At 47.0% G+C, this 142,888-nt stretch overlaps 5 protein-coding genes across 11 annotated transcripts in view; 2 read left to right on the top strand and 3 right to left on the bottom strand.

Moving 5' to 3' along the window:
• Nucleotides 1-19,858: 19,858 nt before the first annotated feature.
• IER5L (immediate early response 5 like) lies at nucleotides 19,859-22,656 on the top strand. Its single transcript, XM_032797738.2, has one exon. The coding sequence runs from the start codon at nucleotides 20,051-20,053 to the stop codon at nucleotides 21,158-21,160; it is 1,110 nt and encodes a 369-aa protein (XP_032653629.1). The 5' UTR covers nucleotides 19,859-20,050; the 3' UTR covers nucleotides 21,161-22,656.
• A 20,041-nt stretch (nucleotides 22,657-42,697) lies between these two features.
• On the bottom strand, nucleotides 42,698-84,003 carry PTPA (protein phosphatase 2 phosphatase activator). Of its 2 annotated transcripts, XR_012654820.1 has the most exons (11): nucleotides 83,924-84,003; nucleotides 80,349-80,449; nucleotides 77,262-77,348; nucleotides 70,458-70,583; nucleotides 69,218-69,335; nucleotides 67,003-67,102; nucleotides 65,000-65,124; nucleotides 61,921-62,021; nucleotides 54,596-54,703; nucleotides 53,244-53,357; nucleotides 42,698-45,908 (listed from the first exon to the last, which is right to left on the bottom strand). XR_012654820.1 is itself a non-coding variant. In XM_032797741.2 (10 exons), exons 1-10 carry the CDS (start codon nucleotides 83,946-83,948, stop codon nucleotides 45,834-45,836), a joined length of 966 nt encoding a protein of 321 aa, XP_032653632.1. In that variant the 5' UTR covers nucleotides 83,949-84,003; the 3' UTR covers nucleotides 42,698-45,833. The 2 variants fall into 2 exon arrangements, 1 of the variants encoding a protein (XP_032653632.1); XM_032797741.2 differs by lacking the exon at nucleotides 53,244-53,357.
• A 3,126-nt stretch (nucleotides 84,004-87,129) lies between these two features.
• CRAT (carnitine O-acetyltransferase) lies at nucleotides 87,130-108,757 on the top strand. Of its 2 annotated transcripts, none has more exons than XM_032797739.2 (14): nucleotides 87,130-87,394; nucleotides 93,149-93,412; nucleotides 94,036-94,154; nucleotides 96,387-96,440; nucleotides 99,277-99,442; nucleotides 100,739-100,913; nucleotides 101,483-101,661; nucleotides 102,703-102,803; nucleotides 103,410-103,529; nucleotides 104,086-104,208; nucleotides 104,853-104,988; nucleotides 106,075-106,137; nucleotides 106,635-106,772; nucleotides 107,362-108,757. In XM_032797739.2, the coding sequence occupies exons 1-14, from the start codon at nucleotides 87,356-87,358 to the stop codon at nucleotides 107,575-107,577; spliced, it is 1,893 nt and encodes a 630-aa protein (XP_032653630.1). In that variant the 5' UTR covers nucleotides 87,130-87,355; the 3' UTR covers nucleotides 107,578-108,757. The 2 variants fall into 2 exon arrangements, with proteins under 2 accessions (XP_032653630.1, XP_032653631.1); XM_032797740.2 differs by lacking the exon at nucleotides 87,130-87,394 and adding an exon at nucleotides 91,525-91,634.
• A 5,141-nt stretch (nucleotides 108,758-113,898) lies between these two features.
• DOLPP1 (dolichyldiphosphatase 1) lies at nucleotides 113,899-132,071 on the bottom strand. 2 transcript variants are annotated; one of them, XM_032797742.2, is made up of 8 exons: nucleotides 131,975-132,071; nucleotides 123,575-123,675; nucleotides 119,348-119,432; nucleotides 118,970-119,069; nucleotides 117,924-118,022; nucleotides 116,241-116,369; nucleotides 115,161-115,250; nucleotides 113,899-114,312 (listed from the first exon to the last, which is right to left on the bottom strand). In XM_032797742.2, the coding sequence occupies exons 1-8, from the start codon at nucleotides 132,048-132,050 to the stop codon at nucleotides 114,276-114,278; spliced, it is 717 nt and encodes a 238-aa protein (XP_032653633.1). In that variant the 5' UTR covers nucleotides 132,051-132,071; the 3' UTR covers nucleotides 113,899-114,275. The 2 variants fall into 2 exon arrangements, with proteins under 2 accessions (XP_032653633.1, XP_032653635.1); XM_032797744.2 differs by lacking the exon at nucleotides 123,575-123,675.
• Nucleotides 132,072-139,391: 7,320 nt separating this feature from the next.
• The window catches only part of MIGA2 (mitoguardin 2), a 34,708-nt gene continuing 31,211 nt past the window's right edge, over nucleotides 139,392-142,888 (bottom strand). For all 4 annotated transcript variants that reach the window (XM_032797749.2, XM_032797750.2, XM_075060674.1 and 1 more), the window contains one exon: nucleotides 139,392-142,888. This exon is cut by the window's right edge and continues 2,047 nt beyond it. The gene's annotated coding sequence lies outside the window, so the exon portion shown is untranslated.

Raw genomic sequence — 142,888 nt, 5'->3', positions numbered from 1 at the left:
ACCTCTGCCAGTTAAGTACAGTTTGATTTTTGTCCTGCTTTAGCCATAAGAAACATGTGCCACGTTTAGACAACTAATATCCAGAGCAAGTGTCCGATTGCGAGCCCCTGACTCCTGCTGCTCAGCGGTGACTCACTGAGCAATCCATTGAAGTCAGCTGGCCTGTCCCCAGGCAGGTAGCTGCTCACTAATGAGTGCAAAGGAGTCACAATCTGGCCCCAGGTGCTTAGTCAAGTTTCCTCTTTGGAGAAGGCGATTCAAGCCCACAAACCTCTGGGTGGATTTTAAATTCACAGGATTGCGTCAAGGGGACAGGCAGGAACTATACTTGGGTTCCTCCAATACCAGCGTTTGCCCAGTCACGTGCCTACAGCTCACTTAGCACACACCCATGTTGCAGCACCTATTAACAAGCTGCCAGCAGCCAGAGCTGGCTGCTTTGATGTCATTGTTCCCCCAAGTTGGTGTAAGTAGCCTAGATGCAAGTGCCGGCTGGATAGACACAAACAGGCAAGTCCTGGGTGCTTTGATGTGGGTGTCTGGCTGGACACATGCCAGAGCCCAGGCCTCGGTGCTGGGCTAGGGACAGGCCATATGAGCCAACAGACTGAATTACATTACAGGTGGCAGCCACTGGTACCAGCCGCAGCAGAGCGTCGGGGGAACTGGCACCAGTGCCCATGCAACAGCAGCTCTGTTCATAGCTAGAGAACAATCTCCAGGGCTAGCTGGACGGCACTTCCTTATGCACTAACATTCCCCCACAAGGAAACAGCCACCCCAATTGTTTGGTGGGGACTGACCTGTCTGCACTGGCTCTTCGGCCACAACCCTCCTGATTTCAAGTTCCAGGGGATGCAGCATATTTGATCTATAGAGAAGGGCAAGTGGGGACAACAAAGGGACAGATACTTCCCTGACCTGCACCCCAGACAGCTCCACTGCAGCCACAAGCTGCGCGCAGCGTGAATCAGAGCAGCGATTGCTAGGGAGGCTGAGGCACCACAAGGGTTACTCCAAGTACCAGAGCTCGTTAACAACAGAAGGGCAGGACTAATGATTTTTATCTTTAAAAAGCCCCCATCCCGGGTTACAGGCTGCGCTAGGCAGCGCACTTGGGCGCAGCGGCTGTTCCTTTAAGGTATTTAACAACAAAGTGGTTGAACAGGCTGGCCCCTCCCAGTGTCTGCACATTCCCTCAGGGTCCCCCCGCCCCAGCCAGTGACAGCAGGGACCCCAGTTCAGGGGGATGAACTACCACTCCCAGAATGCCCTGCTCACAGCTACAAGATAGGGGCGGGGACTGTTCTTCCCAGCTGGGTATTGTAGTCTTTAACTGACTTGCCCTTCCAAGGGGCACTGCAGGGACCCCTCCTCCCCAGCTCCAGCCAGCAGAGCAGAACGAGGTTCTCCCTGGGAACGCTGCATTTCCATCCCACAGGCAGCAACACACACATTTAACCCTACTATCCCATTTCCCTGCCTCTGACCCAACTGGTTTTACTTTTACGTCAGTCTCCCTAGAGAGTAAAGACAATGTGCTGTGGAAGGAGTTAAGCTGAAGAAGAGAGTGGGAGACTATCATGCCCAGCTTGGGATGGGGGCACAAGCAGGGAGGGTCTAGGTGTCCCGTGTTCTAGGGTCAGTGGAATTCTGAAATTGAAAACCAGCCTGACACCCAAGCATTATTGCAGCTTTCCAGTGCTAAAGGAGTCTCCATCTCAGATGACCCCTCCTGCTCTCCAGATCTCCCACTAATGTAGACCCTCAGCACTAGTGAGGAAGCACTGGGGTGAGTGTGGGGGGAAAAAACAGTTTTCTAGCTAAGGCAAAGGATTGGGAGTCAGGAGATCAGGTTCTGTTCCCAGCACTGGTAGCAGCAGGAGAAACACAGCAAGCAAGACACTTTACCTTTATTGATCGTTTGTTGTTATTTGCGTTACTGTGGTGCCCCGAGCCCCAGTCAGGGACCGGATCTTGTCATGGTAGGTGCTGAACAAACAGAACAAAGTCAGCCCCTTTTGTGCTCAGCACGGCACATACACTCAGTAAGAGAAAGTCCCAGGTGTCTGGCTGGTGGGTCTTGCCCATATGCTGAGGATCTAATCACCAGATTTGGAGTCAGGAAGGAATTTTCCCCCTTGACCAGATTGGCAGAGACCCTGGGGGTTTTCACCTTCCTCTGCGGCAGGGATCACTTGCTGGTTTAAACTAAACTAGTGTAAATGGTGGATTCTCTAATCTGAAGCCTTTAAATCATGATTTAAAGGACTTCAGTAACTCAGCCGGAGGTTAGGGGTCTGTTACAGGAGTGAGGCAAGGTTCTGTGGTCTGCAACGTGAAGGAGGTCAGACTAGAGGATCATGATGGTCCCTTTGGCCTTAAAATCTATGAGTGCTTGCACTGAAGAGCTTAAAAACAAAACAAAGATGACAAAAAGTGGGAGGGAAACTGAGGCACAAGGAGAGGTGACTTGCTCAAGGTTATACAACAGGAGACCAGAGGTCTAGTTCCATCCAGTCTTGCATCTCCCCCTGTCCTCCATATCTAAAGTGAGGATAATATTGACAGGGTGGTTGTGAGGCTTAAGGTGTTAATCTTTGTAAAGTGCTTCGGTCTCCTCGGATATAAGGCCCTCTATATCAGCCCAAAGCAAACTTCTTTTGTACTGATCAGACATCTCTAACTGCAGGGCTGGACTTGCAGATGATGGCTGCGCAAGTCACGGCCGTTTGCCTATTGCCTGCAAAACCTGGCACTATTTCAAGCTACTACAAGAGAGGGATGCAAAGACAGACTATGGTCAAGTCAGAATGAGTTTGGGGGGTTGCTAATTAGATATACAAACCCATTTGCAGTTACATTATAGGTTTAAATGCAACATGGGGAAGTAGTGACCAAAACAATACACCTCTACCCCCAATATAATGCTGTCCTCAGGAGCCAAAAAAATCTAACCACTTTATAGAAACTTGCTTTGATTCACCAGAGTGCGCAGCCCGCTCCCCCCCACCCCCGAGCACTGTTTTACCGCATTATATCCGAATTCATGTTATATCAGGTCACATTATATCAGGGTAGAGGTGTATTACCAGCAGCTGATGGCTGTTTGGTGGGGGCCGGAGCCTAATTCCTAGCAGGTTAAACTCCACAGCCCAGAAAACGGCATTGAGGCCAAACCACTGAATGCCCTTGGAGTGTCATATCCCCACTGGGACGTTTTGATTACGCCAAGCACCCATCCTGGACTCTGAGTGTGGCATATTAATGAAAACAGTCTGCACTAATCTCCTTCAGGGAAAGGCTAAAGTGCATTGGTGGGGAAGCTCACGCTGCCAATGCCTACAGTGGAGCTGTGTGGTGGATAAGCCGTCTCCCGAAATCAATCCAGCATTTCTCATAAATACCAGGCTTGTGATTAAATTGGGGTCTATGACCAAAAAGGGCCCCCTTGATATCATACAAAATCTTTGCTGCATCTGTCCAGAACCTTGATTTGTTTTTGCTTATCGACAGAACATTGATATCATCCACAGCCCTCCCCAGCAAGCGGGGAAACTGCACTGCCCTGCTAGTGTGATTTGGGAGAAAGGCTACACAGCCACCGTTCTGCCTCACTCTGAGCTCACCATTATATTTCGACTCCAGAATCTATGGTGAGGCATGAAGCAGAAAAGGCAGCTTGATCATTTATCTCATAAAAGGTATCGTGGTCATTGATCCACTAGTTGTGTAATGCTTTGAGATCCGCAGAAAGGAAGGACTATAGAAGGGACTCAAGAATTTGCTGCATATGGCACTGGGATCTTGAAGCAGAACGCACAAGAGCCCCTGGACGGGAACAGGGGAGTACCATCTCGCTCTCTGTCCCCAGGGACACCCTGAGGTGCCCCCCTGGCTAGCATAAGTGTCTGTTTACACTCAAATCATTAGTTACTCACACTAACGCCCACAGGGGCTCAGGTCAGGCCGTGACACTGACTTTCCGAAGCACACAAAGAAGAAGAATCATGAACCCAAGGCGCTCTCCTGGAGGGATACAGCTGCACCCAGGTATGACATGCTCCTTGGGTCCCTAGCCCTTTCCCAGTGTAGGTTGGGTTTGGGACAGTGGGTGCGAGCGGACAGCAGCACTTCTGCCTTGACAAGGCCATCATTCTCCAATGAGCCACAGAACAGACATGGTCCAGGCAGTCCGAGTGGAAGCATCTCCTGTACTGCCCTGACACTCTGCCTCAGCTCTGCACCAGGAAGGATCCACTCTGGGGATCAAAAGGGCATTCAAACTGCATCTTCGGTCGGTCCTGGGCCTCAGCCTGGCCAATAAAGGGACCAAATCAGTGCTAATTGCAGTGGTGGTTTGTTCTTTGGACACCTGCCACCAGCCTGGGACAACCCCCTCCCACATATTTCACAAGGAGGCCACGGTGCAGCCTATGGGAAGTCTTTATACCTAATGCAATAGAGACTGGAAAGCAAAACAGCCCAGTGGCTAGAGCACTGATCAGGAGACCTGGCTCAGCCACTGCCTGCCCTGTGGCCTTGAACGTGCCGCTTCCCATCTTTGCTTCACTTTCTCCATCTGTAACTAGGGTTGCCAACTGTCCAGGCTTTTCCTGGAGTCTCCTTAATTAAAGATTATGTCCTGTGATGAAGCCTCGAGGAATACAGCCAACCAAAATTGGCAACCCTATATAACGTAACACGGAGACAGGGATTCTCACCTTCCTTTTCATCTGTAGCTTTCCCAGCTCTCGAAGAAGTGTTGTGAAAGCCAAGAATCAGCACTGGATACCAAGGACAAGCCTGAGAGAAGTATTTTCTGTGCACTATTCTTCCCCCAGCCCCCCTGAGCGGGATAGGACCACAGGACACTAGAGTCCCAATGTTACTCATTAAGAAAGCTGGAGCATTTTTGACCAGACCCTCCATGGGAACTTGCTGGCTCCAGCCCCCCATAGGTCTGACACTATGCAAATTAGGGCTACTGTAGAATCTTAGCAAGAAGAGATGCAGAACTATGAGGTCATCCAATCTTCTAATCATGGCAGGTCCTCCAAACATGGGAGACATCACTAGCTCCTCTCCCATACACCCAGCTGCTTCTTTTAAGAGTGCTTTGCAGTCAGATGAGCAATTTGTAGAGCAGTGATTTGCAACCTTTTTTCATTTGCAAACCCCTAAAACAATTTCAAATGAAGGTGTGGACCACTTTGGAAATCTTAGTTTGTGGACTCCCAAGGGTCCATGAACCATACGTTGAAAACCATTTATGTAGAGGAACTCAGTTTACCAGGCCAGTCCTTCTGTCATACAATGTCACACTTCTGGGACACCTGGAGTGTCCCAGTTTCTCTTTCATCTCAATGTTTTACAAGTACAAAGTGTTCAAGGCCCCTCCACATGGAATAGAATTTGCTCTGCATTTGCTATAAGAAACGGTCCAATGGAAGGAGCAGTTGATATACTGACCAGTGTTTGGAGCAAAGAGAAGAGTCAAAAAAGCCACATGGGATCAGAACTGCTCTTTTGCTCAGAGCAAGGGTGAACACTGGGTCGGTGTTTCATGATAATTTCATTCTAAACACTCAGTTACTGGAAAATCCCTCCAACTCTGAAAGACGCACCCGTCGCTGTTGAGTCAGGTGTTGGGAGTAGCAAGACCAATGCACTTTAAGAAATGCACTTCTGTATGAGTATTGTGACCCTTTGTGGCTCCACTTATTTTGGGAACACGGTCACCTTAGCAACTGGCACCCATTTTCTTCTGGAAAAAGGTTACATTGAAGTACAACAGAACTCCTCTTTTAGGTTCCGACAGACCCCTGCAGCACTGGCCCATAGCATGGCTCTCATTGCAAGCTCAGAGCCTTAGCTTCTGCAACAGTGAGTGAGTGGAAATGTTGTTCATCTAGCCACAAAGCACCATTAGCCAGGTTTATTGGGGAGAATAAGGGGAAAAATAGTCTCTTGGGACATATGTTCCAGCATCCAGTTCCTCGGCTCCCTAGGCAGTTAGATACTTTAAACTTGAAAGTAGCCCAGCTATAAAGTGTCTCCTGGAGTAGCCAGGACAGAAGGAAGGAGAGTGAGTGAATTCAGTGCTGATGCGAAGCACCAGCGACACACTTCTCTTCAGACCAGCCTCCTCTGTGTTCACTCCCCCCGCACATCACCCTGCTAACATGTCTCCAGCCTGAACTGGTCAGTGACGAAAAAGTCAAGTCAAGTGGCAAAAGGAGAGCGTGGCACCCAGCCTCTTTGAGGCTTTCTGGGGTGGGAGGGCTTCACCATCCAGTACTGTGGGGATTCGCATCATGGAGCAGTTTACAATTATGGTCAGGTTTTCAGCAGTGACTCAGGGAGTTGACTCTCATTGAAGTTTCCCGGGAGCTGAGTACCTGACTCCCTTAGGTACTTCTGGAAAATCCCACCTTTAAACTTTTAGGGTGACATTCCCAAACCCTTGCACCATGTAACCCTCAAAATCAGCAGGGCTCTGTGGAGCGGGCACTACTCAAGGCGAGGGGAAAAAAAAAGTCAGAATCAGGCTTTTAATATCCATCTCCACTATGCCTCCCAGCTAACAAAGAGCTTGGTTTCCCCACACAGATGGATTTACAGTTATACCCTGTGGTTAACACCCTGTTCTCCTCCTCTTGTCCCATCCTTCCTGTGTCTGGCAGGCAGTTTGTTTCACAGCCGTTAGGAGGGAGTTTGAGGTATTTAACAGTCAGACTTTGCCATGCTCTGGAAGGCTCTGTACAAACTCAAAGCACTTGGATTCGGGCTCAAGCCCCACGTCCTCACTAACCAGGGAAGTTTTCTGCACTCCTAAGGGAAGCAGTCACTTGAGCTAGCCTCACTTTGCAGACAGGAAACTGAGGCAGGGGAAGGCCAAAATTTCCAGGTTCCCAACTTAGACACATGGGGCCCGATTGTCAGGGGTGTTCAACACCCTCAGTGCCATTCGGGTCAGCAGAAGCTAAAGGCGCTCACGACCTTTCGATGCAAATAATCTCAGTTCTGCTACCTGGCAAACCGGTGACCCCTTTGGAAAGTTTGGCTATATGTGACTTGCCAGATCTCACACCAGCATGCCAGGCACAGAACCCAGGACTCCTGACTCCAGCCACTAGACAACACTCCCAACATCATGCTTCAATAAGGTCAACTTAAATACCTGTTGAATTACATTGTCCTTTAATATATTTGTTATTTACAAGGGCCACAACTCTGCTGACTTACCTGGTCTTACACTAAGCTAACTCCATTGTCCGCACTGTGTCAATCAAGCAGGTTGTATTTTGCCTTGTGTTCTCTAACCCAGGGTTTCTCAACCTGTAGGGTCAGGACCCAAACCTGGGTCAACAGAATGTTTCAAAGGGTCGCGTGGCAGCTCCTGTCCCTCCTTCCGTGCTCCAGGCACTGCAATCTCTGGAGTCCCAGCGCCACTCAGGTTTGACTATTGTGATGACAGGAGTCCAGGTAGGCCAAATTTGAATGAGTGGCATTGCAACCCCATGAGCCATGTCACAACTCCACTAGGACCAAATTTGGTCCAGTCAGGAGCATGGAGCCAACTCTGAGTGGTGCTGCAAGCCCAGAGGTTGCAACATCCGGAGCAGAGAACCAAGGATGGCCAGCCTCACAGCACAGGAGCTCCCACTGTGGGGTGAATGCCAGCCAGGACCAAACCCACCCATGAGGCAGGATCCAACCAAAAGCATTCTGGATCCTCCACCTCCAGACTATTTACTGGATCACGACAGGCTATAAACATTTACAAATAGGTCCTGAGCCCAAAAAGGTTGAGAACCACTGCTCTAACTGACTGCCCAATAGGAAGTGGCTGGATCCTCTTCATGGTCAGACAGTGAAGGAGCTTCTCAGTTTGTTTTCAGTTACATCGGACCACGGTATTTCCTACCCAATCAACAGGAACCCATTGAGAGGATCATTAAGCACCGCTGAAAAAAATTCCCCCATTGACACAGCACCAAGTGGCAGTACCAAGACAAGAGGAAGACTCCAAGGGTCCCATGTTATGCCCCAGTTCTGAAACAGGTCTCCAGATGGGTACCGAGGTTTGCCCACTGAGCTCACAGCAGGATGAGGGCCTTCTTCATAAACTTTGCTGAAAGAATTCCAGCAACATGTTCTAGTCTCAGGGGCTATTTGTACAGCATCAGCACTATGTTAGCTGCTTCACATCCCTTTTCTGTGGGCATTTCTGAAAGACTGATGCTAGGTTCCACTGCCTTCCCATGGCTTTTTGACACAGGAAAACAAGTTTTTGGACGACACACTAGATAAAACAAATGTTCACATACCCATAGCAGGTATTTGCAGGAACAAACATGCATTTGCATGATCCATGCAGATAATTGCATCTAAATTCTTAATGCTAACATATTGCACTGGTAAGGCACTTTCCTGCTGAGGTTTTCCAAAGCGTTCTACAGATATTAATGAAATAGCCCGTGACATTGCTGTGTGGGAGGTTGTGGAATCTCCATCACTGGAGACTTTTAAGAGCAAGTTAGACAAAGACCTTATCAAGGATGGTCTAGATAATATTTAGCTCTGCCATAAGTGCAGGGGATTGGACTAGATGACCTCTCGAGGTCCCTTTCAGTCTTATGATTCTATGAAATATCATTATTCCCATTTTACAGATCTGAATGGAAGGTCACAGGGGCCAATAGGACCAATAACCACTGCTTTGTGTGGAACAAAAACTAAAGATGTTACTCTCAGAAGTGAAATTAAGAAGCCAAAAGTTGGAGGCAGCTAACTGCACTGGGGAACACCCTGCTGTCTAGCAAGCATGCCAGGATGAAACAGCGTCTGGAAGAGAGGAAAGAAAGACAGTGAGATACTCTGGGAGGAAACACTTGGGTCTGGGTGAACACTTAGCTTGTTCATTCCTAGATCTACGAGCACTTTACAAAGGAGGTGTACTGTTACTCCCATTTTACAGATGGGGAAACTGAGTCACAGAGAAAGTTACTTACCCCAGATCACCCAGTAGCATAGCTGGGGAATGCAATCCAGGTCCCCCAAGTTCCAGCCCAGCACCCTAGCCAGGGTTTGGTTTTGGAAGGTGTGAATATCAAAATGGACAAGAAGGAAAGTGGCCAAGTTGGAACTGCCCCATCCCCTCACCAGTTGCCTTTTCCTAAGCCGTTTTGCACAATGCTTACCCATGTCTCTTGTATAAACACAAACATTTGCAAAATATACACTGCACAGTCCAGAAACTTGCTCATCCTTCCCCACAACCAAGCCCAGCTGCCAATACTCACTGCAGCCTAATGGAACGCTGCTTTTGGGGAGCCCAGTCCAAGATGTTTGTGCCATTCCAACTCATGCTGCCCAACAGCATCAGACCCTACATAGCCCCACTGAAACAACTGGAACTATTCCAGAGGGGTTGAGCACTTCTGCTAACTACACCAGTAGGTCACATTGTTTCTCCTGTTAAGTAGCACCTTACACTGCATACAGGCCCAGCCAGTCTCACGTTGGGCTCCCAACAGTTGACACATATGGAGCCCATGGCCAAGTCTGGAAGTTTCAGACCAAGCTTCCCCCCTACCCCACCCTTTGCTAGTCAACAGCAAGTGAACTTTGGGGTGGTTTCAGCAGGCCACCAGGAAAGGGGAGCAAGTGGGTGCTGATGGCGGAGTCACATTGAGATGGTAAATCTAAACCACGGAGAAAGAACTCTGAAACCAACCCACCCTTGTGGAGAATACACCACCACGCCCCATAGACAAGCTGAACTTGGGAGAAGCCCCAGGAATTGCACACCTGCTCCACTGGCCATACAGGGCCTGATCCAAAGCCCACTGGAGCCAATTAAAACATTCCCATTGCATGATGCCATATGAGTATGGGAGTCAAGCTGGTCTAGACGGCCAGCTGCCAAGCTGTGACGACTCCCTCTGCCGGTGCCCCAGAAGAACATACATCTCCCAAAACTTGCCTGTCACATACATGTCAACACAACGTGGGGCAGGCCATAGTCCTCAGCAGCACCTCTCGCCCACAGATGCAAAAATTCTCCACAAACATTGAGCCCCACAATACTTCTGGTTAGTCGGGAAAGGGTACAACCAGCATCCTTTTGCCCTTCACTGAAACTCAGCCACCTCTGGGGTGGGGCACCAATGCCAAGTGGCTTCCACAAGGGAGTGTTGTTACTAGGAGATTGAAGTGGGGCTAAACCCCCAGCTACTGGAACACAAGTCATGAATGATGCCTCTAAAGAGGACCCTTCTCTCGCTTTCACTGACTTGGCATCAGAGGAAGGCAACCAGAGTCTACGACTTGGCAAAGAAAATGGACCAAGGGAACAAAGGCAGCCCTGGGTCAATAGAAGAGTAGAAAGAATTGAACAGCCATGTGGATCTGTCCATACAGAGGACTCCTCTGCAGCAAGGAGACACTGAGTGTTTTGGGACCCCACAGATTTCCATTCTCACCTGTATGCCAAGGGCATTAGGACACAGTCCTCTCCCCAACACTGATGCAAGTGCCTATTTCCCAATTCCTTGGGTGACTCTCCACCTTCATAGCAGAGACTTTGCAAGGCCACCTATGCAGCTGAGCCAACATGTTTCTACCATGCAAAGCCAGGGTGTGGGCATGCAAAGAAAAGAAATACACCCCGGTATACAGTGGAAGTGGGTTCTGCACAGCTCCATTTACAGCAGCACAGGCATGGAGGGGGTTGCCTCAAGAACATGGATGTTGTGCCACAAGCCATAGCATAAAGTGGAATTTATAACCCAGTTGCCTGGCGATGGGTAGATGGGAGGTTAGAAATTTTTGTCTTTTCAATACTAACAAAGACCACCACACCGCTAGCGCAGCACAGGTATAGGGCCATAGAGGGGGTGCCTTCCCCACAGGTCCAGGGTGGATTCAACCTCCCAAGCCCCAAACAAAGCCTGGCTAAACACTGATTAAGGACTCAGAGATGCCTGCGCTACAATGCCTTCAGCTCAGACAAACACCCGAGAGAAGGAGTTGGCTTTCCAACAAGCCCTGAAGATCCACAAAGCTCAGGCTGTCAGACTAGTCAGGAAAAGCCAATCAAGTTGGAGTCAAGCATCCCCCACTGGGAATGCCCACAACCGGCCATCAGACAGTCTCTGTGCACTTAGAGATGTTTTAATGAGAGCACCTCAGCAGACTTCAGCTGCCTATGTAGCCCTCTGGGAGAGAGGATGGGAATCTTAACTAGGCCTTCAGTTACTTGGATTTGGAAGTTTGTCTGTGCAGGCAGGGAGTGACAATTAGCATCAGTTATATTGTGCACACAGATCTAACTAGCAATTGACTGTACTTTACCTACTGTTGCAACAAAGAGGGAAGAGGCTTCAAAATGCAAGGCCGTATTTCCTCAAAACTGCCTATCCAAACCCTCAGCTGTCACACTTCACCTAGGCTGGAGGACACTTTCCCATGTGCACCATGAGTAACAAGACAGCCTTCAGGTTCATGTTCTTATGCAGAGCCAGGGTGACCGGATGTCCCAATTTTATAAGGACAGTCCCAATTTTTGGGTCTTTTGCTTATAGAGGCTCATATTACCCCCTGCACCCGTCCTTGGTTTTCACTTTTGCTGTCTGGTCACCCTATGCAGAGAGAGCTTTCCCCTTCCTACCCAGGAGCACACAATACAAGAATTAAGGATACTTTAGCCAGATAAGTCACCCTCCTACCTACCCAGGCAAGAGATTTTTTGCCTTTCTGGCACATAAAGGAAGCTCGTTGCCAGCACCAGGCAAGACACTGGGGAAAACACATAAGTGTTTGTTTCCTAGAGTCACATCATCCAGCAGAAGCCTGATCCTGCTGTCCATGTGGACCCAAGCCTCCCACTGGTTTCAGCTACAATGAGGTATAGGAATGCAGGGTTGGGCCCTCAGGTGAAATTCATACTTGGAGGCATAAGGTTCAGTTAACTGGTATTTCTGTGGGGAATGGAGAGGGTCCAGAACGCACCATCCCCCACCCCACCAACACAGTATGAAAGGCACCTTCCTTCACCAAGCCCCTGCCCCATCCCCTCTCAGACAGGGCTGAGCCACTGATTCCACACCAGCACGAAGCCCAGGGCCTCTCTTCAGCCTGCCTTACCGTACCGCATAAGGGTTGCGGAGATTTTCACCTGGGCCCTTTACATACGAGTGAAATTCACCCAACATGAGCAACTGGCACAAAGCCCTTTGGAGGACAAGAGAGTTCACAACTGGCATGGAGGAGCCATGTTACAACAGGACTCGTTGACCCTTTCTAAGAAGCTCTTGGTTCTATTTTGAACTCTCCACAGGAGACTCCCAGTCCCAGAACTTGTCATGCCATTCTCGTAGGGCTATGTAGAAATCCCTGCCTCTGCAGGGCAGCACAAGAGGGCACCAGTACTGTCAGCTCCTCTGGGATTCAGAAGACAATTCTCAACCCAGGAATAGCCCCCCTGTAGCCCTGCTGTTAAAAGCTTAGGCTTTGCCTCTGCAATAAACATCTGAGTAATTCTCCATAGCGTTAGCCCCATCAACTTCAGTGACACTGCTTACATGGTTGTGTGTGTAACTGGGGCTTACCTGTCCAGAGAGGCCAGTCCACAAGTTTCTCTTCAGCATCCCACTTTCTTGAGCACTTTAGCATCTCAGCAGCCTTCTCACGCTGAAGCAAAGGAGGGTCCAAACAGAACAGACCCCTTCAAAGAACTTCCTTGATCTTCCCTAGACTCAAGCCCTTCCCCATGGTCACAAGCAGGTTAATCATCACGTCAGTTAGGTGGGTCCCCACACCACTGGCAGCAATCTGCCTTATACTCCAGACAATCTGCTCCACTATTTCCCAGGGCCACCCTTTGTTATACCAATCTCTGTTCAGGCCCCCCCAGCTTATTTCCAGCTGTCCTCCCAGGGCTGCTCTCTAGGAACACAAACCAGATCTTAACTCAGTCCTAGCACCTCTTTCATTAAGAAGAGACAGACAGAAACAAGCCAGCTCTTATATAGCCATGCCCAGTCATGTGGTTCCCTTTTGGTCACATGATCCCTCTGGGACCCACACCCATTCTCATTGCTGGGCCTTACAGGACTGAAAGTTCATAGGGGGGTGACCAGGCATTGGCTTTAAAGGGCTAGCACATTCCGCTATAAAATGCCTTGCTGTATAGGGCTGGACTTAAAAGTTCAGCATGTATTCAAGTGCTTTGCTGCATTGGGGCCCAAAGTTACTCACATGAGTAAATGTTTGCAGGATTGGGGTCTTAGACTATAAGCCTTTCAGGGCAGAGACCTTGTGCTATTTGTATGGTGAGATGCATGGCTCAATTCTGGGTGATGTGCAAAATATAATGATAATAATTAATAGCAGAATAAATCATATGTATCCACAATCATATCTGACAAAATAATTTTGTTATATAAATACCTTATGCCCCAGTCCTGCAAACGCTTAGGCCTAGATCCTCAAAGGTATTTAGGATTCCATTTCCCACTGAAATCAATGGAAGTCAGGAATCTAAATACCAGGCTTTGAGGATTTGGACCTTAAGCACAGACTTAATGCTAAGCACCGGAGTAAAGTACTCAGGTGTTTAAAATTAAACCAATGCCTAAATGTTGGCAGGATTGATTTAGCGAATTAAAGCTGAAAGAACTTTTCATCATTTGGTCTGTTTGGTTATCGGACAATGAAAATAGATTTGTCAGTTTCAGTGGGGGTGTTTCTAGTCGGTTTCAGGAACTAGCCAGGGTTTCAGGAACCCTGCCAGAGAGGTTTCAGTCCAAACAAAATAAGGGTGAAAACATTTTTTATTAACATTTTCCCATAACATAAAAAAATTACAAAATATTTCTTTTAATATTTATAGAACCGTTGTATTTTTTACCAAATCCAAATCCTGACCCTATTCTATTTGACAAGTCTCTTTAATACCAGCTTAGTCTTCTACACAATTAACAAAAAATTAAAAAACAAATATGCACATGCTCTCTGAGAAGTATTAATAAAGATTTCCTCAGTCAATACATGTAAGTGGAGTCGAACGAAATGAGTGTTTTAACACTGAAATGCCACCTAAATTCCAAAATTGTTCCTGACTTCCTAGATTTTCACCCTTAACAATGGACAGCAGCAGAACGAGGAAGACATATCTCAAGGCTTGCATGCACTGGGGGGTTTTACCGCAGAGTAGCTACAGCCATGCAGCTACACCAGTGCAAACCCCTCCTGCCGCTGCTCTGCACTAAGGTGAAAAGTTTCAAACAGGGATACGTCACGCTGGTGGACACTCGACGTTTTTACCAGTGTAGCTATGCTACTGTAAAAACCCCTAGTGTAGAAAAGCCTTTAGGTCCAAGATTGGGGAGGTTCACACAAAAGAAAAAAGAAAAAAAAAACAGAGACCCTGAGGGAGTTTGCAGGTGTCAGCTATTAAGCATCATTAGGAGAGGGGACTATTGGACAATCCACATAATCAAAGGGAAAGAGAAAACAAGGTATTTCATTCTCATTCCTATGCAAAGTTAATGCCAAGTGCATTTCCCTAAACAGCACTGGACTGTGACTTAGAAGACATGGGGACTATACCCAGCTTTGCCACTAGCTTGCTGGTTGACTTGGGCCAAGTGCCTCAGATTCCCCATGTGTAAAAAACTGGGATAAAATACTGATTTTCAAAGCGCTTGGAGATCTACTAATAACAGCACTAAGAAAATATAGATATTATTATTGTATTCCTTACAAAATGGGTTGATCCTGCAACAAGCCTTACGCCCTCAACTTAGGGTTGTCAACCCTCCCGGATTGGCCTGGAGTCTCCTCGAATCGACATTGATCTCCCGGTGACTATTGAAAGCAACCCAGGAGATTTTAATAGGATATTTTAAGAAAATCACATTACATCAGGCTGGGGGGAAAAAATCTCCCAGAACAACTTCAGTCAGAGTTGACACCCCTACCTCAACTACCAGTGATGTCAAAAGAAGGGCAGGAATGGATCCACGTAGAGTGTCTTTGCAGTCGATTTGTAACATACCTTCAAACAGCCAAATACTAAGCTCCAGAAGGATGACTAGCACAGCGGTCCCCAACCTTTTCGTCTGGCGGGAGCCAGACGAAGGATGGTGGCGGTGGTCAAGCATCCACCAAAATGCTGCTGAAATTCAGCGGCATTTCAGCAGCAATGCCTCTGGATGACGCCGCTTGCCGAATTTCGGCAGCATTTTGGCAGATGCTCAATCATCAGCCAGGACACGGGGGCATTTAGATGCCCCCACAGGTGCCATGGCACCCACGGGCACCGGGTTGGGGACCCCTGGACTAGAAGGACAGGGTCTCCTTTCCCTGCTGGATAACCAATCCCAATGTTTTCAAACCAGAATTAAATGTGGGTTCTCACTTTAAAGCAAAACCAAAAACTAAACAAAAACAAGCTCTTGCACACCTGGCTGTGAAAATTAGAAAGAAAAACACTGAACAGCTTGTACAGGTTATTTCCTTAATGTAGCTCACAAACTGCTTCTGATTAGCGTTTATGGCACATGTAAGTAAGGTTTGTTCTCGTACTGTAGCAGAAATCACTTTGTTGTATGTTGGGTTGAATCTGCCTGTACTGCAATTTGAGACCTTGCCGCTGGTTTTTGTACTGGCATCTTTTTGCTGTCCTGTTTCTCTAGGGGTTAGTTCATTCTCTCTCGGCTCTCCTGCCTGCTCCCTGTTCTTGTCCAAGTGACCCAAACCCATTGGAGTCAATAGAAAGCCTCCCATTGCCTTTAATGGAAGGTCCCTGGCACCAGCCTCCTCTCTCTCTCCCTCTCCCTCCCTCCCTTTACAAAAGGCGCCCAAACTTACATTCCTCACACACCCAACGCTCCCAGTGATTTGTGGGCATTCAAGTGTAAGGAACGCAGAAGGAGGTCCAAGTTCTTCAGACACTGGGTCTTGATTCTCCATGCGCAGCACCGTAAAAGAGTGAAGAACCAGGCTCCCTGACTTTCCCAGGTTCTGTAAGACGCAGGGCTCAGCAAAGTTCTTAAGCTCATGTTTAACTTTAAGCACATGAGAATTCCCACTGAAGTCAGTGGAACTACTTATGAACGTAAGTACCTCGTGAACAGAGGCCTAAAGCCCTATGTACATTTACTACAATATATAAGCAATAATCTTGCCAGTTTTGGTGCACGAGCCTTCTCCTCTGCACCACTTGCCCTCTAGGTTAGACTTCTTTGGACTCTCCATCTCATCAACTCCCCATCTATTTTGTAATCTCAGCTGAAAGCATATGCTTCCTCCTTCGCTTACCCCTCTTCATTTCTCTCTCCCTCTGCTATACTTTTATTTTTTAACTTTTTAGCTGTATTATGTAACTGCAATACACTGCAGGACCTAGCTTGTATGAAAGATGTGATACAAAAATAATATTTATACTATTTTTCATGATGCTCGTCCCTAGAGTGGCTGAGCATCCCACAAGAAACATGAATGAATTTATCTTCACAACATCCTGGTGCGGTAGGGAAGTATTTAATACCCTCATTTTGCAGTTGGGGAACTGAAGCACAATAAGATTAAAGCCAAAAGTTCTAATCCTGAAAATTTTTATTCACATGCTTAATTTTGCAGCTGTGAGGGCCCCAAAGAAATCAAAGGTAGTGCCCATGGTAAAAAGTTAACCATGGGTTAAGTGTTTAGAGGATCTGGTCAGAAGTTTTCAAGAGTATCCTCTCTTTTGGGGTGTCCAACTTAGGACCTCCAGGGCCTGATTTTCAGAAGTGCTGCACACCCCAAAATTCCAGTGTCTGGGAGCAGCAGGAGAAATCATGAAAATCAGGCTCAATGGGTACCAAGTGAGGCAGCCAAATATGGAGGCAGCCAAACCTAGAAACCTCCTTTGAAAAATTTGGCCCAAGGTCACACAGGAAGCATGCATCAAAACAAAGAGTACCACTCAGGTCTCCTCCATCTCCGTCCTGAGTCTTAACCACAAATACCATCCTTTTTACTGGAGCAGGCCCACTGAAGTTAGGGGGCGCTCTTGTTTTTATCGAAGATTGATCCTGCAAGGAGCTGGATCTTGAGAAGGTAGCTGCAAAGATAAAAACGAGAGCCAACGTAATTCAGAAACTAGCAGGTACAACCTGGGGTGCATCAGCATCAGTGTTGCGAACACCTGAAAACAATAGCACTTGTATATGCGGTAACTGAATATTGTGCACCGGTATGGGGCAGATGCAGCCACATGCGACTTGTTGACACCCAGTTGATGCAGTCACGCGGGGCATCACTGGAACCCTTGAGTTGACTCCAGCACTATGGCTACCTGTTCTGTCTAACATCGCTCCCGCACTGATACACTGAACTGCTGCGACACTCCACAAAGTTCAGTGAATCCAGGAAAACAGATGTCTTCCTATCCACCAAGACCTCAACAATGCCCCCCTCCAACGTCGTAAGTCCCGCAAGCCTTCCGGGGAACATTCGCTTAGCCTCATGCAATCAGGCTACGATCAGACGGAGGTGTGGAAAGCAGATTGTGCTAAACAAGCCTTAAAAAACAAGCCTTGTGCCCCATCCCATGCAGAAGGTTCCTGGGTTCGACCTTCCATAGACATGTTGGTCAACTCTGAACCAAATCCAAACTGACCGTGGTAGATGTGGACATCTAATGCACAAATGGAAAATCAAGAACTTCCTGGAATGTGAGGGTGGCTCCCCACAGCAGACCTTCAAACATACCCTCACCTACTGCCCAGTTTATAAATATGAAGGAGGCATCACTGCAATAAGCTCTCCTACTTCTGATGTAGCCATTTGGCTCAATCAACTTCAGGTGAAATTGTAATTGCTGCTCTGCATCAACAATACAAAAGAAGACGACGTTAATGAGGCTACTAACATGGGAAAGCGAGGAACCTAGGATCAGGCCCTAAAAAGTGCTTTGTATTGTATCCATCATGGCCAAATCCAGATAAATAAAGCACAGTCCAGCTTCCGCAACCCATCCCACCCACTGTGTAGAAGCAAGACTGAAAACTGGAGCTGGCTGAAATTCGTCAGTTGAATTTTTTTCCCCCAGTGAGAAGGGACTTGTTCAATCAAGATACATGTCCATGGGAAACAGCTAGGTTCAACACCATGCTTTTTGTTAAAAAAAATAATAATAATAAGGAAAAAACAGGTGGGAGAAAGGATGCCATAATCGAAAACCAAGAAAGCTTGAGGGGGGGGAGGAAGAAGGGAGGAGTTCAGCCTAACTTCTTCATCTTTTCAACAAAACCCAAAAAAAATTTGAAGAAAAATTTTTCATCAAAAAAGAAATCAGAAAAAAAAAAAAACATCTGGGAATCGGCAGTTACCAGTGTCACTCCTTGTACAGGACTCCCCTCCTCCTCAGGCCCTCAGCCCTACCACATGATTCTCCTCCTGTTTCACTGCTCTTGGTACTTGTCTTTTACTTGGGTTTTCTAGATTGTTTTCCACTGTATTATGTTTTAACTGCTTGTGCAATGCACCAAGAGTACATAAAATACTGTTAGCTGCAAACATTGTCAGTGGCAAGGCCGAGATGGTCTTTCATTTATAAAATATTTTTATTACTCTACTGGTATAATCATATTTTATAAATAAATGAAAATAAGAGGTTTCCCTTTATGGTCAGAGGTTTGGATGAGATGGTTTTCCAGGGCCTGAACCAGGAAACTGGAGCCAGGCAGGGAGCCCCCTTGAAGTCAGGAATGAGTGTTGCCTTAAAAAGTGGGTTTCTTATCCTGGAGTAAACTTACACACCTCCAAAAGGTCCTAATCCTGCAAAAGCTCCAGGCAGGCAAACCCCTGGCCATGCACAATGGGTTTGATCCTGCTTTGATTGAAGTCAGTGGCAAAACTGCCATTGACTTCTACGGTGCAGGATCAGGCCTGGATTCCCTCCGAAGTCAATGGGGGATCCGTGCTGGCGCAGCGCGCGTTGCAGCATCGGGGCCGAGGTGGTTGCAGGATCGTGTCCACAGCTGATGTTCCCGAAGCCCGGCACCCCGTGGCGAAGAGACCTCGAGGTATTTCTTTGTACCTTCTCTGCGGATAGTAACATTTCATACAGGACGTGGGAACCGACGCGGGGCGGGCACATCGCCTCCCCTGCCCGGTGAACTCCCCGGTCTTTCAGGGCGCTCACATGCTCAGTGTTGCCGGTAGGTAGGATGGAGCCATGTGCTTTCCCTGCCTGGCCAGGTGGGGGCCGGATCACACGCCCAGGAGAGGGATTTTCCAGCTCTGGTCTCTAGGATTGTGTTAGTAATTAATTATTCAGTATTTTTATTATTCCATCTCCCCCCCCCGTCCCACCTGCTGGAAGGAGGGAGGGAGAAGCCCAGAAACCACCCAGCGTCTCAGGCCAGCCCCCTCTCCCCGCACATGGTGACCACTCACCTGCCAAGGGAGGCAGCGCAGCCGCGGGGAAACCAGCCTCCCCACCCGGGGGGCATGACCCGTTGGTGCACGTGTCCCGTCCCCCCACCCATCCCCGCCGCCCCCGGGCTGCAGCCCCCCACGCCCACCCCGGCTCGGGCTGCGCGCTGCCGCGGCGGCTCCTCTCTCATGAGAACATTCCAGGCAGCAGCTCCAAGTCTGTTCGGTATTTGAATAGCACAAAGGAACCGCCTTCCCCTGATTGGTCGGCCGGGTCTCTCCTGGGCGGGAGGCGGCTGCCCGTCAGGCCGGGCCGGGCCCGCCGATAGGCTGCGGGAACCAAGGGCGGGGCTGGGGAGGACATATAAATAGCGGGGGCTGGGTAAGCGAGCGCTCATTGCTTTGCGCTCAAGGTGAGGGCGGGTGGCGAGGGGGGTGGCGGTGGCACGGGGGCGCAGGGCGCACCGGTGATGGTGGCTCCCCTCGAAGCGCTGGCGACCCCCTGAGAGAGATAGCGAGAGCGAGACCCCCCCGCACACCAACAGCAGCCCCCAGCCCCTTCCCGGCCCGGGTGGATGCGGCCCGGGGTGTCTGGCTGCCAGCGCGGAGCGAGCAGATGCTGGGGGGCCGGAGGAGGATGGAGTGCGCCCTGGACGCCCAGAGCCTGATCAGCCTCTCCCTGCGCAAGATCCACAGCTCCCGCACCCAGCGCGGGGGCATCAAGCTCCACAAAAACCTGCTGGTCTCCTACGTGCTCCGCAACGCCCGGCAGCTCTACCTGAGCGAGCGGTACGCCGAGCTCTACCGCCGCCAGCAGCACTACCAGGAGGGCGGCCTCCTGCTCGGGGCGCCACCAGGCTGCGCGCCCGCCGGAGAGATCCCCCCGGAGTTCAGCCCGCTCCAGCTGGCGGCCGAGCCCGAGGACCCGGAGCCGGGCATGCAGCAGCCGCGGAGCTGCGGGCTAGGCTGCGCGGCTGGGGGAGCCCTGGGAAGAGGCGGCGGCGACCTGCTGGAGGTCCCCGTGTGCGCTGCGCTCCTGCCCGGTGCGCCCCAGGAGGACGAGCCGCTGGAGCTGCAGCCCAGCCCGCCCCAGCATCCGCAGCCGGCGACCCCTTCGGCGCTTCGCAGAGACTCTTCCCCCGGCTTCTACCGGGGCGGCGGCGGCAGCAGCGCTTCTCCGGGGCTGCTTTACCCGGTGCCGACGAGCTGTGACTTCGGCAGCCCGGCGCCTCCGGGTTCGGCCATGAGCTCAGCGAGCGGCGGCGCCTCGGCGCATTGTAGCAGCCGCACCACGGTGCTGGACCTGGACACCCATGTGGTGACCACGGTGGAGAACGGCTACCTGCACCAGGACTGCTGCTCGCAGTGCCCGTGCTGCTGCCAGGGCGCCGCGGGACTCGGCGCCCCGCCACCTACCCCGGGCACCAAGCGCAAGTACTACCCCGGGCAGGAGGACGAGGAGGACGGGGACCCAGGAGGGGTGGCGGTGGGGGGCGGCTCCCCCTTCTCCCTTTGCAGCAAGCGAGCCCGCTTCGAGGACTTCAGCCCCGAGCAGCCCCCGGACTCTTCCAACATCTCCAACTTGATCTCCATCTTCGGCTCCGGCTTCACGGGGCTGGTGAGCCGGCAGCAGGCGGACTGTGAGCAGCCCCTGAACGGGCAGCTGTGCGGCAAGCAGGCGCTGGCCAGCCTGGGAGCCTGGACTCGAGCCATCGTAGCGTTCTAGGGGCGGGGATGGACGCGGGGGGGAGCGATCCCAGGGACACGGACTCCGGAGGGGCCCCTGAAACAAAGAGGGGGCGGGCGGGGGAGGGGAAGGTGAGCTCATGTTTTCTAAACTGTACAATAAAAATCGCAGATCTTGGGACTTTATTTTTGCAGAGATGAAAAGCACCTATTTAACTATTCCGTGTGTCCGCTCGGGCTCTTTTTGTATGGAGTGCGGGGGCGACTCGAGCCCGGGAGCCTGCCACGTGAGGCGAGGGCTGCTGCCCCGGGGAAGAGTTTGGAGTGCTGCAGTTCTCTGCCCCTCGAGGAGCTGCTTGTGCTGGGGCGGGGGAAAGAGACGCCGAAGCTTGCAGAGGCCGTTGGACTAACTCCGGGGGACTCTGCCTGCAGGCGCGGGGGGGGGGGGTCTAAGCGGGGAGAAGGAGCCTACAGGAAAAGGGGAACCAAGTGTGATCGATTCTGTTAAACCGACACACTCCTCGCTTGTCCCAGGCAGGGGGAGACGGACCCCGGGCGCGTTTGCAAGGTTCCTAGCCCGCGGGGTGGATTAAATCCTTCCGTCTCCCATTCAAACTACTTCATTCAGTTCCATTTTCCTCTCCCCTTCCCAACCGCCAGCAGCAGCGTGGGTCAGTGCCTCCCTCCAGCACCGCGCTTCTGCGGGAGCAGCCTTCCTCTCGCTTGCTCTACTTTAGCCTTTATTTAAAAAAAAGAAAAAAGCCGAAGGCAGAAATGAAAACATTTCAACTTTCCTCACTTGCCAGAAGGACTGTCTGCTGCGACCCCTCTTCCTACCATGTGTGCCAGGGTAACCCTGCAGAGCACAATAGCTTCTCGTGGGGGAGGAAGAAGGGTGGTTTTCTCTTACCCCCTTCCACTCTTCTGGCTGCTCCATGGGACCTGTAGTCCTGCCAGCCCACGCTTTTTAACCGGACACAACGTGTTTGGGGACACCATGGCAAACTACATTTCCCATCATGCACAGCTCTGCAGTCCTCCTTACCCCACCCTCGCTCAGTGTTTGTGTACCTTCACTAGGTGTATGTGACTGCCACAGGTAAACGTGTTAACACTACTTTTAACGTCTCTTTGAATGTGGTATGCTGGGGCTTTTTGTTTTTAAGTTTGACTGTTCTGGTTTCAGCCTTCCAAACCATAAAGCCAGCATTGCTTGGTCTTGTGAAGAGATCTGTGGCCCCTTGACTCTCTCCACCTTTTTTTTATTTTACATTATTTTTTTAAAAATTAAACCTTTTGTTGTAAAAAGGTGTTTGGTTTTTGTGTTTTTTAATTTTTTGTTTTTGCAGCTCTGTCATCCCAACCATCACAATATAAGCACTAGGTGTACTAGGGACGCCTTGCCAAACGTTTTTTGTTTTTTTCTTTTTTCTTCTTTATATCCCTGTATTTTTGTGCGGATTGAATGGTATATCACCGGGTAAAACTGTTCAGATTTGTTTAAATTTATAATCTTAATAAAAAGTCCATTATAAAGTTTGTGGTGGTCTCTTTACGTGGGCTTAACTCTTCGCTCTTCCCAGTACGATGCTGGGAAGGTTTTGCACAGTATGGGTGAAATCGCTGGAGCTCACAGCTTGGCTATATGAATGCTTATACCAAAGGACTTTCGCCTGTAGGCTGGATCTATAGATCCCACCCTAAATTCTTTGGGGTGGGAGGAGATTACCTCTAGCCTGAACTTCTTTTTACTGGGAGCTGACAAATCTTTAGCTTTCAGATGAGTGGAGATGCCACTTATTCAAAGTTTCCCAGGTGGGTGAGTCTCAGGTGACCCCTACATAGATTAACTGATCTCCAGCATTTACCTAAAAGGCCCTGAACTACCCAGACAAAAGCACTTCTACCTACAGTCCTCAACTCAGCAACAGGGAGGTAAAAACGCTGCATTTTTTTTTAATTGCATAAGCTTATACTGTTCCCAGGTCTTAACTGTTCATCTACTTCAAGACAATAGAAGGGTGGCGATATGGATATTTCAGCCACATAAATCAGATCGGCTAGGGACAAGTGCCTGCTCCTTGCTTAAAACCAGTTTAGACCTACGGTGCCTAGTTTGCACAAAAATACTAGCACCAGAGTGCACCAATGCTATTAGCCCACCGACGGGTTTCCTAGTCCACAAGCTGATCCATAAAAAAAAAAAAAAAACAGATGGCGAGGGTCTGAAAAATTGGTGCTCAAGGAGTGAGTATTCTTATCTCAGCTTAGGCAGAGCGCGCTAAACTAATTCTATCCCCAACCCTGCCACAGCAGCAGCCTGCTTTTCTCGCCTCATCCTCCCTGATGTACTTGTGAAGTTGGGTTTGGTTTTTTTTTAAGTTGCAGTTTGTTATCACCACTCTGTGCCACTTGGTGGTGTGTTTTATTTAAAAAAAAAAAAACACAAAAAACCCAAATGAATGAAGGCAATCAAGGCTCCCTGACCACCTACAGGCTGACCTCAGAAGAGGATTTTGAAAGCCCGTGCAAAAACCGTGCAGATTTAGAGCAAAATCGACCGCTGGTGCTGCTGCTAGTCCAGGTTTTTTAGAACAGAATCACTACGATTTCTCCTGTGAGCCCGGGGGGAAAGAAACTGCCGATAGCTGCAACGATTCGAACTAAACCACCCCCTGCTCCCAACGAAGTACTGTGCTTTCCTCTCCAGAGATATAGACTAGGGGGATGCGGGGGAGGGTTGGAAAAAATCGCATTGGAAAGGCACAGTCAACAGGAGACTCCGATTAGTCAAGCAGAAATTTAGTCGAGTATCTCGAGCTTAATCACAAGGTAACAACGTGTGTGTGTGTTTACACACCCCCAATAATCCAGCTATAACGTTTAAATTACAAAGCGCCCTGTGTCAACCTGGAATTACTGGGGGGGTGTAACTCTTCTCCCCCCACCAACTTTCTGGCTTTGTTGCGGGCAGGAGTCTCCTGTTCTGTCGGTTTCTTTCTTTCTCTTCGAAGTCTCCGAAATCTTTTCTGTATGATTATTGTTGTGATTTGATTCCATTAAACCTACCCTGGCTCCCAGGCGAAGCCAGTTGTCAGAGCTCCCCTTAGCGCCAGTTTAGGAGCACTGCAGCCCTCCAGCGACTTTGGGGGACTAGGAAAAGACGCTCCGACCTGCCCCTCTGGCAGAGGCGAGTTTTGGGGAGCGGGGGCCCGGATCGCGGTGGGGCTTGAAGGCCGGGCCACAGCGAGGATGGCCAAGGGCGCGGGGGGAGCAGCAGCACCTCGAGCCTTTTGTTAGAAGCGCAAAAACTGGCCCTTCTCCCCTGGCAGAGCTAAACAAACCGACCCGGCTCCCTCGCCCCGGTCTCTTTGCGCAGCGCAGCGCACGGGGGCTGGCGAGCGGAGAGCAGCGGGGTGCAGAGCAGAGCTCAGCCCTGGTACCAGCGCTGGAACAGCCGCTTGCTGCGACTCCCTTCCCCCCTGCCTGTAACAGCACAAATCGCTCCGAGGGAAGTGAGAGAGATCAGCGAGCGACTGAAGTTCCTCGCTTCGCTTTAATGAGGATGGATGTGGGGTGAGGGGCCCCGCGCACCCGCCTCTCTATGTTGCCCCTTTAAAGTGCACACGGCTTTCCTTAGAAGTTGGCTCTTTGCTAGCAGTCTCGCGCCCCCCCCCCAACCTTCTGCCCAGATTGGGGGGGCGGAAGAGGGGCACTACCGGTCATGGGTGCACCTGGCTCCCCTTCCCCCCACCTCCACCAGCCCATTGGCCAGCAGCAGCTCTAGGGTGGCTGGGAGAGTCTCACAGGCCCTGGGTTTGGGCTGCCCAGGCAGCATCTGGCCCCCCTGAAGGTTCGTTGATGCCTCCAATTTAATTATCATGGGGACCCAGCAGCACCCCTACACTTAGGGTGCAACATCTCCTTCCACCCAAGAGTGGCACCAGTGAGGAGCCACCAGAGAGGCTCGGCTGTTCCATCCTTGAAGAAGGTGGATGGGTGCAAAGGCTTTCTGAAAACCAAGACCCAGCGCTGGAGAGCCATCTACACTTGGCTTTCCTTTTAGCACATAAGAACAGCCATAATGGCTCCATCTAGCCCAGTATCGTGTCTCCCATCAGTGGCCTATATCACATGCTTCAGAGGGAATGAACAGAACAGGCAATTATGGAGTGATCCATTCCTGTCATCCCGCATCTGGCAGCCAGATGTTTAGGGACACCCAGAACATGGGGTTGCGTCCCTGACCATCTTGGCTAATAGCCACTGAGGGGACTTATCTCCAGAACTATGAAAACTACATCCTACCCCCTCTAACATGGTAGCATGGCTTCAGTTAAAACAAACATATCTTCTGCCAACGGGAAGAAATCTGACACTTCTCTTTCTGCTTAGGTTTTGTGTCCGGGCAAAGCATTGAGGTCACAGGTGCTTTGGCCCATTGGGAAGGGTTTGGGGCTGGTACTTACACCTTTTTGGGCCACACTTTGTGACGTTGGGCTCTTGCTCAGAAGCAATCGCTTGGCTAACTCATCCCACCTCTCCTGGGATCTCTGAGAGGCTCTTTCTCTGGGTCATCTCTTGGTGACCTCTCCCCCACCCACCTTGTGAGAGAGAGAGAGAGAGGCTTGTCGGTGATATGTGTGAAATCCCAAGCCAAACTGTTCTAAACAAAACATCCACCACCTTCCCCTGGGAAATGAGACAAGTCCTACCCCCTCCAGAGTGGAAGCTGGGGTGGTGAGTGCCTGCCTGCTACATCTCTACCTGCCTGATGGAGAGCGCTACCAAAGTACTGTCCCCATTTACACTGAAGGGAGAATTTAGTTCAGCATCCAATGCGCTTAGCTCCTTGGAAGGTCTGGCCTTCAGTGATTTGCCCAAGGACTGTTGGAGGCACAGGGGGAATAAAACCCAGGTCTCCTGAGCCTCTTGCAGAGCTGTGATGGAGGCGAGGGACTATTTCCACCTGGTATCATTAGTGTGATATTACTAATCCCACAGTTGGGGGAAGGAAGGAGGCATGTTTAGCAGCATCTTTCGACTAGGGTTGCACTGCAGACCATAAGGCTATTGAGATAGGCCAGTGAGATGTGCAGCCATTCATCCCTCCTTTCATATTTTCTTCTGATCTGCTGACCCTCCCCCCCGGCCCCAGACACTACAAGGGAACATTTTTGTTCTGGGAACACAATTCTCTTGGGACAAACGGTACCTTCCCTGGCTAGAGCGTCACAGGGCACAGAAGGTCCATGGGGGAGTGCAGTGTAAATTGCGGATGAGCAACTGTGTTATGTCACCCTGGAAGGAGACCATGGAGGGATTCAGATCTCAGGATCTATGGAGGTGTAAACCCACCTGCCCATCCATCGGCTCTGGGGGTCACTGCTAGTGCTACCTGCTGAAAAGATCTGTTCTGAGGTGGTTTGATGCAGCAGCCAACTGGTGTCTGTGAGAATACAGCAGAGCAGAGACCTATCGGGGCACCCCCAGGGTCAGTCATCTCTGTGGGATACAGCTTAGCAGCGTCCACCGAAGCAGTGGCTCCCCAGAGAGTCAGATTGCCCCAACCCTCTGGTTCAGTTTGGCGCAGAATTGCAACATGAAGCCCACTCCACATCACTGCCCAGCTGTGGTGCAAATGGCCACTAAACACGAATATGACCCTGCTGGAACCTGACAACTGCTGTCCAACCACAGCCCTTCATGGGTCTATTTCTATGGGCAAACAGGGACACCTTCCTGCCTAAAGGGAGCAGGTTCTGCTGGGGGAAGATTCTCTTGAAGCATCACTGTTAACATGAGCAGTGGCTTATAGTTCTGCGATACTTGAAAATACGTTTTCCCCTTCCCCCACCCCCAGTTTAATGGGAATCTGTAGCTGCAGCTTGTCAGACTCTGTGGCCAGAAGTTTTATTTTAGGGGCCTCTTAAACCACAGGGCTCCAGCTAGTGCCGAGTGGCTCATTGGGGTTTTCCAAAGCCTCAGCAGCTGGAGAGGTTTCTAACGGACTTTGCTCCAGCCTCCAGCCACTCTGGGAGGGTTGGAGCTGCCTCCTTGCTGTGTTGGAGGAAAATAATATTTCACCCTTCTCCAGTCCCTTTCATCAGGAAATCGCCAAACTCTATAGGCATCCTCATTAATCCAGCCTCACAACAGCCCTGCTGCTTGAGGCAGGAAGGGATTATCCCCCCACCTCCATATTACAGAGGGGGAAACTGAGGCACAAAGTCATGCTGGGATGTGCCCAAGGTCACACAGCAGGGCAGTGGCAGAACTAGGAATCAAAGTCCTAATTCTCTGCTTAATGAGAGGACCCCCTAGCTCCCCGAACACACACCAAACCCTGCAGCCATGACTCGTTCACTGAAAGGTTCCCATGAACTAGCTGGCATAGTTCTGCCTATTGCAACCCCTCCCCCAACCAAGCCACCTTCCAGCAAACCCTGGTGCATCAAACAGCCCTCTCATTTTACTCTCTGGTGCTGCCAAGGTCCCTTTGGGACAGGAATAGTCAGTCCCACAGCCTGCATCAGAAGCTTGTTTTAAAACTCCCCAGCATTTCCCTCCTGGAGGCCCTCAGTATAAACAGGCTGCCTGAACAACCGGTTCCTCTGCCTTCCAGGGCTGCAACTGCAAGAGGAAGGAGTGGCTGGTGGAGGCTTCACCTCCTGGGGAACTCTGTGGCCCTGTGCTCCAGTGGCTGGATACCTTCCCCCAGCCTTACCCACCCCCACAACCTGTAGTCAGCTTCCTCCCTACGCCTTCCTATGGGCAAATCAAGCCTTTCCACACTTCGCAGGATGAAAGTTTCTTTGCCTTCTCCTGTGGACTGAAACAGACAAGAGGCTGCAATTCACAACATTGACAAAGTTCCCCCCTCCCTCCCGAAAAAGTAATTGACTGCTGGGTTGGGTGGGGGAAGGATGTGTGGGGAGAGCAAAGGGGCACCCATAAGAACCCCACCCAAAAGGGAAATAAGTAGCTCTCCCAGCCCAGGCAGGACTGTTGAGTTCCTGACTTATTTGGAGGTGAATTCATTTATTTATATATTTTAAACACCACTACATGACATTTCTCTTCTTAAGAAGGCAACAGCAACCCCATCACACAGTCTCTCTCCTGAAAGCTGAGCCTAGAAACTGGAGCCTTATCTGCATATTCATAAGCACCTGATAAATTAATCATGATGTCAGTAGCATTCTGGCTGGAAGGGAGGTGACAGTGTAAGATTGCTCCCCCCTACACACACACAGTCTCTCTCTCTTCCCCAGATAATTTTTGTCACTTCATCGTAAACCCGGAACCCACAGCCTCTCCCAGACTACAGGCTAGGAGAGCTGTCCCCACCTTGACAAGACAGGACATAACTTGCCTTCCCTCCTGGCCTCTGATCCCTTAGAGATACTTGTGAAAGAGGCTGGAACAGATGGGCTGGAGTGAGGGGAAGGACACAGGGTCTGGCTGATCTCATCTGCTACCAGAGGAAACCTGCACATCTCCTAAACCCTGGGGGGGCGGGCGGGAAGTGCCATTCACACACACACGCCCCTCCATTGTGTTAGGGGACATCATTCATCTCATCCCAAATCAGCCCCCGTCCCATACTGATCTTGTGGTTTCTCTTGCGTCCATGACTGAAAGCTTTCCAGCCTCAGAGACCTGGCATCACAGAGCAGAGTTAGAGACATTGCTGTTTATCCTGAAGGAATCATTCCTCCCTTCTCTTCCTGCTGTTATTCCTCCTTCATTCCCAGGCTTTGTTCCACTTTTGGTCCTTGACCAGTGGAGATCAGGGACCATAGCCTTTTGTTCTTGCTGTCTGTGCAGTAAGGTAAAAGGATCTGGATCTGGACGTGAGCAGCACCAATGTGCCCACATCACTGGGGAGTGGGGGAAGGGAAATACAATCTAAAGGGAGGACCACACACATTCATGACACCAGTATATTTCAGGCAGGCTCAAGGCCACTACTGCTTTGACCTAATGATCTAGCCTGAATCTCTCCAGGACTGGTGCTGAGACCTTAGTAGGACGGGAACTTGATCACTTAGGTTTGCAGCAGAACCGGAGAAGTCAGAGGGAATTGGGAGGGAGACGAAGAAAGAGGAAGAAGCCCAGTTTTCCATGCAGCAAAAGTAGCCACTGCGCCTCTGAGCCAGAACAGACTGATGGCTGTGGATGAAGAAAAGCAGAGAGAAAAAGCCTGTTCATCACTGTGCATAAACCTCTCTCCCTCCCTGGAGTGTCTGCTGTCTGTCCTTGGGAAAAAAAACAAAGTAAACAAACCCTAGACCCTAACCTGTGATTGTAAAACAACAGCAGGCATTTCCTTCCACTCAGAATGATCCCCACGGGTTAGATCAAATGCACAGGTCTCTCCTGGGCCCCTTTAGTGTCTCTTGTCAGAATCCCTCATTTTCTGGTAGGAGTCACCTTGCTCTGTCAGGGAGCAGAGATGGAGACTCTTCCTTAACAAAGGAGGGAGAGCTCTTGCTTGCATGCTGGCCCCTTTAAGAAGGGGCTTGGAAAGCAGTCATTTTAAGAAGCTGCTTGTGCCCGGAGGCCAGTGCCTTCCAAGTGTGGGTCTCTATATCTTTGTTGTCCTCTGCCACACTCCCAAAAGCTACCGGTTGGAACTAAAGCCAGGCTGAGTGCAGGGCAGAGCCATGGGCTGGTAGCAGTCCCCTTTCAGAGGATGCAGGTGTTGTGTATCCTGTGAAGTTAAATCCAACTTCTTAGATGAGTTCTGGTAGTACTGGGAGGCCCCAGCTAAGCTCAGGACCCCATTGCACAGGCACGCACAGTGAGGCAGTTCTGAGCCACTTACAGTCTACCGAGCTAAAACACAGCGGGTGTGTTACTATCCCCATTTTACAGCTCAGGAGCCTGAGGCCCAGCGAGCCCAAAGTCACACAGAGTCTGCGGCAGAAGTGGAAGTTGAACCCAAGTCTTGAGTCTAACAGGGCCTTAGCCACAAGACCAACCTTCCACACCCTGGAAGTGACTCTGAGCATGCTGGGGAAGATCGAAGGAGTGGAGCACAGCTGGTAACAGTTAGCATCAAAATACAACAGACAAAGCTCAATGAAATGTTTGACTTTTCTCTCCATTTAAGATTCTTTGCTCTATAGACAATTGCCAAGGTGGTTGAAGATGTTAGCTCTACGAAGCAGATAGCAGGGGGCTTAATGCAGGGGCTGCTCCAGGCACCAGCGCACCAAGCGTGTGCCTAGGGTGGCAAGCCGTGGAGGGCGGCCTGTCAGTTGCCGTGAGGGCAGCAGTCAGGCAGCCTTTGGTGATATGCCTGCAGGAGGTCCGACGGTCCCGCAGCTTTGGTGGCAATTTGGCGGCGGGTATGCCAAAGGCGCGGGACCGGCGGACCTCCCTCAGGCATGCTGCCAAAAGCCGCCCGACTGCCCTGCTTGGGGCAGCAAAATACACAGAGCCACCCTTGGCTTCAACTATGCCCCACTTCCTCCTCCTGGTTTTCCAATTTTCAACAAAATCAATAGGGTTCGGTACATTGGTAGAACAGTCCCTGAAAATCTGGAACTGATTGGATGTGGTGATTGCATTCCAGACACTGAGAAATGCCACTGAGTTGAACATACAGCCTTGCAGGCTTGGCCGGTTGTTTGTATTGCTCCAGTAATGGGCCAGGACCCCAGCGTGCTGGGTGCTGGACAAGCACAGAAGAAGAGGAGCACCCGTATACCTTGGATGTAAAATACAGTCAGATAAGAGCTCTCCACTCATTTCCAGCAGTGGCAGCATGTTACACTTGCTTAGTCTGCACAGACGTAAGTGACCACACAAAGCGCTGGATAGCGGAGAAACATGCTCGGGGCTGTCTGTTCAGCACCTTCACCAGCGTTGTTCCTTTAGGGTCTGATCCTGGGCCTATTCTAATCAACAGGAATCTTTCCATTGACTTCGGGGGGTCTGGATCAGGCCCCTTATTAAAAAGCTGGAAGCCATGAAATTAGTTCTCCTACCAAAGGTGGCGGAAACGGCCCCTCAGCACCTGATTAAGCTGTAGGTCAGACAAAGGAGCGAGTCACATCTGTATCTGGGATCAGGACAGTAAAAGCACTTTTCTGTCTCAAGCTCCCCAAGATCAGCCCTTTCTTAAGCCCAAATCTCCATAGACTCCCTAGGTCCAAGTTCCAGATTCTTCCCCTTTCTCTTTCCTGTCTCCCCATCTATGTGAGTGTTAGCAGAAATATATTTTGGGATGTGCCTATGTTAGCAGATGTTTGAATTACTCCCATGCAGAGAGAACAGTAGGATAGCTGTGACGGACAAAGCAATATGGTGTAGAGGCCATTCATATTAGCAGTGTGTTTAATATGTTAGGTTTCTGTAGTGCTGGATAGTTAGCATCTGAGCAGTAATTATTCACATTGACCTCCCTGTATTCTGCTAGTATTTTTGATGATTAATGCTCTTCTTTGATTTAAGTCCATCCCTTGATTTAAAGGGTTATTTGGTCTGTCATGAAAGTTAAAGGGAAGCTGCAGAGTTATAGAAAATGTTTTCTAACCACTGCATCTAATCACAAAAGAAAAAATATTCAACGAAATTACAATTAAAAATGTCTAGCCTGTAAGAAATTAATATTTAGCCACAAAACACCATCCTGACATACAATGACACCATTTGGGACACAGGAAAAAATCCTCAGTTTATGAAACACGAGAATAGCAAGAAACTGTTTGGTTTTTTTTAAAGGTAAGTTAATAAGAACTCTGTACTTCGCATCTAGGGATCTGAGAGTACTACATAGACATGAATGATGAACATCTCAGACACCCCTGGGAAGTAGATGACTATCCCTATCCCGACTTTACAAATGGGGGAAACTGAGGCACAGAGCAATGCAGACTTGCCCAAGGCCACACAGTAAGTCACTGGCAGAGCCAGGAATAGAACCTACAGTCCCCAAGTCTGTGTTTAACCACTAGATTATGCTGTCTCTTATTTGCCTAGGAGAAGTACACCAGTATTTGCACAGCAGAGGCTAAGTCGGGGTCCCCAAAGGAAGGTTTGTGAACCCCAAAGAGGTCTGCTTTTGTACTCCCTTGTGTCTGGTAGGTTGCCTGTATTCCTACATGCTATTAATCATTACAGCACAGCTAATGTAATGAACCAGATAAATACAAATCAATCACAGAACTCACCTTGCAACAACTTCAGAAGCCACCTGTCTTCCTCCTGCTTCCAGGTGCACTTCCTGTGTCCCCAACAGACACTCTCCCCACCAGCCTTCCTATGTCTCCAGCAGACTAGCCTTGCTCCTGGGAAGCATCAGTGAAATGCCAGTTCTCAGCAAGAGGCACCATCACCCACAGCTCTGGAGACGTTGAATTGTGCCAGGTTGAAGATAAGCGCACATCTTCAGTATGACAGGCCCTTAGGGCTGGTCTACACTAGAAAATTAGATCGACCCAGCTACATTGCTCAGGAGTATAAAAAATCCACAGCCCTGAGCAGCATAGTTAAGCCGACCTAAGTCCCCCTGTAGACAGCATTAGGTCAATAGAAGAATTCTTCTATCAACCTAGCTGCCACCTCTGGGGGAAGTGGATTACCTACACTGACAGGAGAACCCTTCCTATCAGCACTGCAGCTGTAGCATTTCCAGTGTAGACAAAGCCCTCACCATGGGAATATTAATTCAGCTACCTGAGGGGGCTAAAATAATTTTCCCTTATGGTCAGATCTTAATTTTTCCTGACCATACACACTGGTCAATAGTCAAAACAAGGTAGGTGCATAGGATGTGGCCATGGTCTAGGATCACCTGTGCAGGGAGAAAAAATCTAATGCCAGAGGGCTCTCTTTTAGCAAAGTTAAAACATGATCCCATGACTGGAAGGCGGCAAAGTTCGGACTAGTGAACCAGTGAGGGTAGTGAACCATTGGGACACTTGCAAGGGAAACTGAGTCTCCATTGCTTGGAGTCTTTAACTCAAGGCTAGATAGCTTAGAGAAATTCTCTCATTCAGCCACAAGTTATTGGGCTCAACACACAATGAGCCTCTCTGACCTGTATTATGCAAGAAGTCAGACTAGATGAACACAATGGTACTACCTGGCCTTAAGGATGTAGGACCATACACAAGGTTTGTGTTTGAGGATGGGAATGAAATTTCAGGGCAATTGGCCCCCTCAAATATTTGATTTTAATATATCTCAACCACACTGCAATCTGGTGCATTTCACAGGTGAAAAAGCCTGGCTTTCCAGGGGTATTGGGACAGCTAGCAGCACCCAGCTAGGAAGGTGAACTTCCCCAGAAGCAGGCAAGCCCCCACACTCCCTAAAGAGGGACCCCCTCTATTACTGTAACAGTTTTGTTTCCACCTCACTCTCTGGAGCCTTTGGATGAACCCTTTACCCTGCCAGAGCCCCTTCTACCTAGGCAGCTCATTTCACATCCCAGCATTTTAAGCCTCACACCAGTCCCATAGGGCAGATAGGCAACGCACCCACTCCTGATCATCCTGGAGTCTGCCTCTGCAGCAGCTGCCTTTATATCCCTACCGGGACATTGATTGGCCCAGCCCTGGCTTATTACTCCACCCTCTACACCTGTGTGAGGGCTGGGCAAGAGTTAACCCCCTGCTTGCTGGAAACCAGATAGGGCCTGCACAAGGGAGAGATTTTCTTTTGGTGAGAAGTCATCCCATGCCTCACACACCCTAGGACTATTCTCCTACCAGTACAAAAACCTTCCCTCCGGCAAAGGGCTGACTGTGGCTCCCAACAGAGATCCTCTGCAAGAGGGAGGCGTGAGCATCTGCTACAAGATGTTTCCTTCCAGCCCAGCAGCCCAAGACCTACCATGAAATCCTGAACCCACTGAAGTCAGTAGCAAAGTTCCTGTTGAATTCAATGAAGCCAGGATTTCACCCCTAGTCTCTGGTCCTTGCCTGACCATGGCACTGTGCTGTCACTGCACTACCAGACTAGCCCTTGTACAGGATCAATACATACAGCAGTAGAGGTAAAGGTGAGGAAGGCTAGTAGAGCACTGGCCTGGCCTGGGATTCAGGTGACTTGGGTTCTAGTCCTTGCTGTGCTAAAGACCTCCTGAGTGACCTCCAGCAAATCACTTAGCTGTTCTATGTATCAGCTCCCCAGTTTAAAAATGGGATGATAATGCTTCCCTCCCTCCTGAGGGCCCTGGATAGGAGATAGGTACCTCTGGGATACAAGCACTGCCCCTTGACGTGTCATGGAATGATGCCCCTACAGCTCAGCTGGTTGAGGGCTCCATAGGTGGACTGTAGCTGAAAGAGAATCCCAGCAACATAAGGAGTGAGTAGGAAAGAATATGCTTTCTTATCACAGAGCTGCACCTGACTGTGCAGTACCCCTACTCCAAGCCTTGTCATATCAGGATGATGGCTGTACAGGGACCAGAGAGCTGCTTTGAAGTAGATCCAATCAACTTTTAATTATCTATAACTGGGGTAAAGACAAAGTCACATCCCGTAAGGGTTGGATTAGAATTGCAATGGCTCTCCTGCTGGATGAGCTATATATTCCTCCAGTGGTGGCTAGAAGCCGCCTTGTGTCCCTACGAGCATTAGGGCTGAGGGAAACTGTCTGTGGGTTGATGAACATTTTCACAATTTCATGTCGGGACTTTTTTTTAAACCGCTTGCAAAATGTAGCTTCATTTCCCCCCTCTCTCCAAAATGTGGCATTGGCATTGAAACATAGGACTATTTCCCTGCATTTTTATAATGTGAACACTGATGCTGACCTCAATGGCATTTTGAAGTGTTGAAAGTTTTGCTTTAAACCAGGACCATTTGCTCAAAAAAATCACCTCTTTTTGAGGGGGAAAAAGTCATGACATTTTGCATGTTTTTATTTCCTCTTTGCAAGATCCAAGCATCCTCACATGCTTTTCATGATTTGTCCCAACTCTCTCTCAGAGCTCTGGTGAGTTAATGCCCAGTATGGTCCCCTTACATATATCTCTTCCTCTCTGCTGTTGACTATGAACTCCAATGTGTTTGTCACTACATCATCTTCTTATTATGAATGATTTGTATTGCAGGAGTAGCTAGGAGCCCCCATCATGGCCCAGGACCCCATTGTGCTAGGAGCTGTACAAACACACAGCGAAAAGATAGTCTCTGTCCTACATCTTCGTTATCAGGAAGATTGAACCAGGATCTTCAGAACAAAGAGCAGCGACCTTCGCTGCATGAGCTAGAGAATTAAGCTCTTAATGACAAAGTGTGATAGACTCCTGTCAACTATGGATCAGGCCTCAGGGGCGACATGGAGCACACACTGAACAGGGAGTTACAATACTTCACCCTGGCTGCTGTAGCTGAGTATACTGAATCTGCTCTTTACCGTTATCGTGTATCCTTTTGGAGCAATGTTTCCCGAGCTGTGATCCAGGCCTCATTGAGGGGACTTGTAGTGATTGTCAGGGACAAGCTGGTCTGACCTAGTGGTTAAAGCAAGAGGCTGTCCAATGGTTAGCATTGCAGTCCAGCCTAGTGGGTAGAGCCAGAGGCCAACTGAACTGGCGGAGTGAGGAACCAGCAATAAGCCAAGGTTCAGAGCCAGCATCAGGAACAAGGCTAGGAACACACCTGGAGCTAAGCTTAAATGCAGACCTGTTGGCTACTTGCAGCCATTAAGGTGAGTGGGCCAATCAGGAGATTCTGCCACAGCCCAGGTGGGCTCTTTAATCAACCTGAGGACTGAGCGGGTTAGTTCCAGGCTCAGCTGAGGGAACTCTAGCCCATTGTTCCTGGCAGTGATAGTTGGGGCCTAGTTGGCTTATCCCAGTTGCGAGCGCAACTGTGGGAAAGCTGATGAAAATTTATGAAATTACAAATTAATATACCAGAGCTCAGCCTCCTCCAGGGGCTCCTTAAGCCACGCTGGGGAAATGTATTTATTTGCTTTGAAATGAATGTTGTTTTGTTTCTTTAGGACTTGAAAAACAGACACTTGTCCCAAAGATTCATTGAAGTCTATAGAGCCTTAATGGATAGCCAGGAGAAAGATGCTCAGTACCTCACGAGGGGCCAAATCCAACTTTCACTGAAGTCAATGGAAAGTCTCCTCAGTGGGCATTGGCTCAGGAGGAACCTAACAGAACAGGAAAACTCAAGGTGATCCTGCTCCTACTGAAGGCCTTTGCCACATCAGCTGAGTCCTAAGTATTTGTTCGGGCTCTTAGGATGAAGGCAACGCTTATAGCAAAGTTCTGGAAACCCTAACGCAGGGAACAATCATAGGATCAGAGGTCAGATGATGGGAAAGACCTGTCAGATCATCAAGTCTCTCCCCCATGCAAGGGCAGAGGCACCTGGCAGAAGATATCTCATATGCCAATCAAATATTCCTCCAATACCTGAGTTTGGATAAATGTTACCCAGGGTAGGACACACTTCCAGTCCTGACAATGGGCTTTCCTTCTCCTCCCGGAGAAGACCATGCATGTGTATTCTCTGTTATGCTGTAATGATTGTGAACCTTCAGTTTAATTACAAATTGGAAGACAAGAATGTGATAAAAAGGGCCACAAGCCAGGAAGTCGATAGTGTAGCCAATGATTTTAGTTTATTATCCATTTATTGTGTGATGTTATGATTCATCAATATATTATATTACATATATTCATGATATGTTAATTAGAGTTAATTTGTAGGATTATAAAAATATGCGATTGATCACTATTTAGAGGAACCAAGTATTAGACATGAGTAAGACAAACTGAAACAGAAGAACCTGTAGACTGAGGCTTGCAAGACTTCAGCTTTGTTATTTAAGGCCTTGGAGACAAGAAATGATGACACAAGTAACCAGAAAATAACCTGATGCCTTAGGATTATGGGAAAAGAGGCACCAAGTGGTAATATTGTGAAAAATTACCCAGAAGATCATAGGTGCTGGAACTAGGGGTGCTGCAGCACCCTCTGACTTGAAGTGCTTTCCATTATGTCCAGGGTTTACAGTTTGGTTCAATGGCTCTCAGCACTCCCCCTATACAAATTGTTCCAGCACCCATGCAGAAGATTAATATTAGATCATAAAAAACTGTAAAGGTGCATCTGCCTCCAACATGTGTCTTAACCATGGAATACAGGTTGTACTTCAGTGCTAATGAGAATAAAGGAAACATACACAGCCTAGAGAATATTGGGGTCCCTTAAGTCAGGGGTGGCCATCCTGTGGCTCCGGAGCCGCATGTAGCTCTTCAGAGGTTAATATGTGGCTCCTTGCCTAGGCGCTGACTCCGAGGCTGGAGCTAGAGATGCTAACTTTCCAGCGTGCTGTTGGGTAGCTCACTGCTCAACTCTCTGCTCTTCCCCAGGTCCTGCTACCACTCCACCCCTTCCCCCAAGGCCTCTCCCCCTTCCCCCGAGCCTGCTGTGCCCTCACTCCTCCCCACTCCCCACCAGAGCCTCCTGCACACTGCAAAACAGCTGATTGGGGCAGGCGGGAGGTGTGAGGAGGGAGGGGGAGGCACTGATTGGCAGGGCTGCCGATGAGCGGGAGGCACTGGGGGCTGCTGGGAGGTAGCAGATAGGGTGCTGCTGGCATATTACTGTGGCTCTTTGGCAATGTTCATTGCTCAGGCTCAGACTGGCCTCTCCTGCCTTAAGTTTCCTGGGGACACAGACCAATAAGAGAAAAGAGGGTTGACACTTTTATGTACATGTGCAGAATATAGCTATAAACAGAATCACATTATGAAAAGGGGATGCCCAAAACGGGAAAATTGAGCTCCCTATGGGAGACTCCGGCAGGAACCATCCCATTACCGATGCATCCATGTGTCCCCATGCATCTGAAGAAGTGGGTTTTTAACCCATGAAAGCTTATGCCCAAAGAAATCTGTTAGTCTTAAAGGTGCCACCGGACTCAATTTTTACCGATAATCAAGCCATGAGAGACCTATCAGACCCTAACGTTGTTAAGGATGTGAGTATAACTATACTTGTAACTTGTGCAGAGGTCTGTATAACATTTCTATATGCTTGGGTAATCATAACTTTAATTGCCAAAGAGTCCTGTGGCACCTTATAGACTAATGGATGTATTGGAGCATGAGCTTTCATAGGTGAAGACCCACTTTGTCACATGCATCCGACGAAGTGGGTATTCACCCACGAAAGCTCATGCTCCAAAACGTCTGTTAGTCTATAAGGTGCCACAGGACTCTTACGCTCTCTCATACACCATTAGAGCGCCTCCTGCTCAATGACAATATAAATTAAGGGCAGGAATTCAGCTGTGGTTAGATTAACTCAGCCTAACATTGTTTAAGGAGCCTTTACATGGAAATTCTGTTTATATCTGGCACCTCAACCATCTGATGATGATTGCGGCACCTCCGGTTTATACGGTGGCTGTGGCTCTGAAGATACTGGATTTTGGGACACTTTCTTTAAAATAACAAACAATTTGGTGTCTCTCAGCATTTTCCCTCCCCTGGACACACACCACAGACTCTGTGTAAACCATGGAGCCACCCATCAGCTGGGATTAGATTAGAATCTCTCATAGATATTGTTTTAAAGGGACTTGGTTTTAACAATCTCTGATATTTTTACTGATAACGTCAAACATCGGTGAGTGGATTGTCCTGGGGCTGGTTAAAAGTGGAACCTTTCATCCTGCATGACCCAAACGTGCAACAAAAACTAAAAATGAAGAATGACAAAAACAGGATTGGAAATGCAAGAGGGTTAATATATATTTTTCTCTAATTCCAGTTTGGAGTCTTGGCCTGGTTGATATCACTAGTCTGTAGCACCCAGTAAAAGGCTACCAAGTTGGCTTCAGTTGGGGTTAAATTTGAGTTTACAAGAGGGGATGGAACTTGCGAGCAGGTACAGCTGAGCAGCGCAATTGGCTGGAGACCCAAACTTGCATGAGTATATTATCACACCACCTTTCTGGGTTTTCTGCAATGTGTCTTAGGGATTTATGTAGCCCCATTTAATGTATTTATAATCACAACCCCCCCGTGAGGTAGAAAAGTGCTGTTATCCCCATGTTACAGATGAGGAGCTGAGGGTACATCTACACTGCAGCTGGGAGTCAGCCTCCCAATCCAGGTAGACAGACTGGAGCTAGCCGGGTTCACACTAGTACGCTAAAAATAGCTGTGGGGACGCTGCTGCATCAGCGAAGGCCACAACCCTGTTCCTTGGGTCCAAGTGCAGGGGGTGAAGCCTGAGCCTCTGCCAGTGCCACAACATCCAGTCAGCTATTTTTAGCAATGCTAGCATGAACCCCATCACTGCACGTCTGTCTACCTGGGCTGGGAGGCTCACTCCCAGCTGCAGTCTAGACATACCCAAGATCACACAGAAAGTCCTTGGGAGAGCAGGGTCTTGAACCTGGGTCTTCTGAGTACCAGGCACCCTAACCACTAGACAAGCTTCCTTCTCTATGCTGGTAAATTGTTGGTCCTGTCCCCAGGAAATCATCTTTCCTCCCACCCCAGTAAAAATTAGCAGGGGACTGAGGTTTTCTTTAAAGGTTTATTTTCCTGTGTTGACATGAAAGTGCAATCGTTGACAGTTTGCTCCCAAACTCTTATTCAACATAGATGTCCTGATCACTATAAAAGTTGGTGCTTCCGAGGTTTCTCCCTAATCCTTTTTGCTTTGCTATTAATATACATTAACGTTTTATTGGCACTGCAGACCGAAACAGCCAGTCTTGCAGCTCCAGTGGGTTTGGGGATTTCCAGCATCCTGCAAGACGTATCTGTTCAGAGGAAATTAAAATGTGGATGGATCAGCAAGATACAGTCAAATCCTCTCCTGTAATTTGGAAAGGAATAAACTCTGGTGCTAGAGGTTCGTACTGCAGCCTATCTAATAGAGCTGATGATCTGTGTTACAGCCTTTCAGGCAGTTTAGTTCTAGCACCCACCAGGAAGTGTTTTTTCAAAGAAGCTATGTACTACATGAACAGATTTTTTAAAAAAATTAAGATATACGCTGTCAGAATGCACTTGAAATAAAAGGAGGGATCTCAGCAGAATGTTCCTTTTAGGATCTTATACCCGGCCAGTGTCAATCTGGGAAATACATTCCAATGTCTTAAAGCTTGCTGGATTTTTTCTGCAAGTAGTACACTTGAGAATTCTATAAAGTTTTTTGCCATTACAATATCGGGGGTAGCCATGTTAGCCTGTATCCACAAAAACACGAGTCCAGTGGCACCTTAAAGACTAATAGATTTATTTGGGCATAAGCTTTCATGAGTAAAAACCCTCTTCTTCAAATGCATGGAGTAAAAATTACCAATGCAGGCATTATTATACTAAGAGAAGGGAGTTACCTCACAAGCGGAGAACAAGTGTTGGCACAGCCAATTCAATCAGGGTGGATGTAATCCACTCCCAGTAATTGATGAGGACATGTCAATTCCAGGAGAGGCAAAGATCATTTTGTAGTGAGCCAGCCACTCCCAGTCCTTATTCAAGCCCAAATTAATGGTGTTAAATTTGCAAATGAATTTTAAGTTTTGCAGTTTTTCTCTGAAGTCTGTTTCTGAATTTTTTTTGTTCAAGTATGGTTACTTTTAAATCTGTTATAGAATGTCCAGGAAGACTGAAGTCTTCTCCTACTGGGTTTTGTATGTTACCATTCCTGATGTCCGATTTGTGTCCATTTATTCTTTGACTCTTAGGAATGTAGATGTGTCTGTTTTCAGTAGCAGTATTCAGCACTCTTCCTGTAGTAATATTCCCACTGAATGGAATATTACTGGTATGGGCCACTGTTAGAGACAGGATACTGGGCAAGGTGGTCTGACCCAGAATGGCCCCTCTTATGTTTGTAAGCCCGCTGAGAGCTAGGGTTTTACTTCTGTCCTCATTGTGATTGCAGGATCAGGACCTTGATACGTCCACGCTGCAATAAATGACCCGCAGCTAGCCCAGGTCAGATGACTCCAGTTCACACGGCTTGGGCTCTGGGGCTAAAAATTGCAGTGTAGATTCAGGCTCCGGCTTGAGCCCAGGTTCTGAAACCTTGCAAAGGAGGAGAATTACACTTCAGTTTGTAGGCCTGTAGCCTGAGCCCTGCAAGCCCAATTCCATGGGTTTGTTAGTGTAGTGTAGATGTACTAAACGCCTGGTACTGTAACCACTTATGCACATTCTTAACTTTATCCATGTGACTAGTCCCATTGATATGCAAGCGTTTGCAGGATTGGGGCCCAAATTTGTAACCTTATCAATTCCCAACTTTTCAAAGGAGTTGGCTGCTATGTCTACCACCGAGTGGGGCTCATTCAGGGAACATTTGCATATTAAAATACAGACCTTACCTTTTGTCCTAATTGGATACCTTGAATGTTGGAGTGAGCTCTAACGTTTTTCTTAGGTATCCTAGAAAGATGCCAGCTAATCAAAGGCCTTGTCTAGTTCCTTTGCTTATAGGCCCAAATTCAGCAAAACACTGAAACGTGCGTTAAGTGCATCCTTATATAAGGACTTACGCACATAAGTGCATTGCTGAATCAGGGCCACCAACTGCAAACTCTTCCGGGCAGAGACCAGGTCTGCCTCTGTGTTTGTACATGGCCTACCCCAAATAGGCCCTGACCCTGACTAGAGATTTTGAGTGCAACTGCAATAAACAGCTGGAAGCTTGTGGAAATGACCTTGTTCTGATTTTAGCAAGAGATTTAATATACTGTTTAAATGCAATTGATGTAAACATTCCTCAGTCCTTGATAAATTGATGTTTAAGAGATTCCGACTACATAATTTTTTATTTTGTGTTCAAGAATTTTGGCCGTGGTATGAGGGAAAGATGGTGGAAAGCCCAGAGCATCTGTTCTTTTCAATAATGCAGCTGATTCTCCTAGGGAGCTGTCTAAGGCAAATACAAGTACTTTTAAAGAAAATATGGAGCTATACATGACAGCTGACGCTCAGTTGCCCTGTCATTTCCCGTGATACACCATCACTCTGAGCAGCATGAAAACCAAGGCTAGGCAGGCCAAACAAAAGGGAAGAATATAAGCTATTGCCAGTAACACTAGAGTTTATTCAGAACTTCTGCAAGCTTCAGTTTATCTTGTTGAGAAGATCCAGGCACAGGTTTCAGGTTGGAGCTAGACAGAGCTGTTCTCCTGAACCATCCCATAAAGCCACGCTTTAGAACCCCACAGCAGGCCAGCCTCAGAGGAGAGATGTCTTCAGTCCAGCTCTTACCCTGCCTCAGAATGAACCTGATCATTGAAATGTCTCAGCTCATGGGAGTTTCAGAATCCCCACGAGGTATTCGCCTGCAGGGGAGTGGGCCTCCATGCCTTGCTGGTTGCATACGTTTTGTAGTAAATTTACACAAAGATCCAATAATGATGCAAACAGAAAAGGACTAACTACTGAACTGGATGAGACAAATGTATCTTTAAGCACAAGGGCCATTCATTTTTGGCGTGAGCGATCAATGGATAGAAAGCACCCAAGAAGAGTTAGAGCTGCAGCCATTAGCTTTGGAAGCAGAGCCATCAAATGGCTAACCCTATTCCAACACAGTCGAACACAATCACCAGGTGCAAAACACACAGATTTTTAATTAAAACCACAACATCGGAGAACATGGGGAGGTGGGATGCTCAGGTATTGCTTTTGCAGGCCTGGGGGAAGCCAGGCGGTGTTTCAGGTGGTCTGATGCATGCACGTGGAACCACTCAGGGAAAGGGACAAAACCCAAACAGGTCGTCGCTTGAGATCTGACGGGAATCACAGTAATGACCAAGGAATGGAAGCAGCCTGTTGCCAGATTATTGAGGGCAAGTTAAAGATGGACCAATAGGATTCACACAAACACTAGCTGCTTAAGATTCCAAATCCGTGACAGAATGAGGGTGCAGACTTAGATGGTCCATAAATAAATAACTCCATATTAGCTCCTCCTTACGGCCCCCGTTCAGAGTTATAGGCTGGCCCCAGTAAAGGTTGGTGCCATCACTAAAACCGAATGCAAAGTACCCTTTCAGTGCTCTATTTTGCACTCTTATTGCATCTTTCACCAAGGATCGGAGAGAGCTTTGCAGACATTGAGGTCTCGACTTTTATTTAGTTTGAACAGGAAGCCTAATTCCCATTAAAATGGAAGGGAATATGGTCTCCAAATCTCCTAGACAACTTTGAAAATCTCAGCCTAAGTCATGCCCAGCCCGCCAGGCAGCTGCTATTAGACCTCATGGTAGGACTTGCCGAAAGTCATGCAATGAGGCACTAAGGGCAAGATGAGAACCAGGCCTCCTCGGTCTAGAACACCGTGCTCTGGTCCCTGAACTGCATCCCTGCATCCTACAGCACCAGAACATAGAATGCTCAGGGGTCCTGACAGGTTAAAGGCTTCCTAATTCACTTTTCCAGTGGATTTATTTGTAATTTAACTCTACCTAGATACCCTGTTAATGATTTGGGAGTAGAACAGGGGGTGGATTTTTTACATTTTATTTCAAATGTAAGTTGATAAAGCCCCCTACGTAAAAAACCAAAATGAGCAGATTCAGTTCAGCTGCCATTGTCCCACACTGTACTAGCTCAGGCCCAAAGCACTGAGATAGAGAGAACAGCTGCAGCTTGGCCAGGGTTTGCCCTTTTAGCCCAAGAAACAGATATTGCACCTTAATTTAAATGCATTTCTCATCCCTTCTTCCCCCAGCAGCAGGTCATAAGCTTTGGAGAAGGAAGAGGCTAATTCTAGGGGATGCAGCCAAAGAGAAAATTGCGAAAAACCCAGTTCCATGAGCAAAATAAACTTTTTCCATCATTTAATAGCAATCAAGGGGCACAGATGGAAAAGGTTAGGCAGGCTGGCTGTAGATGACAGAAGCGGGAGAAAAAATGGCATTGCACTCGCTAAGAAAGCCACGCAAAAAAGTGCCCTTGCTAGCCTGGCTACACACAGTTGGTGCTAACCCCTGCCACACTCCAAACCAATGTCTGTTAATACCCCAGGAGTAAATTTGCCCTCTCGAGCTACGAACTTAAAAAGAATCTTTGTCAGACTCAAACAATCATGTAAGGTTTCACCTCAAATACATCCCAGTCATTTTCTGCCATTCCTTTTCTAGCACTGCTAATTACCAAAGGTATGTCTAAGCCCCCCATTTAATCAGAGATGCCCCTAAGTCTAAGCCACTGGAAGTGAGAGTCTAGAACCACTGTATGAATTAAGCATGCTGAGTAAGCCTTCCAAACAACCTGCGCATCTTGGGAAACACAAAGCATGTCTGGTGCTTTAAGGGGGTTTTGGTAAAAATAATTGTACAGTTTGCCCCGGACAGGTGGCAGCTGTTGCAGGGAATGAGGGAGGTGAAAGACTTTTTTTAAGAATGCAAAAGGCTGCCCCAGGACATTGACACACATTTTGTTTCCAGCAGTTAAATAACAGATTTAAAGCCAATATACCTGCCATACGCTGCACTCCCTACAGTAAAGTCTACGGTGTGTAAGGATCTGCTACTGAAGGGGAAAAATCCCTTTATTATAGGGCTGTCACTACACTTATAATCAAGCAAAAGCAGCCATGATAAATAACAGTGAGGACATTAAGGCTGCCCCCATTCTAGTGGCTGCTAAGCACCGCACAGGAAAAGGTAGGTGTGGAGAAGGGGCCTGTGCCCAGCCTCAGCTGAGCCCAAAGTACCGATGGAGAGGGCATGTGTACCCTCTGTGGAGTTTATGCTCATTAGCTACAGAGGCCAGGAGGTAACTGGCTCAGGCTCTGCTAGAACAGTGTCTTTGCGGAGCCATTCCCACAGAAATGCAACCATCTGGTGTTCAAAGACTTCCCCTGAGCCCATCTCCAGCTCCAAAGCCAGCTCAGCATCCTAGGACCTAGCCTGACAGGGGTGGGGCTCCCAGCTGGTACCCTGGAGAGGACACGGTGGTGTGAAAGGAAGTGTCAAGAAAGTTTGCCAGGGATAGGGGTTGGAGGAGAAAAAAAAGACATTTTCTTACGCAGGCTAGGGGAGAGAGCACACCCTTCATGTGACCCACCGAGATTTTCTACCACTTCTTCTACCCCTTGCAAAACACCCTTTGCGAGCAAAGGCAGCGGCATAGACACTGGGGCCTCCTGCCACCCAGGCATGTTCACACCCCAGGACCTCTTTCTAAGGTTTTCTTCACAGCCGTAACACCGAGAGCTGGCTTTTTTTTTTGTTGTTGTTTTTTAATGGACTCAGAGGCCTGATCTGCACACCTTGGGTCCCTCAAAAAAGACAGCAAAAGATTCCAGTGAAACAGTAACCACCCCACCCTCACTACACACCTTCCTCCCCTTCCCAACCCCCTACCTCCAGGGGATAAAAAGCAGAGGTCTTCCTAGAAGATCATACTAGAAGTATCCTCTACGCAAACCCTATTCAAGCCACCTTCCCGCTCAGCTCAGCATGCAGCAGCCCTTCGAGCCACAGACAGTGTAAGACTGAACGCACTGGAGGCTAGAAGCCCAGCACTGGTTTGGTCACTTTATAGTCAGTGCAGGGAGCACTTGCATGAGCAGCTGTTCTTGGTCACTTCTTTCATGCAAGGTCACTAAGTGCTTTGTAACTTTCTCTACAAAGGGATGAATGGGCTGTGGGGCTGGAGAGGTGAGGAAGGAAGGAAGGAGGAGGAGGAAGAGCGTCGCACTGTCCTCTCCACTGCATCAACTCCTCCCACGGTCTCTTTAAGATGTGACAGGTTGGATAGAAAGCAGGCTGCCAAACTTAAAGTGCTGGATCACAGGAAACTTTTCCAGGCACTGTGGAAACAGAAAAGGAGAGGTGTAAAACCAGCATGCTGCAGGCAGTGGATTACCCCCACCAGAAGCAGAGAAAACCAGAGCACATTTCCACTTGAACAAATCACCCAGAGTTAACTCACTTCCAGCCTGAGATTGGGGCTCAGGAACCCATGTGGGGTACAAACACGGGCAGCTCAGCTCTGAGATCCAAAGGGGCTGCGAAGGAAGAGCTACCTTGATGACTCTCTCCTTCAGTTCATTCCAGAAACACCATGGGCTTGATTCTGAGTGCCCATAATGCCCCTTGTCTTCAGCTGAACTTCAAAAGTTTAGGCCGTCAGACATTCAGGCCCTGAGTGTCAGTGGATGCAGAGGAGGGCGATTTACCTTGGTAGCCATATCTATCAATACCTTTAAGTTCACCACCTTGCCATAACGAAGATAAAGGGGCAAAGAACACACGAGGAGTTATAGAAATCTATGTGGGAAAAAAATTTGCCAGCTCAGCTCTGGGATCGGCAGTTCTGGCCTCTTGGATTCAAATGTTTTGCAGAAATGAGTTCCCCATGTTAATTATACATTGTCCAAAACCATATTTCCTTTTTTTTGCTTTTAGATCAGTTGCCTTTCAACTGCAAAGGCTGTCCCCTTATTTTGACCGAGAGACGTATCGATTCACCTTCTCTATCTAATTCATTATTTTATACACCTCTGTTGTGTTCTCTTCTTATCAGTCCCCTAACCACCCAAGTCTTTTCACTCTGTTCTTCCAGAGTGGGCTCTCCATGCCCCTAATCATTTTAGGCACCTCATCTTTGGTCCCTCTAGATAAGGTTTCAGTCACACTGGGCACCACTTGGAACTGTATTTTCTAGCACATGACCTTTCCTGTTAACACTGATATAACTCAGGCCACTTGCCAACAGGCCGGCCATGGGAAGGAGATGCTGCTCCGAGACCCAGCTGTACAGTACCAACTTCCCCAATGAACATACAGGGACAGGACATAAAGGAGCGTGCTTGCTCCCTCTTGCTATTCCTGAAAGAGGAGGAGGAGCAGAAGAGAGCTCCGATAAACCCGACACAAGCATCTGTCAGGGTCCCATGTTTGCAGCTGCACAAGCAGGGATGGTGACTCCAACACAGAGCACACAAGCAACCTGTGCACCTCGCAAGAGGCGTTTTCGAAGTGAACAGGCTATGGTCAGGCCAAACCCAAGCGAAGGCAGGAGGAGAGAGAGAGTCCAAGAAATGAAAGACCACCACCTGGAAGGGAAAAGCATGTGCAAAGCAAACTAACTGTGAAGGAGGGCTCTCCAGCCAAGCATCACACCCCAGGCCACACAACTGCTTCCTGCGAGCTTGGGAATGAGACAGATGCACAGCCACAATGGGAGCGGAGGACCCTGACCTGCTTCCACACACCTGAGGAGAACAGAAGAAAAGCCAGTGGGTTTAATCCAAAGCAGGGTGCATGGGCGAGAGTGGGAGCGGGTGAATCTGTGCGCTATAAAAAAAGGATTCATTTTGGATACTTCGCCATGGGCAAGGTCAAGTGTCAAGAGGAACGAGCTGGATCAAAGGAAAGGATCTTTGACCAGGCCTTTGTAGCAGTCTCTCAGCACCTGGCCTTTCCTATGGAGGGGTATGAAGTGGATCCTTGTCATGGCCCAGAGGGGCATGCAAGACTCACATTTGCATGTGCATCACAACAACAGTTGCTGAAGGAGCAATCGCACTCTGAACTGGTCAGAGAGTGGGGCTGGAGGGCATTCTCCACTAGGGCACAAGGATCTGGTGCCAACAGAACTGGGCAGCACCATTTAGGTTCTAAATGGCCATTCCCTGCAGACAGGGAGTAGAATAAATGGAAAAGATTTTCAAAGAGGACAAAGAGGGGAATCTGCTCCAGCACAGGGAACACAGGCTTGGGAAGGGCTCACTCCATTACGGCACAGTGGGATGTGTCACCATCACATCCTGGGAGTTCTACAGTTTACAGGGCAGCAGGGCTACACCCAGCTCCCTCCGCCCCAGCGAACAGGTCCCTCAACTGTCTCACACCAACACCCACTGCCAATAAGTGAGGACAATGCTCAGGGTGGATGTGAACCAGACTGCATGCCAGGTGCTCCCCCAATGCAGCGGGGCGGCAGCAGGCACCCACAGCACTACAGACCACAGATGGACCAGGAAGCAGCAGAGAGGAGCCCCCTCAGACAGAGAGAGGAGCAATCCGCCTGCAGCACTGGAACTGAGCATTTCACACTGCAGTGGCAGCTGCTGGTGGTGCTGTTTTTAGTTGGGATCTTGTCTTGGCAGCAGGGCCTGGGGACCCTGCCTGCATGGGTTAGGCTGGTCATTCTATGATGTTCTCCAGCCTGGTTACCCAGTGGAAGCCATTTGCACTGGCGTTCAGACAGGGCATGGAAACAACCAATACACCATGTCAACACCTCCCTGAAGCTACTAACTTGAAGCTCTCCAAAATGTTAGGGCTTGTCTGTGTCAGTGAAGATACTACCTACACTGACAGGAGGAGTTCTCCCCTGGGCAATGTAACTCCACCTCCCGGAAAGGCAATAGCTGGACTGATGGGAGAATTCTCCCATCGACTAGTCTTGTCTACACTAGGGATTGCGTCTGCTTTTCACACCCCTGAGCTATGTAGTTATAGCGACCTAATTTCCTCGTGTAACCAGCTCTCACTATTATGGCTGTGAAGAAAACCTTAAACAGGGTGAGCAGAGTAAGGCCTGGTCTACACTGTTGCCTTAAAAGTATGTCATGCACCGGTGGGAAAAATCCACACTCCTGAGCAGCGTAGTTAAGCCAACCTAACCCTCAACATACAGGGCTACTCGACAGAAGAATTCTTCTAGCTGATGACTCTTGGGGAGGTGGATTACCTATCCCAGCGGAGAAGCCCTCCCGTCCGCATAGGTAGCATCTTAACTGAAGCGCTACAGCGGAGCAGCTGCAGTGTTTAGGTGTAGAAGTGCCCTTAGAAGAATGCTACTACATCCCCCCTGCTTCCCAGTCTGCATACAGGGAGCTCAAAGCAAATTCCTAGCTTGGGTTGCCCCCCATCCCCGCAGGAGATCCTCTCTCCACCAGGAGTTCAATGGAAGAGATTTACGCCATGACATCAGTTGTTCTCTGGTCAGTTAGAAGAGGGAGCTTTACTCTCTCCTCTCAGCACCAGTAGGCATCTGTCTCCTGAAGTCTTGTTCAACGGAGAACTGAGTGTGGGAAACTGGACAGAGGCAGGAAGGTATTTTTACGAATTTAAAAAAAAAACAACAGTCTCACCGACCCTTTAGTGTAGGCTCTGACTAACTTTAAAGGAGGAAGCCATGACGATCTGAGCACTGGTTGCATGGGGCTTTGGCCTTGTTGCATTGGATGGGTATTCCACTTGGACTCTAAGTCAAGGTGCACTGAAAGTAATCATTGGGTGAAAGGCCCGGAGGCTGAATGTTTGTCATACCAACTGACTGCAATACCCAAGACATGATCTTTAGCTCAGGTGAGGCTGAGCTGATGCAGTTGGACATTGTTTCTTTCCAGCGTGGATGGGAAGTCACAAGTTCTGCAGCCTGTCTTAACTCCCTTGCACCCTGCAGTGCCTGGTGTTTGGAAGTTTCCCAGAAGAGCCTATTCCCAACAATGAAGCTAAGCACTACGGAATAGGTCCTTCAGGAATCCCAGAATGGACTGATGACAACAGACACATTACGTGAATGCTCCAAACAGTACTGGCAGAAGCAGCACTCCTGTGACGATGTGCTGAACCATAAGGATAAGCAAGAGAACCAGCCACTCCGTGCACTCGTTGGCCCAGCCACATTTCCCTGGCACATCACAGGCACAGCTATCTCAGGCCTTGTCTACACAGGAGAACTGGGATGACGAGTCAGGAATGCTGCTTACCACCCTGCAGCAGAACAAGAACAATCCCATCATGTGGGAATGTAAATCCAGACTCCTTTTCCAGAGGTTCATCTGGATCTTCTGAAACCTCCTCAGAGAGCCCCAGTTCCCCCTGCCCTTCTGCCTAGGGAGCAAACATTTCTGCTGCAGTCACTTCTTTTAAAGCAGTCTTGATTTTGTATTTAAGAGAGAGGCAGGAGTCAGTACCTGCGAGGGGGCCTGGCACTGTGCCAGCACACCCTTCCGTGGGCGAGCAGGCCCTTGTCTCCACTAACTGAACTGAAAGACTCATTGCTGGCATGCCGGAAACCAGCAAGCTCTTGCATGGCCCCTTGGGGAAAGGAACCGATATGTCCAGGAGGACAGCTCACCCTCCCCCAGTGCAGAGCACAGACGGGGTTTACAGCCAGAGGCAGGCAGCTGCCATGGTGCTGTCGCCATCGGGGAAGGAGTGGGATTTCTGAGAAGGCCCCCAGGCCTGTGGAATTCCAGCTGTGGCCAGAGGTCAGGCTGCCTCCAGCAGAATCTAACTTCTTCACAATGCACAGAAGCCAAAACCAGTTGGAAAGGTTCTGAGACCAGAGGTGGGATGCGGGAGGGCTGAATACCTGCAGAAGGAAGCCACTGCAGAGCTGGAAAGCAGTGAGAACGTATAGACGAAGCTGACCAATAGGAAGGAGAGCGCAAACTAAAGCCTTAAGACCCTGGTGGATGGAGCTGAGGTGGCTTCCAGCATCTCCACTGCCCCGAGAGGTTCTACAGGAGATGTGCTGCTGTAGAACTTAGCTGGTTTGAGTTTCTGCTGAACAGATTCCACCACTAAAGCAAAGCATGGGTATTTAATCCACTACATGCTACTTCTGGCCCAGCACCCTGAGCCTCAAACATGCGCAGGGTAAACTGAGGAACTTCACAAGAGGCAGGGACTCCTCCTCCAGCCTTCCTGCCAGAAAGTGAGGCCAGGGGTTCAGCAAAGAGACCTCTCCTCCTCCAGCATCAGCAGAAGCAGGATTAGTGTCTCTCCTGCAGCCTTTGCAGATGGGATTGGGACTAGACTAGTCCTGATGCAAAGTATTCCCCATCTGACTGCAGCTGAGAGGGAAAGGATAGGAAATTCAGGATAGGTTCAGGAGAACACGCCACAGCTGCTACTTTAGCCATGCTCTATTCTCTGTCCTTTGATGGAAAAGAGGATAAGAAAAGTCCCTCTCACTTCCAGCCAAAAACTATACCCAATTAAAAAAAAAAGGGGGGGGGGGAAGAAGATACTTGGTTTACAACTCACTGCCCATCCACAGGCCTTGTACGCAGAATCTTTGGATCCAGAGAACAGATCCCACTCGCAAGAGAATCATTCCTATTTTAGGTTTGCTGCATTCAAGAGTCAGAGAGGTGCAAAGATGAGACTGAATCAACCACTTTGCCTTCTAAATGATCCAGATCTTAGATCTTATTCTTGACAGTTGCCCTATATTGTTGAGTGTGTGGACTTCCATCTCCAGAACAACTGGTAAAGAATGACCCTTTCCCCTTCCTTCTTGCTGGCTCCACTTGCCTGGTAGGATGACGTGGCAGCACATCAGTGTCTGGATGACATTGGATGCTTCTCACCATCAATCACAGCAGACATATACCTGAGAAGCCGTTAAACAGCTGGAACATTGCTGGCTTGGTGCCTCCATACTGAAGATTGAGTTAATGTAATCTAATCAACAGCAAGAAGCCATGGTGGAAGGAAAAGTCAGTGGTCTTGCTCAGATCTTAGCCAGCCCGGAGAGAAGCGAGAAAGAGCGAGCATGCACAAGTGAGAGAGAACATGAATGCAAATCCCCCCCTAGCTCTGTCAACAGCAGCTGCCTGCCTGGGGGATGAACCAAGATTCAATCCAGCAATTAGGAGCTCCATTTACCTAAGTATTGTCTGCTACCATTGGCAGCATGGGGGGAGGAGGGGGATGGCAGAAGGAAGGGTTGGCAAATGCAGTGCTCCTGGAAAAGAGAAATATGAACTTGCTTCAGGGACCAGTAGCTAAGGGCCAAGATTTTCAAGAGTGATTTGAGGTGCCCATCTTGAGGGGGCTTGATTTTCAAAGGGTGGAGGCTCACTGCTATCTCACGGTGCCTCAAGTTGGACACCCAAACTAAAAAATTACTCATCACTTTTGGAAGTTCTTGGCTAAAATTTGCTCAGCCATACTAAAAAAAATAAATAACTAAAAATTAAAAAACCAAAACACCCACACCATTATGGCTAAAAGCAATGCCCGGCATCATCTGCTATGCTCCTGTCTGATCTCACAAACGGAGCAGGAACTGCCGGAAACAGTAGTTGAATGGGAGATGTCCAAAAGTAGCTAGCAGGAAACAGTGCTGGTGAGTCTGTATCCACACCAAGCGAAGGGCCCATCGTGGCATTAGGAGCGCCCTATGTGGTGCGAGGGCCCAAGCTTTTGGAGAAGATGAGATCCTAACCACTTGTGGTTACTGGAGAGCCAACAGCACTTTTTAACACGAGCATTAACCCTATTGTCCTTGTCAAAAGGTTCATCCTGTCAAAAGAAGTCCTGCAAATTTCAACTGTACTCTGCATTTTTCCACTTCCTATCTAAACTACTGTATCATGATATCGCACAGTTTAAAAGCTTCTGCATTTCTCCCCAGAGGTGGATGCATCTCTCTAGGCATTTCAAGAGCACCCACTAGTGTTGTATCCAGGTGCCTATGCATAGTTTGCATTTCAGTCAGTAACTGTAGGAAGGAAGGAAGGCGTTACACAGACGTAAGACTTAGTATTAACAACACTGGTGTCTTGGTCACAGCCCCCAAAGGATGTCAGGAATGGGGATACATTTAGCACACACCCCTTGAAATGGCCAGGCACCATGACCATTTCCCAGTCTCAAAAAGTGCTTCACAAACACAGCCGGATCCTTGGCAGCCCTGCGAAACCAAGAGGTGAAGAGATTTGCTGCAGCCCAGAGGAGGAGCCTGTGTCAGAGGCAGGATTGGACGCAGGCGTTCCAGGCTTACAAATTCCTGCACTCAGAGCACTAGCCTGGAACAGTAGTACTGGGAACAGCAGTTTGCATACATTTATGCTAAGAAAATAGCCCAAAAGCAAGAGCAGGGTCAGGGGTAAGCAGCCAGCAGATCACTCTCACACCTTGGTAGGTTGGAGAACCCTGGTGTGCTTTAATAGTCCCCTTGGAGCCAAATCCTCTGCTATGGTAACCACAGGCTCGGCTGGGTCACCCCAGAGAATTTGGCCTCGGGTTTCTTACAGGGCAGAGGCCCCAGCCCCGGGAGCAGTACTGGCACTTGCTGTAGCTCTGGTTTAGAAACAGGAGGCAGCACAAAGCCGATGAGCTGAAGGAGCTAGAGAAGCAGGGGTACAGAGTGGGGCGGGGGGGGGGGGCATTACCCCACTGCCTGGCGATCCCAGCTCTTCAGAGGAAAGCTGAGCTGCAGCCGGAAGGAGCCAGCCCGGTCCCTGGGAGTGACGCCTCACAGATTAGAGAGGTATGTGGGCTGGAACCTAAACACAGGATGTGAAGCTCAGAGGAAGGGAAGGGGGAGGGGAGAAGGGAAAGGAGAGAGTGGAGGAGGATAGGCACAGTTAACCCTTTTATGCACTCGCACTGAGTGGTGCTGCTTAGTCAGGACTCTGCCTTATCTCCCGGTGATAGGGGCATGCCCTGTCTTGGCCCTGAGAGCACTGAGCAGGATATTAACCCCTTCAAAATCTACACCTGGGGAGCGATCGTGCCTCCGGTGCCAGGCAGCCGGGAAGGGCACTAGCTCATGGCATCCCGCGGTCTTCTAACCCTGCGCAGGCCCATGACCAGAACCCTGTTGCCGAGCCACGCCAATGTGCTTCCCCAGCAGGAGAACAGTCCCTTCGGCCTACAGCTCCCCCGTCCTTCCCCTGGAGGCGCAATATAGGTCGAAGTCCCTGTCCAGCTTCCTTAAGTGCCGCAAGAAGTGTACATGTAGGTGGAGGGGAAAGAGAGAGATGTTACAGCCACAGCTGCCCAATCCCCCAGGTCAAGGTTTACAGAGCAAGTCTCATGGGCTGACCGCACAGTGGAACAACAGGGCTAAGGGGAAGGCAGGCTGCAGCTGTGGTGGCCTTGTCTACCCACCAAAGCTGTTTTGATTTAACTGATCTAGTGTCTGACTACGTGGGCAAGCTGCAACCAAGAGCAGACACTCAGATTGGTTCAGGAGTCTCCACACAGGAGTGGGCAACTGATCTAGTTCAGTTTGGATAATTCCCATGTATGGATCAGCAATACATTTGCTTCAAGCAACTGCTCGTAATCTGGACACCTAGAATTAGTGCGAGAGAAGAAGAGAGAGATGAACGAAGGCAAACATCTAAAAACTGAGCTAAGTGTGTTAGCTTTGGAGGAAGCTCAGAGGTATTCCAGGCCCAGCCTCTCAGAAGAGATGTTATATGCATCAGTGATGTATGGGAGGAGCCTGCCATGGGCTTTAGAGCCAGACTCTCCCACCGGGGGGGGGCTATAGGGAGTGGCATAGGAGGGTGGTGCTGTCCGCAAGCCTTAGCCTCTTGGAGCAAAAAGTGGTGACTGATTGCTGGCTCTGGAGGAGCTCTGAAGTGCCCTACACCCAGCTTGTAGGAGGTGCTGGGTAGAAAGTGATGCACTAGCAGAAGAACAGAAGAGCCAACCTGAAAGGTTGCTGTTACTTGCAAGGCAAGAGTTGCATGCCGGATCAGGGGAGACCACACTCATCTCTCCCTTCACTCACCTCTGCCTTGTACATACGGACGAGGCCCTGGTTCACTTTGGACCAGGAAGGTACAGCACTGATGTTCCACAGCTGGTTGGAGTGTTCAGCGAAAGGGCCAGTCTTCATCTAAAACACAGAGGAAGAGAGCTAAGGGAGTCGAGCCAACAGGGAAGTTTGTGCACCAGCCCAGTGACTCACAGTCACGCTCACTTCAACAAACATTCCTGCTGGGCTGTGCGACCCAAGCACCATCCATGTCACTGTGCCCTCTCCTCCTTCCTTCCACATGCCCTCCTGCAGCAGCACTACCACCCAGGGAGGGGGGTATCCCAGCCCCCCACACCCTGAAAGCGCCAACCATTTTCTGCCCCACATTCTAGTCTAATCACATTTTTTTCCTTCTCCTTGTATGAATTCATTGAAGAACTAACACAGTCCAGCTCAGCGCTGCTCCCATTCTCCCCAGAAACCTCCCCATGCAACATTGCTGCTGGGCTTTCCAAGAAAATGACTCATTCTCCATTCAGATCAACAACCAGCAGCAGCCGTCACCACCGCCAACCATGAATACAGAGGGCAACGCAGGCTGGCAGCAGCTCTTGCGCTTGGATCCAAACTCTGCACCTGCCATGAGCAGAGATGGGCTACATGGGGTCTAGCGGTTCTTTAAAGTTCCTGCATTTCACGTTGCTGGTGAAGCTGCAAGGCTCCACCTTACAGTAGACGCAGCAAACGAGCGATGGATTTATTTTTTTTAACTAGAGTATTTATTCACTGATGCTAGCTTCTTTCCAGAGATAGATTGGGGGGGGGGTTTAGGGGGAGCTCAACTCAGGGACAGCTGCCTCTCGATTATCCCATTGTTTGCCACTCTCCACCAACTAAACAGACCCTCAGGGAGAAAAAAATAATGCAGCCAATCTGACTGAGCAAAATTCTCATGACTTCATAAACCACAAGGCCAAAGCTCAGGCTAAAAAGGATCATGGGGAAATGATAGTCAAAAAGACTCTTATGACAGAAGCACCCCGGGTCTTCAATAACTAACCCTCTCCCCCTCCTTCACACCAAACAGGGAAAAGTGTTTATGTTTTTGAAGCTGCCTGCTGTAAAAGAGCTGATCAATCCATTTGTGAGAAACTCCTGCCCTTCTGCAGAGGCAAAGTGGCAGCAATTTACAAGGAAGAAGAGAAAAAAAAAAAAAAAAAATCACTCAGAGGACAACATTTAGACTCCATTGACCTCAGGGCTGAAGCACTGTGGGTAACAGTTATGTAGTTCTGTCTGCTCTGAACAGCTGCGATGAGAACCCAGATGAATTTCTGCTTCCTCTTTGCAGTTCTTCTGAGCTGGGGAATGACTGATGAGCCACTAAACCATTCCTGCTCCCCTTCATTTTGTGTGTGCGCGCATATGTTTTCCTTGCAGATACAAGATGAAACACACACAAAATTAAATGGAGCTGGCGTGTTATTAAGTACAAAGATTTGGCATCCCATCATGACCAGTGGGTGACTGAGAAGATGGTGTACGTCAGGGGGTTGTATCGACGAGGCTTGGCACAGTCCAGCTGACATGCCCCAAGTCTCATGTGCTTGGGATGCACTGCAAGTCAGTTTTTAAAAGCATCTCTCTCTTTTTGGAAGATTCTGCTGCAGACATTTCAGTCACAAGCCTCATTCTGTTCTCCAGTCCCTCCTTCGTTCAGATTGGCACAGCCCTGATCAACCCCTTTGGCTTTGCTCCTGGCCAGAAAGAGTTAAGGCAGATGGGAAGCTCTGAAAAAGCCGGTTAGGATGGCCAGACCCACGTTCAAGTCATACAGGATTTGGGCGCCTGGAGCACCTGACACATCTGTGACCGCGGCCTTCCTAACCCGTCTCCGCTCCAGCAGAAGACTTGCTATTGTTTCAAACTGGGGAGGGAGGGTAGAGAGGGAGAAAAAAAAAATTAGCTCATTTTAGCCACAAAGGGAGAAGAGAGAGAAAAGGAGCGAGCTAGAGAGAGTGAGAGACACAGCAAGAGCGCTGCAGTCCCGCAGTGACCCCAGGGGAATGTAGTGAGTCAGAGCAGCCATATTGAGCAGGAAATTACTCACAGACGCTGCGTTCCTGCCTCTCTGTTCCCAAGAGAATCAGCCTTTTGTAAATGGTTCCTCTGTCAGTAACTGGAGGGGGAGGGGGGAGGACGGCTCTGTGCAGTGCCTTCCTGTCAGTTCCTTCCCTTCCAGCTGAAACCTGAGCCCTCCCTTCCCAAACCTCCAAATTTAGAAGCCAGATTGAAACTGAAATTCTTCATTGCCTGCCCTTGGCTCTTAAAGGAACACAGCCCTGTTTTGTTCAGGCTTCAGCCCCCTGCACAGCTCAGCACACACTCAATGCTTGGGCTTTTCCCCTATACGCACCACAGTCCCACAGATTATACTGGAGATCTAACAAGTGAGCAGCTTTATCTTTGTCTCTTGCAGAGGGCTCTGCATATTGTAGGCACCAGATAACTAACACCATTGGAGAAACAAGCTGGGTGAGGTAATCTCTTTTATTGGAACAACTTCTGGTGGTGAGAGAGACGAGCTTTGGTGCCACATACAGCTCTTCTTCAGCTCTGTATGGCTCAAAAGCTTGTCTCTCTCAGCATCAGAAGTTGGTCCAATGAAAGAGATTACCTCCCCTCCTCTTGCCTCGAATATCCTGGGACTGACACAACTACAACTACACTGCATACACCACCATTCAAAGCACCCAGAGATATCACCAGTGATTGGGGGGATTATGCAATGGCAGATTATTTCTGCTGAAGGGTTTTTTTGGCTGAGGAGGGGTGGCAGTGATGTTCTGGTACCTGCTTTTTGCCATTCTTTTTTTAAACGCTGCTGTTGGAACATGGAAGTTAAAACCAGAGAACAAGCTAGTCCTATAGGCCTGATTCAGTAGTAGTGATATAACATTGCTGTGGCCCATTTCAACCACTGTTACATACGTGAATAAAGCCTCACATTTTCCCACCCAGCACATCAGTGTTAATTCCATTTTACAGGCACGAAAACTGAGGCACAGATTTGTTCAGTTCATACTCTTTACATTGCAGCAGCACTTAGAGTTCCCTTGTCCTAGGCACTGTACGAACACATACAAAGAAACAGACCCTGCGCAGAAGATCTTGCAATCATTTTAAATTACTCGCCCTCTGTCACAAAGTCGGGGGGGGGGGAGGGAAATCCAGGATTCCTGACTCTCAGTCCCCTGCTCTAGCCACTACTCAACACTCTACTTCTCTTTACACACAGGGAACTCCTATTTAGGGACCAAAGCCATTTAGGAACCATCTTTAAAAGTCACCTTATAAATTAGTTAGCTTATGTAACATTTGCTGCAATCCTCATATAGATTACAGGGAGCATTAAAGAAGAGTTTTAGTGGATTCAGCTCAGACATTGTGTTACTGTTACTTTAACAGTTTGAGGTTTAACACACAAATAAAAGCAATGTAATCCAGTATCTATATTACTGAAACATCACATACAGGCAAAGGAATGGAGAACTCAAAGAAAACACTGTATGTTTAAAAAACAAACAAAAAAAACTCACCACTGTAGTTGCTATTTTTTGAATGGTTCAAAAGCAAGGAATGATCCAATACCTATAAAATGCACTCAATCTAGGCTATTAAGTGTATGAGATTTGCTTTGTGTGTACGTAATGTTATTAAGGGAAAGCAGGTTTTCAATCAAGGGGATTAGAAGGGAAAAAAGCATTAAAGTAAGTTTCAAAACCTTTTTCCCATTATTTTGCCATGATATTTGTTGTTTGTTCAGCTTGTTGATTTAATAGACAAAAAGCTGGGATTAAAAGCTGTTATAGCTCCACCTAGTGGCAATAGCAAACTTTCTCCATGAAACTAAACAATTACATTTCAAAAGATAAATCTGTCTGAAACAATATTTATGAGAAAACATGGTTAAAAATATCCCATGTTTTATAATTCACGTTGTCCCAAGTCTTTATCTGCTCATCCAACAAGAACCAAGAGCAGCTTTTCTTGCCACTAGGTGGCGATATAGCAGCTAGACATGATACTTTTTGAACTCCAGATTCCACCAGCTCCAATGAAATTTGCGGACAAACATTTATTTATTTAACGGGAGCCATAAAAAGCTAATTTTTGCAAGGGAAAAGAAAATGACTAAAGAGGTTTTAATAATCCACTTCAACCTATAAAGTGTCATCTGTATTTTGCTTATAGTTTTTTATACCTGTGCACAGAGATGCATATTTTAATACACCCTCAATACAGGAACAAGTTACACATCCCAGAATTAAAATAAATCTTATGTTGGACCAACTTCTGCTGGAGAAAGACAAACTTTCAAGGTTACACAGAGCTCTTGAAGACCTGAAGACGACCTCTGTATGAGCTCAAAAGCTTGTCTCTTTCACCAATAGAAGTTGCTCCAATAAAAGATATTACCTCACTCACCTTGTCCCTCTAATATTCTAGGACCAACACATCTACAACAAAACTGTAAACAATAAATCTTACAGCATCTTGGCTTCAGCTTTCACTGAGCAGAAAGCACAAATAGATCCCCCCCCAGACAAACAATTTTTTTTCCTTTGGTATTATATAGTCGCATATTCTCAATGATATTTGGTTTCCATTAGGTTATTTTTAAACTGCAAATCAAGGGTTAAATCCCAAGAGATGCTAAGCACCAGTAGCATCTGCTGGAATCAGTGGGAGTTCCAAGGGCCCAGCTCCTCTCCGGATTTGGTTCAAAGGGAGCTATATGCCACTTTTAAGAATTCACTATACTGTTGATTATAGTGGGGTGGGTGTATATCATGTGAACCTGTCTGTTTGATTACTAATTTAGCAAGAGGAGATAGAGAAAAAGTAGGCACAGTGGCATAGAACAGCAAGAAAAGAGTGGCACTGCATGAATAAAAATTGTGTCAGCCTCTGTTTCTAGCAGGTTACCAGAAAAGCGATTGCTAACAGGAGTTGAGTGCACAGTCTTTGCTCTCCCCACTGAGATCTCATGGGAATGAGCACCATATACATGTCCAGCCTAGACTATTTGCAGTATTGTAGCATGTTGGTCCCAGGATATTAGAGAAACAAAGTAGAGCTCTCCTGCAGGTCCTTACTCCTGGGGGAATTCTGCACCACTGCACGTGCGCAGAGTTCATGTCCCCTGCAGATTTCTTTGCTTCCCCGCAGAAAACTGACTTTCTGATAGGGAATCAAAGGGAAGCTGCAAGAGCAATCACACACCACTCCATAGCTGCGCAGGTACATTGTTTTGGGCATCCAGAGCAGCTGGCAGAGAGGTAAATTAATGCAGGGTTGGAAACACCCCAGTCAGTGGTTCCTACCCTGAGCCCGGACCAGCAGCTGGGATGGAGGCAGGAGAGGATGGGACTTCCTCTTCCCTGCAAGGGGTGTCAGACCCACCTCCAGAAACCTCCCCTAGCTGCAGAAAAGCTCAGCATCTTCCCCTGCTTCCTGTCCCCATCACTCCTCAGCTGTGGGGAAAGGGGTTACTGTACAGGGAATTGCTCCCCCACCCACCCAACCCCCATGCATCTGGACCTCCAATACCCAGACATTCCTGTCAGGTCTCACCCTGTATGCCCTGAACCCCCCTAGCCCTCCATACCTCAACCCCACCCCACCGAACCTGAACCCCTATATTTGGAGCCCCCTGAACCCAGAGCCCCTGCCTCCAGACCACCACGCACTGAGCTCCTTGCACTCCAACCCCTACCCTGACAAGCCCCACCCTGAGCCCCCACACCCAGACCTCCACACCGACCCCCAACTAGCTGCACCCAGACCTCCACCCCACTAAGCCCCACTTCCCCAGCACCAGAGACCCCTGATGAGATTCCCCACACCCAGACCCCTCTGCTGAGCCCCAACCACCTTCACCTGGAAGACCCTGCAGAGTCCCATTGCCCCTGCACCTGGAACCCCCACGAGCCTCTGTGCATCCAGATCCCCCCACACCTAAATCCCCCGCTGAGCTGCCTTCAACAGATTGTCCCACACAGAATCCTCTCATCCGACACCTGGATCCCCCCCAACACTGAGCTTCTCCACACTTGGATCCTGCCTGGTTGAGCTTGCCTGTCCCACACCTGGTGCGCCTGGCACAGAAGGGCAGGCCCTAGGGTGTTTCTGGGGCAGGCCCAGGCCTTGTGCTGTGTCAGGGTTGGATGCAACCTCACCACTGAGTCCGTGTCTCGGGGTGGATGTGGGGAGGCTGCAGGGTGATTTCCCACCTTCGTGCAGCCAGTGGCCTATGCTCCCCACTGCCATGCTGGAGCCTCTGCATTTATTTATTGACAAAATGTGCAGAATTTTAAAATATTGTGTGCAGAATTTTAAATTCTTTGGCATAGAATTTTTACATTTTTGGCACAGAAAGCACTCACGAGTAGCAGGTCTAACACTCTGGTTACCTTCCCCAAATCTGAAGAAGAGATCTGTGAAGCTCAAAAGCTGGTTCCTTTCTACCAAGAGAAGTTGTCCAATAAAAGCTACTACCTCACCTACCTTCTCTCAGCCTAGTCAGACAAGATACTCACACCATGTGGCCGCAGACAGGAGGCAGTAAGCACCATCGTTTAGAAACAGTGCCCTCTAGTGAAGATACACTGGATGTTACCATAGAGGGGCTTTGCCAAACCTTTTGCCAGCATTATTTCCCCCATCCCAAGATTCCATGATACACTTTAATAAGGATGTGGTTCTGGACACGTTACTAGCGAGGGACATCTCCCCTCACTAGCTCACAAGAATGGACATTTAATAAGTATCTTTTACCGCAGAGAACCAATGGCCAGGCTGAGATTTGGAGCAACCCAGGCTCTGTGGTGGGTTAGGAGCACACACAGGTGACCCAGAGGCACTAGGGCCCTGTCAAGAGGCTTATTGCTGAGGGAGGGATAGCTTGGAGTACCAGTCACAAGGATCTGACTTAACAAGGAACACCAGCCATTGCTAGCACACGTGTTCTGAAATCACATACCTCTTGTCTTATCCAAAAAGGTGTCCAAGGCAATCTATCTGCTTTATTTACCGCCCATGGCAAACCCCACTAAATCACCCATATCTACCTCCCATGCAGCTTCATCACATTCACTCTTAACATGCTTGCCAAACTCATTCAAGAGGACAGTCAGGGGCTTCTACAAAGGCTCACCCACATGTTCCACAAAGACAGACGAAAAATACAAAAGGAGGAGGAGAAAGCCATAGCAGGCACCCAATAATCCAATCCCAAGAGAACCCAATACAGCTGAGAAGTCTCTCAACGGGGTAAGTATCCCCACCCTCACCTCTGTAATGAACAGGATGCACTCCAGGAACATGTAGTCCTTATGGTTTTCAATCACCACCTTCTCGTCAACAAAGTGCCGAGGTTCCAGGTTTGGGTGTTCTGAAAAAAATTCAGATGTCTGTCCTTCAGATACCAACCAATGTCAAACCGCCTGGTCTCTTCCTGCTCCAGCCCCTCATTATAGACACAATCCACTTCAATAGCTTCTGGTGAGTTAGAGACAGAAGTTTCATACTAGGTCACCTACCACAGAGATCAGTGAAGGATTGGTTCCTACCAACCATACATTGCATAGGGCTTTATCCAGTGGAGTTTAAATGTCTTCATAGATGGGACTTTCACACATTTCCCTTGGGAGACACTTTCACAGGTTTCCTGATGTGTGACCTGTCTTAATTTCATCCTTTCATTGTGCCACCCTCTGTCATCTGTTTCCCCTCCTTGATGTTTGTACCATTAAAATACTGGTAGGTTCAGGAGCACATGGCCCTCAGCAAGCAAAGTTACATACACATTCAGTCCTTTTAATCTTTCATCAGCCTGCTAACCAGGTTGGTTGCTCTCCTCCAAGGCTCTTCTCTGTTTGTCTACATCTGTCTGGTAAACAAGCAAACATTGATTTCTAAAGTATTCCCTCAGACCTCTTTTTGGCTTTTGTATATGCCCATGCAGCCAGTTTTCCATCCATTCTGTATGGTTTCCAGCCAAGACAACATAAGTTACGAGATTTCCTGACACACATTACTAAAATCAAGTTATATTACAACTATTCCATTCCTTTCACCCACTGATTTTGAAATTCAAAAATGTAACATTTGGTCCTGATAAACGCATGACTTCATTGGTCACAGCTTCTTATCCACTAAATACTTACAGATACTCTCTTCCTAAAGTTTGCTCCATTATTTTACTAGAGACTGAAGTGGAATTTACTGGATGTTAATTGTCAGGCTCAGATCATTCTTCCTTGCTAGAGGCCATATTTCTAACTCTAAGAGAGTGATGCAGTAGGTTCACTGACTTTGTCTCTAGACCTAAGTCAATAGGGTTAGTTGTGATACCCAGGGTCTTGAACCCAGGTCTGGGAGTTCCCAGACAGCTGCCGCATCCTGGCCTCCACCCAATGGCTACTGAAACCAGGTGGGCTGAGACACTACTAGGACGATAGCTCCAGCCAAGGCACCACCCACAGGAGCTCTGATTGGAAGATGGCCTAGCTGCACCGATAGGTCCAACTACGCTATTTAAGCCAGGAATAAGAACAGGAAGTTTGTCCATGTAACAAAGTGGTTTTCTGTTGTGCCTGCCTTGGAGCCTCTTATGTCTACCTCCTGCACTCAACCCTGTTCCTCTTCTGCTCCTGGCTCCTCCCTTACCTCTGCCTTCACTCCTATTCCCACTGTGCTTGATTCTGGCCTCTCCTCCTGCCCTTATGCCTCATCGCCAAACCTCAGTGACCAATCCTGGTTCTGAACTCAGCCTTGGACTTCTGACCCTGATTCCAGCTTGACCCTTGGCTCTGGCATTTTGCAACTGACCTCGGCTCTGACGCTCAGCTTTGATTCCTGGTTCCGATTCTGGCTTGACCTCAAGATCTGGTAACTGGCAGTTGACTCTGTTGCTGACCCTTGGCTTCACTCCCCAAACTGTATGCCTGATCCACCCACTAGACCTGACCAGCTACGTCCCGGTCCATAACATTTGTGCAAGGAACAATATGATGAGGGCTCTTATCTGTGTATCAATGGTATCTCGCAGCACAGTTCCAAAGCAGAATTATACTGTGGACCAGCCAGTGCATTGTGTCAGATGCGTGGGGTTGCCTGTTGTGATCGGACTAGAGTATGCATTATTATTTGTTTACAGTGGCACCTAGAGGTCCCTGCTGAAATCAGTGCCTGCTTGTGCTAGGTGTCACACACACCCATTAAGTTAGAGGTGGGCAAACTACGGCTCACAGGCCAGATCCAGCCCACAGGACCCTCCTGCCCGGACCCTGAGCTCCCCACCCCTCCCCCACTGTTCCTTCTCCGGCAGCCTCAGCTCACCGCGCCACCAGCACAATGCTCTGTGCGGCGGGGTTCTTGCAGAGCCGTGACCTATCCTGGTACTCTGGGCGGTGCGGAAAGGGGGCAGGAAGCAGGGGGGTTGGATAGAGGGAAGGGGAGTTCAGGGTGGTAGTCAGGGGGCAGGGGTGTGGACAGAGGTCGGGGCAGTCAGAGGGCAGGGAACAGGAGGTTGAATGGGGGCAGGGATCCCGGGGGATCAGTCAGGGGCAGGGGCTCCAGGGGCAGTCAGGGGACAGGGAGGAAGGGGTGGTTGGGTGGAGCAGGAATCCCAGGCGGGCAGTCAGGAATGAGAGGAGGTTTGGGATTGGGTGGCGGGCAGGAGTCTCGGGGGCACCCTCAGGGGGCAAGAAGCAGGAGGGGTTGGATAAAGGTGGGGGCCGGGCCACTCCTGGCTGTTTGGGGAGGCACAGCCTCTCCTAACTGGCCCTCCATACAATTTCAGAAACCCAACGTGGCCCTCAGGCCAAAAGGTTTGCCCGCCCCTGCATTAAGTCCTTGCCTCAAGTAGTTTACCATCTAAATAGACAGAACAAAGGAAATGTGCCCATTTTACAGATAGGGAAATGAAGCCCAGAGGTATTAAGTGATTTGCCCAAAGTGGCCCCAGGAGTCTATGGCAGAGCCGAAAATTAAACCCAAATTTGAGTCCCACCCTAGTGCCTTCGCAATAAGAGCAGACTGTAAGCCACTCAGGGCAAAAACTGTCTTTTTCAGCACCAAAATACACCCAGGAGTCTCAATAAAAAACGGCTACCCCTCTGATAATAAAAAACAGGTGTACTTTAAGATGTTTCAGCATTTCCACCGTAACACTCCTTTTGCACAGTCTGACCAACTGGCTTGGTTTGAAAGCAGAGAACGAACATTCTTAAACTTCAAGCAAACTTTCCAAATCAGCTTTTTTAAAGTCACACTTAGCTGGAAAAAAAAATATCCTGAACCACTGATGATCTTCACAGTGAAGGACAGAAGAGGAGAGAGACCAACATTTTGCAGGTTTGTCAGTACCTATCAGTTGGGAACTGCCCCATATGAAGGGCAGAAACTGGAAGTCATCCAGGCCCCAAACTCCCTGGCTACCAGCTGGTTCCATCCTGTAAGTTTTCTGGAGTTTCCGCATCACCTCCAGGTACCTAAGATAGAGAAGAAAGGGAAGGGCTAATATAAGGCATCAGATGTAAAGGCTCAGGGCCTCTCCTCCCTGCTGAAACAATGGTGGGTTTCCAGTCAGAAAACACATCTACATATACAGGAGAGAACCAGATGGCCCAAGCTCATTCTCTCTGGACCCAGCACAAGCACCTGATCCAGGCCAACAGCCTGCTGGCTGAGTGAGCATCAAGAGTCCATGCTGGAGGAGAAACCAATGACAACAAACCATTTGTGAAAGCCAGAGGTTTGACTCAGTCTGGTTCACAGCAGGGTTAAGTTTACAGCTAAAAGATATCAAATTTTGGTTTTCTTGTATCAAATTTCTACCTCTTGGTTAAGCAGAGGACAGGATACACTCATATAAATAAACCTGCCCTACTCATGTTACCCAGAGAGCCCCTGCTTAGGAGGAAGAGGTATCCAGAGCCTATTTTGGTCATTCAACTATACATAAGAGGCTAAGCAGGGAAGTCAAGGAACAGCACTTTGTCCAGAGGAGATAATGTAAGTGGGTGATGGTGACAGCATAAAAGGCAGCAGAGTCCCCAAATCTTTTGATGAAGATAGAGCTAGTACCTGGGGATGACAACTCTGACTCACTGCAGAACATATTCTGTCATGCCCATCACTCTGTATCCGCTCTCTGTGCCCATTTGTGAGGCGACAAGAGGGAGTACGCTTTTAAAGGTGTTCCTTACAGACCAGGATCAGAACCCTGGATCTATGACTTGCATACAGCGCCCTGCATAGAACGCTGCACGCTCGATAAATGTTCTGCCACAAGACCATAGAGAAAATTGGGCCTGATAGTAGATTTAATGGCAAACACAGCACTGAGGTTTTTACTGAATTCAATTAAAAAAAAAAAAAAAAAAGGAGCAGCAGCTTTTGAACAGCATCCCTGTGTATTTTACTTTGCTGCAAAAATTTTCTGTCTGTTGCCTGATAACAATGACACTCCCCTCCCCCCGCCCCCAACTCTTTTCACCAGAGGATTGCAAAGCACTTTACAAATATCCCTGAGCTAAGCTGTACAACAGTCCCTGTGAGGGAGGATTGATCATCCCCACTTTACAGATGGGGAAAATGAAGCGGAGAGAGGAGAAGCGACTTGCCCAAGTTCATACAGCGAGTCAGTGGCAAAGTTGGGATTAGAACGTAGGCATCCCAATGGCCAGTTCTCTGCTTGCACCACTACAAACCCCACCTCCTGCATTGTGGTAGCTCTCAAGAGGAGCTATGGAGGGCTTGCAGATTCACAGACTGAAAGGTCAGAGAATACCATTAGATCGTCTAGTCTGATCTCCTGCATAACACAAGCCACAGAATTTCATCCAGTTACCCCTCTATTGAGCCTAATAATTTGTACTGACTACCATGTATCTTCCAGAAAGCCATCCAGTCTGGACCTGAAGCCATTAAGAGATGGAGAATCCACCACTGCCCTTGGTAGTTTCCTCCACTAGCTAATCTCCCCACTTGTTAAAAAAATTATCCTTTATTTGTAATTTGAATGTGTCTGGCTTTACCTTGAGTCATTGGTTCTTATTATACCTTTATCTACTAGGTTGGAGAGCCCGTTAGCAGCTGGTCCATTTTCTCCATGAAGGTATATATACACAGTGATCAAATCACCTCTTGTCTTGGATTTGGAGTGGGGACACATAGATTACTGTACATCAGGCAGTGTGACAACACAAAGGGTGTGGGGGCTCATTATGACCAGATAGTAGCGAGAATTAGGTGCGGTGGACTGATAGTTGCAGGCCACATGCTTTATGACCAGTGAACCACAGACAGATCTGAGGGGCAAATGCCCTAGGAACAGCTCTACCTCACCTGTACTTGCATTGCCTCACCTGTTAAACACTTTGAAGACAATGGCCAGCTGATCATCCACCCTAAGAACACCAATTTTGCACAGGCAACAGAGGAAGGCAGCGAAGGCTGCTTCATGACCTGGGATTGAAGGAAAGGAGACAGACAAAACATTGGCAATTCCCATCATAGATAAGCTCTCTGCAGGTGCCACAATGGCTCTTTGGAGGACACAGCAATCACATCCCCATGAGCGGCAGAGCTCCAACCAACAAAGGCTCCTTCTGACTTGGATAAGATCACAAAAAAGACTCTTTCTATTATTAACACCCAACAATAATATTTCATACCTACATAGTATCCACCCATCCAAGGATCCCACAGTGCTTCACAGCCATTAACAAATTAAACACGTACCCTTCTGAAGTAGTGAAGGATTAGTCCCATCTGTATAATGGGAAAACTGAGACACAGAAGAGTTATGTGACTTGACCAAGACCACACAGTGAATCAGTGGCAGAATTCAGAAGCCATGAATCTAGCCCAGAAATTGAAACACTAAACAACACTTCTCTTGCACCTGCACATGAACACCCTCCCTGTTCATATTCAGGGAATTAAGATGTCAGTTTCATCTCTAAGAATGGTAGCCATGTTAGTCTGTATCAGCAAAAACAGCGAGGAGTCCTTGTGGCACCTTAGAGACTAACAAATGTATTTACCTGCAGAATGAAATATTTTGAGAGCCAGGCACTGAGAGAGTGGAGTGTTGGTAGCAACACCCTTTCTTACGAGCTGATCAAGAGGATGGGGGAGCCGGAGGATTCCAGAATAACCCAGCGAGGGACGTGTGTGTTTGGGGGTGAACACAAACACTCGTTAGCAATTGAACAGATTTCCTCCTACTTTCAAAAGGCCCTATGTCAGAGGGACATTAGCCCTGCTCCACCCCAGGGAAAAGCTCCGCCCTAAGGTGCCGAACTGTCAGCCACGGGCCACCCGCTCTATGCAGCTTTGTCCTCTGGCTAACAGTGAAGAGAGCAGAATAAATGCAGCACTCAGAAGAGCCCATAAGATTTTGGGGCTGGTTGCAGAAAGGTGCTTTTAATTTCCCCTTGGGTGGGAGAAACTACAGCAATAAAGAGAGTAAATAAAGGAGGTGGCTTCACTTTATAAAGCCGTGCAGTTGCTGGGATATGAACAAGCTGCACCAAAGGTCTAGCAGTGCTGATCTGAAAGAACACAGAACTCAATGCTCAAGACGGAGGAGTGGTGGAGAGACTGCATTTCCCTCACCAAGCTGCAACTGACAGTCCAAGTCAATAGGTCCATTACTAAAAGCAACATCTCCCCCTGGTGATCAAGAGCTGCAGCACAGCTGATCAGATTTTCTTCATCTCTTTACCTCAATCCTCCTCCTCTCCTTACCCAGCACATTACAGAAGTCACATATTTCAGGCTCCTGGCATACTACAATGACCCTCACTCCAGCTATCTGATTAAGTCATTAGCCAGACATTCCTCTCCGAGCCCTCTTCCTCCAATACATACAGGTGGGACTCCTTGGAATTTCAGGGTCTGCTCTCATACTGATGTAAATCCAAAATAACCTAACTAAAGCGAATGGAATTACTCCAGCTTTTGATTCTGACATTTCTCCCTGGGCCCGATTCTGATCTCACATTAGGTCCTATGTGGTATTTATGCCACACGTAGCAAACATTTGTGGCCATTTACGATCTGAAGACACTTCTCACAGAGTATGAACATTAACTCATTTCCTGATCTGATTCCAATCCAAGACATTACATTTTAGCTCCTTCAATTCCCCCTTGTGATTCAGCTGCACACAATACTCCATATACACTTCTGTTCTACACCACCGTGCAGTGTTGCTGTGCGCTGTTAAGCAGTTCCCATGGTACATGCCAGAAGTGAGAGCATTTCAATGGTGGTTGCAATGGTCAATTAATATTTCTACAGCACTTGGATGAAAGATGCTATAGGGAAGCTAAGAATGCTTATTTTGAAAAACTTACAATGACTAGGATTGAAGCGGAGGCAGCCAAGAATCTACATCAATCACAGCTCTGGTACAATCAGATTCTGACCCCCTGCTCTCTCCTGGACAGTTTTAGCCTTGGCGTGATCCAGAGCAGTTCCCTGCCATGGCATATATTGACTGTAGGGGTGAATTCAGGCTGGGGAATCTAAGCCCAGCAAAGCTAGATGAATTAAGTGTGCACATGAAGGTACCTGTCCCATAGTCGATGCGGGTGGAGTTCCCCACAGATTCCTTCAGGTATACGGCTATCTCTGGTGCAGCTTCAGCCAGATGCTCGGGGATCACTGTTTTAACCAAGTTTTCTGCTTCCTTAAACACAACAACAAAAGGTTTCCGAGCTTTAACCTAGACGTGCCACAACCCAAAAGGTAGGTACAAGGCACCATCAACATCCTCGCTATTGGTTGGAGTTGGTTTTGCATGGAGCGAGCCACCCCCTCCAACAGATCAGATTGCTGAGGGGAAAATAAGAAACTCCAACATTATTCAAAAGCTCCTGTTACAGGCAAATATAAGGAGCAGCATTAATTGTCTCCAGGCTGGTGAATTTGTAGGTCACCAGTTGGGGTGACAGAGATTTAGTCAGAGAGAGTGGCTTATTCCCCTCCCCGCTGTAAGGGCTTCTTCCACGTAAAAAACATCCATCTTGATAAGTCCTTAATACAGACGCCCCACTTGTTGACAGTCCCAGCAGAGCACCCCAGGCTTAGATGACCTGGTGAGTGAATTCCCCTACAATTGCTGGAGGTGGTCTCTCCAGGGCAGGATTGCAGAATACAGGGGAGCAGTGTGCGGAGCGCTTGCCCAGTCACTGCCTGGCCTGTATCCTTTTTTGGACAGAGAGGACTTCACTTTGCAAAGCCATCAACCTAGTACCTTTCTCTGGCACTCAGTGCCCTCGAAATGAAACTTTAACAAACTGCAACGCAATGTATCTATGGGATCAGAAGGAGCCCATGGGTAAATGCACTGCAGCCTGCTACAGTGCACTCTGCCTCCGCGAGCTCCATGGAGCCTTCTCTGGGGTGAGCCCTCTCAGCTGAGGCAGGCCATGCTATGCCATGGGCCACCACGTGCCTGCTCCCATCTGCCATATCTACAGGCAGGTGGACACAATGAATGGTTAAAGAAGGAGAGCAGTCAGTGAAGCTCCTGGGGATTACCTCCATGGGACAAAGACCCTGTCAAAGAGCATGTAAAGGTAAGCTGTGCTCCTATGGGGGGGTTCAAGACCAGCACTAGACCTGAGAACAAGAGACCTGAAACATAGTCCCCATCTAACCCTGCAAATTGGTGGGTCAATCTACTGACTGCCCAGGTATAACATGAGGATGGCAGCCTTTCCATGATCATTGCAAGACATACTTCTTGCTGATGAAGCCACCCTTTTAAGTCCACCATCTAAGAGACTCTCTCCGAACCCCTACATACCTGGTCTAGTTTGGCGTACCAAGTCCTGAAGGCCTTATTCCCAAAACGAGAGGGCTGGTTCACTGGCGGGGTCTCATCAATCCACCTGTCGAGGGTATCCAGGAGCTCCACCAGCTTTTCAATTGGCTACGGGGACAGAATGGGTGACAGCTCACAATGAGACAGGGGAAAAAAGTTTCACACACAAGTACAAGCCAGTCACCTTAAAACCATTGCCCCAGGCTCCAGCATTTCTGTTTTACCTGCACCTGCCAGTGTTCTCCCGGCATTGAGTCGCAGACCCCAAAACAGACTTTGCAAGGAATGGAAGGGGATAATGGGTACATGTCATCTCTCTAAGGTCCACAGTGGCCAGCCTCAACCCTTCACATCAGGAAAGGACAGTCCAGTCCAAAAGACAACAGCCCACATCCCATACTGACCTGGGCTTTCTGAGAGCCCAGATACAGCCACTCATTAACAGCAGCTTAAGAAGGCAGGCATCTCTTCCAGGGACTCCGAGAATCACGTACAATGCAATACTATGACCACAGAAGATGCTCTATTGTTGCAGATTTTTTTAAAATGGTCACATAACTGTGCTCCACAGTCTAAGATCTCATCTTAAAAAAGGAAGTCCCTAGCCTGAATACCTGCAAAGAGAACCTGACCAAACCAGGGGAGGGAGGAGCAGGTTGGGGGGTAGGGCCACATCATTCAGGGGTCTCTGACACGCAGTTGTGGGCTCTGCACCACACACTTTAGATCTAATATTCTCCACAGGACACAATATACTGTTTAGAAAGTATCCTGACTGCTGCTGACTGAGCTTGGTCAGGTCACTTCGGCCCAGATCCTCAAAGGCATTTAGGTTTCTAACTCCAAATAGGAGTTAAACATCTAAATACCTTTGAGAACTGGGGTCTCTGTTTCCCGGCTACTCTTTGTCTGTCCTGTCTATTTAGACTGTAAGCTCTTTGGGGCAAAGAGTCTCTTTTACTAGGTGTTTACACAATGCCAAGCACTAAGGGGCCTCAACCTCGATCAGGACTCCACCTAATATTTGTCATAGTCTGATTTCCAGAGGTATCAATCCTCTCTGCAAATCAGACGATCAGTGCACATGGCACTTCACAAACGCGCACATACCAGATACGGGTCGCCACCCAAAAGAGCTAACATGCAAAGGAGGATTCCCAGGAGAGATTGAGGCGGGATTTGAAAGCAGGGAGGGAAAGCGGTTGGCGCAGGGGGGGACAGGAGGCATTCCAAAGAGGAGGGAGGTATGACTGATGGCATGATGCTGAGAATGGAAGACGATGATGAAGGAACAGTGAGATGCCACCGAGGAGCAAGAAAGGCAGAGGTGTCCAGCCTCTTGAAGGTAGAGATGAGGAGCTTGATTGTGATGTGGAGAGAGACGCAGCCTGGGAAGGGGTTAAAGGAGGGGCTGACACAGCCAGAGCAAAGGGAGAGCAGGATTCTAAGTAATGGGGAACCATGGGCAAGAGAGACGACTACGAGGGGCAGAGACTGGCAGGCAATACAGAGCGTGGTTCAACACTGCACGGGTACATGGAGCCTGCTGAAGAAGCTTTAGGGTTTGAGGCCACGATATGCAAACACCTCCTGGGCCCAGAGCTGAGGAGCAGAGGCCCTCTGGGTGCAGCCACTACTGCCCCGGTTCAATTACAAAGCTGAAACGTAGTGGCAGGATCATTGTTCAAACCCCAACCAGTGGATTAAGCTGCAGAAGGCAGCATTAGGAGGCCCCGCTAACAACTGTGAGATATTTTCACCTGCCAACATATTTTGGATTCTCCAATCCCGAGTCAGAGCAGCCAGAGCCACACTGGTCACCACGGCGGCCGGCTGGGCCCTGGGCAACAGAGGCACCACGGTCTCAATAGGGGATTTCTCCTTCAAGGAGAGAAAGAGGACAGACGAGGCAGGGGCTGATTTGACTTTGCTGGAGGCATTGACCATCTGAAGCCGGCTGGTCTCCTGGGCTGTGGTTCAATTCTTCATGCTGCCTGTCAGAAGAGGACTAGGAAACAGCAGAGCCTAGCAAATTTCTAGCCCTTGAAGCACCACTGGAGGGGCGGGGGAGGAGAGACAGGCAGGAAGCACTTTTCTGCCTTTGAACCAGCAGTGAGTCTCCTCCCCCCTCACCCTCTCCACTGCAGGGATGTCTTTCCTGACATTGGAGGAGCTGCTGGAAACAAGTGAGGGTGCAGCATAAAGTCATACAGCAGGAATCTAGGATTTATCTGCTCCAAAAGGAGCCCCAAATCCAGAGCAGTGAAGGGGTCAAAAGAGGATGGCTGTGATTGGTGGGTGGGCAAGAACAGAGTAAAGCAGGAAAAGCGCAGGGGGGACCCTAAGCACAGCATCTGCAGATGCACTGGGGAAGACGACAGGCCACATGCAACCTGGGAGCCACTGTAAGATCACAGGCTGGAATCCGCGACAGGGCAGCACCCGTGACTCGAGCGAAGAGGGACGAGACTATTATTATTTATTATCTGTACTGTGGTGTTGGAGCCCCATTGTAGATCAGAACCCCATGGTGCTAGGCACTGTACAAATCCAGAACACAGAGACTGGCCCTCCCACAATGGGGTTGGGCTTCTTGGTTTTCAGCTCAGCCCGACCTGGCTACCACACTCCCCTCCAATTATCAATAGAGGCCCCAGCAGTGGCTTTTGTTAAATAATTAAATAACACCAGTGATTTATCCCCAGCAGCAGCAGCAGCTCATTACGAGCAGCTCCCGTATTTCAAACCCTCTCACCGAGCCGTGACTGCAGCGCTCGGTGCTGGCTGGATAAATGGCTGGCAAGAGATTTTCTTCTTTTGTCCCCCTTGCAGTCTCTGCCTCCAGGCCTCAGGGAGGGGAGGCAGAGTCAAGCATCCCTTCCTCACTCGCCTGCTTTAAAGGGATTAAAAACAGCCCAGCTGAACGCAGGAGAGCAGGACCCAGCTGCTGGCTCAGCCATGCCAATAAATAATTAAAGAAACGCAGCTCATTTTGGGCTCAGGGCCTTTTGAACGGGGGCTCATTGAAAGGGGCAGGTTTCCATTGCCCAGCAGAATTAACACAGCAGAGGAAACTCATACTGCCAGGGATGAACCCAGCCAGGGGAAACAGCAGGGCTCACAGGAGCTCAGCAATCAGAACCACTGCAGCACGGTCTTGGGTGGCTAGGTTTTTAGAGACTCTATTTTTACTTTACCTTCCCAGGCATCAGAGCAAGGGCGAATCCTCCCCCCGCCACCGTTCTTCTTTCTGTTTTGCTGATTTTGCATCCTGTCGCCCTCCCAGACCAAAATCTGCCCTGTGATCACAAAGGTGAACCCTGTAGCCTCCTATGGAAGAGTGACCTGACAGCGTCTCTTGTGAGCATCAGCTGGACAACTGGAGGCGATGAGATGGCAAATGCCCCCTCCAGAGCCTGAACAGTCAGGCACCTTGGTGTCAAGAGTGATTGCCTCTTTCCCACCTTCCCCGTTAGAATCCAAGCAAGTCACCCCAGAGCTGGGTGACAGCCACTCAAGTGCAGGAGATTCTCAACTGCAAGTTGGAAGTGGGCAAACACCATAAAAATAAATGTGATCTGGAATCACAGAGACTATTTCAAGGCTCTGAGACCTCTCTGCAGGCTGCGTGTTCTCTTGCCCCAATTCTGTTCACTTGGAAACTCAAAGTTAACCCTTCCCTGCCACATTAGACATGCATGCCAAAGCCACAGCTGTTACTACAGACTGGCCTGGGAGCCAGCTCCAAGAACATCTCCCAGCAAGCAGCCAGACACTCAGCCTCCACTGTGGGAGCCATACGCAGCCCACAGGCAGATGCTCAGCCCTCTTATTTATTAAGTGCAGCCTGTGTGTTCAGTGCAATATGAAAACCCAGGCTGGTGCCACAGAGGTTACAGTCTGAAGGTCTGGCCCTGCCAGGTGGATCAGAACCTCATGAGAGGCGTGGAGTGCACTCAGCCACCAGTGACTTCACTTGACTGCAACAGGAGCTAAGCATGCTCACACACTAAGTGTGCTCCCTTTCCAGGATCACATTCTAAGGGTATGTCTACACTACCCGCTGGATCGGGGGGGTAGCAATCGGATTATCAGGGATCAATATATCGCGTCTCATCTAGACGCGACATATCGATCCCTGAACACGCTCCTGTCAACTCCGGAACTCCACCAGAGCGAGCGGCGGTAGCGGAGTCGACAGGGGGAGCCGCGGCTGTCGATCTCGCGCCATGAGGACGGGAGGTAAGTCGAAATAAGATACTTCGACTTCAGCTACGCTATTCCCGTAGCTGAAGTTGCATATCTTACATCAACCCCGCCCCCTAGTGTACACCAGGCCTAGGTTAGCCCCGTGACAGGGTTCAGATGCTCGATATCCTGCAGACCGTTAGGTGGTTTGGTCTCTCCTCTCCCGTTACCAACAAGTGATCAGTTGCAAGGAGGATGTGCATGCAAAGGAGGGATTTGAGGGACCGTTTGGTGCAGGCAGGAGTTCCAAGTGTTTGATCAGCAAGGAAGGTATAAAGATGCAGAAGGAACCTCAGCAGGGAGTAGGGAAGGAGGAAGAAAATGGATGCAGCCTCATCAACAGGGCAACCCATTGGACCTTCCACCCCAGAGGAAAGCAGATTCATTTTGCCTTCAGTCACAGGTTTCTACCTGCTAAGCATGAAGGCAGCAAGACACATTTCCTGTGACTTTCTTAGTTGTTGACATCACATTTGGTATTTATCACTTGCACTAAAATCATTTCAAGGGGATCTGCCAAGAGGGGAGGGAAACGCATTCATGCTTTTTCTGCTTCTTTATGACGGTTAAAGGCCTGAAAGGGTGGGCACCTGGGGTTTAAAGTTATTGTTCTGATTGTTTTATACATTAGAAATTCAGGTCTTGCTATCCTCTTTACCCTGTAATACTCCAGTGATGATTGGAGACCAACATGATTATGACAGAGGCACACTGTGCAGGCAAACCCTGAACAACTGAAAGGGGGAATGGTTTTTAGTCAGACTGTTTAAAATGGGATTTTGGCAGCTCTTATTTAACCAAATGCCTGAACAAAAGTTGGAAGAAAAGTGCTTTTGGTAGAGATTCCACAGCCTGTTATTTCAGCAAAGGGCGAATGAGTTTCTAAGCCACATGTTCAGCTCCTCAAGGGAAATCTCCCCAGAACACGGATGGCCAGCCCTGGCAAGCCTGATATCTCTAACAAAAACCAAAATGGTGGAAAAAAACCTTCCTTCCAGGCCTCCTCCTTTTCTCCCCAGAAAGCCGCAGCCAGACAGGGCACAAATTCATTCCTCCCTCTGCCACTTGTAGGTCTCCTTTAAGCACCCCCATTAACCTGCACAGTTGTGACTGGTTATAATTGGAAAGAGCTGAGGGTCCCATGAAATTCTCTTAGTCACTCTGCACTGGACTCAGTCCAGCGCTGCTTGGAAGATGAGGAGTTCAGTGACTGACACAATAACCACAGGTCAGTGCTACACCACTGCTTACTTTGGAATAATGACGGAAACATGACAAGTGCCAGGGGATAATGCGCATGAAGAGGAAATCTGCATTAGAACCCTGCGAGTCCACTCTGAATCCCACTTCTGGCCTCAAACAGCCTGGACACCACTGTGCTGAAAGAACTTTCAGCCCACTTGCACAGGAGGAGCTGCAGTGTTACAAATGTCACCATGTGACACACACACAAAACTCCCCTGGGGAAACCAGATCACTAATGCCCTACCATCCCCTAAGGGCCTGCTGAACACCTCTGAACTAGTGCTTAGGTCACCTTGGTCCAAGTTCATCTCTTCCTTACCTCACCCAGTCTGTGTTCTACTCAAGTCTCATAAATCAGATTAAAAGAACACGAAGTGCAGCATTAGACAGTCTGGGCCCAGCCAAAAATCTGCCCCGAGCTCACAGGAGCCAATGCTACTCAAGATAGGGCCCAGCAGGGCTCACTCAGAGTTCAAGCACAGCAGGGCAAGGCTAGCTGCATGGAAGGATCCAGGGTAAACCTCTCTGCACCACACTCCTTATTCAAACAATAGAGATTAGAGACTATGACAGGCTTCACACCAAGAGGCAGGAGCAGCTGTAACTGCTGCCCAGACAACAGCGCAGGAAAGGCAGCTTGTTACAGTCTGAAGAATCTAACTGTCCCCTCAGGGGGTGAAGACACAAGAAAGCCAAAGAACGTTGGCACCGAGGGTAAAGGGGAAGCAATATTTTGCCCATCTGTAGCATCTTTCAGGTCAGAGTAAACATGAATAAAACCTGACAGCCCTCACTGGGAGGTCACTACTAATATCTCCATTTGAGAGATGGGGACACTGAGGTACTTGCCCAAGGTCACACAGCAAGTCAATGGGAAAAGAACCCGAGACTCCCAATCCTCCACAATAGCCATTAAATAAGATGGCTTCTTGTTTTCTGGTTGAGAGCAGGCAGCAATAGAGTACTGGGTCTGGACAGAACAGGGCCCCTCTTCTTCTTCACCCTGAGCCCCTAAACACCCCAGCTTCCTCTCAGTTTGCTCAGTTACAAGTTTTGCAAGTAAGCAAAAGGCACCTCGTTACCAGATGAAGCATTGCATGCTGGTACTTCTTGTCTCCACAGGCTGCTCTACCACCGTTAATGAGGAAAGCAGATACAGTCTGGCTCCACTTTGTTCTCTGTGGGGCACCAGGAAAGCAGCCGTGGTAGCCCTGGGCCCTGCTGTGGAAGGCAAACCAGCAAAAGCAGAGCAAATACAAGATTGGAAATAACAGGGCTGGGCCCTTTTCCCACCTCAGATACTTTGTATTCACAGGTCAGCTTCTTGCCCTTGACACCTTCGTTCAGGGTGAGGATGAAACCTATGTAGTCTGCATATGCCTGCAAACAAACACAAGCGGAAGGGGCGTTAACTGAGCACTGACAGTTACTTCGGAGCCAAGCAACACCAGTGTGAGAAGCCTAGAGCAAACCGAAGGGATGGTGCCCAACCCACGGCATCAGTTTCCTGGGATAGCCCTGGACATGGCTTGTTCTGCTGCTACTGTCTTGTCCTTGGGGACTCCTAGACCGATGGGAACTCCTGGAACAGCACTAAATGCACTTTGAGCCCTCGGTGGTGACATCACACTGACCAAGCTCTCTGTACAAACAACCCAAACCACAACCCTCCTCCTTGAATCCCCTTGCCAGGTTCCTGTCTCTTACCATGCCACGTTCAAGTGTCTCATGTCCAGGCTTTGCACAATCTCGACCCTGTCTACATCACTGCTTGTTTCATCCTACTCCATATCACTTCTCCCAAACCTCTTCCTTTATCTACTTCTCCTGCTCTCTGCGCCAGGCCCTCTTTCACGCTACCCACAATTAGGAGGAGAAGAGGTTGAAAGTTGCCCCAAGCACATACCTTTCTCTCTCTTCTTTCAACCCCCCTGCTTGTGAAGCACCACGTACAGAACAGAGTCAGGCTGCTCAGGAAACACAGTGGCAAAGGTGAAAGTGCCACAAAGCCCTGGGAGTAGTGAATGGCTTTTTTCTTTTTGGGGGAAGACCTTTAAAATATCTGGGCGAGCCCATAACTTCCTGCCACAGAAGCCCTAGGCAGAAATAAGACTTAAAGCCCAGGCAAGGGGACAAAGGAAGCTTCCGCCGCAGGCCTTCGTGAAGATCTTGTTATTATTTAAGACCCCTTGGTGGCATCATAGTTTGATCCCCATGCAAGAGCTATTCCCACCGTGCTGTCCCCACCCCTCAGCAGCAAGTTTGGACCTAGACACAAGGACACAGATCCTGATAGTTCCTGGGGTTCAAGCCAAAACATTTACCTCAGGAATTATGTGCTTTACCTCTGCAGCCCTTTCTTCTGCATCAAGCTAAGTAGACCCCATTAAAAACAGCCACCTCAGTGCCACTACAGGCACTCTATGTGGGACTGGTGTTTTTGGTTTTTTAACCAATTTAAAATTATCTTCTCCTGGCTCTTCCCCAAGAGTTTAAAAAAAAACTGGTGAAAAGGTTGTTGGCCACAATGTGCTGGAGCAGATACCACATTGCTTGTGGGCATCAAGTTCAAGAAATGCTCAGAATTGTCAAACTCATTACATCACTCAGGCCAGTTAGATGAGAGGTTAAAGTCTCAACAAAACAGTATTGCTGACAAAGAGGATGGCCTCAGTCTAGTCCAAAGAGAGCTGGACTGACCAAGAGGCCAACTGTCGCAAGTTCACACACGCAGCAAGACGGATATAACACTGGGAAAAGTCGAAGTGCACAGAGAGCCTGAAGCTGTCCCAATGTATTGCAATGTAACAACTGCAATTGTGCTAGTAGTAAAACCTTTGCCAAGGTCCCTTCTACGACAACAGAACTATCGTATCTTCATCAACTCCCTTTTCCAAAACCAACATTAGGAAGGGCCAACTTCTGTCAGTTTCTTAGGTTAGTACCTAGACTGACAAGCCACCTCAAGTCTAAGAACTGTCAATATCAGGGATCATATTATACCGTGACAGGATGGATCGTAAACATACCTGTGGACAGAAAGCTATGTTATAACAATATTAAGAAACTATGTTTGGTGATCACACTTAACATTTTGTTCCTGTTTGGTTAAAACATGGAGGGTCATACAGTAAAGGAAACAACATGCTCTATCATGGCTGCCCCAAAGACACGTTCTGCATGGATACTTCTTTACTGTGGACAGGGCTATCATCACAGGCCTGATCAACACTCGAGGGAAAACTATATTTGAAACCATCTCGAACTTCAATGCAATCACTGCGGGGGTAAACTAGGTTCTAGCATGGTTTGAAGGGCCAGGGCAGACATATCAAGACAGTTATAATCATTCTTATAAAGTCACTTTGTAGCCTAGACTCTATGCAGGAATGGGTAACACTCCTAGGAGGATAGTCCTAATAGTTTTAGCCCACTCACTAGCCCTGAGTAAAGGCACCCATTACAACATGGTTAGGATTAAATACTGAGTACTTGGTGACTTCTTTCTCCATAACTGGACTAAAGCCCTACCCTGACCAAAGCTATAGCCCTGCAACTTCAAACCATGCTGCAACCAGGTCCCCTGATTCTGTTTTACCCACAGCATAAATAGGACCTTACACTTCTTATTTACAAGAACCCGACAGAATATTTTTCATGTCACAATTGCTACCATCTGTAGACAGGGTTTAATACTATGGTTCCAGTGAGATCAGAGTCACTCCAGCCACAATCACGTTTCTTAGACTACACCTTGTCTGCAATGGTAACATGCCTAGAACTCTGCTAGCAATATATTTAAATGTGATCATGAGAAGTATGGATCTCCTTGCAGCACAGACCATGGCTGTGTGTTAATCAGAGCTCACAGAGGGATCTCTCTCCTTCTCTTCCAGGCTCTCATCCCTTCAACACTTCTGTAGAGGTAAAACAGTTCACCAGCAGTGGTAGCAAAAGTCAGAGCGTAGACACGGCTCAAGCATTTTACCACTGTGTTGTCTAATCCTACAGGTTGGCAAAAACACCTGAGCTCTGTCTACCCTACAGCTGCCACTGGCGATGAACTACTGGATACACTGGAGTCAATATAGACAAGACCTACCTGCCATCACAAAATTACTCTCCAAGCAAGAGCTGCCAGTATCCAAAAGCCCCCCATTGTTGTCATTAAAGTTTAATGGGGTAGACAAACTTTATGACAATTCACATGGCATTAGCCATGCTGCTCCTTTGCTTTTAAAAAGAATTATTCCACATAGCTCGATCCAACCCTATTCAGTCCATTAGCTAAGCCCAAACCAGGCTTGGCCTTTTCCATGCAAATGCTGCCCCAGGGACACATCAGGCACTCACAGACTGTCCCTGGACCCAGTTCCATACCTGAGAGCGTTTCCACTTGGCCATGTCGGGTACCATGTGTATTTCTTTTTTGGGAATCATGAAGCTCTGACAGAGGGGAGGAGTTGCCTCCTCAGGAGACCCTGGAAGACAAAGAAGAGAGAGAAGTCAAACACATCCAGACATTAAAGACGCCCCCTTTAATCCCAGCCACTTCTTAGATGGGAACATTCATTTTTCTGGACCGAAAGGTACTGAACTCTGTGACCTGTTCTCACCCTCGTGCTCTGATCCCATCAGGTCTCTCATGATAAGCAGTGTCAGGCCTGCTCAGTACCTTGACGGCTGAGCCCCAAGCAATCCCAGGACACTGCAGAAAATAGCATTATTCTTTCTCATTTGTATTACCATAGCACCTAGGAGCCCTAGCCGTGGCCCAGGATCCCACTGTGCTAGGCACTGTACAATCACAGAACAAAAAGACCTGTCCAGACCCAAAGAACTTCAGTATAAAACAAGAGACAACAGATGGAAAAAGGGCGGGGGGAGTATAAGTGAACAATGAGACAATATTGGTCAGCATGAGAGGCAGTGGTCTCAGTACACCACCAGCCTAATCATCATCCAGTGTTTTCTAGGCATCATGGCAAACATAGCATTAGGCTAGGTCTTCACTGCAAAAGGTGTGGAGCCATCTCCATGTAAAAATACATTCAGTAGGTGGCACTCTTCTCTCGGTACTGAACCAGTGTCCCTTGGCTGGCTTTAGGGTGATGCTGAGAAGTATGAACTGAGCTTCTTTATAAAGCACATTGAGATCCTGGGATGACAGGCACGATAGAAATGCAAATAATTAATGCAGAACATCAGCAACATTCCTGCTCTCCGACCCGGGTACACAGTTAACCAGGAACCTCCTTTCCCCTGAGCTTGCACAAAAAGGAAATAAACCCTGACATATGGGTCACCTCTTTCCTAATTCCTCTGCAGTCCAAGGTGAACAATTGGTTCTAGTCTCAGCCTGCAGTCCCACGCAAGGACACTGCAGAGCTGGAAACATTGCCACAAGGTTAAAGGCATATTTGCATTGCATTGCCATTAGCAAACTTAGAATCAAGATGCAATACAGCAAACAACAGTGAACCAGAAAACCAAGAGAGTATTTAGCATGAAATTATGAGCTATATCATAGTCTCTTGATTAATGCTTTCATCGCTAGAACATTTAAAACCTTTCGTCCAGTACCGAGCACCCAGGCAACACTTAAATAATCGTTCTTAGCACTAACAGAAAATTCTAAACATCATTTTCCAACAAAAGTTGAACTGCCTAAAAGAAAAATGTGTATAAATCACTTGCACAGTTTATACTGCCCAGAAGAGTTCACCAGCTCTTCCCATTTTTCCAGCAAGGTACCACTGTCTAGAATCACAGCAGACGACTAGGAGTCAAAACTCCTGCATTCCACTGCAAGCTCTTCCACAGCCTTACAGTGCTGCTTCAGGAAAGTCATTTAACCTCTCTGTCCCTTAATTTCCCCTTCTACAATATAATACCATTGATGGTTAGTTAACAGATGTTTGTTAAGTACTTTGAGAGACCCAGGTATAAAGGTGGAATTGTATCTATATTCAGAAAAGCTGCAGCTTAACAAACTCACAACTAAATAATCTCACATTATTGTAAGCGGTTTTTAAATAATGCTTTACAAATCAAAGACAATAAACAGCAAGTTCAATAAACCCCCAGTGCACTGATAAAGGAAGATGTGAAAACTTTGACTAGCAAAAAGATTGATCACCTGTAACAGGACAGAGGAGGATTCACTGACAAGATGGCCTGAAGAGAAGACACTAGATTGGGACTCAGAAGGCCCGAGCTATGATCCCAATTCTGTCATTGTTGAGCAACTCACTTCATCTCTCTGTGCTTCTTCCTCCACACACCCCTTGTTTATTTAGAAAGCAAGTTCTCTGGGGGTAAAGACTTTTTCTTACCAGGTGGTGTACAGCACCTAGCACAAAAGGAGCTACTGTAATTCATATACGACAACTTGTTTCTAGGCAAGAGCCAAGGAACTGTGGTCTGGGGAGGAGAAGAGGGTATTTTGTGGTAAGAACTGACCTCGACAATGGAGACTTGCCCAGTCTTTTCCCCACTAGGAAAACGTCACTTATGCACCTGGATCTAATCCAGCTCAGAGAAGGCATCTCAGGTAACAGAATACCTTGGTGCTTCAGTCAGAAACCAGAGAGCTGCTGGATCTCAGCTCTGCATTTGTTTCTTGTATTTGATCCTTTTAAGAATTAATTGAACAACAGCTTCATCCACAAGTGACACTAAGTAGCACTGTTAATTCCCTTCCAATTCTCATATATGGGGGACAAACAAACGCCACCTGAATTTCAAAACAAAAAACAGTACTGCACTTGAATCATCTCTGTACATTTGCTCCAAATTCTCTTTGGATCCTTTTCACTTCTATAGCACATAATCTCTAAGGATCTCAAAGTATGTTCCACGTATACTTGACTCCTGAGAGAAGGGAGGTATTAGCCCCATTTTACAGATAGGAAACTGAGGCTCCTAGATGCTAAGTAATTTTCCCAGAGCAGGAATAGAAACCCAATATCCTGACTCTCAATCCTCTGCTCTCACCACTGGTCTAGATTCTGAAATGGCCTGAACCAGGAGATGTTTAATATAGGGGAGAGAGAGACACTTGGCTGAGGAGTGCCCATACGCATTAATAACATCAGCAGCAAAAGGGTTGCTTTGGGCCAGTGGTCTATCCCCAGAATAGCAGCAGCCCAAGATACAGCCAGTGATAGTCAGGTAGAAGGTCCAAGGTGCCAACGACAACTTCAGTGAACCAGGATTCCCCCACATCCCCTCTGTAGCCCCCACAAAGCAGACACCTCTGACTACTATCCCCATAGTGACCCTCCTAGCAGCTACTCCTCCCCATACAAGACTTCACCTGTGAGCCAAGGGGAGAGTAACACCCCCACCCCACAGCTAGCACCAGTCTCTCTGGGGCTTCCAGTATGGGCCACAAGAATAACCATCTCAAAGAGGGGCATCACAGCCTACTCCCCCACACCGTGAGGCTCCAAGCACAGGAACAGTCCCCACAAGAGTACAGCAAGATCCCATCCCTACTAACGGGCAGGAAACCCTACATTACAGAATCCCCCCACTCCCCCTTCCCACCCCAGGATATATGGACTCTTGAGGATCCCAGTCCTCCCCCCATTTTGGTGCACAGAGACCACCTGCCCGAATAGAGGGCATCACTCAGACTCCCCACCCCCCACCCAATATAGGGAACAGGACCCCTGCTCGCATAGAAAGCATCACCCAGCCTTCCACGCACACACTATGGGGCACAGAGACCCCCTACCCCCAGCGAAGGCATGTCCCAGGCTTCCTCACACACTGGGGGGCAGCGGACCCCCTGCCCCCATAGACGGCATCACCTAGACTCCCCCCTCTGGGCACCACAGAAGACCCCGGCCCTCATCATGGGACACAGAACCCCTGCCCAGCGCCGCCCCACTCCCATGGAGGACATCACGCTACCACCACCAAACACCCCCACAGAGCTTCCTCCCTACCAGTCTGCCGCTCGCTCTCTGCCATCTTCCTGGAACCAGGCCCCCGCCGTTATCACCTTTCACCTTTCACCTCCTAGCACAACTGAACTGTCGGGCGGCCATCTTTGTGCCGGGCATGTCGTCCACCATAGAGCTCCTCAGGCGGCCATATTTGCACGGGGCACTCCAAAGTACCTCGGGCGGTCATGTTTGTGCGGGGCACTCCAAAGTACCTAGAGCGGCCATCTTTGTGCGGGGCACTCGTGTCAATTAAGGAACTTTTGGGGACTGGCTTAATCTCAGGCCTCAGAGAAGTAGGTAACCATGTGGAACAGGAGTTACTCAGTAGCTAGGGGCCTCCACCACCTGCCTCTGAACTGGGTTTCTGTGGGATGGGATATGAGGCAGATCTGGATCTGGGCACCCCAATATCAGGGGGTGTGTGCTCCAGAGCCCACTTCACGTTCTGGAGTCTCTGAAATCTGGGGTTGTGGCATGTCAGAATCTAAACCCAGCTGCTGATACCCATTTCATGGGCAGACTCTTTTCTGTTATGCCGAAAAAAGCTACATTCGAAGACTAACAAGGTTTCAAAGCAGGGTGCGTTTTGGCCGGGACAGTCCGCTTTTTCAGCTCTGTCCCAGACGTCCCTACTTTTTCACCAAAACTGGGTGTTCGTCCCAGCTGCAAGGCAGAGCAGAGAGCAGTGGCTGCTGCCCGGTGCTCAGCTGAAAGCAACGCCTCCGGCCAGCAGCAGCAGATAAATTTGCTGCTGGGGGGCAGCACTACCTTCAGAGCTGACCTCCAAGGTGGTGCAGAGCTCAGGAGGTCAGACCCAGCTGCAGGTGGCATGGGGCTCGGGCATTCAGCTCCAGCTGCAAGTGGCATGGGGAGGGTGGTTCTGCTGAGCCCTGTGCATGGTGGAAGGGAGGGGGTGGCTCGCGCAAGCCCCAGGCTGTCCCATCTTTATTTTCACAAATATGGTCACCCTGTTTCAAAGTCAAGCACCCAAAAGTCATAAATATCAGAATTAAGGTTCTGCCTGCTTGCACATCTGCATTATGCTACAGCCTTTCATTACAGGAACATGTAATATTGTTTACATAGGATCCTTGCCAAATAATTTTTTACTGGCAAAACAAGGTATTTTTTCCTTAACCTCATTCTCAGAAATGGGGCGGTCATTTTTGCTGAAACTTTCTCAAAATATCCAGCCTGTGGCAGACACTCCACGCTGAACGTTTCAGCTTAAATAGTTTAAGTTTGTAATGGCTATAAGCAAGCGAAAACTATTGTAAAATGGAAAGTGTAAGGTAATCTGAACTATAGATGCCACTACCAGTTCTGCCTATAATAAACCAAACCCCCAGTTCTAAATACCCACAAAACCCAACTCCAGCTCTGACCCATAATTTTGCAGATGGTTCCTCTCTTTATTAAGGGAGGGAAGAGGGAAGAGAACCAGACAGACATGTCTAAACTGTAGGAGGGCTGGAAACCCAGCCACAGGTCCAACTACTGCAGCTTGATCAGAATGCTCAGTGTTGTATATAGGCTCAAGAGGCGGACATTGTCCCTGCTCCAAGTTGCTGGCAATCAGAATCACTGAGCTATAACACATGGTCTGTGGGTGTCGTCTCCCTGCAGTACAGATATTTTCTCTTATATTTTTCTATTTGTTTACTATTCTTGAAAGGTTCCTAGAATTATATCTGCTTTAAGAAGGGATTTCTAGTGAAGGAAGAATGCTTGACACACAAGAAAGAAAACGAGGTGTACTTGTGGCACCACTACCAAATTTATTTGGGCATAAGCTTTTGTGGGCTAAAACCCAACTTCATCGGATGTTCGTCTCTAAGATGCCACAAGTACTCCTTGTTCTTTTTGCTGATACAGACTAATACCGCTACACCTCTGAAGTGAGAAAGAGACTGGCCCAAGCATAAGGGATGGCACAGAGAAAAACATGCATAGATACAAGTGGGATAATGCTGGATGGAGCATAGTCAGCAAGCCTAGGGGCAAATATGGCACTAAGCATAAGCAGACTAAGCAATTGCCCAGGGGCCCAAGCAACTCAAGGGGGCCCCCTATTCATTATTAACATGTATTTTGTATGGGAGCCCCAAAATATGCCTGTTTAGGACCCCCAGTGAGTTAGTGCTGCCAGGTGGAGGGGGAATAGGAAGGAACAAAGAGCAGAAATAACAGTTATGTGGTAGCATTGTGCAGAGTTGCAAAGGCAAAGAAGAAGAACATGAGTTTACTGCAGGAGAAAGTCAGGGAAGGGCTTTGAATAGCTTGGGAGGGGAAAGGTTATGTGTAGGCTTTGAAGGATTCAATGTTTATTTGTAGTTGTCAGCAAACATTTATTTCACTGCACACAAAAACCAAGGAAAAAATATTCCCAACAATAACTGAAATTTACAGATATGCAAAGTAAGAAAAACATAGTTTGAGAACTTAAATTAAAATCCATTGACTTTTGAATTAGGCTTGTTACAAATGGACTGGCAAATGAATAGTAAAATCAGGTGCAATTTGTTGATTTAGGGATATTTACTTTGTGCATTTTGACATGATGGTCACAGTTTGGGTTTGAATGTATATAAAGCTTGACCTTTTTTAAATTTCTGTGTCTACTCTAATTAAATTGTTGTCTAAATCCCTCTTTAATTTCCCACAACTGTAAGAAGTTTGACAGACGTCTAAAGACATGCTTACAAATAAACAGAGATATCCATCACAATTATAAAACACAGAAATGGAATCCTGCCAAGCCTAGCTGTGCGGTCAGAGTGGCAAGACCACCAGGTAATTTCACCTACAGCAGTTTGGATGGACTGGAGTAAAGTGACCGTGTGTCACGGCTGCCACCACCTTGGCCAAGACACTGAGGAGCTAAAAGCATGAGCTGCTGTAGACTGAATGAAAAACCCAAGGCTCATCAGCAGGGGCTGTCATAACTTCTGTGAGTCAGCCCAGAGGGGGACATGTACACATTCCTTGGAATGAACACTCCTCCCTGCAGGCACAAGTCCCAGCTGTCAGAGCCATTCCCTCTGCTGATCTCTTCTGGCTAATGCAATCCCTGAGAGACAAAGAGAAAAAGAGGGGAGAGATGCTTGCACTAGTTCAGGCAAACGATCTGCTGTCATCAGAGAGCTATGCAGAGGAGGGCCCTGCCCCTCACAAAGATGGTAGCGCCTCTGCTTATTGGTCCTTGCAGAGGAGGGATGTGCCCCTCACAAAGATGGCTGCTCTGCTGTTCCCTCCCTTAACGGCTGCTGAGCCAGGGAAGGCAGTGTGTGTTTGTTACACTGTATCTGGGCTGTTGCTCCTGAAGTTACACTGTATCTGACTGTCCCTGTGTCTTGCAAAGATCAAGGCCGGGGCTGCTGTGTTTACAGGACTTTGCTCTCTCAGGACAGTGGCTGGTAGCCAGGGTGGTGCATGCACGGGGCTATGCTGGCCTTCATAGCGAGGAGCATGGTAAGTAAGAGCCTGATCCCTGCATTGCAGATTGGTTTAATGTTCATAGCAAGGAGGGAGGGGAGGTGGGGGTAGCTTTCCCTGCTTTGAACAACCTTGGGACAGTGACCCATGGCCTTATCCAGAGGTGTCTGATATAGTCTTGTGAGGATAAGGGCAGAGCTTCTACAGTCTCTGAGAAACTGGCAGAGTTGGGAGAAACCTGAAAGTTTTTTTGCTCAGGGAGATTTGAGGAGGGCAGTTAGATAAATGTCCAGCACTGAGTTTATGGGATGGGTGAGGGAGGATGAGGGGGGAGAAGATCTGGCTTGTACCAATGCAGCTGCAGTGTGATTTTCTTGTAGGATGTAAAAATATTTTTTCAAGAAAGACGATTAAAATTAGAGGGTGTGGCAGGAGGATTATTGCTAGGCAGAACTCTCAGCTAAAGGACAGGGATTTCCTTTCAATGCATAGCAACTTCACTAATGGGGATGGGATGGTCTTGGCCAGTTGCCAGGATCACTCTTCGTATTTGACACAGTCCTTGAAAGGCTGCGAATATTGTTCTGCTGTAGGATTTTGATTTTGTAACGTTTTCCCCCCTGCTGTCTGTTGCTAGCAAGACATCTCCTAAGTCTTCCCCTGGGCTGGGAACAACCTTTGTCAGTTTGCAGAACTTGATTATGTGCCTTTATCAACTCAAACTTTTGCCAAGGGCTAGGTTACTGATTGATTCATTCTTTCACCTGGGCGCTGCCCTCTTGGTTTTCTTAGGAACTGAGAGCAGGGCTGATATGTACCTGCCGGTGTTGTTGGTTTTTTTTTTTACCTGATTAAGAAAATATTCACATATTCCAGGGCCCACTGGCATATTCCAGGAGGAATATGTCAGTGGAATCTTCTGCATTTGTCCACTGTGTACTTTAACTGGATTCTTTCCTTTCATTTTGTAATCTTGAACTCATGGGTATAGTAGCTGCATTATTCAGCCAAAGTTTGCTTAAAGTTCTCCACGTGCGACGGAGGGGAGAAGTCCTGCAAACTGACTTTTCTACTCATGAGACTGCTGAACATTCCAGTGCAAAGGACTACATGGTTCTGTTTGGGTTATAGCTGCTGCCAGCAGGATTCTCATAGGCTTTCCATGATCTGTGGATGAATATTTTCCCTCAGTTACAACTGTATCATACCAGTGTTTACTAAACCATGCAAAAGACACGTGCTTCTATCAGATCTTGGTCATGCTCCCTGAAGCAGCAATGAAATGGCTTTTGTCAGTTTTATGCCAACACTTAGGCCATTTTCGATATCAGATGAAGGGGGACTGTGGTTGAAAATCATTCTCAGCATCAGTTCGATTTCCTAATGTAGTCAAGGCTCTAAGGAAGTGGGTACCTTTAGCAGTGAGGTACCGTTAATAACTCTCTTTCCACACCAGTAAGGGGGAAATTATATTAGTACCTTGCTGTCAGGATCATGGTTGAACCAGGGTTGAAACTAGCATGGTTTGAGCCATAGTTGACAGAGCTTAGGATAATTGCAGATTTTTGTTTGTTACCTGCTGAAAGAATCCCCTTTTCTCCACATCACAACTGTGCTGCCTGTCCTGAGGACTCATCGGCTCTGTGATTTTTAATTTTTCTTTAAAAATATCCATATCATCTGACACTTTGCATGGGGCTGGGTGGATGTGATGGTAACAAGTGAATCAGACATTACTTAGACCTTTTTTTTTTTTGACTCCAAACCCACAAGTGTTGCTAAGTGAAATCCTGAATAGGACATGAAAGGCCAATCCACATGGCAAAGAGCACACAAGGACTCTGATTAACACAGGTTGGTTTGGTTTGTGGGGATGGAACCAAACTAATACAACCCCCTACCTTAAATTAAAACCACTTAACATGTAATAGGACCATGTCATGAGTCTGCCCTTGGTAGAGAAGTAACTTCTCTAGCAAAGTTAGAACAAGGTTTGGCACAGAACACACATGAGATGGAGCCATAGGGCGGTCCATGAATTCCCTGTGGCTATATGCATTGATGGAGTGTGACTTGGTAAGTGTGGATTGCCTCCCTTCCTCACGTGGAAAGGAGAGTCAGCGGTCTATGACTCCTCCTATATTCCTGTTTTGTTCACTGGGATCTCAGTACGTGCCTGGTAGATATTGTCACTAAAATTAACAAGTAAGGGCTGGTTGGGGTAATATCCAGATGTGATGCTCAGATTTTGAGTTTGTGTTGGTGTGATATTTTCTTTCTTTATTTTTCTTTTTTGCCTTTTCACCGTGATCCATCCATGACTTTTTTTTCTTGATAATAGACAAACAAAATAGTTCTCTCATGGTGTTTCTTACTGGAATATTGTTGCATAAAAGTTGGATAGCTTGTACGACTGTCCTTTATTACACCTCTACCCTGATATAACACTGTCCTTAGGAGCCAAAAAATCTTACTGCGTTAGAGGTGAAACCGCGTTATATCGAACTTGCTTTGATCCGCGGGAGTGCACAGCCCTGCCCCCCGGAGCACTGCTTTACCACGCTATATCCGATTTCGTGTTATATTGGGTCACGTTATATCAGGGTAGAGGTGTAAATACATTTAGTTAAACACATGCTGTTAAGACTGGAAGAGGCTGATATTCATCTTGTTTTTCCTTATGTCTGGAATCCCCATGTAATGTTATTGTTTGTCATTAGAAAACATCTCGGAACGAAGTTGCCAACAGCTCAGAACTCATGATGTGCAGGTCTATAATGCTAAATTAGTGTGCATGTGACTCTGGAAACTGGTTACAGGATAAAGCCTTTTGTCAGTAGGCTGTTGGTTCAACCCCAGCCCAGGGAGTGAGGTCTGGGGTTTGCCCTGCTCCCATGCTCCAGCCAGGGAGTGGGGTCGGGACTTGCCCTGCTCCGCACAGCTCCCAGGAAGCAGCCGGCATGACCCCTCTCCGTCTCCTAGTATGTGCAGACATGGCCAGGTGGCTCTGCACACTGCTCTGTCTGCAGGAGCTGCCCATTGGCCGCTGTTCCCATTGGCCGCAGTTCCCAGCCAATGGGAGCTGCAGGGATGGTGACTACGGATGGGGCAGCACGCAGAGCCACCTGGCCGCACCTCGCAGCCGGAGAGGGGATATGCTTCCGGGAACTGCTTGCAGTAAGTGCCGCCCATAGCCTTCATCCCTGAGTCTCCCTTCCACACACATACCCCGCATCCCAATCCCTTGCCACAGCCCTCCAAACCCATTGGTCCCAGCCCAGAGCATCCTCCTGCACCCCAAAGCCCTCATCACCGGCCTCACCCCAGAGCCTGCATCCCCAGCTGGAGCCCTCACACCCCTCCCCCATGCCCCAACCCTCGCCCCAGTCCTGATCCCCTTCCCACCCTCCAAACCCCTCGGTCCCAGCCTGGATCCCATTCCAGGACCCCAAACCCCTCATCCCCAGCCCCACCCCTGAGCCCGCATCCCAACCCAGAGCTCCCTCCCACACCCTGAACTACTCATTTCTGGCCCGACCCCAGGGCCTGCACCCCCAGCCAGAGCCCTCACCCCCTTCTCCACCCCTACTCCCTATTTTGTGAGCATTCATGGCCTGCCATACAATTTCCATACCCCCATGTAGCCCTTAGGCCAAAAAGTTTGCCCACCCTTAGTCTAGCTCCTGGCAGACAATGTTCACATCAGGAATGCTGTCATTGCAGTGGCCACCCCAGTTGGCAGTCTGTGTGGAGAGGGAAAAGCCTGAATAGACCATGGAGATTGGATTCCCCTTTCATCAGTACAGATGCTCCCTCCTGATCAGCTTGTTGGAGGAAGCTCTCGCAGCTGCCTACTATCCACACGACCTGTGCATAGACCAGGCTCGTCTCTCTCCAGAATTGTCAGCTGGGCCCCCTTCCTCAGCCCTCAAATAAACAGGAAAACGACCCAGTTGCAGGGTGTGGAGTACGGAAGTGATTTCAAGCTCTTGCTGTCACTGAGCCTGAGGTCAAGGGAAAAATTGGGAAAGTGTCTTGCCAGCACATGGGAGGTGGTTTGCTGCCCCTCTCACACAACTGCTCGCATTGCAATATCTGGTCTTGTGTTTTCTCAACAGAATAGCGCAGTCAGATGGCAAAGGTTGCTAAGTGTGTGATTCCCTGTGTATACCATAGAACAGGGTAAGATTAGAGAGGAAGTCTGAGGCAGAGAGAGTGAGAGTTTTACAGAGTTTTCCTCATTCCACCCATGGAGAGGAAGCAGCAGTCAGAGAAGGTACAGTATGGTACATAATCATTCGACTCTGTAGCTTAACCTCTTCTTTCCTCTTCAACCCTGCACTCTTTCTTCGGGCTTCAATGATTAGTGTTTGTTTTTTTTAACCTTCCCAGAGATCTCGATCCCTCCGGGATGCCAGATCCTGCAAGGAGCCAAGCACTTTCTTTGAGGGGCTGAGCGCTGTGCAGGAGGTGATTAGCACCTTGCAGGATTGGACCCTTTGTGCTTCTCTGCACTTGACCCTGGGGTAGGGATAGCTCAGCGGTTTGAGCACTGGCCTTGCTAAGCCCAGGGTTGTGAGTTCAATCCTCGAGGGGGCCATTTAGGGATCTGAGGCAAAAATCTGTCTGGGGCTTGGCCCTGCTTTGAGCAGGGGGTTGGACTAGATATCTCCTGAGGTCCCTTCCAACCCTGATATTCTATGATTCTGTGAAAACCCTCCCTCAGTTGCTTCTTAGACCAAAGGGCATGTTCTAGCCAGTATTGTTTCCCTCCAATCCATGTTCAGAAGTCCCTAGCAAGGAATTTGAAATGACTGGGAGGGAATGAAACAGGAGGGAAAGTGAGGGAAGAGGGCACGAAAACAGGATTTAAATCCTCGCTAACAGAACCCTGTTAAATTCCTGCCCAAAGAAACTGTCACAGGACATATTCCCCATGGAAGCTTTTATTGCCAAAACTGTCCTAGCCTGTCCCCCTTGAGCCTCTCTGATTCACCCACAATTTCTCCCTTCTTGAAAAACTTCTCCCTATATTTTCTCCCTGCCCCCCCACCCTTTCCTCCACTTTGCACCTTCCAGTCTCCTGCTACCTCTTCTGACGCGAGCAACTGGGATTGCTGGTGACCTGAGAGGCTTGGTGATCCCACAGCCAAGCTCCTCCTGTCACCAGAATATCCAGCTCCACAGTTGGGCTTCTGGTTATTATTTTTTTATTATTTTGCACTTTCATTTGCTGGGTGGGGGTTGGTAACCCTGATCCAGTTCCAACTTGGCTAAATTCCTCCAGCAGTTTCAGTTGGCTACAGGATTCCTCTTCACTTCCTATCCTAAACTGTTGTATGGCATTCCTCGCTGCTATGTCCTACCTCAGAGATGACTGCATTTCATTAGTGGGTGAAACAATCCCTGTATACATTCCTTACCTACTGTATAGTTGTAGGGGATACTCTGAGACTTATTCCCACTAATGTTTGTAAAGTGCTAGGAGATCCTCGGAGGGAAGATACTAGAGAAGGGCAAATGTGTTGTTATCCCAGTGGCATTTCCTTTAGCCGGCTGAGAATCGATATCTCTGTGGGAGGCTGTGCCTCTGCTGCTGTTCTGGATGTTTCATCATCCTCTCACTTTGGTAACCAGTCGATAAATGTCTGGTGTTTGTGCTTTGAGCTCTCTGCTCCTGATGTTGAGGCTTCCCTGCGTTATCAGGGACAGGGAACTCAATGTATCTGAGCTGCTGATTCCCTTGCGCTGCAGAGAAGATTGTCTGGATGTGTGCTCTGTGGTTTGCAGGCAAAGCCATCTGGCTGGCTAAAGCCAGTGGCCTTGAGGAAGCTCACAGGCAGATACTTAGCCCACCAAGAGGAACTGCCGCGTCTGCCGGTGCCGCCTCTTCAGCAGACCCTAGATCGCTACCTGCTGGCTCTGCGACCCATCATCAGCCTGGAGGAATGGACCCACACCAAGGGGCTGGTGGATGAGTTCCGGAAACCAGGTGGCGTTGGGGAAAGGCTTCAGAAGGGCCTGGAGAGGAGAGCCAGGAAAACTGAGAACTGGGTATGTGCGTGCTACTTCCATGAGTCCTGTTCAGTGGAGGAGAGGTTGGAGGCAGGATCTGAGTCAGGTCCTATAGGGGCCATCACTGTCCTTGTTTCCAAGCCAGTGGTTCCCAGCCACTGGCACCTGTGCTTTTATGACTGGTAATCTAGTCTCCCCTAAACGTCTGTCCTGAGACCTAGTGCACCATGCATTGCTGACCGTCTCTGTCTCTCCACTGTGTGCACAGAGCTGCCCAAGCCCCATGTTGAGCTGAGGCACATGCAGCTGAATGGGAAGTCATGGACACTGGCTGCTACAGCTAAAGTCTTAGTCCTTTAAAATGATAGTTGCCCCCAGAAGGTTGGAAAAGCCCACTGCTCCAACCCCTGGAGCACCAGCCCCACCCTAGCCAATCCCACAGGCCCCCTGCTCTACCTAGTCTGTAAAATGGCTGAAAAAATCATCCCATGACCCAAGCCTCACAATCTTCTTCACTTGCAAAGTATTGTGGGATATGGTGTGTTGCAGGATGGTCTTCCAGCTGTTTTGTGGGGTACGGACCACTCACACTTGCAAAGTGGGCATCCTGCTCTCTGCAGTCTGGAGCCCCCATTCTCGCCTGCTTCCTGTTTCTCTCTCAGCTCTCTGACTGGTGGCTGAAGACGGCTTACCTCGAATACCGCCTGCCAGTTGTGGTTCACTCCAGCCCTGGCGTGGTTTTACCTAAACAGGATTTTGTGGATCAGCAAGGCCAGCTCAGGTAAAGACCGTTCTGGCTTTTCTTCCCCAAAGTTTCAAATGTTGTTAGTTGGACTGCTGGGGAGTTGGTTTGGATTGGTGGGAGGAGGTGCGTACTAGCAAGTCTCACCAAGCCTAGATGACTGCTAGCCATGGGGAGGCTCACAGCTACTTCAGTTGCAGCCTCTCCCAGCAGGAAGCATTGTAGGGAAGGAGGTAAGAGTGCTGGCTACAGGGAGGCTGAGGGCTTCTCCCAGCAGGATTCCCTCAAAAGGGAAAGATGGTCCAGTGGTTAGAGGAGGAGGTTGGGACTTAGAAGACCTAGATTAAATTCCATGCTCTGCCACTAACTTCCTTTGTGACCTTGGGTAAATTACTTAAAATCTCTGTTCCTCAGTTCCCCATCTGTCAAATGAGGATAATTGCACATCACGGGGCGGGGGTGGGGGCGTTGTGAGGATAAATACAGATTGTGAGGCGCTCAGATACTACGGTGACAGGAGCCATACAAAGTACCTAAGATACTTTAGGAGACCCTAAATTTGACTTTAGATTCTGCAGGCTTGGGGGAAGAGTCAGATGACTGCATGACTTAGGTTACTCAGCTAATGCTGTGTGTGTCTGCAGATTCATTCAGACTGTGTGCATTTACAGAGGGTTTCCCACTATTCTGTCATTAGTTGCACAAGTCAAATCCACAGCTGCTGTCTCCGGTGTGTTTCTTCCCCTTACTCAAGCCTCGTATGCAACTGAACACTGGCAGTTTGTGCGTTTCCCTTCTGCTAATTCATGTTGCAGATGCTGTGTTTTGAAGTCATTCTCATACACATGGAATTGATTCTCTCACCCTTTTTGGAGCCTGCTGCTGATGTTAGTCCCTGTTTTTAGCTGTTTGTTTTCATGCATGTGAAGCCTTGTCTTAGATCTAGTTTCGGCTGTGGGAAGTCCAGGCTCTGTGTATGCAAAGCCCTAGCACTGACCTTTATACAGGGTTACCTTTTCCACATTTACCCATCATCACCTGCTCCTGTCATCAGGGTGTCTTACTGGCTGGGTTAAAAATATCAGCCAACCAGAGAAGTGTGTGAGAGCGAGAAATAAGAGCGAAAGAATCCTCCCTCCCTGTCTGATGCCAGGTCTTGTATACTCACTTGGCCAGATCTGTCCCAGCCCAGTGACATGGAAGGATGTCTTAAAGAGACAGTGTAAGGGCTAAAAATCCTATTTTAAAAATCTTTCCTTATATTATTGACCCTGGCAATTATTAAAATTAGAGTTTCCAACTCTCCTGATACTTGGTACTGTATTTTACTTTAAAACAGCTCAGAAACCAGAAGACAGAATCCAACTTCCTTTTATCTCATGACTTGTGATGGGGCCTGACTTATAATTTTTGAATGCTTAGGCATTGCAGTGCTTCAGTTTAAAAAGAAACCAAAACAACTGCTTGCTGTCACGCCCTTTACTCTCTGTGTTCTTCTCTGCATTGAAAATGAAAGGATAGTTGGCTTTATTTTTGGTTCTAGTCAGTCTCACTCTCAGGAAGAAGCAATGCAAAATGCAGCAAAGTTTGTTTTCAGACACTAGAAGGGAATACACAGTGGGGTATTTTTTGGGGCGGGGTGGAAGGAGGGTTGTTTTTTAAGAAAAATTCTCCATTGGATCTTTAGTGGAAATGTTTCTTTCGGTTTCCATGTTTTCAAAATTCAGCTGCAGAGCAGCTCCAAGATGACAGTGTGGTTAAACCTGCCTGAATCCCTTCTAGGCTAGCCAAGCGTTTGTTACTATCCTTGGAGCTTGGGTACTAGCGCAAGTTGTGCAACAGCAGGAGACCTTAGTGTGATGTCCTGCTCTGTGCCTCTGTTCCCCTCACACACCCTTGTCTGTCTTGTCTCTCTTCAGGGCAGGGTCCTTCTCTTGTTGTGTGTGCCCAGTGTCCAGTGGAAGGGAGCCGCAATCTTCGCTGGAGCCTCTCGGTGCTACAGCCACACAAATACTAAAAAAAAAAACTGAATTGGGTCAGCGAACAAAAAATGTGTTTCATTGGCGCTACCCAGCTAACCCAAAACACAGCCACAGCTGGCCTGGGCTCAAGATATTAGGAACTCATTGTGCTCTGCTGTCCCGAAAGCCCGGCATTCTCTCAGCAGAGGGGGTGAAATCCAAACCACTGTTCTTTCTAGGGGGTCAGGATTTCAGAAGTCTCAGATGTTCTGATTTGTATCTCTCTGGTCGTTGTGTTTGGCTTTTCCAGGTTTGCTGCCAAGCTGATCGAGGGCATCCTGGATTTCAAGACCATGATTGACAAGTGAGTTAGATGCAGTGTTGTTGTAGTTGTGTTGGTCGCCGTATATTAGAAAGACAAGGTGGGTGAGGTCATATCTTTTATTGTACCAACTTTTGTCAGTGAGAGAGAGAAGCTTTGGAGCTTACACAGAGCTCTTCTTCTGTTAGAGGCATTTCTGGCACACTGAAATGTCCCTGCTGCCTTTACTTAGGGATGCCCAGGTCAAAAGTTTCTCTCTCTCTCTCAAAGGGAAAGATAAACTGTCAAGATAAAAATCCATGTATCTAAAGAATAGCGCCCCTAATAAGTGTAGGTGACAGCCACCAGGGTCACTGACACTAACAGGACTGTAGAAGAGCAAACTGACTTTTCCCTTTTTATGCTCTTTATTTACTTCTGCCTCTTATTCCACCTGGCTAGGGAAATAAGCCTGGTCTGTTCTGCTTCTTGGGTCTCCTGTAATGATGTTTAGAGTTCAAAGCTGCAGTGCCACAAAAACTTTTCCCTTCACATTGTGTTCTGGGAGAGCCTCTTATGTGTGTACTTGCAGGGAATTTAGCCTGACTGCAGACTCACATCCTTAATTTATCCACAGAACTGGTCCAGCTCAGGCAGCAAGAACACACAAGCTTCCAATGTGTTTTGACTCCCCACCTGCAGGGGCATTCTCTGTGGTTCTCAACCTAGTTACCATTGTGGGCTATATATGCTGCTGTCTATCTATGTGTTATGTGGGGTGCATCCACACAATATATAGTCTAACACTGCATGGCCCTGCGGATGTCACGTGGGCTCCAGCTGTGTGCTGGTTGGGCCGCAAGCAGCCCACAGGTTGAGAACCACTGGGTGAGAGTGGAGTCCAGCCTCCCATGCCCCAGTCCTTGGCCTCTGAGATGAGGCTGCCAACAAAGGCCTTGTCCGAACTCGGACTGCAGGTGTGATATTAGCAGGTTAGCTAACGCATTTGAGAAGCCCAGGGCAGACCAAGCACACCGCTTTTAACTCATGCTAAACCAGTCACTTTAAAGCCCTGATTTTAACCCAACCAGGTTAGCATGTGTTAAAAGCCGTCTGCCTGCAAGCCTGAGTCAGCTGACATGGAACAGCCGTGGCTGTCCTGTGGGTCTTTTATCCCTGGATAGACATACCCAAAATGTAATTGTGAATGGGAAATCATTGAGTGGATGTGTTTCTAGTGGGGTCCCACAGGGATTTATTCTTGGCCCTGTGCTATTTAGGTATTTTAATCATTGACCTGAAAGAAAAAATATAAAATCATCACTGATAACATTTGTAGATGACTAAAAAATTGGAGGAGGGATGAATAATAACGAGGACAGATCACTGATTCAGAGCAATCTGGATCACTTGGTAAACAGGGTGGGAGCAAACAGTGTGTGTTAAAACAGCTAAACGTGAATGTGTACAGGAACAAAGAATGTAGGCGGGGCTCTGTCCTGGGAAACACTGATTCTGAAAAAGATTTTGGGGTTTTGGTGGATAATCAGCTAAACATGAGCTCCCAGTGTAACATTGTGGCCAAAGGGGCTAAAGTGATCCTTGGATGCATAAATGGGCATCTTGGGTAGGAGCAGAGAGATTGTTTTATCTCTGTTTTTGGCACTGGTTCAACTGCTGCTGGAATCCTGTGTCCAGTCGGAAAGGGTTCAGAGAAGAGCCACAAGAATGATTAAAGAGTCAGAAAATCTACCTTATAGTGAGAGACTCCAGGAGCTCAATCAATTTAGCTTAACAAAGAGAAGATTAAGGGATGACTTGATTACTGTGGATAAATACCTGACTGGAGAACAAATATTTAATAATGGGCTTTTCAATCTAACAGAGAAAGGCATAACATGATCCAAGGGCTGGAAGCTAGACAAATTCAGTCTGGAAATAAGGTGTCAATTTTTAATGGTGAGAGTAACTGACCACTGGAGCAATTTACCAAGAGATGTGGTGGATTTTCCATCTCTGACAATTTTTAAATGAATATTCAATGGTTTTCTAAAAGATCTGCTCTAGAATTATTTCAGGGACATTCTCTGGTTTGTGTTATACAGCAGGACAGACTAGATGATCACAATGGTCCTTTCTGGCCTTGGGAGTCTATGAGCTGACACCCACCACATCAAGAATCAGATGGCGACAACTAATGGTCACTCCAGACATAGGCCTGTAACCCACTGCTAATCTCCTTGAAAGAACAGGTCTAAATTCCATGCATCTTTCAGTAGAACAGGCCTCAACTCCTGTTGGCCTGATGTTACAAAGTACAATGGGCTGCAGTGTAGGCCCATGGGTCTGTTTCTTCCCATGCTAGCAGATGTGGAGAAAAGGACCTTGCTCCTACGTAAAACAAAAGGCAGCTACTGTACATGCTGGGTAGCCTCTGCTCAGAGAGTTGGTGGGGATGATCATCCCCCAGTGGAGGAGACTTCTAATATCTAAATATTTTAGGGCTTGTACACACTGGCATTTATTTCAGTATAACATAAAAGCCACCCCTTTGAGTGATGTAAGTTACACCAACCAAGCGCCAGTGTGGACTGTGCTATGTTCATGGGACAAGCTCTCCTGCTAGCAGAGTTACCGTCACTCAGGAGGTGGACTAATTATGCCAACGGGAGAGCTCTTTCCCATCGGCATCGAGCGTCTGCACTAGCAGCGCTAGTGGTGTAGTGACATCAGTACAGCTGCATCCCTGTAGTGAGTCTAGTGTAGACTAGCCCTTAGTGTCTCACTGGAGCAGCTGTGATAGGGCGCTGGGTTTGGGGAGAGCATGCCAGGTGTGGATCGCTGGAAGGCAGGCATTCTGATTGCTGTTTTCTTCCCTCTCTGCTGTGTACATTTCCAGTGAGACCTTGCCAGTGGAATACCTGGGTGGGAAACCTCTTTGCATGAACCAATACTACCAGATCTTCTCATCCTGTCGCATCCCGGGCTCGAAGCACGACTCGGTTGTGAACTACGCCAAAGGAAAAAAGCCACCCTTGCACATCACTGTGGTTCACAACTTCCAGGTACAGCAGTCCCTCGGCTTAGTGGAAGTCTTAGGAAGCCTGGATTATTCTTTTGGATTTAAGTGCCTCCTTTGGCTGTCTTTGCCAAGGAAGAGAAATAAGCAAAAAGACTCTGAATACAAGGTTCACCTCCCCAGGGAACCAGTCCCGCTCCCCCTGAAGTCCGTTGCAGGTTTCCCATTAACTGGGAGCAGGATTGAGCCTCATGGCTGGGACTGCAGTGTGTGTGAGCTGTATGTGAGTGCTCCATTCCCACATCTCTCTCCCTCCTAGCTCCAGTCCCTGAAAGTTCAGTCTCCTGCTCTTGGTTTGGAGCTAGAAATTGCTGGTTTGGAGGGCGGGGGGCAGGGATAATGGACCCAACAATCATGACTAGGGCCCTAGCAAATTCATGGTCCATTTTGGTCAATTTCATGGTCATGGGATTTTAAAAATCGTAAATTTAATGATTTCAGATATTTAAATCTGAAATTTCACAGTATTGTAATTGTAGGGGTCCTGGCCCAAAAAGGAGTTGTGTGGGGTGGAGGGTCGCAAGGTTATTGTGGGGGGCGGTAGTTTGCGGTACTGCTACCCTTACTTCTGTGCTGCTGCCTGCAGAGCTGGACCCTGAGTCAGCAGCTGGCACTTTCCGGCTGCCCAGCTCAGAGCAATACCACAACCCTCCTAAAATAGCCTTGTGACCCCCTGCAACTCCCTTTTGGGTCAGCACCCCCAATCTGAGAGTGCTGGTCTCCCCCATGAAATCTGTATAGTACAGAGCAAAAGCAAAAGCACACAACAGGCCAGATTTCATGGGGGGAGACCAGACTTCATGATCTGAGACACGTTTTTCATGGCCGTGAATTTGGTAGGGCCTTAGTCATGGTCAAGTCTCAGAAACTGCAGAACCTGGAAGGTGTTATGAGAAAAGTGTTTTTCTCTGTCTGTCTTAATTATCTGGCCCTCGTTACTGCCGTATCCAAGCACCTGATAATCTTTAACATATTTGTCCTCACAACATCTCTGGGAGCTAGGGAAGTGCTAGTACCCCATTTTATGGATGGGAACCTGGGGCACCAATAGGTTAAGTCGTTTGCCCCAGGTCTCACAGGAGGCTGGTGGCATAACGGGGAATTGAACCTGGGTCTCCCAGTTCCCAGGCTATGCCCTAATTACTGGGCCATCCTTCCTCTCCACCTACCAATCATCAGCCCCTTAGCTAAGCCCTCAGCATTGCTCTTGCCTCCTGGAGGAGGCTGTTGTCAGTCTGTGTGACTGGCTGCTATAAATCCTGTCTCTCTTCCTCCTTCCGAGTTCTTTGAGCTGGATGTTTACAGCAGCGATGGGAGCCCCCTCACCACGGATCAGATCTTCATTCAGCTGGAGAAGATCTGGAACACCTCCCTCCAAACAAACAAGGAGCCAATTGGGATCCTCACTACCAACCACCGAAACAGCTGGGCCAAGGCCTACAACCACCTCATCAAAGGTCTGTCCTGCTCCGCTCATGTGGATCACCATGCTGGAAACTGCTGCCCTCCATGCAGTGCTGTGCGCCCTGGGCTTCTCCTTCCTTTACGAGCCCTCTGCAAGCAGACACTGACCAGATAATTGGGCTTTCTAACAGTCTGATTGGGGGAGTATTTATCCAGCTGGGTTGTGTCCAGATTAAAGCCATTGCAAAGCATTGTTATTTCTGATTTAAACACCCTGACCTCTAAGTGTTCAAGGTTTGCTCTGGACAGAACTGAAATTTTGGACTATTTCACCCCCAAAATGGATGAAATCCAATAACCCAGCTAAAAAAAAATCAGTGGGCTGTTACAAGTTAGAAGGAGCATCCCTATGAGGCTCAGAGTTTCCAATCTGTAACAGCCATGCAGCCCATAGCTTCAACATTCGAATACCACTGCAGCATGGTCAAGAGATGCTTCCTTACAAGGGGAGTCAGAGCACAAAGTGCCATCAACCTGCTCTCCTAAATTTTACCCTCCCTCCAATTAAATGAATTTTTTTCAACCCACTTCCATCATCTTCCACCCTCCCCCCCCTTCTCAGACAAAACCAACAAGGAGTCAGTGCGTTCAATCGAGAAGAGCATTTTCACCGTCTGCCTGGATTCACCCATTCCCCGGGTGTCTGACGACATCTACAAGAGCCGAATGGCAGCTCAGATGCTGCACGGTGGAGGGAGTCGCTGGAACAGTGGGAATCGATGGTTTGACAAAACCCTTCAGGTGGGTGCTGGTGTTTTCGAGAAACTAGAGCCAGGGGTCTGGGGGAGACAAACTTCCTGAAACTGGAACATCCCCTGAATCATTCAGTAGGAGACTTTCCCAGATCAAAAGGGGGACGGGAAGTGAGACGAGCAAGGGAGTGATGCCAACAGCATAAGGGCCTGTGGGCTTAGTGGAGAATGTTGGGGATTCTCTCCTGCAGTCAAACAAGTTCTCACTCTCCTACTAGGTCCACCGAGCTCTCATTGTTTCCTAGGTTCCTGGCAGCACTCACTCAATGCAGCCAAGCTAGTCTTTGTATTATTCCTAAATTAACTGCCTGCTTGCGGTGTATAATGACTTGTCTGTTTGGAGGCTGACCAAGCCTAACAAGGTCTGTTTCTTGTATTTCCCATGGGATTGTTGCTCTCCCTGTTTGTTTGCCAAAAGCTAACCTTTTTCTTTCAGGCATCTGCTGCCATCCCACAACATCTCTTCAATCCCCATCTCCCTTCAGCTCTATAATGGTACTATTCAAGGGCCGCATCCTCCATTAGGAGGCTACCTCCGGGCCTTTCAGGGGGATGTAGCCATGATCTGACAGGACTCTTCTTATAATCCTGACATTTTGGATTATTCAGCTTCTGCTTAGCATTACTTGTTTACAGGGCAATGCCAAGTTCTTCTAGCTTTGCAATTAACCAAAGTCTGCACGGAACTGGTGTTGGGGGATGTTACTGCTGTGTTACATGGGACTCCAAGGAAATCAAACCCTTTGAAGCAGTACCATACTGCAGGGTACACTGGCCTCTCTGATGCATCTTCTGTCAGTGGGACCATCTTCCATCATTATTGAATATGATGATGATACCAAATCCTCCTAGCCTTGGTTGTGGAGTTTCTTCCTTCTGGGAGCTGGGTGATGACTTCGTGGGTTACCATGCGCTAATGGGGCTGAGGTCTTCTCCAGCACATTGTAATGAGATGTTGAGACCCCTCTTGGGCTGGTCCTGGCCCTGTAGAGGAGGCCTCTCTTCACTGCCTTTTTTGTTTTCCTGGCAGTTTATCGTTGCTGAGGACGGCTCCTGTGGCCTGGTGTATGAGCACGCTCCCTCGGAGGGCCCACCCATCGTTGCCCTTCTGGATCACATCGTGGAGTACACGTGAGGCTTGCTCACTTGTCTCTGAGTCGGACACAGATCTGAAATGGTCCATCCATAGTACAGCTCCCCTTCACCAGCTCATTTCCCCACTCCCGCTCCAGGCATCTGTTTTGGAGGCGCTTTAACAGGGTCTCAAGTTAGATATTGGAGCTCTTGTAGCAGTGACCAGGGATTAGCCACCTGCTGAGAATGGTAAACTTTGCGTCTGCTTGAACTCTCCCGAGAAGCGAGGGCTTACATTTTATATGGCTGAATGTTTGCTCCTGATGGAATCCATAGAACATTTTTTTTTTAAAGGGTTCGAAGGGCATTAGACCTGTAATCTCTTGGAGAAGGAATCACTATGATCCAAACTTCTGCATTTGTTCTCCTAGTTTTTCACCAGAAGCATATATGGAGAGAGCAGCTGTCAAGTCAGTAAGGCTGAAATTTGGGACAGAGGGCTTTGCAGTGTGTGACATAGACCCAAAATGTCATAGTCAGGGATTTACACCATGTTCACTACAGCGGGATCTGAGTCTGTCTACTGGGCACCAGAATCCTATAGGCCAAAGGGCTGGAGACAGAGGTCTGGCTAAATGGTTTCAATGCTGTTTCTCTGTGCAGGAAGAAACCAGAGCTGGTGAGATCACCCATGATTCCTCTGCCAATGCCCAAGAAGCTACGGTTTAACATCACCCCAGAAATCAAGAATGACATAGAGAAGGCGAAGCAGAACCTCAACATGTGAGTAAAGTGAGTGGGAGAGTTCAGTGAGTGAGCAAGAGAATAATCTATGTGCCCACTTGGAGAGCTGGGTGGCAAAGAAAATGTCAGTGCACTATTTGGAAAACCTGCCTGGTGTCTTGTCGGGCATAAACTATACTGTATGTGGCTGAAAAGTGCATTGCTGAGCCTCCTCCTGACAGGTAACTGCTGCACTGAAAGGGGACTTAATGCTTATTCATCCCAATCTATTTATGGAGAGGGATGTCTCTGATCAGGAACCCGACCTGCTGTACTGGATCAAGCCACTGGGCCAAGTAATGTGGGATCCTGTCTCCAGCAGTGGGAAAATCCCTTGCATCTAACCAGTTGCACAGTGCTTCACATGGTGCATCAAGTTACTGAGGTTGAGCTCATTGTGAAAAGATCGGGTGGGGCAGATCCCTTTGTCCTCGTGCAGATTCGGTCTGAGCAGATTGATGTCTCTGGGGTTCACAGAAGCTCTGGGGCTTGGGCCTTTGCCACGTAATAGCAAGGAGCATCCTGAAGAATTTCTCTTCTCCTTCTCTCTCTGTAGAATGGTGCAAGATCTGGACATCAAGGTGATGGTTTTTCACCACTTTGGGAAAAACTTCCCCAAATTGGAGAAGATAAGTCCAGATGCATTTATTCAGATGGCCCTGCAGCTGGCTTATTATAGGTAAGGAGCAGACTGCAGGCAGTTAGCTTTCCAGCCCCCATATCTCCCTTCTAAAGAACCTAAGGGAATTATTACCCTGCTCCACAAAACTGCTGACTAAAGCTCAACACCAAACCCAACTAGCTGGGCTTGGAGAAAGAACCGCAAACACCACTGGGCTACAGGGTGGCGAGCTATTGCAATAGCCCACTCTTTCGCTATGCCTCCATGTGGGAGGGTTAGAGGTCAACGGCTGATGGATCTACAGCCATGTACAGACATCCCAAATCCTGCCCTTTCCCCATGCACTGGAACAGCACTGGTTCTGCTCTGTGTAGGGCCCTTCGTGGTCACAAAGGAGTGGGCAAGATTAGCCCCTCCAAGAGCAATGCATGAAATACAAGTAGAGGAGGGTCAGTCAGCTAGGGCTGCAGCTTGGTCCACGTAATTACCATTTCTTCTGATCTTTCTCATCCTTCCTCCATGGAATTTACTCTTCCCTGGGAGGTGGGGAAGATGCAAGGGAGAAATATAGCAGATGTAACTGCATACTTTGAACCAGAAATTCACCTGCACGATTTCCCTGCAAAGGATAAGATTTGCATAGCCTCTTCTTGTCAAGAACAATTCTTCCTCTGTGGCTGCTTCTCCTCCCCATCTTTCAGGATGTATGGCCAGGTCTGTGCTACATATGAGAGTGCCTCGCTGAGGATGTTCCGCCTGGGTCGGACAGACACTATCCGCTCTGCCTCCGTGGACTCTCTGAAGTTTGTGCAGGCAATGGACAACCCTAGCAAGCAGGTGAGAGTTCCAACAGATGGAGTGAATTAACATCACCCCAAAGAAAAGGGAGAACTGCTTTTCAACTCACCCTAGAAGGGTGGCATCTGTATCCTCTGGTCTCAGCCAAAAACTGCATGTGATCTGAGGTTGTTTTAAGGTACAATCTGGAGTACGATTACAAATCTTGGGTCTATTCAGCTTTCCTTTTACAGCTCTGTAAATCCAAGGTGAGTGTTTCTAACCCTATATCACGTGACCAGTCTGAATTTCTAACCAGTCAGGCCCTAAGTACTAGATTATTGGACTTGAAGGTTCTCCATGTATCATTCAGAAGGTCATTTCCTCGTTTTGGTTTTGACCTATGAACTTTGGACAATATACAGGCAAACAAATGTACTATTTTGGTGAGTAGATTTGCTAGAATATGTTTAAATTAATAGGGATGAACACAGTTAGTAGAATGCATTAACTTCTAACATTTTAAATTAACTAAAGGAATTTTTCTAGATGGGGAGTTGTACAAATAAGGAAACAAGTTCCCGACCACATAGTATAGTGTTTGGGGTGTCCCAAAGTTGGAGATACAGAGACACTATTGGTTCCAAGCATGTCCAGATTCAGAGAGAGGACTTGTGATTCTAAGCATTCAGGATTCATTTCAGTCCTTCTATGAAAAAGACAGGGACTCTGGTTCTCTCTTAGAAGACAAAGAAGCGAGACTAGAACCTAGCAAGTGATGAAAGTCAGTTCCCTGGGGATGGAGTTCTGAATCAGAGTTCAGCAGTTTGCTGTAGAACCTCTGTAGTGATCCCCTTGCAAAGACTTGCCTCCTTTGGTTGCAGAATTGTCCTTCTGTCATCTCAATCATCCCACTGACATCTCCGCTTCCAACAGTTCTAGGATAAAGGGTAGTCCCTATGGAATCACTTAAGGATAGCCTCTCGTAAGCTGGAAGGGAAGAGAAATAATTCAGCCAATAATATGATCTAAGTGCACAATAGCTTGAAGCAGACACCTGCTGGGGCAGAAATGCCATCCTGCAGATGAGCTACTGAAATCACTGGGGAGCACATTTTTAATGTCCATTTCATGTATTCTCCTTAGAACCAGGAGAAGGTGGAACTGCTGAGGAGAGCTACGGAGGCACACAGAGCTTACACAGATATGGTGAGTGTCCCATACAGCTCCAAGGCTGGGACTGTGCAGAGGTAAACCAGGTGCTGCTGGAAGAAAAATCCCAATTTATGGTGCTAGGCATATAAGCCAGCCTGTTAATACTGTCCCTAGGATTGATTCTGACCAGTTAATGCTTTGGAGTACTGACTTCTCTTCCTCTTTGCACAGTTCCTTCAGTATCCCTGGTGACTGAGGGCAAAGGAGAAAGCTGCAGACTTGATTTACTGTGCTCTGAAGAATTCCTATTCTCCCCATCACCAGGATCTGTAGATGCTAGGGTTGCACAGGAGGGGGTTAAAATCACAGGGATCCCATCCCGAGATGTTACAGGGTTTGCTTAGTTCCATCTGTTTGTCAAATGTTGCCCTTAATGGACAGTTAGGGGTGTTTTTGTCGTTTCTACTTTAAATTTAAGAGGATTTTTAAAATAGTGCAGATTTTTGTTCCCCTGCCTCTCCGGTCTCTTATCCAGACTCTTTTCCTTTCAGGCAATAAGGGGGAATGCAATAGACCGTCATCTGCTAGGCATGAAGCTTCAAGCCATTGAGGATCTAGTGAGCATGCCGGAACTGTTCATGGATACAGCCTATGCCGTTGCCATGCACTTCAACCTCTCAACCAGCCAGGTAAGAAGTGGCTGACCAATATGAGAGTGCTGCGATCATTCTTTCTCCCTTTCTTCTCCACATTCCTCCACAACCCCCTTCCTTTAGGAACTGCTCTGCATAGGTGCCATAGGAATCTAGCCCCACAACAAACTGAGCTGGACCTTTAAACAGGTTGTGAGGTGAATCTGAAGACTATGACTTTACAATTGCTAGAGCCATTCTAACAGATTATCTTCTTCAGCCCAGGCTGGACACTGCATTGCCAGGTAGATACCAAGTGCCTATGGTAATAAAGAGGCCCTGCCTGCACAATGTAACAGCAGCAGTATTGCATGAGGCTTATTGTCCTTATGAGTCTACTTCAGTGGATAACTGCTCCTCTGCAAGTCTCTTCAGAGGGTGATAGGAAGCACTATCACAGTGCTGGGCAATAGCAGAAACAATTGGTTTATCTGTTTGTTTATAAAGCATCCACAGTGTTCTAGGAGCTGAACAGATAGGTCTGAATATCATGCCCCTGCCCTGAAGAACTTACCTGGGGTGTTAGCTGGGAGTGGTCAACAGCTTTTGTGATCTTCTGCCTCTTTTTGTTTGTTTCCCACCGTAGGTCCCAGCAAAGACAGACTGTGTGATGTGCTTTGGTCCAGTGGTTCCAGATGGCTATGGAGTCTGCTATAACCCCATGGATGACCACATCAACTTTGCAATGTCGGCGTACAACAGCTGTGCCGAAACCAATGCAGCCCGCCTGGCACATTACCTGGAGAAGGCGCTACTGGACATGCGTTTCCTGCTCCAATCCAGTCCCAAATCAAAATTGTAAAAAATGAACCTGCTTCACAGCTCCTAAGCTTTAGGAGCTCTCCCATGTGCACAAGAAGCTCCCAGCTCTCCAAAAACTGGGCAACAGGAGATGGGCTCCATTAGGAATCTAGAAGAGTACATGGTACACATCTCTCTGCAGAGAAGTTAAGGAGTGGTAATCTCCAGCTATCAGACTACAAGGTAAAAGGAACCATTGCCTTATTCCAAGCTAGAACTGACAGAGATCCTTTCCCACAATGTGCAAAGTGCACCTTTCTTCCCTTGAAGAGATACTGGAGCAACATCTTTTTGATTGAATTTACAGTGGAAAGAACATAAAAAGTGCATTCACCCCATCCTTCACTCTTTATCCACTAGGGGGAGTATTCTCCTGGCTGAGTAGGTCTGAGGCCACTTTGATCTTTCTGCTGTCTCGGGCTTTTTAGGGTTGGGAATATCTCTTTTGAGCTATGCCATGCCTCCTGAAGTGGTGTCATCAGTGCCACTGAACTTTGGGGTGGGGGATAAATGCTGTAAATTGGAAGAAATCCAGTCCTGTTAGGATGCATTGTGATGCTTTTCTAGAAGTGTCTTCCCAACATAACCTTGCTGGGGGACTGGTTTTTGTGCACTTTCCACAGCTAGGAATGTTCCCTTTCCCATCCTTCTAACACCTGGGTCTTCCCTTTTTCTGCACTTTCTCCACTGTGAAACACCATTGCTACAGTTGGACTCACTTCCCCTGCTCTGGCCTTTTTTTATTTTAAGCATAAAGTGATGGATTGCTGGCAGGTCTCCATTTCAGAGCTTCAGGCTCTTCAAGTGGAGCCTCTCTGGCTTTCTTGTGTTGCTTCTACTAAATTGATGCATTTTAATTGATTTTTTTTTTAATGTCCAGGCTCTGCTGGCCTTGACTTTATGCACTTAAATATTCTGTAGTGGGGAGGGATGATACAGACCTTGATGTTGTTTGCAGAACCTGTTCTCTTCATTCTGCTCCTTCTCTTTCAAATGGAGACAAAAGGATGGGAACCATATTGACCTTCGTTATTTGCAAACTGAAATATCATGCACTGGTTTCTATGCTGCATTTATTTTAGTCTAAGGAGAAGGTGCTTAAGTAACTTAATGAGCCCTTCTAATCAAGTTTCCAAAAATGCCTCTGGACTGCATAGGTGATGTATGTTGGAATTGAAGGGGGAAAAAAAAAAGGCTGCAGAATGACACTTCTCCCCTGCCAAGATTGTGGTAGTAAAGAAAGCACAGAAGTCTACTCTAGGATGTATAGACTATGTCTGTTCATTGCTCCCAACAACAGCCTTTTCCATAGGAATCTGACAGCGCTTCTTCAGCAGAACCTGGTTTCTTCTTGCCTTAATATTGTTTATACCCATGGTGATTTATAATTTTGCTCTTTTGTGGAATATAGTTATGTCTGTGCTGGTTTGATTGAACCTTGATAAAGGAAGGAATTATATATTTATAAATGTGCAATTAAAAAAATATTGTGACACAATAAGAAAGGAATTAAAACCGCCAATATCTTTCCTAGGGCTGCATCTGAAACCATAGATCTACTACCATTAGAAAAGTGGATGTGTTGTTTTCCCCCACCAATGCTATTCCTGCAGTGGAATAATGGTAGTTCTGCAAGCCCAGACATATGGGTACTGAACCAAGGAATAGCTTGAGTTTGTAGTCTGTTTTATCACATGAAAACTTGTCCATATCACAAAGCCACCCAACCAGTAGGGTCATTGCTGCTCTTCTGGTGTTAGGCCTCGAGAGCATTCATAATCAAGGTGCCTTGGTAGACGGGCGCGACCTATTTGAAGTACGTTCATCCTACTATTATTGAAAACCTCTCTTTTATGAGCACTTAGTCACCTCATCTAATTTTTTTATTGATGCAAACCTGCTCTGTTTTAAATTCAAATTCCACCCCCCAACTAAATAAGGGGAAAGTTTTACTGAAACTCACCTGTGCAGCTAAAGATTGTCCAAACCTCCATTACAAAATTTAAGTTTAAAAAATATTATAAATGGAATGAGATGGTTAGAAAGCAATGGGAGCATGTAACGCAAAGCTCTGAGCACAAACACACCTGCTCCAGCTATCTGATTCTTCCACAATGAATGAGACTGAAAGCTACAAGAGGCCACCCAAAATCTTAGTCTCTATTAATATTTATTATATGTAATAAGTACTTACATAACCATTTAAGAGACTGCAACCTTCTGGAATGAATTGGAATGGATAAGGTCTTGCTGGGATTTAAAAAAACACTACTTTTTATGGAGGCTTTTATTCTGGAAGAGATTCCTTTAGTCAGAAACAAAGTAAACTTTTTTCCCCCTCCCTGTATGTAATGAGTCAATATAATGCCTGCTGATAACTGATGTTACCCTACTGTGGTCTGTGGCCAGGGGGCCAAAGACCAAGTGCCTTCAACCACAGTATCGCTACATATTGGCATTATTCTTATTACAAGGCTAATTTGAGAAACTAAGAATTCTCTTTCCCCCCTTCAATAAGAGAGACAATCATTGAAAGGCAAGTGCTCACTGAAAAGGCTGAGATGGAAGTGCACTCTGCTAATAATGGAAAACACAGGGGATGGGTCTGATTTTATTCTTAAGTCAGATTTAAAGCTGGAGATTGCATTGACTTCAGTGACATTTCTCCAGCTGTGGAGCTGAGGTCTTTATGTGCCATACACAGGGAAACACAAAAGATCCTGCTTGTGCATTCTCTCTTCAGAATTAACAGGGGAGCTGCTATATTACATTACAACTGTTTACAGGGTTTTCTCTTTTAAAAGTGTTTTGTCTTGCTGTGACTGATTATTGTGAGTGCCAGATTTGTTTGTTTGTTTGTTTACTCTTTATGAGCTGGTCACTTGCCCAAGAAGTGTCCATGATCTTAAAGGCTATGTAAAAGTTATGAAGAAACTACTGATTTTCTGAATAATTAGGGAAATATGTAGATTTATAATGTACAACTAAACTCTTGGAATGGAGTTGTGGTTGATGGCACAGCCAGTGACTTTGCATGCTCTGCCAGTTAAATGCACTAAATGTTTTTTTGATAATGTAATCAGTGTCCTGCAAGGATTGGTGATGTTCTTCCAATATAAATAATGAAAGTATAAATGTTGCCAGCAGGGTTGATTCTATGCACAAAATGCTCTAGGTGTAAGTTTGATGATGATCTTTACCTAAGGATGTTCATTGAGAGTCACAGAGCAATAGGTCACACAGGAATTTATCATCTTCCATGGTAAGGGAGAAGAGCAAGAGATCAGCTACTTAGAAAGCAAGGAGTAGTTCTCTGAGGGCAGTCATCTATCTTCCTTGCTCCTTTTCAATCCACTTAGCTAAAGGCAGGAGGCTACGTACTGACAAGTTGTCAGCTTCTAGCTGAAGTTTCACTTATCTCCTAGGCTGCTCAACTTGGCCAAGAATGTACAAAGGGCCTTTATAGGCATTTATTGCTATGTCAAACAACATGCAGCTTTCTCGGGGATGGAAAAAGGAAGCAGACCGAAACCCAGTCTACACTTAAAACTTACATCAATATAGCTACAACACACAGGCGTATGACAAATCCACACCGGAGGGAACTGTAGTTATGGTGACTTAACGCCTTCTGTAGACGCAGCTAGAAAAATGGAAGAATGTGCCTATCAGTCATTTAGATGGAGGTCCTATAGCAATCAGAAAAAACCCTTCCCTTGCTGTAGTCTGAATCTATGCTAGAGTTGCAGCAGCATAGCTATGGTGCTATAGTATAAATGGCCAGAGAAAGCAGATGGCATGAACTGTGTTGGAGAAGCATACAGCTATCTCCCTAATCACACATTGCAGAGCACTGGCTTGATGGTTCTATGAAGTTGTAGGGTTTAATGCACTGTAGACAAACACTGCCATAGCCATGCAGTATGTTAATCATTAGAAATGAAAGTAAATGTAGTTTTTAAGGTGACTTTTCCACTTCTCTAGGATGACAGGCTCTATGGAAGAGCTGAGGGATGTGTTAATTACATTTGAAGCAATTTACATTTTTTGCCTCATCTTTGGGAAAATGACTCAACTGCCCCCTCCCACACACACACACTTTTTTTTTTTTTTTTAAAGTGAGGGAGAAGAATGATGGTAAATTTTATTTACTTGGCGGTTAGAAGATAAAGAACCAATTAGTACTGCATTCCACACTGGTGCCTAACTCATTACTACACTACCCTATTATCTAGCTAACTTAGATACTTGCACTTCCTTTCCCCTCTCTCTCACCTCCCTGTGGCCTATTTTAATGAAATGGTTATAGGCCTGAGCTAATGCCTATTAAAGTCACAGCCCACAGCTCAAAAAGAGAGGGAGATTAGCCCAGCCAAAGTGCTTTTATGAGAAATAAAAGTGCTATTGTTTTATGTGCAAATGCACTAGAAATCTCAGTGTGGAGAGTTCATATTAGATCACTCCAATGAGTGCTCAATTAGAGAAATTTATTGTAATAGACTAAAATTCCCCTAATCCTTAGTTTAAAAAAAATAAAACCTGCTGCTACAGAGAAAGATATTCAGTTTAGAACAAGTATGTGTTAAAAGGTTTTCATTCTTAATCACATTAAAATAAAAGGACACTCTTCCTGGGCCAAATTCTGGGATTAGGATAGACTAGGTTCTATAGCAACCAATTCATAACATTCACAGACACACACACACACACACACCATGGCAAGAGAAGTAGATGAAGTCTTTAAAATGCTGTTTTCAAATTAAGGTGGCAGAAAAATACAGAGATGATCAGATATGAGCAAAACCACATCTTGCATCAGTACATACCAATGAGTTTTCTATGAAGCCTCAGTAGCTTTTTAATGGAAGCTAGTAAAACATGCAGTAAGACATAGATGGGTATGCATAGTCACTATCCCTCGGTACAGGTGACGGTATCAGACAGATGCTAACGTCCTCCTCTTTGACCCAGCTTGGTAGCTGTACTTGCCCTGGCCTTCCCGTTATAAAACTTCAAGCCAATTGTACCATGAGTCTCTCCACCTTGTTGCTGAACTTCATTGTAATTCTTGATTACAGGCTAAAAAGTGCAATGGAACAGTCTTTGCACAGCCATGAAGTACATTCAGGATGCACTGCTGACTCACTGTTAGTATAGTCTTCTTAAAATATTTATCAGCCTATTGCAGAGGCTCTAAGTACAGGTAGGGTCAAAGAGGCTGTCAGATATCCTATCACAGGGAAATGGTACCCAAGCATCTAGCAGCAGAACTTACTGTCCAGAACCCCAGACTAAGGAAGTTCATCGCTTGAAAAAACAGTCAAAATGAAAAAGGAAGGAGAAATGAAAGTCCTCACAGTATAAGGGCAAGATCCCTTAGGAGTTATGCATTCTAGGGAGCCGGTGCAGACTTTTGTAATAGTCTTGACTACTGCAGAATCCAAAACAAATCAGCATGACCCATGGAAATGTTTGCCAGGGTTAAAACGTACTGCCCCGTTTCAGCAGTAACCTGTGTTTGAATCTAACTGGGCTCTCCAAAAGTAATTCATGCAGTGCTAAAGCCAGGCATAAGCACTCAAACTTTTTATAAAAATAAAAAGTTTACTGATGGCTGAAAAGCTCAGGGAAGATTCATTATCAGAAAAAGGGTTTAGGGCAGAGACTGATCATATAAACTTTTAATACCAGTAAAAGCTTTTTTTTAAATGACTTTGGGGTAATCCTTAAAAGCATGAGGTTGTGCCTTAACTAGCAGTTATTTAAACTTAATAGTGGTGTCCTTAATCAACAACAGAGTCTGGCTTAAGTTGAGCAACAGAAACTGTAGAGGTCCCAGCAGCTCTGGGATCATAAAAGTACAAAAGGAAGAGGGAGTGGAGGGATAGTTGTAATGTGTATACCAAAGTTACTGACACTAAAGAAGAAGAGGGCCTGGGTAAACACCTGGGTAATTACACAACAGGAGCAGCCGTGAAAAAAAAAAAAAAATTAGTAGATTTTAGGTTTTCCTCTGTGTTTTAACCCCCTCCTCCCCCTCAGTGGTATCCGTGCAGGCTTGTACACAGGAATGTAACTAGTGTTTAAAAGCAAATCTTTAGTAGTTTCTTTATATTCTTACAAAGTGCAGCAGGAATTGATTTTGCTCTCCCAACTGTTGCAGAAAGGAAAGAAAAGAAATAACTCCTCCCCTCCTGTCTAAGTCACCCTATGTCCCCCACAAATTCAAAACCCTAAATTAGGCAAGACCTAATTTTGGTTTTGTCTTCTTCCAAATACACAATCAATGCATCACCCACCCCAAAAATAATAGTTCAATTAAAAAAAAAAAAAATAAATAGTGTGTATATTTCATGCTGCAAAAAAATGTCACAAATGATTTTTTTTTTTGGTTCTCCCTCCCCCAAACAAGCCATCAGGTATTTTCTCCCCCTTCCCGTGACTCAGACACGATGGTACATTCCAACTGGCAATGTGCATTTGTGTTATAAATGAGGTTCTGCTCCTTCACGGTCCCACATGCATCAGGGAGCATCCAGCTAGCTGCAAAAGCCAGAGCAAAGGCCTCCAGGCTTTGAGTATGGTCCCTGCCTGTTCCTTTGGTCCATCTGTGAAGACTCCTTGCTGCTTCGAGGTCTGTACAGGTCTCTACTCTTGTCCTTCTCCATTAATTCCTGCATTCTGTTCCCATGTCTTGAGTCACTGGAGCTTCGTACCTAGCTTGCGCTGTCTGTTTCTGCAATGCGAACATAGAGGTGGCAGAGTGAGGTAGATCCCTGTCACCAGGCATCATAGCACACTCAATGCATAAAGCGGTGGGAGGAATAAAATGAGCTGCATAGACCAGACCACCACATCCAATGTCAAGAGAGGTAATTCCTGCTTTTTACAGGCTCAGGTCTGGAATAACCAGAGGATCTGTAGGTCACAACTAACGTGCATTAGCAAAGAGGTGTATGCGAGAGACCAGACATGGTTACACAGTGGCTACCTTATTGTGACTCTCTTTTTATGGAATACCAAATTCACCTCACACAGCATAAAATGGAGCCTTACCACTCCAGATGACTCTGCTCAAGTTATACATTTTACTGCATCCAGAGGGACCCTTTACAACATAGGTTGCAACATTTGGTTTCTCCCCTACTATTACAGTCCCCTATGGCTTTGTGTTTGGAATCATTTGTACTTATCACTTTTTCCCCGTTTTGAGCACTGGCCTGCTAAACCCAGGGTTGAGAGTTCAATCCTTGGGGGGGCCACTTAGGGATCTGGGGCAAAAATCAGTACTTGGTCCTGCTAGTGAAGGCAGGGGGCTGGACTTGATGACCCTTTGGTGTCCCTTCCAGTTCTATGAGATAGAGTGTATGGTTAAATATACCTATTAAAGTCAACCCACAATCTGGCCTCTTTTCACACTCTATACTACCCTGTCCATAAAAGCTACCCACATCAGCTACTTTAATTTTCATATATGTAAATAAAATTACAACTGATACAGGTAAATAAACCATTATCCTATTGGTGCATGTAACAGCTTAGATACACCTCCCTGTGTGCAGAACCTCCTACCATCCTGCTTACCTTGCCTCTGCTCTGGTGACTGTGTATTCAAACCACAGGATGTTGGGAATGAGGCTGGTATCCCTGATTAAAAAGAACTCTGAAGCTGGCCTAAAATTATCAAGGTTTGGGGGAGAAAAAGAGGGTGAGAGAATTAAAACATTTTCTTTCCTAATTCCAATAAGCCATGGAGGAAATAGTGTGAAATTTACCACTGCTACCTGCAACGCAAATCTGGACAGGTTTTGTGTATTTAGAAAACAGCACTATGTAATTCTACCAGGAAATGTGCCATTTTTCCTCCCTTATTAGGAAGGTTTCTAGTCTAGTTAAATTTAACTAAGTTGCCATTTCACTTGATTCTCATTTTTTTGTTCGGTGTGGTAAGAGGAGATCTGACTCATTGGACTCAGCCTTTCCATTAGAGAGCATTTGGAGAAACAGATGGGGAAGATCAGGAAGTACCAGTTCCTGGAGGTGCTACCTCATAACACTGGGCTCTCCTCTAGCACCTTTCTTTCAAGGATCTCAAAGTACTTTATGCACAATTATGCCTCACAATTCCTCCTCCTCCCCCAAGAAGTAGGGAAGTATCCCCATTTTACAGATGGAGAAATGGTGGCACAAGTAAGTTAAAATGACTTGCTCATGGTCACACAGGGAATCAGTAAGAAGAGCAGGGAACAGAATCTAGCAGTCCCTATTCCCAGTTCCCTGATCTAACCTCTAGACCATTGGGAAACTGTGCACAGTTTAAACCGCTTTACGTGGGGGTTTGCATTCCTATAGATCATCATCATAATCATTTGGTTTCACAGACTGAAGTATCCCAGACTGAAGTATTGGTTTTCTTACACCATATGGTATGAATTCTCTATCCTTGTGCAGGTTGACTAGGACTTTACTCCCTTGCAAGGGTGTCATGCTGCTCCAACTACCAGTTGGTTCAGCACATTTCGAGAGGTAAACACTGTTGTGGCCCCTTTTGTGGTACACCGAGTAAACTTGAGGGATACAGTGCTGGACAAGTATCTGGTTCTGCAGGAGGGTGAGGCCATGGGAGATTAAAACATAACACAGAATAGTATAAAAGGTTTTTACCACGCAGCTATCCTTGGGAACAAGGGAGTTAGGATCTCCTGCGTGAACGCAAACCAGGCTATGGCCATGATGCTTCCTGCAACACCTCCATATAAGACCTGGCTCCAGGTGTGGTAGAGCAGATAGACCCTTCAGATGAAACAAGAAAGGAGAATTACCAAAAAGTCAGGATTTCAGACAAAATAAGGGCATCACACAGTTGGTTACTGTGTTTTATAGGCCCCTGTAAAGGCCAGAGGAAGGTTATCTTCCAGATGTGAAACAGCCAAGTGGCACCTATGTAAAAGATATTGAATCATAAAAATGTAGACCTGGAAGGGACCTTGAGAGATCATGCAGCCCATCCTCCCATGCTGAGGCTTCCCCACATCCACTAATGGATAATCAGGAAACAACTTAGACCCTTCTGTGTACATAAATTTCTGTTTAGGAATATTGCTAAATCTGAGAAGCCCAATACCTAAGAAGGTGTCTGCGTGTTTCCCATAGAAGGAGTTCAGACTAGCTGGGAGCCTGTTGCTGTTGATCCCAGGAGAGATTTTTCCAGAGCCAGCCGCAGATCCTTCAGTAACTCTCCGAAGCCTGGATTTAAAGGCTTTCAGAATATATAGTAGTTTTCATTCCATGGATCTGAAGAATTGTTTTTTTTCCACCTACAAAAGCTTATGCCCAAATAAATCTGTTTGCTTTTAAGGTGCTACCTGACTCCCCATTGTTTTTGAGAATATATAGTGTGAAGGGAACTTATTTTGTCATGGTTTTTGCTCACCTCAAATTTATCAGTATGAAGGCTCCATTGCTGCAGACAGCGTAGAGCTTTTTAGCTGGTAGTGGTCACAGCAGAAATGATGTTAGATTATCCTGGCACATAGAGATTACTCACACAGACTAAGTCTGTTCATACTGCAAGATGATGGAAGCCAAACAATTGTGACTACATTTAGACTCAGAGGGGTAGCCATGTTCGTCTGGATCTGTTAAAGCAGCAAAGAATCCTGTGGCACCTTATAGACTAACAGACGTTTTGGTGCATGAGCTTCCGTGGGTGAATACCCACTTCGTCAGATGCATGTAGTGGAAATTTCCAGGGGCAGTTATATATATGCAAGCTAGAGATAATGAGGTTAGTTCAATCAGGGAGGATGAGGCCCTGTTCTCACCTCAATTGCTAGAATAGGGCCTCATCCTCCCTGATTGAACTAACCTCATTATCTCTAGCTTGCTAGCATATATATACCTCCCCCTGGACATGGAGGCCAGAGACAATGGGGAGGGAAGCACTGGTATTCAGTTTTGCAGATCCATGTGTGAAGACAGAGATGCAGGACTCGATGCAAGTCCCTCCCTGTCTATGACCAACCCTCTTCGCAATGATCCAGCCTCCACATAGTTGGGTTTGCAGCGATGGGGCCCAGTGCAATCATATAAGCTTAAGCCACCCATTGGACTGCAATTTTTGAAGTGACTATTGAGGGACAAAGTAGACCAGGAAACAAAAATCCAGAGAAAAAGAAAGAGCTTCCATTCTGAAGAGTCCCTGGCAACTCAGGACTCCCTCAGCCCCTGGTATTTCCGGCACAGTTATCCGGAACTGAACCACAAATGGGGGAGGATAAAGTACTGTCAAAAAACCACAAGGACAAGGGTTAGTATATAGGAATAAGACGAATGGCTGCTCCATACCTACTATATGAGACTAGAAAGGCCACTGTGACAAGGCAGATGGATAGGACGTGTCGCCACAGTAAATCCAGAAACCTGGCATTGTTTGTTTGGTGCATTCTGGGAAAAAGGAAAAAGACAGGAGGAAAGCCATTAGTGCAGTGGAAAAGAGATGGTGATAGGGAACGGAACACCCACCCCTCCAAATTACAGTGACCTAAGGAAGCCATAGCCCTCATGGATAACCTCTTAACACTCCAGTGCTAATTTATCCAACTGCAGCTGCCAAGAAGATGCAAGGGAGAAAGCCCGACCCCAGTGTCCAGGTGTTAATGCAGAGTACTACAAAGGGAGCCAATGTGCCCATAGTACCATTATGTCTGGTGTGGGAGGTGCACAGAGTGCATAAGCAACCATCATGCCTGAGAGCTCCTTATAGCTGCTCACTTGTGTTGGCTACAGTATAGGAGGGTTGTCTGATCTCTCCTGCTCCTCCATATTATAGAGCTGCAGGAGGTAGCCATAGCTGAGCAATGAGGACTTCAGAAGGGGAGTCCTACACCAGAGAATGCAAGCCTAGCACCAGAGACAAACCATGAATGGGTCATGTGAGAGGGCAGCAGGAATCACTGCAGAGGTTGCAGGGTCACTAGAACAAGGGAGAATAGCCTCATGAGAAGATAGCTCTTCTCTCCTCCTTCCTACTTCCCCAATTGCATTCCAGCATGGATTTTGGCAGTCTCAGAATTCAGCATGATTCAAAAGAGACTGCGTCACCACAGTCATATTCCGAAGGACTCATGCTACTGGGAGCAATGGCATCAGGGGACACCTTCCCCTCACTAATCAATATTCTCAGGCAGCGGCAGAGCCCATAGTCCTATATTCAATCTGGGATGAACTCACTCCAGAGGGAATCCCACCCCACCACAACAGATTGCACCGGTCCTGGACTTCAGCTCTACCTATAGGAAGGAAAGGCATGCCACCAGAAGGTAGCCACCCGTTCCAAATGCCCCCAGAGGTCAAAAGCGTAAAACAGCCAAAACCTAATGAAGAAGCTTCACCTTAAATAAAGAAACAGGAACGAGTAAACAGAGAAAAACCACATGAACTGAGAGTGACTGGATGGCATCCCGTATTTTGTAGTCACCGTTGAATGGGCTTCTGAGAAGAGAAGAAGAAACAGTACGCTCAATACAGAGCAGTAGCCTGAACACTTCAAAAATCCAGCCAGGGCACAGTATTGGGGTGCATGTGTGAATTTACAATACATTTCTCTGATGAGCTGCACTGTAAGAGTCCCTTCCCAACCGCCATATGAACGTGCAAACACAACATACCAGACCTGAGACAAAACCACCCTTCAACCCAATTATCATCACCACAGTTCAAAGATAACTCACGTACCCGTTCTTTCCCCCAAGCCACCAGGCCATACTTGCCTTCACAGGGCCGTGGCTCACGGATAATATTCTTTATTAGCCAGTTCACTCCTTCGTTGAATGCCAGCCCCCCTAAGAAAGATATCTGTGACAGAGACAATTGTGTTAGCCTATGACTCTGCATCCATCTCTCAACTTCCTACTGTGTCATCTCAACGGCATGCATCTCATTAAACCCTTGGGACGAATTTTCCTTAAAGGGACACAGTCAACTTAAAACAAAACCACCACTTTCTCTCTGATTTTTTTTTTTAAACTACTACAGTTACAAGTAACACTTGAGATTACGCTAAACAAAAGAGATTAGAAAAAATATTTTTCAGTCTATTTACTTTGTGCATTTGATAGCACTTCATATATATTCAGTTTCCACTGTTTGCAGGAGTCTTTCACAGAGCCACAGAAGAGAGAATAATAATAAAATAAAAAAAAAAAAAGAAAATATTGGCAGAGGGGCTCCAAGAGTAGTGTCATAGCTGGAATTATTATTTTTTTTAATTGTCTAGATTTTAAATTGACAATATGTTTTCAACTGTTTGCTGCAGACCAACAGAGGGAGCACATTTGATGCTGTTGAAATGCTCTGCTTAAAAGGGCGGCTTTTTATTTTATTTTTCTCTTCAGTGAACAGCTTACAGAAAATCATCATCATCCTGAAGCTGTTCCCCACAAATTTCTAACATCTTTAAAGGCAAGGTACATTCTGGACCTGGACAGATTATAAAAACAGTAGCAATTTCCGTCTGTAGTCCAGAATAGTCCTTCCCTCTTTTAGCCCTACCATCCTGGCCAAATTCCAATCTGCATAATCGTATTCTGCCTCCCTAAATTCCCCCTCCAGTTTCAAATAGTTATGAGATTTTTCACTTCCTGAGCTAAACTGTGGGTCAGTATACTGTGTGCTGCTAAAGAGCTGCCACACTCCAACCCAATGGTGGTTCCTTTCTATAGGCAGAATTAGTAATCACCATTAACACTAACGCTTGCCTAGCTGCTTACACTTTTATTACTAGCCCGTTTTCAGTTGCTTAGAACTTTGCTGAACGATGGCCCGTCAGGCTTGTTCTCTGCTCGGGTTGCAGATTTTGTTTTGTTTTTAAATTTAAACGAACACAGATCAGCCATTTCAGAGAATGACACTGGGGGAGAAAAGTAGGGAAAAAAACATGTTAACTTTGGCTCAATTAACTGTTTCTCTGACGAGTTCTAGCACCTCCACGTTTAGAGCAGGAAAGCGAGATCTGCCAGGGAATGGTTCTGGACTCAGAGAGAGGTACCTTTTGCTTTTTCTAGGAAAAATCTACCAATACATGGATGAGTTATAAACCTCCGGGCCTTGCCATTTACACAAGATCAGTAGAGAGTGGTAGCAATTTGCTGCTAGTCTCTTGAACATCCCATCTACTACAGCCTTACAGAGTGTTTTTAACATGGTAACTGAACTGAGAACGCTCCCAGGCAGAGCTAGAGCTCTGGACAGGGGACAATGAGGCATCTCCCTATTGACCCTCTGGACTGAGCAAGAGGAGGAGATGCCTTCCCCAGCTGAGAGAAGCAGCATTCCTTCACAGCACCCATTCCTCACGGGCAGGTGCAGCAAGAGCTCCTCATTACGATTCAAGTTACTTTTACCATTGGAGGAAGGTGTTCTGGGCACCAACAGGACAGCATTAGTTTTAGTCTCAAATCTACTACCTGGTGCTTATAATTCTTTGCACTTCACAGGCTGCAAAATCAACATTAGGAAATGCCAAACTTAAGGTTGTTTATGCAATATTAATTCAGCCTCCTAGTTCATAGACTTTATGATACAGTCTTTAATTATGTCTTCACACACTGTTTGTTTTAGAGGATCCCTGCCTGCCTCATTCACTGCACAGGAGAGACGGTGAATGAGGCAGAGAGTTTCAAGAAGAGAAAAAAAGATGTTATTCTGTGTTTCAGGCCTCCACTAGGCCCAGTACAGCTCGGTCTATTTCTGACTTCGCAGTGGACTTCCCATCATAATAAATACAACCTACTTGTGCATGCAAAGATTTCATGGAGAAATATCTTATTTTTGAATGCTTTACCTTGCAACTGTAAAATAAAAATCTTAAAAGAATGTTAAACTGTAACACATATGTACAGCTCAAGTGCAGTGGCAGTTTAATACCTGGTGCTTCATCTATCGAGGTACCATAACTTCCCCTACAAAGGGGATGGATGCAACAAGCCTTTTCCATCTCTGTGATCTTTATTGTATTCTTATTCTTATTTTTTTTTCTCTCTCCCCCCCTCCTACTCCCCCCTCCACACAAATAATACTTCTTATATACATATTATACAATCAATCTCTCTCTTTCTCTCTCTCTCTCAGAAGGTCTCAGAACGCTTACCTTACAATCTCTCTCTATGCAGAGAGCGAGCGAGAGATTGTAAAATAAGTATCGGGGTGTGTGTGTATATTTATTTATTTAAGGATCTTCTGGGACAAAAGGCACCATATAAAGATAAGTGAATTTAGGGCTTAAGGAAGCTGGATTCACAGTCCTAAACACTGTCTTCTATTTACAGAGCAGATACAACATAGGCAGAGGCAATGCAAGCTCCCCCCATGCATGCCCCCTGCCAAAGTGACCCAATCTTCAGCAGGCATCACCTCTAGAAATGAAAGAAGGTTTCAGTCTTTATGACGGATTCTATCTTCAGTATTTCTGCCGATTGCTAAAATGGGGAGGTCAATTTGTGCCTAATTTGATTTTTTTTCCTACGATAAAGAAAACTGCCCATTAGAGATTGGACTGGAATTACCAATTCAGGTCACATAGACTTCCAAGAAGCCTTTAGATTGTTATGACTTTCAGTAGCTACTTCCTTGGGCAGCAATCATACTAGTAACTTAGAGGTTTATTACCAATCACCTGAGCCGTTCAGTTCCCATAACAGTGTTGCTTTATATAAACATAGCAATATCAGAAACCTGATGTCATAATCCTACTACTGACTCCATTTTACCTGTTTGTTTACAAAAGGCAATTATGATGAATGGCTTGTAATCCCTTCTATGGAATGTATTCAGCCATCCCATCCTAGCTACTTGTCACGACAAATAGCAGAGACCTTGAGGCATGATGTATCGCGAAAAGACTAGCTTCTGGTCAGGAGAGAAGTAGGAGTCACTCCTACTCTTGCTGTTTCACATAAAGAGATGAAATGGGCTTTGCAGGCACACACAGCCTGATTTCCAGAGGTCCTGAATACTCACAACATCAGATAGACCTGTGGGCGCTCACACTCCCAAAAATCTGACCCTTAATGACTAAGATGACCGGCAAGGCTGCCTCTTATTGAAACTGGCATCAGTGTCAGTGATCTTCACAGATTAATGCAAACATATGGCACCAAGACAATGACATGGGGAAACCCATTTAGAAAAGAATCTGAAAAATAAAATCACTTAAACATTGGGTAATAAAGCTTTACAACCTCTTAGGAAGAAAAACAAAACAAATACAAGAATCACTTCATCCTCCATCAAGATGCAGCCAATCTTAGACAGACGTCTTACAGAACAAGGCAATATGACAAACAGCTGAGAAGAAGTGAAGAATATTGTATTCACCTGACACCAGAGGGACAATTTAGAGAGGCCGAACATAATTATCCAGACTGAAATTACCAGTAGTATACTGGCTGAACATCTCCTCATTTTACAAAAATGTATCAGTGACCACAAGTGATCAGGACCCATGTTTACATCTCATCCAACAGACAGCACCTCCATCAGCACAACCCTTCCAGAGGGGAAAGTGCATCCCACAGAATTACAAATATCATCTCCTGCAGCATATGAGGTATTCTTCCTATTCCTGTATCTCCCATTCATCCTGGATGACCCTGCTTAGCCCAAGATCTCATGAGATCACAGCACAAGACAGAAATAATAACATTATTAAAGTCCCACTTTAGTTTCTCACAAAGAGAGGCAGAAAATTTGCAACAATCACTGAAATGTATGGCATGTCTGGTCCAGGAATTCAGAGAAGGGACACTATAGGGCAAGACAGGGCAATGAACTAAGGCCTGACAGTAATTCAAGAGTGTCACAATTAATTGCGATTTCCTCTAGGCAAAGAGGTCACATTTGTTATGGTAGCTCTGTAATGGCAAATCTCTCCTGCCTTCGTCTCCCTTCTCACATCTCCTGCCACGTGAAGTACCTGGGGTGGAAAGAGGAAGACTCACCGTATGAAGCTCTCTCTTGAATATGATGAGTGTAACAAAGCCGACTATGATGAAAATTGGACAAAGACTCAAGTAGGCTAAGAGCTGACCAGAGAAATCACCTGAGGAAGCAAATGAGAGAAACAAATCAGCCTGCATTTTGTGTGTGCTTGATAGCCATAGAGACGGCCATTTGCTAGTGCTTCAGAGCTCATTGACAGTAAAGGTGTGAGTTCACCAGATCAGTGGCCTAGCATTACATGGCAGACCCAGGCTCCCTTCCTTGGACTCAGCATTTCATCCCAAGTGTTAGCAGGGACTGAAGGTGCTGAAGAGCAAGAAGAGTGGTAGTTATTAGCTTCAGGATTGGGACCCAAGGGAAAACGAAATGAGCTTAGCATAATTCAACTGCAATTTCTGTCCGACAGCTTACAACATGTATTGAGAGACTGAGTAGTTTCCCACCTAGACAGCCTCCCATAGCTAGAGTTGGGAAGCTGCATTACAGAATCTCACAGAAGAAAACAAAGTGTCTCAAGAGCCATCTGTAATGGCTTCAGATAGAATGGATCGGGGTAGACAAATGTCCGAGGTGAAAAATGGCAATACATGGTACACACTATATGACTCAGTCCAAATCACCCTTTCCTACTGCCAAAGCACCATATCTCTTTGTTCACTTAAAAGAACACGTGGTCCCCATGAACTCTTTTGGAAAAGGTAAGCCTAGGCTCAAAGCCAATAGGAAAGTGCCAAAGTCATTTTACTCCAAGATCAGCTTCTCACCACAAGAGGAGTTTTTCCATTTATTTTTAATAGAAGATATTGTAAAAGACATAAACCAGCAGCATCATTTGAAGATGCCAGTCATCACTGCAGATTCAATATGAAACTCACAGAAGAAAAGACATCCCAAAAGGCTTTGCTACACTGGAGATATTTTTAAAGGAGGACCGGTATCAGCTGAATCAAGAAAGGGTCAAAGCCATTCTATGCTAATCTCCAAAAGACAGCAAGATTCTTCCTATCTCACCACATGGCCACAGACGGATCAATCCCCATCACTAAGCACCTGATCCCTCCTGCCCACTTGTTAAGAGAATATTTCTGCACGACTAAATACCTGATTCCTTTCTAAATCAATTTCACTTCCTTCCACTGTATAATGCAGAACGTTTTCCCCAACACACTCTAATTGCCTCATTTTGAGCTGAACAGCATTTGCCATGATGAACTTTAACTTCAATCCCTGAACAAAAGTATTCTCACTGTTACAAAATTCACATTGCTGGGTTCATTGCCAGAGGGTTGTTCAGTCACCTCGGACACACGGTGCATACTTCCTTCCCATGGCCGGCTCTGTGTCACTCACAACTGGGAAACACCAAGAGCATCAACACCAAGGGAACGGGCTGACGAGTTTCATTCTGTAAAACCAATGGGAACTTGAAGTTAATGGCAGAAGAGCCCTAAAAAAAAGTTATTTTGTTTTTATTTAACCTGGGGTCCCTTAATAGATCTTTGGCTCACTGACCTTGAACAGTCATTAACATCAATGCAAAGTGGGTTTCAAATGCTACCAGATCAGAATGGTAATGTTTTATGCCCACTTTGCACTGGTATAAGTGACACCACAAGGTGTGAGTGACTCCACAAGGTGCCAGAAAACAGAGAATCAGGCTCCTTACATCTAAACATCAAGAACTACATAAATGCAAGAGGAACATCATACGCCTTCAGGCTGGACGACCAAAATTGTACTGAAGTCCTGGGTATGCTTTCAAAGTAGTCTCAATTCAAGGATTATCTATTAGAGATGGTCTCTAGTTCAGGGATCATTATTTATCAAAGCATTCACTTTGCTAATCTGTAGTATGTATAAATTTTAAAAATTTGGTTAGACTAAAATACTGTAAAATTAATTTAAAAAAATAAATAAATTGTGGACAATTTTTACTTTGTTTTCTGAGGAGGGACTGTATTTCTCCCATAGTCTTACACCATCTATCTTTACAAGCAGCTGGTCTTAGATAAAGTCACACTGGATACAAAGTAGAACTACAGAGAGCATAACAAAGATTCCACCAATATCATACAGTAGAACCAATACGGCAAGTCAACTAGTCAGCAATGGCTGGTGACCTGCGGAAGAACCTGAGCTCAAAATCCATGAACCAGCGCCTCAAACACAGAACGCTGTATAGATGTATAACAGGAATCATTTACTCAGGTAATCTGAATCCTGTTTGAAAAACTTGTTCAGCACTTGGAACTAGGGCTGTCAAGCGATTAAAAAAATTAATCACGCTTAATCGTGCTGTTAAACAATACTAGAATACCATTTATTTAAATGTTTTCTACATTTTCAAACAAATTGATTTCAATTACAACACAGAATACAAAGTGTACAGTGCTTGCTTTATATTTATTTTTATTACGAATATTTGCACTGTAAAACAAAAACAGTATTTTTCAATTCACCTAATACAAATACTGTAGTTCAATCTCTTTATGATGAAAGTTGAACTTACAAGTGTAGAATTATGTACAAAAAAAACTGCATTCAAAAAATAAAACAATATAAAATTTTAGAGCCTACAAGTCCACTCAGTCCTACTTCTTGTTTAGCCAATCACTCAAACAAGTTTTTTTACCTTTGCAGGAGATAATGCTGCCCACTTCTTGTTTACAATGTCACCTGAAAGTGAGAACAGACATTCGCATGGCATTGCTGTAGCTGGTGTTGCAACATATTTATGTGCCAGATGTGCTAAAGCAGTGGTCCCCAACCTTTTCGGCTGGTAGGTGCCATCCGAAGGACCTCTGCGGAGGTGGAGCACCCGCCGAAATGCTGCCGAATTTCAGCGGGATTTCGGCAGCAATGCCTCTCAAGGACGTCGCTTGTCGACGGCAAGCGATGTCATCAAGAGGCGTCCCCGCCAAAATTCGGGAGCAATGCCTCTCGATGACATCACTTGTCGGTGACAAGTGTCGTCATTGAGAGGCATCCCTGCCAAAATGCCATTGCGGCATTTTGGCGGGTGCTCTCCCAGGGGCCAGGACGTGGGCGCATTAAGATGCCCCCGCAGGCACCATGGCGCCTGCGGGCACCGCATTGGGGATCCCTGTGCTAAAGATTCATATGTCCCTTCATGTTTCAACCATTATTCCAGAGGACATACATCCATGCTGATGATGGATTCTGCTCGATAACAATCGATAACAGTGTGGACCAACGCATGTTTATTTTTTCATTATCTGAGTAAGATGCCACCAGAAGAAGGTTGATTTTCTTTTTTGGTGGTTCGGGTTCTGTAGTTTCTGCATCGGAGTGTTGCTCTTTTAAGGCTTCTGAAAGCATGCTCCACTCCTCATCCCTCTCACATTTTGGAAGGCAAGTCAGATTCTTAAACCTTGGGACGAATGCTGCAGCTATCTTCAGAAATCTGATATTGGAACATTCTTTGCGTTTTGCCAAATTTGCAGTGAAAGTGTTCTTAAATCAAACAACATATGCTGGGTCGTCATCCGAGACTACCATAACACAAAATATTTGGCAGAATGCAGGTAAAATGGTGGATCAGAAGACATCATTCTTCTTCAAGGAGTTCAGTCACAAACTTTTTTTTTTTTTTATTAAAACAAGCATCATCAGCATGGAAGCATGTCCTCTGGAATGGTGGTCCAAACATGAAGAGGCATATCAATGTTTAGCATACCTGGCTCGTAAATACCTTACAATGCCAGCTACAAAAGTGCCATGTGAATGCCTGTTCTCATTTTTAGGTGATACTGTAAATAAGAAGCAGGTAGCATTATCTTCCGTAAATATAAACAAACTTGTTTCTCTTAGGGATTGGCTGAACAAGAAGCAGGACTGAGTGGACTTTTAGGCGCTATAAAGTTTTACGTTGTTTTGTTATTTAGTGCAGTTATGTAACAAAAAATAAATCTATATTTGTAATTTGCACTTTCACAATAAAGAGATTGCACTACAGTACTAGTATGAGGTGAACTGAAAAAATACTATTTCGTTTGTCATTTTTACAGTGCAAATGTTTGTAACCAATAGTAATATAAATTGAACACTGTACACTTCGTTTTCTGTGTTGTAACTGAAATCAATATATTTGACAATGTAGAAAAACATCCATAAATATTTAATAAATTTCAATTGGTATTCTATTGTTCAACAGCACGAGTAAAACTGTGATTAAATTTTTTAACCACGATTAATTTTTTTAGTTAAGTGCGTGAGTTAACTGTGATTAATTGACAGCCCTACTTGGAACAGAGCAGTGCTATCATATATTAAACACTATTAATACCAGTAGGGTTCCAGTACAGCCATATTCTAAAGCCATACTACAGAGTAGACTATGTAGGTGGATAGGTACCTAAGTAGTGATGTGTTGACTGTGAGTGATTGTTTCTTGCCTGGCTCTCAGGAAAGAGACCCTGCCTGTCCACACTGGTCAAGCAAACCATGCTAGAAACCTGCTAGCAATAATGTACTCACTAGTTTAGTAGATGGTTGTAGCTACTGCAGCTCTGATCCAACGGCGGAAAGGGCATTAAATCTTCGATGGATAATGCATTGGGGGCAGAAGGGGAATCTGAGAAAACAAGGCTAGCTATTTTTTCAAGTTTTAGAAGTGGCACAAGTAGATAATATATTATCTATTCTTACAGAAGTTTATTCCCAGGGAAAAATTAATAAGCGGCTACAAAATTAAGTGCTTCCATGGACCTGGTTTAAAAACAAGATTATGCAACTATTTTTTAGTTTCCTCATTCCCCAAACCTCTAATAGCTTAAAAGGGATGCCGTAAGGTTGATAAGAACGATTCCATGAAAAACAAAAAATTCAGTATTAAGTTTTATTTTAACTCAAACATTCCCTAGAGCATTTTGGGCTCAAGAAACAAAAGATGAAACTGACTACTTTATTTTAAGTTATCCAAAATGCAAATCGATGAAGCAGCAGTCATGGTGAAAAGCACATTAAATTTTCTACATTAGCCTCTGGCTATATTTATTTTCAAGTATGATTTTTACCCAGCATCCCCTTTGGCACTGACTGGAAAGATGTGAGGTTTACCACTTAAGCATAACCTGAATGTAATGTGAAAATATGAATTAATGGCACTGTTACCACATCCTATCACGGGGTCTTGTTTTACCGCCGTCACCACTGTTTCCTACAGAAATGTCTATTTGTGGCAGTGCTGTTTATCGCACAAACTTGCGGAAAAAGAAGCAACCACAGACATAGAATCATAGAATATGAGGGTTGGAAGGGACCTCAGAAGCTTATCTAGTGCAACCCCCTGCTCAAAGCAGGACCAATCCCCTGACAGATTTTTGCCCCAGATCCCTAAATGGCCCCCTCAAGGACTGAACTCACAACGCTGGGTTTAGCAGGCCAATGCTCAAACCACTGAGCTATCCCTCCACCCATGGTTAGTTACATGATATGAGTATGTTCCACTCCATCCATACTTTCTACGCTGATGGAAAAATGCATGAAGTGTTGCCATGTGTCTTATTTTTCATGAGACTGTCCATTTCCTGCCAGTACAACTTGCAGGACATTAAGAACAGTCTCAAGCTATCTTTGAGGATGATGTGATGCTGTGGCATGACAAGGTTCACATCACATCATGACACATTTCCGCTGGAAAACCAAGCTTAAAGCACTAAGATATTAAAGAAGCATTGGCTCTGAAGAGCTACAATCCCAGCAGAAGTCACAATAAAGAACAGTGGAAGAAAAAACAAACAAACAAACAAACAAAACAAACATTCTTATAGAACATACAGTCAGCTAGTTAAGTAGCAACAACTAAGTGCTATACAACTATATATTTAAATTTTTAAAAACTATATTTTAAATTTCTGCACACGTTATTTTGCTTTGCTTATATGCCTCGTTTACTTATACATACTAACTTTGTTAGTGCCCAGCGCCACCTAAACATGTTTAGCTGCTCAAAGTCTAGAATTTTTAAAAGGGTACTACGCAAAGAAACTAGCAAAATTCTCCATATTTCTTTAAGAACAAGAGTTGCTATGCCACATTTTTCTATATCAAGGTCAATTTATCAAAACAGAGCCTCTTACGGACACCTTCCTTCATTTTTCTTAAAGAAACAAGAAGTCAGAGATCCTTAAAAATCCCAGTTGTCCTGAAGAAAAACATGCTCATATAATACCAACAGACCCCAGTGGGCAGGATCGAACCTGGGACCTCTGGAGCTTAGTCCATGAGCCTCTACTGCATGAGCTAAAAGCCAATTGGCCATTAGCTAAGGGCAGACTCAGTCTCTTTCTCTCTCTCTATGTGGTCTCAGTGCCACTAGAGGGGACAGAACACCATACCCAGAAGGTGTGAGAGTTACACTTACATGCACACATACCAGGAACTTAATGTTTCTCCAGTGCAATTCACCCTGCAGACAAGAAATCCCTTAACAGGACAGATAGAATTTTAAGGTTCCAGGACCATACGTGAAAGTGATATTGGGACAGTATTAAGACAAGCTTGAAAAAAAAAGATCTGCTTTAATACAATGAGAATAGCTGTTGAGTTATGTCTCACCATTATGTTTCTGTGATGTTTATTTCTCCTTCCTGCATGCTGGATTTTACATTTATTAGTAATAATTCTTTGACTGGTGCTTGCAGCCACCACTGTCCCTATCTCTCCAGGCCTCTTTGCAGTTTTCTTCTGTCACAGTGTGTTTGCTACTTCTCCAAATTAGATGCGGAGAATGATCACTCCTGAATTACACCAAAGGAACACTCAACAAAGACATGGAGCAGCTACGCCAGGGGTAGAGAAAGGCTGTTTGGTCAAAAAGTTCCCTCTGGAAACTCTGGACTGGATTTCAAAACCAGGGAGCATCTTTTTTGGCAACTGAAAAACAGGATGGCAGCAGGTCTCCCGCCACATTAAAGCTCTCCTAAGACGAGAGATTTTAAGGACCATTGCCACAGTGCATCAGACCACTGGGTCTTCAGGAAGAATTTTAGGGGAATTTCAGGAAGAATTTCACCATGTCATGCAAGCTAACACTCCATCACCAAGAATAAATAAATAAATAAACAAACAAACAAACCAACCAACCCCAATACCACCAGAAGTGCTGTTTAGAGAATTTCAAAGTACCAACCCAACCTGCCCTTGCTAGCTGGAGAGACTAGTATCATCATAACACAAAATAGGCTGGACTGCAAGGATGCAATGTCAAAAGACAATATGGAGTCCGGTGGCACCAGACGCCTTGTTGTTTTTGTGGATACAGACTAACACCCCCTGATAAAAGACAATATGGGATCGCACTGAATCACAGTGATGCAATAGCTGGGAAAGGATCTGTCCTGCAAGGTTAACCACTGTTGAAGGGACTTTGACAGCTGCCCTTTTAAGTACTATTCAAGTTCCCAAATCAAGCCCTGTAAAAAAGTTTCCATGCAAGGAGCCCAGAGATTGTAATCTGCACATCTCCCCGCAGGGAATGCTATCATCTGACCAAAGCTCAACACCGCCAAAAATACAGTCTGCTTACACAATCCTGCCTACCCAGAACCCACTAAAAATAATCCTGAAAACTATTTCAGGACCGGGACAACATCACTGCAGCACCACAAAGCAACAATGCTTTCATTCATGACAGCATTTCATCAGGACGCCACGAGAACAAGTCACTACAACATCATGGGGATATGACAGTTCAATGCTGCAACACAGCAATGCAAGGTGACATGCATACCACGTTGTGAGATGCCAACATAATGTGGGGACAACTTGCATCCCAGCATCTCTGTGCCACTAAGGCAACTCTACACCATAGCTCAGAACACAACAAGATAGTAAGGGAGAACGGTGACACAGTGATGTCATGACACAGTAATACTGTGAAGCGATGCTGGAACCTCCTGTTGTGAGAGGAGAGGTCCACCCTTGGTGTTAGCACATGGCAGTGAGAGCATAACGAAGAATAATGAGAAGACACTGTAATGAGAGATGGCAAGGCAGCAACGTGGAGGGGTGACATGGTGACACACTTCAAGGCAGTGACACGTCATGATCCCCAGGAGCCTGCTGCAGTGGGGCTGAGGCAGGTCCCCTGAGACCCCGTCACTTCCATGCACTCAGCAGCCCCTGAAGCTAGAAGTCCGGAGTCTGGGATGAGCACATGCGCAATATGGAGCACAGAGGAGTCACTATCTGGTAGTAAGTCCGGCAGCACCAGTGCGCATGCGCGTCCCTCTTGCCCTAAGCTGTTGTTCAATGGCTCACTATTTGGCAGCTGCCACCCCGGCGTTGGGACCCCAATCACCCTGAGCCGAGAGCTGTACACTCTCGTCGAACCGGGACCACGGAAGAGACTGTAGAGGTATTCAAGCGAGCTTTACCTGCAAGATACTCGACATGAGTGAGGGAGACCGGCCGCCAGGGAGCAGGGAGCGAGCACTCTCCGACTGCGGCCATTTTACCCGGATACCGGGCCGGGCCGCCACAGCCAATCGGAGCGCACGCAAGGGGCGGAGCGGCCAATGGGCGGGGGAGATAAAACTGGACAACCAATGGCTAGGTGCGGCAGGTGAGGCGCCAACCAATCAACAAAAATCGAATTAAAAATCCAATCCGGGGAGCCAGCTAGCCAATGAGAGGCTCTCACTACTGTCCAATCCAAGTGAGACACAGGTAGCTATAGTCCCAATCAGGATACGGCGGGGGTTATACTGTTTTATCATTGGTGAACAAAATTATGCAGATTAGCCAATCAGCAGTTGCAGTTGGTCTCCTTCTTAGGCAATCAGATGTTTGGCTAGGTGGTAGATAAGGGGTTTAAGGGGTGAGAGGGGCAAGCTGGCAGTTTTGAGTTAAAATGGCTTCCTCGCCTCTTCCTCAACCCAAGCAGGGCAAAAGCAAATGGGGGTGGTTCTCAAACAGCAGCCTTATGAGCTGTGAGGCCCAGAATTACCACACCTTGTAGTCCTGTTGACAGAAAATGGGGGAATAGGGGCATTTACCTCAGCCCCAACCCCATTGATAGGGAATGGGGGACCAGAGTTGACTCACTCCCAAGCTCACTGACAGAAACACAGATTGGGGGTCCAGGACCAGAGTTAACTCACCCCCAGTCCCATTGATAGAAAATGGGACCTGAGGGAATGAACCCATGAGTTGCCTCCTTCACTGGTCCTGTTGACAGATAATGGATGTAGGGGCAAAGGGCTCTGGCTTGCTTCCCTGGGTGGTCCTGTTGCCAAAAAATGGGGAGACAACAGAAGGAAATGGGGCTGTGAGTTTTCTCTCCCTCAACCTGAAAAAAAAGAGAAGGGGGAATGGAGGCCTCTTGCCCTACTGTCAAAATTGAGAGCTAGGGAAACTGGCAAAAGTTAACCTTCCCTCTTCAGGCCCAGAAAAGGAAGGTGGATTAATTGGGGAATGAGCATCTGTTTTCACTGTCAGAAAAGAGGTTGGACATACATTGCCCCTTCCTCCACTGCCCAAAGTATGGTGTCAGAGATGAGTAGAGAAGACAATGAGTTGCTTTAGGGGAAGCTGTGGTAGCTTCTACAGCTCATGGCTTGCAAGTGGTGGAGGCTACCCATAAGTGCAGGGTCACAACCAGCCCTTACTTGTGGGGCAGACTGGTGAAGATCTGGGAAACCTGGGGGGTGAATATGAGAGCAGCCATGGTGTTGCGCTGCACAGCTTCATTCTGATCTGGGAGTACAGTCACACACACAAAACTGCTGTGGAAACTCATTAATTAATACCATGCCAAGGAACCACCCTTTGAAACAAGAGTCTGCTAGCAGCAAGTAGGGCAGACTAGAAGTGTGGGAGGTATGTGTCAGTGGGAACAAGTAGTTACAGTTGAAATATGCCACTCAGACTGTAGGGTGATTTTAATTTATCTATTATTTATTTTTCTGCAGAAAGATGGTTGATTGACAAATTCCTACATGTACTGAAACTACCCATTTTATCATTATTTGGCAACATGGAGAATATGGAATTCCTCTTTATGATCAGACACAGTGGACTATAATTATATCCACGTCTACTTTATAGCTTTGCAGGTAACGATGATAGTTTCCTGAGTGGCACTAAAAAAGGAAATGTGAGCAGTAAGGGATTTAGTATTGCATTTTACCAGAGAACATGGTGCTGCTGCCTTCTCTGCAGTTTGAGTGATATAAAACTTCTGTTGCAAATAGAATGGGGGCTAGGTAGCCCTGTGGGTTAAGGCACTATGGTTTTTGCCTTTGTTCTTCAAAGTGTATATTTAGTCACTAAGGCCTGGTCTACACTAGGGGCGGAGGTTGATCTAAGACACACAACTGCAGCTATGAGAATAGCATAGCTGAAGTCAACATATCTTAGATCGACTTAGATTGACTTACTTTGCGTCCTCACAGCATGGAATCGACAGCCGCCACTCCCATGTCGACTCTGCTTCCGCCTCTCACCCTGGCGGAGTTCCAGAGTTGATGGGAAGCGCATTTGGGGATCGATATATCGTGTCTAGGAGATGCGATACATCAATCCCCGATAGATCGATCACTACCTGCCGATCCGGCGGGTAGTGTAGCCATACCGTGAGTGAAAATAAACATGGGGATCTCTTTCTCTTCCATATTTCAGAGGGGTAGCCGTGTTAGTCTTATCAGCAAAAACAACAAGGTGTCCTTGTGGCACCTTAGAGACTAGCAAATTCATTTGGGCATAAGCTTTTATGGGCTATAACCCACTTCATCAGATGCATGGAGTGAAAAATATAGTAGGCAGGTATAAATATACAGCACATGAAAAGATGGGAGTTGCTTTACCAAGTGGGGGGTCAGTGTTAACAAGGCCAATTAATTCAGGGTGGATGTGGCTCACTGCCAACAGTTGACAAGACAGGGTGAATATCAACAGAGGGAAAATTATTTTTTGTAGTGACCCAGCCATTCCCAGTCTTTATTCAGGCCTAATTTTATGGTTTCAAGTTTGCAAACTAATTCCAGCTCTGCAGTTTCTCGTTGAAGTCTGTTTTGAAGATTTTAAGTCTGTTATTCAGTATCCAGGAAGATTGAAGTGCTCTCCTACTGGTATTTTAATGTTACAATTCTTGATGAGTGATTTGTGTCCATTTATTCTTTTGCATAGAGACTGTCTGGTTTGGACAATGTACATGGCAGAGAGGCATTGCTGGCACATGATGGCATATATCAGATTGGTAGATGTGCAGGTGAACAAGCCCCCAATGGTGTGGCTGATATGACTGGGTCCTATGATGGTGTTCCTTGAATAGATATGCAGACAAAGATGGCAATGGGGTTTGTTGCAGGGATTGGTTCCTGGGTTAGTGTTTTTGTTGTGTGGTGTGTANTCGTGGTAGCGCACGCCTCTCCACACCCCACCTCCCACCCCCCCTCCCCGACACTTGATAAGGCAACTCCCATCTTTTCATGTGCTGTATCTTTATACCTGCCTATTGTATTTTTCCCTCCATGTATCTGATGAAGTGGGTTATAGACCACAAAAGCTTATGCCCAAATACATTTGTTAGTCTCTAAGGTGCCACAAGGACTCCTCGTTGATTTTGAACAAGGAAACTTGTGAAGAGCAAAACAGCTTTTAGAAATAGTAAAGTCACTCAAGTTAAGAGCTGCAAAGAAAATGGACCTGTGCATGTAACATTTCTTATTAGAATATGGAGGAAGTCACAAACCTAGCTAAGCCAGCCAAGGTAAGAGGGGAGTGTTTTTTGGTTTATTTTTGTTGTTGTTTGATGGCAGCCGAATAACGTATGGATTAGTTAAGATCTACCTCTTGATCATATTCAACTAAATCTTTTAAATATTTGACTTTAGGGACAGGAGAACTACTCCTCTCCCCTTACAGTTATAATGTAACTAGTTTCAGGTGGTGATTATGATCCTGCCCAATGAATTTAAACAGTGGATCCCATGCTTGGCTTTCCAAGAGAAAAGGTAGCAATTATAGATAACAGGCACTCTCTATTGAGAGTAGATGTTTACTGAAAAAGTTAGATGTTCTTCAAAAGACTGAATTAAGGAAGTGTGAAGGATTTCCCTTTCACCACTGAAAGCTGAACAGATCCTGTTCTTCCAGAAATACTGAAAATGATGTCAGTTTATATTTATAATGTGACAAGCAGTGAAACCTCTCTTGGACATCATTACTAGAGGTACTTCAATGAGAATGTTTAGTGGAAAGGAATCTGTAGCAATATTAAATCAGTAAATGATACAGTAAGTGCTCTTATTCCTTATCAAACATCTCTGAGCAGGCCTGGACACAATGGAGTTCTCACAGTAATCCAATATTCAACAGGAAAATATGAATGTTTTAGAAGTTTCAAGTAATCCTCAATATCTCTGTAAGAGGGCCTTCATCATAATTCAGCTATGCATTATTCTCAGTGTACAGATGGGAAGACTAGCACAGCACATTAGGGACTTGTGTCTATAAGAAACTAGGACTAGAACCCAAGATGAGTCATAACCTATAGTTCTTTGTTCTAACCTCTAAAACATGCATTCTCCTTCCATTTGAAAGCTCTGGCCATTATTACATTAATCAACTTCTGTTTAAAGTTTGGTTTCAAGGCATCTGTGTAGGCTGCCTCCATGAGCACTATCTATTAAAAGGGAGAGTGCAACAAGGCTATCTGTGAAAGGTTTTTAAATCACTTTTTCAGGCTCAGCTGTGTTTAATTTGGTAGATTCACCTAAAGTGCAGGTTGAAAAAATATCTTGGCAATAAGTTCTAGCACATAAGTATGAACTGACCCATAGCTAAAGTGACCATATTTCCCTATGCTGCATATGGGACACTTGGTAAAATTACTTGTATTCAAGCAAGTTCAAGGGGAATCATCAGAATTATGCAGTGCAAATGTTCAAATTAACATCAAGGTGACTGAGCCTGTTAAAAATAAATATTGTGTAGCCATTTACCTTCTTCTCTTTAAGGCTTTAGGGTTCACATGGGGAGAGGTGACATACTCCCATACACCTCTCTCGGACAGGAGTGTGTGGCCGACTGACACAAGCCTTCCTGCCTGGTGTTCTCCACTCTCCATGCCTGGCTTGGCCCCTCGGATGGACCCATCTCTCCTGGTGCCGCATCTTCCCATTGCAACAGGTGGGAGGGCACACAGGGTCATAGGCACCCACCCCCATTTTTTATCAGGGTTCACATCAGAATGTGGCCAGCAGCAGCCTTTTACCCCTGTGTGGTAGGGAAGGGATGGGAGCTGCTTCCAGCTGGAGAGAAGGAGAGGGGCCAGGAGGGATGACCTGGCCCATGTCTTTGCAGAGCTCATCTCTCCCCACCCTTCTTTCCCTCCCCCTTCCCAGCTGGAAGCAATTTGTCCCTTCCTGCCTGCACAGCCTCCAAAGGCAGCTAACACCTCCAGGTTACTGCTGTCCACCGACATAAACCAGCCACCTCGTCTGCCCTCCCACCCCTGGCTATTGCACGGGCAGGAAGAGGTTAAGCCGTAAGGATGCGTTGTGCACTAGAGCCCAGGGAACCTGACAGCAGGGGCTTTAGGCTGGAGGTAGCTCAGCAGGGGAGGGTGCTTAGGGGACAGAGCATCCCTGTGTTCCTGGTGGGGGTGGGGGTGTTCGTTCCTGCCTGGGGGGCTACTGTGGAGCTTGCAGGATTGGGGGGTGAACAGGCTGGAAATCACTTCCCCCTCCCACTCCAGAGCGTAGCTGTGGGGCAGAGAGGCTTCCCTGTGCCAGTGCTGTGTGGGGCTTTGGCACATGCCGGGCTTGGCTCCTCCTGGCCTGCGCCCCAGCCCGGAGGGTGTTGGGCTTTTCTGGGGTGCCAGCCCAGCCAGAGGCAGTGGGGAAATGAAGCCTGCCAGCCAGGCTGCTGATGAATTGAGCGCTCTGACCAAGGGCTGGTTCTCCGCACAGCACAGGAGTGGGATGCGCCCCACCGGATGGGGAATATGGAGGAGCTGGAGTGGTGAAGGGGCAAAACAGAGAGAGGACCGTCAGAGGGGGAGCATGTAAAGGCCCAATGGGTGGGCAGCGGCGACACATAACCAGCTGCCACCTGCCTGCACTCATCAGGCACTGCAGCTAGCAGTCAACGCCAGCTGGAAATGAGACAGGGAGGCAGAGCCCTGCTGGCTAAGAGCCGGCACACAGCAGGGGCTGTGCTGATGGACCAGCCAGGGGAGCAGCCAACCCCACACACTGCATCTTTGCCTCACCACCAGCCTTGCACACCTACCCCCATTGTCAGCCACTGGACTCCCCCACTCACCGCTGGTGGATGGGAGACTGGCAAGCAGGGATCTGGCAGCAGCAGGACCAGTCAGTACTAATGGGGGTGAAGGGAACAGAAAATATGAGACAATTTGCCCATTTTTGGGAAAAAATCAGGACACCTCCAGGAGGGCTTAAATATAGGACTGTCCCTTTAAAAACAGGACATCTGGTCACCCTACTCACAGCTCAAACCAAAAGCACAGAACAGGAGCTTCTCCACCATCTCTTATGAAAATAACATTGCAGTTGTCAGGCCTCTCCCCAGGGCTGGGTGGGGGTGGGGCGGGGAGACAAGTGGGGCAATTTGCCCGAGGCCCCACAGGAGCCCCCACAAGAACATAGTATTCCATAGAATTACAATTTTTTTATGGAAGGGGCCCCCAAAATAGCTTTGCACCAGGCCCCCTCAATCCTCTGGGCAGCCCTGCCTCTCCCCCTATATTCTTAAATCCACTATTCTGTCCCTCTTCCAAAGCTTTAGCGTCCAGTCAAATTTTTTTTTTTTTTTTTAGGAACATAAGAATTGCTACACTAAAGCAGTTCAGTGGCTTATTCTGTCTGGTGTCTTGCAGAACCAGCTATTTCAGAGGGAGGTACAGCCCTCCCTGCCCCCAGACAATTAACCTATCCATAGGTAAGTTTCTTCTTAACCTTTGCTAGTGTTTGGCTTATATACTGAAGCAGAGTGGTTATCCTGTCTTAGTTAACTATCAATTTTCCTATCCATATGAATGTTTAATTCTTTGAATGTATCTAAGCTTTTCATCTCACTGTTAGCATGACAGTGAGTTCCACACATCAAATGTGATCTGTTTAAAGAAACTATTTTCTTTCTACAAATGCAATATCCTACCAAAAGCTGTTCTGGTTCAATATAGTTGCTTCATGGCTTGAAAATGAAAGTTTTAATGTGCTGTAGGTGCTTAATGAAAGGAAACTACACTTCTCTACAGGTCTCAGCAGATAGACATTTTTAGCCTTTCAAAAACATTCTACAAATCTTTACTTTTGTCTTTCAGACCTAGTTCTCAGATACCTTTTAATGTGTGCAGTATAAAAATCCACACAGATCATGAGGTTAATTGTTCGGTTTCTTTAGCACAATATTAGAATTCTTCTTTAAATGAGGTCACCTTTGAATGGGAAAATCCTGGCAGATGAAGCATATGGATTATCAGCCATTGCAGAAAGTACATAAAGTGGATCATAGGATGGTCAAGAAATCAAATATAAGTGCTTGTTTATATATGGAAGTTTGGCATTTCTATACCAGTATAACTAGAGTGATATAAGAATACTGGTACATTTTCCCATGTTGACAAGCCCTAAGAATTTACTTGCTATCAGTTCTTAACACACTGATTCTAGAAATAAGCCACTGTTTGCCTGCATATTATAAGTGGATTCTCTCTCAAAAGAGCTGTTCAGAATAATATACAGGTTGGCACCTAAATCAGAAGTTACAAGAGCCTTCATCATAATTCAGGGCCCACTAGTGGAATCAGAAACCAAAACCATATATAATGAAGGAAAGATTTATTTGACTTGCATTTAATGCCACATCCAAAACAGGTATAAATGTTTTCGTTGGGGGAATGAAGGGGAGGGAAAGCAAGAACAGATGAATCTTTACACATCAGGAGATAAAGGGTGAGGGGGAAAAAAAGCCACAGGCACAAGGTTACATTCTTTAGTTTCAGGTGTGGTAGAGGAATGTCCCATTGAAAAGGGTTAAGGGAAAGCAGAATTTCACATTCTTTGCCATGAATGTGTGTGTCATGCTCATTTTCAAAGCCATTCTGAACTCTGATATTTTGAAGCAGGTTTTTCTCTTCTTTAATTTCATACATTTGTGATTTAAAAAAAAAGTATTTGCCTAAGAGACCTGTTTAGACCATGTCTGTACTGCATATAAACACCAAGGGCTGGCCATTGTCTGCTGACTCAGGCTTGCAGCTCTCAGGCTATGAGGCTATTTAATTGGGTTGTAGACATTTGGGCTTAGCCTCCAGCCCAGACTCTGCGACTCTTCCAGCCCAATAGCCTGAGTCCGAGTCAGCTGACGTGGGCCAGTTGTGGGTGTTTAATTGCCATGTAGACATATTCTAGTCCAGGAGGTCTTAAACTTCATTGCATCATGACCCCCTTCTGACAACAAAAATTACTACATGACCCCAGGAGGGGGGACCAAAGCCCAAGCCCTGCGACCCAGGGCAGTGGGGCTTGGGCTTTGACCCCAAGCCCCAGCAAATCTAACACCAGCCCTAGCGATCCCACTTTGGGGTTGTGATCCAGAGTTTGAGAACCACTACTCTAGTCTATTCTCTAAATTTATTAAAATAGTGCATGGGCACATTAGCCACTTAGTGAAGCTCATCACAACTCCTCCCACTTCAGATTAACTGAGGTCAAATTTTCAGTTTAAGAAGGAAATATAATCATGCATGTTTGGAGTGCTGAGTTTAAGCATCAGGTTTTTATTTTTATAATGCCCAAGTCGCGTTTTTTTAAAAAATTCCCTCAAGGCTAAAACCTGGTATATTTTAGCCCAGATTGATGTATTTGAGATGTTATAACCCCTTGAAAATAAGGGTTTGTTATAAAAAAATGCTACCACCACCTATCACTAGAGCAAGGGTGGGCAAACTTTTTGGCCCGAGGGCCACATCTGGATATGGAAATTCTATGGTGGGCCATGAATGCTCATGAAATTAGGGGTTGGGGTGTGGGAATGGGTGAGGACTCCCCCTGGAGGTGCAGGCTCTGGGGCTCAGGAGGGTGGGACTGAGGGGTTCAGAGAGCAGGTGGGGGATCAGGACTGGGGTGCTGGAGGAGGTTGGGGTGCAGGCTCCAGGGGGTGCTTACCTCAAGCAGCTCCCAAAAGCTGCAGCATGTTCCCCCTCTGGCTTCTATGCGGAGGCCAGGCCACGCAGCTCTGCATACCGCCCCATCTGGAGGCGCTGCCCCTGAAGCTCCCATTGGCCTTGTTTGCTGGCCAACAGGAGCTGTGGGGGCAGCTCTTGGGGCGGGGGCAGCATGTGAAGCAGAGCCGCGTAGAGCAAGCCCCCATCCCTGGTCCCTGGCAGGAGCTCGAGGACTAGATTAAAACATTTGAAGGGTTGGATGCAGCCCCCGAGCCATAGTTTGCCCACCCCTGCCCTAGAGTCTAAACAAATATATCTCACTTGCTATTAATACTTTAGTATCTTTTGCTCTAAATACAAAGTCCTGGGAAATATTTTCTGTTAGAGAGATCTCTCACTAAGCTGGAGGGTAGGCAGTTGTTTATTCATAATCCTCATGCCCACCTCTCCTTCATAAAACTGAATCCCTTAGAAACTCTCCATACAGGCATGTAGTAAGGTGGGTGCTTCATCTGTTGGACTTTCACACACACAGCATATGGTGAAATTTCACAATCACAAAAGAATGTACTAGTGCAAAGTAGATTCTATGGCAATGACCTCAGTTGTGCATTTACAAATAGAGCCCTGTGACACTCCAAAAAATATTTTAAATATAAAAACAGACAGGCCCTCATAAGGTCTTGCAACTTGAGAAGTGATACAAATCACATTATCTTTCTTTTGGGCCCAAATCTGCACTGCACTGAGGTCAATAAGAGCAGCCCTGAATCCCTTCAGAGGTTTATATCCAAAGCAGCATACCATTTTTATCTACAGACTGTAGATCAGTGCTGGTTACTCCTGGAAGAATACCTCCTTTGGATTTAATTATTTTGAACAATATTCTTGAGGCTACAATCCCCTCATAGGTTGCATCAGGTTTGTTTGTTCTGGGGGGCTTTTTGGTGGGGGGATGGAATGGAGTCTTGTTTTGTTTTTTTTAAAGATCTCCCTCCCCTATTAGAGAAAGAGGCAGATCACATCAGCAGGCCTAGACTTTGTTGTGCGCATGGAACAGGTCAGTATTTGGGGGGGGAGGGGGAAGAGAAGAGAAACAAAAATAAATACTGTTACATCAAATTGCATTACCAGCCACAATCACCCTTGAAGAGGAATTCTTTGCCTTCATCAAAAGGACAGCGCATCAGATTATGAGTAGGGGAGTAAAGGGATCATTTCCTACCCCCCACCTTCTCTTGACTGATTAGGAATTACCTTTTCCTAGCTTAAGAGAGACTGTACAAGTATAGGGTGATGCTTTATTTAAAAAAAACACTCCCCCTCACCAGTTTTAGTCTCTCCAGTAAGGATTTGAAAGTCAGAGCTAATATTCTTACCCATGTGCCGGATGGGTTGCTTCTGATCCACTCATCTTTGTTCAGGTAAAGACACTCAAAGCAGCAAATACAGACAACAAAAACTCTAAAAACCTAAAGTGAATAGCGTCAATTCTTTAGAATTTCAATTATTCTTCCTTATTCTATTCTGTCTTCACATTCATTAGCATCTTTTCAACTCCTACAAAGCTGCTGGAGTTCATCTTTCATCCAAAATAGCCATGCAAGGGCACAAAATGGTGTAAAAACATTTTTTTGGTCAAAGTAACTTGCTTTCAGAATTCAACCTGCATTTTAATTCTGATCAATATGGGTATGAAAGGCTGCCAGCATCCTGTGTTTCTTTTCTAACTGTTGTTTGGCTCCTACCAGCATGCTTGGAAGAGCTTTCCTGGGGTCAATTGCCATCTCTCAAATCAACAGTCCTTGTTTCATTAAGCCTAAGGCATGCCTTCACTAATGTCCACAGCTGTGCTGCTGTATTGTAGATGGGTTCCTACACTTAAAAAAGAGGTTTTTGTGTTGATGCAGTTAGCGCACCTCTCAGAGATGGTAGCTAGGTCAACAGAAGAATTCTAGCTGTATCTGTAGTGTGGGTTGATCACACTATGTTGCACTGGGCACAACATTTTTCACAGCCTGAGAGATGTAGCTAAAGGTCAGTCTAATTTTTAGATGCAGACCAAGCCTAACTAAGGTTTGTTGCTTCTCACTTTCTCATGCCTAAACAATTGTTTTTGTATATTATGTTTGTCATGTCTTTGGGCTACACT

Source organism: Chelonoidis abingdonii, chromosome 24, assembly GCF_003597395.2.
Source record: "Chelonoidis abingdonii isolate Lonesome George chromosome 24, CheloAbing_2.0, whole genome shotgun sequence".
In the NCBI taxonomy this organism is placed as follows: Eukaryota; Metazoa; Chordata; order Testudines; family Testudinidae; genus Chelonoidis; species Chelonoidis abingdonii.
The sequence above is the reverse complement of the archived record's forward strand: the minus strand, read 5'-3'. Positions and strand labels throughout refer to the sequence as shown.

Excerpts from the sequence above, each read along its gene's own strand:
- PTPA (XM_032797741.2), bottom strand. The coding sequence starts at position 83,948 with ATGGCAGAGAGCGAGCGGCAGACTG. Across the intron at positions 69,336-70,457 it reads GGTACGCCAAACTAGACCAG|GAAGCAGAAAACTTGGTTAA; the intron begins GTATGTAGGGGT and ends GTTGTGTTTAAG. Across the intron at positions 45,909-54,595 it reads TCCGTATGTACAAGGCAGAG|TGCCTGGAAAAGTTTCCTGT; the intron begins GTGAGTGAAGGG and ends CTGTTTCCACAG.
- DOLPP1 (XM_032797742.2), bottom strand. The coding sequence starts at position 132,050 with ATGGCCGCAGTCGGAGAGTGCTCGCTCCCTGCTCCCTGGCGGCCGGTC. Across the intron at positions 115,251-116,240 it reads TTCCCAAGGATAGCTGCGTG|GCCAGCTTCAGAGTTCTTTT; the intron begins GTAAAAACCTTT and ends TGATAATTTTAG. Across the intron at positions 114,313-115,160 it reads GTCACCAGAGCAGAGGCAAG|AAACAGACAGCGCAAGCTAG; the intron begins GTAAGCAGGATG and ends TTCGCATTGCAG.
- CRAT (XM_032797739.2), top strand. The coding sequence starts at position 87,356 with ATGCACGGGGCTATGCTGGCCTTCATAGCGAGGAGCATG. Across the intron at positions 100,914-101,482 it reads CTACAACCACCTCATCAAAG|ACAAAACCAACAAGGAGTCA; the intron begins GTCTGTCCTGCT and ends CCCCCTTCTCAG. Across the intron at positions 104,209-104,852 it reads CTGCAGCTGGCTTATTATAG|GATGTATGGCCAGGTCTGTG; the intron begins GTAAGGAGCAGA and ends CCCATCTTTCAG.
- IER5L (XM_032797738.2), top strand. The coding sequence starts at position 20,051 with ATGCTGGGGGGCCGGAGGAGGATGGAGTGCGCCCTGGACGCCCAGAGC.